Genomic DNA, 122,500 nt, shown 5'->3' on the forward strand with positions numbered 1-122,500 from the left:
CAGAACAAACTGGATGGGTCGATCAGCAGTTGTCTTCAGAGAATCCCGTTCAGAAACAAGGGAGGAAGCTGTGAGGACTGAAATAAGGTCACCCTGGGCATGGCAGCCCTTGTCTGTAGTCCCAGGGAAGCTGAAACAGGAGGATCAGGAATTTGAGACCAGCCTACAGCTCAAGATGAGAGGCCTCCGTTAAACCAAACGAGGGGCGGAACGATTAGTCCTTTAATGAGATGCTGTGTATTTCCTTCCCAGAAGCCCCGTCCCAGCACAATCTCTGGGCTCCCACCATGTGTTCTTGCAAGTCGGCCTGTTTGTTCTCCTTTTTCTTCACACTGTCCCTTCCTAAGCCTGCTTTCCTTAACACTTTGGGTTTCCCAGACTTTTGGGCTTCTTTACTCTTCCCTCTGAAGTCTCCATTCTCACCTGAGCCTGCTTGTCTGCCAAACGTCTGACCTCCATTGCCAGCTTCAAGGGCACGGCTTTTTTCCCTCCTCCCCTCCATTCCCTGGGCAGCTGCTGAGGCTTACGGTTTGTCTGCCCTAGACATTTTTCTTCGAAATGGTTATAAAGTTGTCCTTGAGCTTCTGTTTGAGCCCATTCCTAAATCCCTTTATCAATGAGACTAAGAACCCTCCCCCCGCCCCCAAGAAGGGAATCTCAATTTCCCCTTTAGGCTTCCCAGTTCCGACCTCTGTGCTCCTCTGGGGCCTGGGAACCTGCTCTCCCCGTTGGAATCAGACACCATTGGTTATGGTGACTGGAGACCTGTCTGAAAAGTCAGTACTCCAAACCCACCCGGAGAAAGGCAGGGGACACCTAAGGGAAGTGGGGGCAGGGAGATAGAAGGGGATTGTGCCTCCCTTTCCCTGGCGACCCAGAAGTGTTTCTGTTAGCTGGTGGACAGCTGTATTGGGGGCAGGAGGTGGAGCTGTTGAATATCTTCTCTGGAGGCTTGGGGTGAGCGTTCCTTCTTTCCAGGAGCGTTACCCCATGTCCCGCACCTGAGGCATAGCTTGCTAAGTAGGGGCTGATCACCCCTGTCCCCCGGTTCCTTGGTGTGGCCCTCAAGATCATACTCCTTATATCTTTGGCTCTGGCAGAGAGGTTCTCACACAGGGTGCCAGGGTAGGAGATCTGGGGCCTGGTCGCTTCCCCAGCCGCAGAGGGCGGCCTCGGAAGCCTGGCAGCTACACCCACGAATGCTTTACCGGGAGTTGCTTCCGTCTCTCAACTTGCCCTTGGGCCTTGAGACCGAGGTGACCCAGCTGGGTGTGAACAAGCTAAGGCAAGCACGCATGCACGCAGGTTGCTGAGAGAGTGAAGAGAAGTTGCAGAACAGCTGGCCTGGCCCGCAGCAGCTGCAGGGGCTGCCCAAGGCAGGCTTGGGTGCAGGCAGGCGCAGACGCAGGCAGGGGCCAGGTGGGGGTTGCTTCCTCCTCCTGGTGTTTGAGCCAGACCTTCCATGCTGGAGGAGATGGGAGGGAGGGGTGCAGGGGAAATTAGACCAGACTGCTCAGGAAACCAATGCAATTTTCCAGCATCGTGGAAGGGTTAGCTGGACAATAGGGTATTTTTCCCCCTATTCGAAACTTTTTTTTTTTTTTTTTTTAAATAAAGAGAGAAGTCCAATCGCTTTTGGCGGAGTTGTTTTCCGACTTCATTTCTCAGCCATAGCTGAAGGCTTCTCATTCAATGTGACATGTGACTGCTTGGTGACCCTGGCCTGGTCTGCAGTTGTGCCAGGGGTCAGGCCAGGCCGTGCTCCCTGGGTCTGTGACCATCTCTTTCTCAAGAGTCCTACAGTGGGGTCGGTAGGAGCCTCTGTAGCATGCCCTAGCCGCTTGTCCCCCAAAAGAGAGCGGACTTAGAGGCTGGTGACTCTTCAGTGCGAGGCACAGAGGGGCTTATATATTGGAGCACGCCTTTAGTCCCAGCAACTCAGAAGACAGAAGCAGGAGGACGCCTGTGAGTTTGAGACCAGTCTGGTCTACATAGCAAGTTCCGGGACAGCCAGAGCTATATCGGTGACACCCTATCTGGAAATACAAAACCAAACAAATAAAAATGAATATAAATTGGGACCTCCAAAGTACTGAAGATGCTCCCACCCAGGCCCCCCGACAGTGACCGAGAAGGCAAGGTTGCCCCCCCCTGCCCCCGAATGCAAACGGCCCTTGTACTTTTTCATGGGATTGTTCTTGGGGGCTCTAAAAAGGAAAAAGGCCGGTCACTTCCAACCCTACTCCGTATAGATGATGAAGTTGTGGGGAACACAGGCAACTTTGGGGACAGACGGGTAGTGCCGTCAGAGGAGAGACAGCTGAGTGGGCAGGTGGAGCAGGGCCAGCTCTGGCTGGCTGGGAGGTGGGGTACGGGCAGGCCTGGACCTGACACCTGCTTGTCTGAGTCCACAGATAAGCTGGTGGCAGAAGCAGGTGATTCACCTCAATAATTCACCTCCAGGCTGGAGAGGAGAATCTTCGGGCACCTGAGTAAACAGGGCATTTGAAAGTCACTTGGGAAGATGGAAGGAGAGGCACGTTAGAAGAGCCCACGACCCCACATGAGAGGCTTGGATGTGTGAGCACCTGGGAGGAGCCTGGGGGCCATGAACCTGGGCCTTAATCCTGGCTGTGATGTACTAGGCTCAGAAGCAGAGGAGAGAGGTGGGAAGGATGACCTCTGACCTTGTTTTACATCCTCAGCCCCCGCCCACTGACTGCCCTGGGTTTCGCAGACCGTCCTTCAGCTTAACTACCACTCATGCCAGCCCCGGGGCCTTGGCACATGCTGCTCCCTCAACCAGAACCACTTTACGCCTGATGGTACCTCCTTTAGCAGTGTCTCTGCCATTCCACGGACAGTATCTTCCCTCACCTTTTCTTTGTTCTTTTTTTTTTTTTTTTTAGTCCGGAGCTGGGAACAGAACCCAGGGCCTTGTGCTTGCTAGGCAAGCGCTCTACCACTGAGCCAAATCCCCAACTCCCCCTCCCCTTTTCTTTTATTCTTTTCCTCCCTTTGTTTTGTTCCCTCCTTCTTTCCCTCCCTTTCTTCTTTTGAAGGTCTCTGTAGCTCAGGCTAGTTTGGAACTTACCATGTAGCCCAGGCTGGCTCTGAACTAGTTACAGTAGCCCTCTTTCTTTAAACTCCTGAGTGTTGATTCTAGACACCAGCCACCACACCCGTGCAGCTTTCTTCTTCTTCTTCTTCTTCTTCTTCTTCTTCTTCTTCTTCTTCTTCTTCTTCTTCTTCTTCTTCTTCTTCTTCTTCTTCTTCTTCTTCTTCTTCTTTCTTCTTCTCTTCTTCTTCTTCCTCCTCCTCCTCCTCCTCCTCCTCTTCCTCCTCCTCCTCCTCCTCCTCCTCCTCCTCCTCCTTCTTCTTCTTCTTTGGTGTGTGTTTTGTTTTCTCAAACAGGGTTTCTTGGTGAAATTTAGAGGTTCATCTGCCTCTGCCTCCTGAGTGCTGGGATTACAGTTGTGCATTAAAAAAAAAAAAAAAGGGTATGGGGGCTGGAGAGATGGCTCAGCGGTTAAGAGCACTGACTGTCCTTCCAGAGGTCCTGAGTTCAATTCCCAGCAACCACATGGTGTCTCACAACCATCCGTAATGAGATCTGATGCCCTCTTCTGGTGTGTCTGAAGACAGCTACAGTGTACTTATCTATAATAAATAAATAAATCTTTAAAAAAAAAGTTATGCATTACCACCTCGGGGCTTCCACCTTGCTTTAGAGGGCTTGTGTGCCTCTTTACTCACTGTGCTTTCTCAAACATTTACCTTTCTGTTTATCTACCACGCATGAGCTCTCCTTTGGTTCCCTTTGGGTGTCCTGGGCCTGGCACACAGTAAATACTCAGTGAATGTTTGCTAAATGAATAAATGAGCCACAAAGGAGACAGCTGAGCAAACGGGAACTTCTGGCTGTTAAGAGGACAGGACCACTCCGAAAAAAAAGAACCAAAAAAAAAAAAAAAAAAAAAAAAAAAGAGGACAGGACCAGGGAGTTCTCCGTCTGTCTTCTCCCTTTCTGGCTCCTCCTGGGCCTTAGGGAGAGTGTGGTGGGAGAGCGTGTGCTCTACCAGGGAATCACAGTTTGTGCAGCTCCTAGAGCGGGATGCTGGGGGGTGGGGGGAGAGGTGTACCAGTTTCCAGGTAGAAATAGAAGGGGTGGGTTTTCCCAGTGTCCTGATCAGCTTTGGCCTGTCCCCAGGAGCCCCGTTGTTTCGCCCACTCCTTATACAATAGCCCAGCACATCACTTCTTTATCTTTTGGGTTGTGAGCAGCATTTCTCTATGTATCCCTGGCTGGCCATGAACTGGCCATTGATTTTCCTGCCTCCCTGCATGCTTTACCCACTGAGCCACCCTCCCCCCAAGTGTGCATCACCAGGCAGGACTGATGCTTTCTAAGAAGTCTCCCTGCCATGCAGGTTCTTTGGGGGAATCCTGTGTGAGCTCACAGTGAGGCCATGGCTGTCTGTGAGACAGGGAAAGCATCCAGCAAGGCCTGGCTATGCTGTACCCTGATCTCTACACCTGGTTTGCAGTGGTCTGGGAAGTAAGTATCTAATGTCTGAGGCCTCCCTAGCGGTGTGGTATTTGTTACACGAACCTGTCCTGAAGGAGATGGAATCTCCAGTCTGGCTTTTTTCCACGCAGTCTTCTTACATTCACAGAGAAGCAGGGACCTAGGCCCAGATGGAGCTGGGTTACAGTCCCTCTGCTTAGGTGTTTCTTGTCCTGCTCTGATCTCCAAGTCCTCAGATTCCTCACTCCTCATATTCCTCCTAGCCCCAGGCTCAGAGCCCATCTCCTGCCCCACAGCCGTACTTCAAAAGCCCAGGTTTGACCAGTTCCTCTTAGTGGAAAAGCCCTTTGCGGTCTCCCCATTGTTACCTCAAGGGTGAAGTCCAAGTGGATTATCCTGATGACTGTGCCTTGCACAACCTGTTCAACAGTACACAGTGGTCCTGAAGCTAACCTCATTATTATTATCATTATTATTATTATTATTATTATTATTATTATTACTAGTATTATTATTGGCTTCTGTGTATGTAAATGTTTGCATATGTGCCTGGTTCCTTTGGAGGTCAGAAGAGGGTGTCAGATGCCCTGGAACTGGAGCTATACCTGGTCTTAACCTGCCGTGTGGATACTGGGAATAAAACTTGGGTTATCTGCAAGAATAGGTAGAGCTTGGAGAATGGCAGTGGACAGAAGCCATTAATTCTAGCCCATGGGAGGCAAAGGCAGGTGGATCTCTGACTTAGAGGCTAGCCTGGTCTCCAGGACAGCCGGGACTACACAGAAAAACCCTATCTCAAAAACAAAGGAAAAGCTAGTGTTAATTGATGATCCATTCTTTAAAAAGAACAAACAAACAAACAAACAAACAAACATTCCTTAGACATTCTTTTTTTTTTTAAGATTTATTTATTTATTATATATAAGTACACTGTAGCTGTCTTCAGATACAACAGAAGAGGGCATCGGATCTCTTTACAGATGGTTGTGAGCCACCATGTGGTTGCTGGGAATTGAACTCATGACCTCTGGAAGAGCAGTCGGGTGCTCTTAACCGCTGAGCCATCTCTCCAGCCCTCCTTAGACATTCTTGACCAGATACAGAGGTCCTGGTGGCCCTGGGTTTCTTTCATCTGCTCCTTGGCAAGCTTTATATGTAGCCACATTGAACATGACACATTTTCTTATGCAGCCACATTGAACATGACAAGTGTTTTCTCATGTAGTCATACACATATTTGTTTACCTGCCGAAGAATGCTGCTGAAGAGGGCTGGCATGGATCAGAGGCAGCTTACTATAACAGGACCCCCAAGCCTCAGTTTCAAAATCTGAAGAATGGGCTCAAGTGTAAGAGTCACTCCACATTGTAGTGAACTCTGAGAAGTCCTTCCAGTAAAAGGTGATACCTCATAGCTGGGCATGGTGGCTCATGCCTTTAATCCTAGCATGCAGAAGGCTGAGGCAGGGAGATTGCCGTGAGTTTCAGACCATCCTGGGCAGTAGACTGGGACTCTGTCTCCAAAACGAAAGCAAAATGAAACAACAGGGAGATGGCCCAGTGGGTAGAGCCCTCATTGCGCAGAATTGAACATAAGAACTTGGATTCCCCAGACCCACATAAAGCCAGATGCAGTACACATCTGTAATCCCAACATGCCAATAGGGAGATGGGAAACAAAGGCAGGAGAATCTCTGGAAACTCATGGACACCTAGCCTGGTGTACACACAGTGAAGAACAGACAGACCCTGCCTCAAACAGGGTAGAAAGTGGGATGATTTCCCTCTGAGCTCCACACATACACTGTAACATGCAGGCACCCATATATGTTTGCACTCACAAACATTAACAACAACAAAGAAACACACACACACACACACACACACACACACACACACACACACACACACACACACACACACACAAATCCATGGGGGCTCAGAAGTTAACAGCACTGGCTGCTCTTCAAGATGACATGGGTTCTTTTTTTTTTTTTTTTTTTTTTTTTCCCGGAGCTGGGGACCGAACCCAGGGCCTTGTGCTTCCTAGGCAAGCGCTCTACCACTGAGCTAAATCCCCAACCCCGATGACATGGGTTCAATTCCCAGCACTACACAGTGGCTCACAACTGTCTGTGACTCTGGGGGAGCTCTAGCGCCCTCTTCTGGCCTCTGTGGGCAATGCAAAATGCACATGGTGTGTTCAGGTGTTAATTTCTGCTCTGTTGGGGTCGGTCCCCTTCTCTGCTCAGGACTCAGGAGATAGCTCTGAATGTTCCAGAACCAGCTATGGTGCTGAGCAACTTTATTTTCACGAGGCACACGGGGAGGTGTGGAGGACTCTCCCACTCAGCCTAGAATTGGGCACTACTAATTGGGAAAACTTTGCTAACATCCTGCAGACCCCAGGGGTGGAACGGAGCCTGATCTCATGCTGGGAGGGCTGGTCCTGGCCTGTACCACTGGCCTAGCACCCCCTACTCTGAGTCTGATTTGCTTTTCCTGCCTTGAAATCACAATCCCTCAGGTCCGACCTCGGCCAATGACAATGATGCTGTAGGCTGATGGCGAGCGGGCCGGGATAAACACTTGCTTCACACTGAGCTACAGTGGGCTGCTTCTGTGAGCTCCCCCTTGCATGCCATGAAGGAGGCAGGCGGGCCGGATCGAGAGCAACAAATGGTTTATGCAGGGCTGGCAGGGTGTGGGAGGAAAAGGGCCCAGCGTCTTTAACCAGCTGGGAAAGCTGCCTCTTGGCATTCTTGACTCTCTGCTGCCCCCTAGTGGTTGTAAGGTTGGTGATGCCGTAGGGTGTGGGCTGGAGGACCCAGTAAGACTGGAGCTGGGCAGAGATACACTTCTACTGTAGCAACAGGGTCTCTTCCCCTATCCACCAGATGTGGGTTCCTTGAGCAATGCCAGGCAGCTGTTGCTTACCAAGAAACTGAAAGCAAAGATTGCCTTCATTTGCAATGGGTGGGCGAGGAGGGATTAGACATGCGTGAATGTGAACGTTGCCAAGTCTTTTCTGATCACAGGGGACAAGGGTCTTCTACTGAGCTTGCCCAGCAGGCCACAGCCAAAGCCAGCCTTCAGAATCCTGACTCAACATCACAGAATAATTGATAAAGCTAGACAAAAGTCCAGGGACCTTCCTATCGTGCTCTTGGGGAAAAGATTCTGAGACCTTGGCAAATTACACCTAAAAATCCAAGGAATCCAGAACGTTCCACCAGACAGCTAGGAGTTGAACGGACCGCAATAGCTAGATCTCGAGATGGGAGCACACGGTGAATACTGCGTTAGAGAAGGCCACACCGACAGAACCTTTGTTACAAAGCGGAAGACGCAGGGGGTTTGAAAACTCACTCCTGTTCTGTACCCAAACTCAACAACTTTCGGCCAGGCTGCATTTGATGCCCCTCCCCCAAAGCAAGCTGAAGTGGGCTGCATTGTAGGGCGCATGCGCTGTGGCAGCCTGGTCTGCGCCGGCTGAGGCCCTCAAACTGGTCCCCTCTTCATCACAGACTGAACCTTGTAGGCGCCTGCTCATTTAATACCCTCTTCCCAAAGCAGCTGTTTGTGGAGCGATGCCCCCAGGCCTGAGGTGGAGCGTGGTCTCTTCAGGTAAAGATGACCATCGACTGAGATTTATGAAAACTTTAACACCCTCAGTGTGTGTGTGTGTGTGTGTGTGTGTGTGTGTGTGTGTGTGTGTGTGTGCATGTTTGCATGTGTATGGGTAAGCTGAGTAAGATTCACTGCGTGTTGGTCTGCACACTAATACAGTTGATCTCAAGAATCATTCTCCATTGGCCTTCCACTGTAACTTGAGGCAGGGTCTCTCAATCAAACCCAGACAGGCCTGTCTGTTTCTTTCTCTCAGCTGGGTTTCATGTAGCTTAGACTGCCTTAAACTCGTCATGTAGCTCAGAATGACCCTGGACTTCTGATCTTCCTGCCTTCTTGTGCTGGGATTACAACGGTTTGCCACTGTGCATGGTTTGTGGGGCTGGTGACCACACCAAGCCCTGTTCATGTCAGGCGATTACCAACTGAGCTACGTACATCCTCAGCCCCAAACCTTTAACTCTCTTGAAGAGAAAAAGAATCCTGGGCCAGTGGATCTGAAAGGCCCTCAGCAAACAAGGAACAGGTGTGGGGAAATAGAATCTGTCCCCAAATCCCCAAACTGCATGCATCACCACCAGGTGCCAGCCAGGAAACTCATGGGTTCTGACCCAACACCTGCTGTTTACCACAAGGCAGGGGTCATAGGTCTCTGGCACAACCTGCCCTGTATGTAGGGAGAGCTCAGGCCAATGAAGCCAGAGGGTCCTTGCAGGCAGTTTTTACGTAGGGACTCTTGGATGTGGGTGGGCTTCAGTGGCATTGAGGAACACATTGAAGACGCCCAGCCGAGTGTCCAGGGAGCAGCTGTCTTTATAATTGAAGAGACCGAGGCTCCAGAGCCCGGTGAAGGTTATTGCTGAAGTCACCACAGGTTCAAAGGGTTCAACTTGATCGATTCTCCAGTCCAAGGCCTGTCCGTGTGGCCACAGGTCCATGTCCCGGACAAGTCCTTTGAGATGTCAAGGAAGGCACATGGACAATGCCCTTCTCCTACACCCTTTCTGTGTCCTTAAGCAGAGCAGTCACCAGGCTGATGACCTGGGAAGCCGGCTGGGCTGCATCATACTCGGCGAAGAGGTGGCATGCGTTCTCCTGTGGTTCTGTCTGGCTTTTGGCCACAAACCCAAAGATCCTGGTGAGAGAGGACAGTTTGAAGGGATGTGGGCTAGAGAGACATCATGCTGAGGGGAGGGTTGGATGGGAAGACACTCAGCCTGGACCTGACTACCTCTCCCCCAAGCCAACTGGCTTCAGCGGCTTGCATCTTGTGTGTGTGTGTGTGTGTGTGTGTGTGTGTGTGTGTGATGCACACGTTTGTTCTGTGGGTTCTGGGGATCCAGCCTTGTGTCCTGTGCTTGAGTGGCAACCACTATACTCAGAGAGTCACCTCCCCAGCATGTTTGGTACCTCCTTATAATGAGACAGCTAAAGGCAGAAGGTGCCTCCCTGGTCACACAGGGAAAGGCGAATTTCAGGCTCTGGGTTTCCTTCATTTTGAAAGGGGCTTCCTGAGGACAAGACTTGGAAGCTCCATTAAGGCAACATGTCCTTGGCTTTCATCCTTACAGTTCTGAGGTAGAACATGTGGCTCTGGCAAAGGCTGGGGAATCTCTTTTTTTTTTTTTTTTTTTTTTTTTTTGGTTCTTTTTTTTCCGGAGCTGGGGACCGAACCCAGGGCCTTGCGCTTCCTAGGTAAGCGCTCTACCACTGAGCTAAATCCCCAGCCCCCTGGGGAATCTCTTAAGCGCTGATTCACACTCGTTCTTAAGATCAAGATGGAAACCCCCTTCCTTCCTTCCTTCTCTCTTCCTTCCTTCCTTCCCTTCTTCCTTCCTCTCTCCCTCACCCCCTTGCTTCTCCCTTCATCCCCCTCCCCCCTGTCTCTACTATGTAGCCCTAGTGAGCTAGCCTTGAACAGACTACACAGACAAGGCTTGCCTGGAACTAACTGCATAGACCAAGCTGGCCTCAAATTGACAGCGATCCTCCTGCCTCTGCCTCCTGAATGCTGGGATCACAGGTGTGTGCTCTCACACCCAGGCTTCCCCCCTTGGGGCTCCCACACTGAGCGGTGGGAGGAGCTTACCTTGAAGGCTTGCAGTATTTCTGCCACCTGAAAGAAAGGGACAGGACAGGAGTGAGTGAGTGAGGGGGGCTCTGCTCCTCAGGACCCTGATAAACAGGGAGCTGTGGCTCTACCTCTGCCGTGCCCCACCTGGCCTGATCCCTGACCCCTTAGTGCTCACAGGCTGTCCCTGCTATCGCAGTGCCAGAGTCAGCAGACGCTGTGGAGGGGAGCTAGGCCTGGAACGGCCTTCTTAGCTTGGTTCAGCCTCGAACTTACTTCCGTTGCTCGGGGTCCATTCCACAGAAGCGGAGGGCGATGAGGGGGTAGTGCCGTCGGAAGAACACCCTGAGTGGATGCAGAAAGAAGAGCCGGGCTGGTGAGGGCCTATTCCTGTCCCGCATCTCAGCATCTCCCCCAAAGCTCACATGTCCTGTCCTAGTAGGATTCCCACGACCTGTCAGGTCTCTCACTACTGGGACTGGACACACAGGCTGTGTCTTTCTCCTCCCATGGGTGTACGTCTGCTTTATGTTCTTATATTGGGGTCTTCAGACACCCCCTGCCATGTGCCATTCATTCTTTTGAAGTCAGGAGTTACATCCTGGTCTACTCTTGCCCTCCTGGTTAAATAGGGAAAGCTCTGGCTAGATTGAGTCTTGGGGAGAGCTGCGGTTGCGGTCCACACTATGTCTGAGGAGTCATTAGTGTCTGGCCTTTATAGACGTAATTGGCACCCAGTAAAAACTGCCGAACTTCATTCCTGTTGGGACCAATGCGAGGAGGCCTAGGGAAGGTGGGGAACTTGTCTAGTGTCACCCAGCATTTACCACTCTTACTGGATCCAGGACCCTGATCCAGCCCTGCTCTTAGTTAGCCTTGCAGCCCAGGGGCTAGGAGAGGCTCTTACTTCCTTTGGACATCTGTCAGAGTGATGCCCTGCTCGGTGACTTTGAAGTGGACGACAGTGGGTGTGGGGAGGACGTCCCTCTCCAACATGACTGAGATAGCCTTCTGCACAGCCAGGGCTCCGCTCAGGGTCTCCACACTCACAGAGGTCAGGTACAGTGTGTGGCAACCTGTAAGATACAGATGTTAGGGGTTGGGGATTTAGCTCAGTGGTAGAGCGCTTGCCTAGGAAGCGCAAGGCCCTGGGTTCGGTCCCCAGCTCCAAAAAAAAAGAACCAAAAAAAAAAAAAAAATACAGATGTTAAACAGGGTCTGTATCCTAGTGTGTGGGGATCACTGGATTCTGGTCCTTCCTACGCCCATGCCCATGCACAGGAACAGGCAGGGAAAATGCCTTTCTTTGTCAGGCTCCATGGGGTTCTTTTAGAGCCACCGAAAAGACTTGGAGTACAAGGTGAGCAATGTCTTTTCCTCTACCTATGGCTAGCCTACCCCCTTGGTGAGCATAGGGAGAGAAAGGAGGGCAGGCTTTGTGCTTTGGGGAGTGGGGCACAAAGAAGGAGCTGTCACTGAGTAATGATGGATGCTTGGCCTCTGAAGTGGGGAGAGCACTTGGGCTTTGAAATCCTTAGGACTCAAGACCTCATCCCCCACAGAGGATCCAGACCTGGAGACCACCCGCAGGGCAGGAATTTCAAACACAGAAAGACCCTAGTATAGATGTGTGGACAGTGTGTGCAAGGGTGTCAGCTTTCGGCTTACCAGCACCCCCCCGCCCCCACTCTTCTTCCCTTCCCACTGACCCACAGCGTCGGTCTCTCATCTCTGGGTTTATGGAGCCGAGGGGGGGGGGCAGTGGGTTGTGAAGGCTGCAGAAACAAAGCAGTAATGGAAAGCATGTGTGGGCCTGCGTGTGTGTGTGTGTGTGTGTGTGTGTGTGTGTGTGTGTTTCTGTGTGTGTGTGTGTGGGCTCTGTGTGTGTGTGTGCATGTGTGTGAGTGGGGACTCTGTGTGTGTGTGTGTGTGTGTGGCTCTGTGTGTGTGTGTGTGGGCTCTGTGTGTGTGCATGTGTGTGTGTGTGGGCTCTGTGTGTGTGTGTGCCTGTGTGTGTGTGTGTGCCGTGTGTGTGTATGTGTACGTGTGCACGTGTGTGTGCCTGTCCTGTGTGTGTATGTGTGCATGTGTGCATGTATGTGTACGTATGCATGTGTGTATGTGTGCACGTGCACATGAGTGTGCGTGTGCATGCGTGTGGAGGGCTGGGACGTGGTCTCCAGGGGTGCAGTGAACCTGGCATCTCCCCTGTATCACTTACCGGCGGATATCTTCAGGCAAGAGGTCTGGCCGTGTGTGGGGGAGTCCGATGCTGGTTCTGCACCTCCCAGTTCTGAGCAGAGTCAAAGAAAAATGCCCCAGGGGAGAGGGTGGAGTGAGTAGACCCCTCTCAGGGGGAGCAGCTCTCAAGAATCCCTTTGAACACCTCCCACAACCACCCCCACTGCCAGGCTGGGAAGCCAGGTGTGATTGCCTCAATTAGGGAAATGAGGATTTGACCCGGTTTGCAAGCTTTTGATCCCTTCCCACCTCTATCCAGCCTCCCAGGTCCTGGCCTGCTGCTCTGACCATGTCCTCACAAGCCCCTGACCTCTTCTTTTCTTTTCTTTTCTTTTTTTTTTTTTTCGGAGCTGGGGACCGAACCCAGGGCCTTGTGCTTTCTAGGCAAGCGCTCTACCACTGAGCTAAATCCCCAACCCCTGACCTCTTCTTTTGTCCCCACCCTAGCTAGGCTCCTCTTTCTAGAGCAGGGATGCTGTGTCCATCACTTGTTTAGGGCTGGCTCTTCTGTCTCCTTCACCCTCACTCCTGCACATCTGAGATGACCCCTTTTTGTCCTGAGGCTCCCGTGGACGAGGCTGCTGACCTGGGCATGGGGTTGTGAGCTGTGGGTCAGTTGCTTAAGCCTAGAGCCTTGTTTATTTTTTCCTTCTCTCTCTTCCTTTGTGTCTTCTTTCTGTAAGTCTTTACCTCCCCCCATCTCCCAAGCCAGGGTTTCTCTCTGCTACCCCGGTTTGTCCTGGAACTCCCTCTGTAGACCAGGCTGGCCTTGAACTCACAGAGATCCCCCTGCCTCTGCCTCCGGAGTGCTGGGATTAAAGGCGTGTAGCACCACTGCTTGACCTTCCTTTTTTTCTTTTTTCTTTAAAATCAGTCTTATTACATAGTGCTGACTGGACTAGAATTCACTATGTAGCCTTAAGTTCCTGGTCATCCTGCCTCAGCCTCCTATGTGCTGGGATCATGGATACTCATTTCTTACCTATGAAACGGGGCAGTAGGCAAGAGTTATAAGGATGGTGTTAGTGGTTTGGGGAATAACACCACACTTGTTCGTCAAGTGTTGCATCTAGTCTCTTCTATCCTTTCAAAGAAGGCTGCAGACTTTCTAAGGCAGTGATTCTCAACCTTCCTAATGCTTCGACCTTTTAATACAGTTCCTCATGCGGTGGTGACCCCAGCCATAAAATCTTCATTGCTGCTTTGTAACTGTAATTGTGCTACTGTTATGAATTATAATGCAAACATGTAGGATATCTGAAATGCGACTCCTGTGAAAGGGTGGTTCAACCCTTAACCAAACAGGTTCGGAAACACTGCCCTACGCTCTCTATTCCGAACCAGGCACTGTGCAGTAAACCTTGCCTGAAAATTCTCACTGGATCTGGGAGACGGTTGTTCTCATTTGTGTGTGTGTGTGTGTGTGTTGGGGGGTGGCGGTGGCGGTGGCGGTGGCGGTGGCGGTGGCACTGAGGCTCAGAAGAGCAAACATCCTTGAATTCTCACAGGTGGGAGGTGGAGCCGCATGGACCGAGTCCAGAGCAAGCACATGTCATACTGGCCCTAAAACAATTCATACACGAGGTTGAAGTGGCCACCGGAAGCCTTTTTAGTGGGACCAGTGGGTCTGACCTACCTTTCTGTGGGATGGTGAGTTTGCAGGGCAGGGCCAGGGCCATGATAGAATGCTGGCACACGAAGGCAGAGAGGCTCCCTGCAAGGAGGCAGAAAGCTCTGAGTGAATAGGACTTTCTCAGACCTCTTCACAGTGCAAAAGACCAAGCCAGAGGCATGGAGGCTGGGGAGGCTGGGGAGGCTGCTAGAGGCTGGGGAGGCTGCTGGAGGCTGGGGAGGCTGCTAGAGGCTGGGGAGGCTGCTGGAGGCTGGGGAGGCTGCTGGAGGCTGAGGAGGCTGGGGAGCCCAGGGAAGCTGCTGGAGGCTGGGAGGCTTACCAAAGTAGGGCTCCTCATCTGCTCCTTTCAGATGCACCCCTTTGGCTGAAGACTCAACCAGGAAGTGACGGATAAAGTCAGTGCTGTCCTCACCTAGACAAAGAAGGAAGGAGTCTTGTTTCGGATCCCTGCTTTAGCCAGACCCTGGCCAGCTTGGCCCTGCTCACTTCTCCCAGGTCCCTCCCAGGCTGTCAACGCTAGCCTCTGCCTCCCTGTGGAAGTGCAGATAGGAAGCCTGTGTCCACAGGCCCCAAGGTGCCAGTACGTTTGTGCAGAAGAGTCTGTACTTAGAAACTCCCCTAGCCTGTTCCTCGTGACATTATTTCCCGTCAGCTCATCCCCGCAGGAGCAGAGCTGGCTCTCACAGGCAGTAGAGTCTTTCTGACCCACTCCTCCATCTGGGCTCATTGCCTCTTGAAAGGCTTCTTAGAAAACACCTGCCCCTAGGTGACTGAATCCCCCCAACTCCCAACGTAGTGCTGTGGCTGCCACCCATATTAGGCAGTGCCCCTACCTCTGAGCCAACTCCCCAATCCTTTACTAACAGTAGAAGGTTGGGGGATCCACCCTCATTCTTTGCCTTAACTTCCTCGGTGGTCACTCCTAATTGGGTTTAAGCGAGGGGACTATTACCCTGGGGGCTTTGTAGCCATGATTTGTTCTCATCTATCTCCACCAAAGATGTGCTTTCGTGTTTGAGCCCTCTACACGCATGCCTGGTTCCTTCCACAGGCTCAGGTATAGATCTGATGGATCCCTCCAGAGGTGTGTGCTGAGTTACCAGATGCCCACGTGAGATCACAGAAGGGCACATAGCGATTACACACGTGATAAGCTCTCCCCCTCGGGATGAGCTATTGAACAAGTGGCAAGTCGTTTTATGAATGATGAGCTATCAGGAATGGGATAAGCCCACAAATACATCAGTCATATTAGGTTCCTGGAGATGAATCCAGGCTAGACAGGGGTGCCCAGGAGACAGCAGCCTGAGGAGAGGCTGGGACATTCCTCCTCCTCCTCCACCTCTATTTCAAGGGTGAAAAGGGAATTTGGGGAGGCAAGTGTATCAGCCTTCAGAGTTGGTTTTCATAGTGCCTAGGTACTAGAGGGTAGGCTGGGAGAGCCAAGAGTCAGCTGTCCTCCTAGGAGTCACCCTCATAGCCACTCTCGAGCTGGAACAGCATCATGGCGGGAGCCCTACGGTGACCAAGCAGAAGACACACACGTACCTGGTCGGTTTGGAGCAGATGCCGGAGTCTCCTGGACCTTCAGGGCCAGGCCAAAGGAGCCTCGGTAGGAGGAACTGTCCCTGATGACAAAGGTGCCCGGCTTCTCCGTCCTCAGCAGATTGATTGCTGGAACAGTCTTCAGTTAGGAGCCCATACACTCTCTATGGATACTCCCATCCCCACTGGGTCCTCACAGCAAAGCCACACAACTGTTTGTCCCCAGGAAGTCTTTCTCCGGTCTACTTTCTGCATGTTTGGTTTATTTCCTAACGAGGCCAGCAGGTCACCCACCCTTCTGCAGGATGTTGTTTGCCCACCTGTTTTTTTTTCCCCCATGACCCAGGGCCCCGTCTGCCTGCTGCACGGCACAAGGCCAGACATGATTATGGAGTCGCTTGTCCTCTGGGACACAGTCTTGGCTTTACCTTGCTCTCGGGTGATGCTTGGCTTAAACCAGTACTTCGATGTGTCCATCACGAACTTCATGGTGGGCTGCATGTCCTTGGCAGGACCTGGAGACAGGCAGAGGAGAGGCACTCTGTAGGCTGGATAGAGGGTCGCAGAGGACCTGCCCTGCTCCTCTTCCCAGGGATCCCATTCCGCTCACTCTTCCTGAGCCCATCTCCTGGGTCCCTCCAAATAGCCCAAAGAGGAAAATCCAACCGGAGTGCTTGCCTAGCATGCATGAAGCCCCGGGTTTGATCTCTAACACAACATAAAACCAGGACCGGTGGTGCGTGACTGTGATCCCAGCGGTTGGGAAGCTGAGGCAGGGGGACTGCATTGAGTACAAAGCCAGCTTGACTACAGAGTGAGACCCTACCACAAAAGCTGGCAACAGCACTGGCTAGATGGCTCAGTGGGTAATAGCTGTTGTCATGCAGGTCTGACAGCCTGAGTTTGATCCTCTGAACCCACTTTTAAAAAGTCATTCTTTGACCTCCGCTTGTGTCCTGTGGCATCTGTCCCACCCCGGCAACAATGATAAAGTTTTTTTTTGTTGTTATTGTTGTTGTTGTTTTAAAGGCATAGCTGAGGTACCATTTACTTCTCTTTGTGTTGCTTTCTTGGGAGTCACACATCTGGGGCTATGGTGAATAGCTCCTATACACATCTTGGGAAGCCTAAGGTGAGCTAGGTTCTGCCTGCAGATGACTGATGGGGGAGAGTCTGGGACAGTGTCCTTGGGTATCTGCTCATGCATAGGAAGTATGCACCCAGAGAGTGCTACAGCTCAGCCTGTGTTTACTGCTTCGGAATCTTTGGAAGTCTATAGTCACAGGCTCCGGGAAGGAGGGTGTTTGCTGTTTTGTGGTTTTCAGCCATCTGTGTTGGAGTTCATTGTCTCCATTCTGTTTGGCCCCTCTACGTTAGCATCATCCGCGAACGTCAGAGGACTGCTGCACCTTCTGGCTCTCTTTGGATTAGCCAGTTAGTCACCAAGCCTATTGCTCAGAGAGCCTGAGGGCTGCCTGGTTCTCTTTCCTCCCTTTTACCTCAACTGCTCAGCCCTGATTCCAGCCCCTGCTTCTGCCTAGCAGCTTCCGGGGTAACTCATCCTGCCCTTACTGCTAAGCACACATCTTCCCTGATTTACTTCCCAATGGCCCCTATAGTCCGAAGAAGGAAATCCACTCTTTGACATTCGAGGACTCATACAATCTGCCACTATTCTCATCGATCTGCACCTAACATTCCGGAAGTTTCCTTACTGTGCACACTGTATGAGCACACTGTTGTTCTAACTATGAGGTCCCAGTTGTCTCTGCAAGGAATGCCTGTAGCTGGTCTTTGCTACTTTGTGGGGTCTTCTCTTTCCCACCCTTTATCTCCCGGGTTTTATCTCTTATCACTAGATAGGAGGGAAAGATTAGAGGAGAGAGAGGGAGGGAGGGAGGAAAGAAGAGAGGGAGAGGGAGAGGGAGAGGGAGAGAGAGAGAGAGAGAGAGAGAGAGAGAGAGAGAGAGAGAGAGAGAGAGATATCCCTGGATCTAATTTCTTTCCTTTTGTTTCTTTTTTGAGCATGACTTCTAAAAAGCCACAAGCATCTCGTCTGAACAACCACCAACCCCAGCTCTCCTCTCGGGAGCCCTGGCATTTATGTACCCTCTGAAAAGTTCCCAGAATTCCAAAGTCACATGACTGCAGAAACTATCTGCAGCCGGCAAAGATCACAGCTCTGCTAGAGCATGAGGTGAATCCTCGTCCGCTGCTCCAGACGGTCCAAAGCAGCCCCATATCCCACACCTGGGAGCAAAACAAAAACTCCTTCTTACACTATGTCTGTGTTTCTAAAGAACCCAAAATTCCAGAATCCTCACTACAAATGCCTTTTCTCCGTTCCTCTGGCTGCGGCCCAGGCAGAACATCGCCCGTTTTCTAGGCTGCCTGACTGAACCTTGCAGGTGCTTGCGGGCGCCTTTGTCTGTCATCTGTGAAGCCTCTCTACCTCTGTGAGGACACTGCTGTCTGATAAGTCTTGGTTCGGGCCGCTCTTACTGGTTTACACTCATCTGGGTCTCCTCGCAATGCCTGGCATATGGTGGGCACAGTGTTAAGTGGCTGTTGCCAACCTCCCTTGGACTTTGCCTAGTCCCCTTAACCAAACCGTGCAATGCTGGAGGTGTTGGCTTTCAACGTACTTTCTGGAGACGCCGTGAGAGGAACGTCCGGCAGAGTCTTGCTGTGGCTCTTGGTGGCTTGACAGAGGTGGCTGGGAGATGTGAGAGGAACGTCCGGCAGAGTCTTGCTGTGGCTCTTGGTGGCTTGACAGAGGTGGCTGGGAGATGTAGCCCTAGACTGCACAGAGTCCTGGTATCTTGGTGTCTGCTGGGCTGGGGGACTCTGTGGTTCTGGGTTCCCGTTAATGAGCACTATAGGTATGTCCGCCATGGAGTTGGTGACAGATGGGGGGCAGCTACTGGCCTGCTCCTTAGCCACTGGTGTAGACGGGACTGCTTGGGGCTGGCCCATGCCCACTATGGGGTTACTAGGAACCTGGGCATCACTCGATCTCACACACTGGGAGCCTCGGTCCAGGCTGTGGAGACTGGAAGAAGAGCTGGCTGGACTTCCCAAGGATCTAGAAGATGGCGGATAGCTGGAGAGGCTTGAGTGCGGGAGGGACTGATTGCTGCCGAAAAAAAACACGAGAGCATTAGGGTGTTGGGTGATAGTGACTTGGGGTCAGAGCCAGGCTCTAGAATCTAGCCATCTGGGGGCCCTACCTTGCGTCAGATAGAACACTGCATATACCCTTATCAAAAACTCAGAGCAGGGGCTGGGGATTTAGCTCAGTGGTAGAGCGCTTACCTAGGAAGCGCAAGGCCCTGGGTTCAGTCCCCAGCTCCGGAAAAAAAAGAACCAAAAAAAAAAAAGAAAAGAAATGCTGGTGACGGTAGAAAAGACAACGTGTATGCCTTTTCTCTTGATGCCCGTGCATTTGGCTCACAGAACAGAGTGTCCTTCTAGTGTCCTTCTACTGTGTTGTGTGTGTGTGTGTGTGTGTGTGTGTGTGTGTGTGTGTGTGTGTGTGAGAGAGATACGTGCAGTTGCAGTCTGAGCACAGACAGAACTTACCTTCCAAACACATAGCTGATGTCCGATACAGGGCTGGCTGACAGCGTAGAGACCCTGCTGCCCCACTGTGGGGCCCTTAGCCCTTTCTCCCAACCTGGAGGAGTTGCCAGTGGGGAGCCTGAGGCCCTGCTTTCTCGGCAAGGGATAGAATTGCTGAGAGAAGAAGGGGTGTGGGGAGAGGAACCCCTGCCTTGGTTCCCAGAGAAGATGAGGCTCTCGTTGCTGCTGCTTCGGGTCTCTCGGGGGATGTCCCTGGAGAGGAACAGGCCGCCACTACGTGGGGAGCCAAATGGTGGGGTGACACATGGGCTGGAGCAGCGTTGGGGACTGTCAAGGCATCTTGATCTGGTGGAGGTCACTTCGATGTACTTTATATCTTTAGTGGGGAGAAAGAAAACACTGCTGAATCCCAGGAGCCAGAGAGAATTGCTGCCGCTTCTCTCCAGACCCAGGGTGGAGCACTGTCTAGCACAGGTGGTGGAAACTGGGGGTGTACAAGCTGTCCCCCTTCTAGAGGGTCAGGAACCCTTTCCGTGGCTTCCCAGGATGGCAGCTAGGGTAGAGCCCTGGAGAGCACTCAGTTTACTAAAACATCTCATCCCTCCTCTATTTAAAACTCCGGTGCCCAGCCTGCCTCTGGGTTGTTCACACTTCCTTCCCGGAAGCCCTGGTGAAAGTAGGCATTAGGTTAGGCACACAGGGTAGTGGGCTGACTTGGGCTTGCTGGTTCGGGCGATGTAGAAACAGGTTGGCTCTGCAGTCACAGGAACTTGGGTGTGAATCTTGACGTCAGTGCTTTCTAGCCAGGAGGCACTGAGTAACTTTCCAGACCTCCCTTGGCCTCAGTTTCCTTATCTGCAAAGCTGTGATCTCGACCCAGCCTTCTAGGGTGGTGCTGAGGAACAAACACGGGATAAATGGAACCTGGCTCATGGTGAACCTCTTCAAGGGAGGAACATTCCCTACCAGCTGCCCTTGGTAGTCCAAAGAGAGCCGGCTGGCTCACAATGGCTATCTTTGGGTAAAGAGGAGGAAGACACAAGTGATTTGGAGAACTACACTGTAGGCTCTGAGAGAGATCCATCCAGGAGGCTGGCAAGTACCATTTACACACACACACCTTTTGAGACACAATCTACCCCCAAACTCCTTAAGTAGCCCAGGATAACCTTGAACTTCTGATAATCCTGCCTCTACTTCCTCAGTGCTGGGATCATAGGACTGAGAGCCACTGCTTTTAGTTTCACGCGGTACCAAGAGCATGGGGATAGAACCCAGGCCTTCTGCATGCCTGGCCAACCCTTTATTGAGCTGCGTCCCCAGTCCCAACTTCTATTTTTAGAAAGACTTTATAGTGTTTATACCCATAACCACCTCTGACCCTCACACTGGCCCTTGGGCAGGCCAGACTTTGTTTTTCCAGAGGCAATGGGTGACTGGAGATTGCGTGGGAGGAGAGCTGAGGTTTCTTGCGTAACTTTTACCAAAGACAGGCAATTACTAACACGCAGCATAGCTGCTACCTGTGCTGTTACCGCAGCTCCATTCAAATGCCGTAATCCCTAAGTTAAAGAGATGAACCCAAGGCTTGGCTAGGTTAAGTGGGTTCTCTCCAGTACCACACAACTGAAGGAATGGAGGAAGTTTCGGCCCCTAAGCTGTGTTCAGGGGCTTTTTCTAGGACAAAGAAGAACTCTTTGAGATCCCATTTTAAGACCTTCCTAAGTCTGCCCCAGTGTGGTTTTCTAGACCTGTGAGGTTACTAGCCCCCAAATTCATGGGTCCTAAAAGTAGCTATGACTTTGTATGGGAGCTCGGTAGGGTGCCGGTGGGGTGGGGGTGGGGGCTCTGTGCTGTGAGTCACCCCCCCTTGTCCTGAGGTAGATGGCTGGGGAAGTGGAGGCTCCCACCCCATCTCTGGGGTGCAGCCACTGTTTACAGGCCCGTGGGGCAAGTCCCGGCAGTGTCGGGTGGATGCAGGCGCCAGCCGCAGGCCTGGCTGGGGAAGGGAGGGCATGTGGGTGGGGGGAGGAGAGACAGTTATTAAACAGCCTGCCCTTGGGACTGCCAAACAGCCTCGCCTGGCAGAAACTGCTGGAAAATGAGATGTGGGGACCCGTTCCAAGGATGGGGTGGGAGGTCGTAGAGAGGATAAGGGAGATGGTGTTTGGGTCTAGGAGCCAGGAGACTTCTGGGATGGCGACCCTGAAGGACAAATATAAAGAAAGGTGAATAAAAGTCAAGGAAGGGGGGGGTACTGACCAAGATCTGGGTGGGGTGGGGTGGGGGGGCTATGCTGAGTTTCAGAGAAGCCTGCAGGTTGTCTGTAAGCAAATTCCAGTTTAGGGAGAGAGGCAGGATTAGAAATAGCCTGACCTGCCACTCAGTAGGGGGTGACTGAGAACCGTGGCTTCCCTCCTCGACCTCAGTTACCACATCTGTAAAATGAGATCACTGTGATTTCCCTCAGCCACAGGGATGTGCATCACAGGGGCTAGTCCTCACACAAAGAAGTCTGTACGCCTCTGTCTGGACAGAAAGGAAGGCCAAGCTCGACAATGGTTGAGCTCTACCAAGGGAGGAAGGAGAAAGAGGACTGTGAGCCCCTGCTGGTTCCCGAGGACAGGATCCCTCAAAAGAGGATGAATGGGACGTGTGTGGGGTGGAGTCAGAGGAGGGGTAGAATCCACACCGAGGATGTGAGGACGGAAGGGGTCTCACCCAGAATTACGTGGAGTCTCCTGGGCCTGTGGTACTTTCTCACCAGCAATAGGAGCCCACAGGAGGGTCTGGGAGGCTGAGAAGAGCATGGCAGGCCTTCAGTGCAGTCATCAGTGAGCGAGGGGACCAGGTTCTGAAGGGGTGCTGATTTAGACTCACCATCTTAGGAGGAAGGGGTTCTTAGATATGAGAGGCCAGTGAGCAGCGGTCAGGGGCAGGATTGTTTACTGGCTACCAAAAAGATCAAGGGGGCTGGGTAGCCTGCAGCACTTCAGAGACAGGTTGGAGGTTGCCTGGTTGCTGGTTAGCCTGAGCTACAGAGTGAGATTTTGTTTTTAAAAGGGGGCGGGGAGGGGAGCCAGAGTTGTGAGGGATTTCAGGACACTGCCAGTTTTTTGTACTCCTTGTTCCCCAGAGTTGGATGGACCCACGCTTATAGTGGCTGTACCCAGAAAAATCTGAGGATGGGGACCCCTCTGCCATTTGCCCACCATCGGTTCATATCTACCCCATACCCCACCCTACGCATGAGGACTCCTAATACCGATCTTGTCCCGACTGGTTTTGGCTGGGTGGAATCCCTGCCCTGGGGCATGAACATTAAAACCCTGGGCTGGCTCCTGCCAATGGTAATTACGTCTAAAGTGCTTCCCTGCAGTGATGTGACGGTGACTGGCCTTCAGCAGGAGAATGCCACTGGAGAAGAAGACAGTTCCTTTATAGCTTGGCAGGACTAGGGGAGGCTGTGCGAGGCCAGGATCTCCTCCTGGGTGCAGGAGGGCCTGGGTGCTGTGCTGGAGTCTGTCCCAGAGTCTAAACTGAATTGGGGCTGGCCGTATAGCTCAGCGCACCAAGACAAACAGATTCTCTCAGGTTAAGAGAGCTCTTGTTTTGTTCATTTCATTGATGAAGAAGCAAAGATACAGAGGCGACGTCAACAGCTTACATAAGGGCAGCCTGAGCCCAATGGTTAGTTAGGCTAGATGGGTTCCTTATTCAAGCCCATGTTAACGTGTTCATCTGTAATGAGGGGCCAAATTCTCATCTCAGTGAGGCAGGATAGAAGGACTGAAGATTCCTAATCCTAGTGCTTGGGAGGAGAAGGTAGGAGGAGGAAGAAGAGGAGGAGGAGGAGGAGGAGGAGAAGGAATTCAAGGGTATCTTGAGCTACTTGGCATGATTGAGGCCAGCCTGGGCTACATGAGATGCAGTCTTTTAAAAAAGATTCTGTAGAAGGAACTCAACATAGGGATAGGACCAGGCATGCAGTAAATGCTCAATAAGTGGACATTGTCCTAGATCCCCATCCGCCCTGCCCTACTCCTGCTGTCGACCCCTGGAGGCCTGACCTGTCGGTCAGCCCCATAGTTCTGCTGCTAGCTGACCATCATTCTCAAAATACTTGTGATTTTTCTGAGCACGGGAAACTGAACGGGCACCCAGGGCATTCCAGATTCTCTCGGACTGAGCAGGGCTGGTGTCAGCTTGTACCGGCTTGTTAAAGAGCTAAGACGGCAGATTCTCAGATGTTGTCTAGCTGGTTGCTAAACACAGCCACTATGAACAATCACGTTCTGCAAACTGATAGTGAAATGACTTAGATTCACTTAGATTCAAAGCAACAACAACAACAAAAGTTGATCAGGTGCAGTATTCAAGAGAGGAGATGGAGTTTTAGGGACTAGCCTGGGCTACGTGGAGACTCAGGTCTCAAAAACAAAAACAAAAACAAAAAACAACCTTAAAGAAAAAGCAGACACACTCGATATACATAACATTCCTGTTGTCTTATCATTATGTATGCTTGGAGGCTATATGGCTATTGGTACGGTGAGATTGATTTTGTCAGTAGCTTGGAACTGGCCAGGATGGGAGGCTTTAGACCATGGAAATGGGCAGATGCTTCAAAGCATGGCTTCTGCCTCCCAAGCAGTGAGCCAGCATCTTTTCTCTTGAGTTCTATGTCTCTCCCATCTCACTATTCCAAGCTTAGACCTTTCTCAAGAGATGTTCCTCAAAACAAACGGTCAGGGGCCTTTTGACCCTATCATAGTTTCTGACCTATCATAGGTCAGAACTCCTATGATAATTTCAGGGGACCAAACTTGGACTATGGAGAGAAACATCAAGAGCTTAAGCAAGGCCCAAGGACTGCAGTCAGGAAGCCCTCACTATGTGCATATTATCGTGGAAATTGCTCACATGGAGGAACATATTTAAGTTCTCATTAGAAACACGGGGCTGGAGAAATGGCTCAGCGGTTAAGAGCACTGACTGCTCATCCAGAGGTCCTGAGTTCAAATCCCAGCAACCACATGGTGGCTCACAACCATCTGTAATGAGATCTGATGCCCTCTTCTGGTGTGTCTGAAGACAGCGACAGTGTCATCATATAAAATAAATAAATAAATCTTTAAAAAAAAAAAAAAAAAAAGAAACACATGAAACTGGAGTCTACCAGTTTCCAAACTCAGGACCCAGACAGAATTGCATAGCGAGAGAAACCTATATTCATACCTTTTGTGCAACAGAGCAATCAGAAAGGCCAGGAAGCTTATTTAGGGCTGTATAGTACTCCCCACAGGACACAGCTTGCCTGTGCCTCGGATTCTGTAGAAGAGCTCTTATTTGATTGAGATCTGTCCCCCAGATTCCCTCTTGGTTGTGCCCCCATATCCTTACCTAAGGCGTCAGGTTCCTCCTTCTTGGTCCTTGAAGCAACACTGTTGGTAGGCTCAGCCTGGGGACCAGCAATCCCAGAGGGAAGCAACTGGAAGGTGGGGTCTAGCTCCAGGATCATCTTGTTGAGGGCCTCCAGTGAGAAGTCAATGCAAGAGTCCAGATCCTGCGAGGCCCCTGAGGCCTGCTCCCCAGGGCATTGAAGGAGACACTGAGCTCTGGCCTCAGCTTGCTGGGCCTGCTGGAGCCTGTTGGAGCTGCCTTTGCAGAGTGTGGGGTCCATGAGAGGCTGGGTTCCCCAGCTCTCTGTGGTGTAGTAAGGACACAGGGCTGGGAGGTCATGGCTAGGGGTTGGGTGCAGGGCCATCCTGGATTCCTCATGGGGAGTCAAGCTGACCACATGACCTCCAGTCAGCAGGGAGCTGGACATGATGGGCAGTGAGCCCAGCGCTTTACCTCTGGCTTCCAAGCAGCCTCACTTCTGCCCTGGGGCTAGATCCTGTTTATGAGGGCTCCAAGGATCTGAAAGACAAGGGAGGGAAGATGGGAGGGTGGAATCGAAGTGAACTCTGTAGGTAAAACAAGTCGTCAGCGAAGGACAGATGAACTCATTCAGTTAAAGTCCTCCTGGCTCTGACACTCACTGGCTGTGTAAGTTTGAACAAATGAGTTAACTTTTCCCTGTCTTAGTTTCCTCATTTAATAAATGAACTAACCCTAGTAATATGCTAAGGACAGTGCCCAGCTTATGAAAGGGTTGGTTAGGTGACTTAAAGGGATGGTTAGGTGACTTAAAGGGATGGTTAGTAATCATGGTGTCATGCACATATTTCTAGATGAATGTTAGCCAGTTGTTATGAGGAACTACTAGGTTCATGAAGCCCTTTCAAGTCCTTAAAACAACCCTATGAGGTAGGTAGGTACCAGTGTTATCCCATTTTGCAATGAAAAGAACAGCTCAACCGTGAACAGGACTGGACTCTAGGCTGCCTGCTGTCTGACCTCGGGTCCTGAGGCTAGTTGGGAAATGGAACTGCAAGCAGGCAAGCAGGTGTGAGTAATATCACAGGAGGCTCAGGGACCTGGAGGAGATTCTGTGGCACTGGTGGGGATGACAGCACTGGTGGGGATGACAGCAGGGAGGACTTCATGGAGAAGGGGATGTGCAAAAGTAGAAAAGAAGGAGCTAGCAGGGCAAGGTGGGTAAGAATGAGGTGGCAGGGAAGTGTTCAAGCAGCAGTATGGCATGTGCAAAGGCCCAGTGGTATCCACTGACAAGTCAAACCCTGGAGGTAAGAGGGAGCCACAAGAGTGTTTTGAACTGGGAGGTAACATCATCTGCTGACGGTCACTCCCCAGGGGGTTCATCTAGAAAGAGAAATGTCCTAACTTTTTAATCTTCTCTATGTGAAAAGTTCTTCCTGTTGTCTAACCTCGATGTCACACACTTGTTTCTCATGGGTTGGTATTGGGAAGAAGTAAAAGGTCCTGGGCCAGCCTAATGCTGGGTGGAACTGGGACACACTGACCTCAGACCTTCTGGCGGCTGTGAGCTTTGCTGCCTGCCTGCCTGCCGTGTCAGAGCATGAAGCTACAATGTGCTGTGTGAGGAATAATTAGACAGTTCTGGAGTTGAGTTAGAGTTGGGGCTCAGGGGTATGACATCCTCATAAGGGGTTTCCCAGGTACCAAACACCCCACTAGTCACCATACAGATGCACCTGGTAATTCGACCTTCTCGAAGCCCTAGCCTCCGGGAAGATACCCAGTCTACTTTGCCCCTGAAGATACCCAGACTTGCAGAAGTCAAGAAAGCACTAGAGTTTGGGTATGGTACACACATCTATGATGGTAGCACTAGAGATGTACAGGGAGGGGGAAGAGGGGCTACACAGTGAGTCCAAGGCCATCTTGAGATATGTGAGACACTCTTAATCCCCCATCCCTCATCCCCCAACCAACCAAGCAAATAACCAACAAAACCCAAGAGGCTTCATATTTGAGATTCAAATCTAGGCCTTGGAGGTTTGTAACCTTAACTCCTTCAGCCACGTGGAGTTCAGAGGCAGAGGGGACACAGAAATGGGGGCATGGCATGCCTAATGCAAAAAGTCAGGCCTGTCTGAACCCCACACGTGCACACAGCCCTCACCCCAGGTTCCTGTGGCAAAGTTATCAGACTTCTTGGCTGAGTCCTGGAAGTGGGAGGGGGAAGGAGGGGGCGCTGGTGCTGATGTGGAGAAGTCATGTGGGGAAGTGAATCTACAAATGGCCGTGGACGGGAACTGGCCCCTGAGTGCCTTCCTTTGGGGGCAGCTGAGGACACAAAGCCCAAGACACAGCTTTTCCCACAAAGTCTCCAAGAATCCAAGGAGCCAGGCACAGCTTGCAGGGTTCACTGCCAGGCCTACAGAGGAAGTGAGAGGGGGACTCCAGGCAAGATATACTGGAACTTGAGTGTCCCCCAGGACTCAGGATTGCCTGGACGCTGCCTTTGTGCTCCTGTGGATAAGGGTACTTCTTTCTCTTAGCAGATCTCAGAGGTTTTATCTGTCTGATGATTTCTTGATAATAACAGACACTTGACCCTCTTTTTTTTTCCCAACTGTTCTGAGGGGGCAGTGCTGGCAAGGCTGAGGGCCTTGCCCAGGCTACAAGCATATGTCCGGGATCTCATGATAGGTATTCTTGCCTCTAGAAGTCTTCCAGGATCACCCTCTGCTCTCTGTCCCAGGTGTAAGATCTCTCCCACCTTGGCCCATTTTGGGATTCTGGACCCAGCTAATACTGAGCTTCAGGGAGAGATGCTGGGTACAGGAAACCCTTCTGCATGTTTTCATTTAACCTTCCCAAGTCATCCCCGGACCCAGGCTCAGGTTCTGTGTGATCCTCTGAGATGTTGTTATGCACTCCAGGGCCTCCCAGCAGGTCCCTCTAGCTGGTTCCTTTCTGCTCTAAGTTTTAGGGAGGAGTGCCTGGGCTCAGACTGTGCGTGTTCGTGTACGTGTGTGTGAGCGTGTGTGTGTGTGTGTGAGAGTGTGTGTATGTGTGTATTTGTGTGTATGTGTATGAGTGTGAGTGTGTATGAGTGTGTGTGAACATGTGTGTGTGAGTGTGTGAGTGTGTGCATGTGTGTATTTGTGTGTATGTGTGTGTGAGTGTGTGTGTGTGTGTGTAAAAGGATTCCAGTTATCTCTGCCCTGTTTGCAGCTCCCTCCTAGCTTCTCTTCTTCAGATTCTCTTTCCTTTCTCTTCCCTCCCCAAAACTGGGGGCAGGGAGCTCCTGGGGCAGAGGGAAAGCCTTCCTGGTCATCCTGGTTTACCTTGTAGAAGCCCAGGTAGAGAAGGCAGAGGATGAAGTCCCAGTCTCCCCCACCACACAAGCCCAGAATCCCCATCATTTGGGCCTACTCCTCATTGTCCCTTGCCTCTCCAAGAGCCATGTGGCCTCACCTGGGGCAGCTGGTAGTGGGCAGCCTGCTAGTTCTGCTTGGTGCGCTGTTTAGCAGTCAGGAGACCTGGGTCTGTTCAGGCTCTAATCTGGTGTCCAAGATCCCAGGGCCAGTTTCTTCTTTCCTGGCCTTGGACACTTTTATCTGAGCACCCCGAGTGCAGACTTAGCTCTAGTTTAAGTGCAGAACTGGGTCCCCCCACCCCCACCCAGCGAGTAAAAGCACCTACCTGTCAGTGGCCGCTCCTCCACTCACAGAAGACTCTCAGGATCAAACTGTGCTGGGCCCAGGTAAGTTCCAAGAGGAGGAGCTCACAGGCTCAGGGCCCGCCTTAAAAACAGCCCGCCTTCCGCCTGCAGAGCTCTTTTCTCTTAAGGTCCTAGTGTGGCCTTGACAGCGGCTGGCCACGCCTTAGCAGTGTCCTAACCGTTCAGGTGGGGCAGGCACAGGCTGGGAGGTGTGTGTGTGTGTGTGTGTGTGTGTGTGTGTGTGTGTGTGTGTGTTTGTATGTGTGTGCTAGGGGTGAGGGATGCAAGCACCTGTTAAGGTGTGTGTGTGTGTGTGGGGGGGCCCAAGCTCCTAGCTTGGCCATTCCCGTGTACCACGTGATCAGGAAGATGCCTAGACCAAGGTATACTGCTGGCTTCTCTCTCACCCTATGTAGGAAGGAAGAAACAGTAGATTGGCAGAGACATTAAGAAGGGAGGACGTGGGTCTTAGTAAAGGACACTAGTGGGTATGAGACCCTTCCCCAGACCTATCCTTTGGATCTGGACTCCTCTGTGAGGCCCACATGTGGTCTTTTCTTTCTTCTGTCCTGTTCCGAGGCCACCTCCAGCATGGGAAGGAGGCTTCTGGCTTAAGGGAAGAAGCTAGGAGGCCCTGCAGAGCTCTGCCTAGGGCTTCTTGTCCTGCCTCTCAGTGATTCACCCTCCTGGGAAGCTTTGCTAGGTGGAAGGCATCCTCTCCTACTTTCATGGCTCCCTCCCTGCCAGGGGTCCTCAGCATGCTGTGAGGGAATGACCAGCCAGGATGAGGGGCACGGGTGGCAGACCCGCATCTGAGCAGGTTGGCGTGACATGTTTTCAGCCTGGACACACATGATGACTGTAGCAGGCTGATCTTGAGTGTGGGTTGCCCAGCATCTCTACCTAGCTCTGCAGTCTACTTTCTGGATTGTTTTTTGATGCCCTGTGATTTTTGAAGACCCATGATGGGCAGGTGAGCCCGCCACAGGAGGAAGGAGGCCAGGTGAAGGGGTACAAATGCTCTCTTTTTGAGAGTAAGGTTGAAAGGCGTCCTCTGGTGTCCATATGATTCAGCAGATGCCAGGCTTGGTGAATACGTAATGGCTCGTTGAAGGAAGAAACTGGCTAGCTTCGAGCTAAGGTGGGCATGCTCTGTAGGTTTTAGCTGTGTGGGTGGGTGGGAGGGAGGACTGCTGAGTTTCTTGGGTGGAAGGGGTGGGCTACATGGAGGAGAAATGGCTCTGCAGTTGTAGTTCAGTTGGTCCGTTGGTCGCCCAGCATGTAGGAAGTCCTAGATTTGATTTTTTTTTTCCTCCGAAGTTAGCCTTTTTTGGTTCTCACAGAGCCACTTCTCCCAGCTTAACTAGCCCAGAACACTGATTTCAATTTTAGCTGCCCGCCCTCTTCTCCCCACTCCCCCCTTTTTGACTCGACCAGCATTGCCAAAGGAATGGCATATCTCTGTATATGTTTGGTAGGACTGTCTTCCTTGGTCTGCCGCCATGATGGCTTCCGGTCTTGCATCTGCATGCCTGGGGTAGATCTTGTTATGTTGCTTAATTTTTGGGTGTGGTGGGGTTTTGATAATATTTTGGTGAAGAAGTCAGCTCCTAGGCTCATGAGGGCTGTCAGTCTGCAGCTGTCTTATCCTTGTAGTGCCTTTGGTTTGGGCGTTAGGGTAACCCCAGCCTCATGGACAGTCAGGAAGGGCCCCTCTCGTGCCTGTTTTCTGAAAGTGAGTGCAGGGAACTGGCGTGCTGTCATCCTGAACTAGTCCGTACCCCTCCTTGCTCTGCTCTTCGGTGAACTGTCCTCTTGCTTCTGCTTTGGGAGGTAACCACAGCTGACCAATCCCCACCCCTGGATTCCGCACTCATAGAATCAACAAAATGCGGGTTAGGCAAAACTGTGTCTGTGCAGACTTGTCATTATTTCCTGAGCATAGCAGCTGCATTATATTAGATATAAGTAATCTGGAAACCAGTTATTTATGTGAGATGTGTGTAGGCCCTGCACAAATATATCATTTTATATAAGGGACTTGAATATATGCATGTATGGGTGTGGAAGGGGAGGGGGTCCTGTGGCCCACCGATTCCCTGAGGGTACGGAGAGGCTGAGAGGCAGGGTGGTATTTCTTTAATTCATATTTACAGCTGCTCTCCCCCCACTTCTCTTTCTATCTCTAATAGACTCTTTTTTTTTTCTTTTTTTTTTTTTGGTTCTTTTTTTCAGAGCTGGGGACCGAACCCAGGGCCTTGCGCTTCCTAGGTAAGCGCTCTACCACTGAGCTAAATCCCCAACCCCAGACTCTTATTACATAGACCAGGTTGAACTGAAACTCACAGCCTCCTGCCTCAGCCTGCTGAGTGCTGGGATTATAGGCGTGAATCAGTGTGCTCTGATTCATGGGTTTTCTTTTTCTTTTTCTTTTTCTTTTTCTTTTTCTTTTTCTTTTTTTTTTCTTCGGAGCTGGGGACCGAACCCAGGGCCTTGAGCTTCCTAGGTAAGCGCTCTACCACTGAGCTAAATCCCCAGCCCCAACCTCGAACATTTTATTCCTCAAGCTGTTGTCCTGCGTGTATCCTTCTATCCCAAGCAGGATGTTTAAAGGAACATTAAAAAAAGAAAAAGAAAAAAAAAAAAAAAAAGAAGCCCGACTCTTGTCAATGTTGCCTACACTCTTCTCATGAAAGTAGATGGGAAGTTTGATTAAACAACTAGGAACTGTTATTCCTTTTCTTTTCTTTTTTTTTTTTCCGGAGCTGGGGACCGAACCCAGGGCCTTGCGCTTTCTAGGCAAGCGCTCTACCACTGAGCTAATTCCCCAACCCCGGAACTGTTATTCCTGATCATTGTTTTTTTCTTGTAGAAGCTCCAATTGGTGGGCATGTTTATGTTTGTCTGTGTGGGTGTGTCCCAGTTAGCAACTGTCAGCTTGACCCAGACTAGAGTCACGTGGAGAAAACAAGTCTCAGCTGAGCATTCACTCGTCTTTATCTTATCGACTTGCTAACGTGTCATTGAGATATAAAAAAAGGCTCAGCCCACTGTGGGTGGTGCCATTCCCTGGGCAGGTAGTCCTGAGCTGAGCTGAGCATGTCCTGTGAGGGAGGCAGAGAACTAGGCAGTGAGAACCATTCCCTCGTGTTTTCTGCTTAAGTTCCTGCCCTGACTTCCCTTCTGAGAATCCCTGTGACCTGGAAATGCAAGATGAAATAAACCCTTTCCTCCACGAAGAGGCTTTAGGTCAGAATGGTTTGTCACGGTGACAGAAAGCAAAGTAAGAAGAGGGGTGTGTGCGTGCGTGTGTGCGTGCGTGTGTGTGTGTGTGTGTGTGTGTGTGTGTGTATGTGTCTGTGTGATTTGTGTCTGTGTGTGCATGTATGTGTATCTATGTATGTGTGTGTCTATATGTGTAGGTGAGAGATCACCTTCAGGTATCTGTCATGAGGAGCCATTTACCTTGTCTTTAATTTTGAGGCAGGGTCCCTCAGTTGTACCAATTAGGGTAAGCAGGCTGGCCAGCAAGCCTCGAGAGTCTGCCTGTCACTGCCTCCTCAGTACTGGGATTACAAGGTCACGCATCTGCACCGTTTTGATGTGGGTGTTAGAGTTTGGTCTCAGGGCCTCATGCTTTCATGGTAAGCACTTTACTGAGTTATCTGCCCAGTCTCGGCAAACTCTGTCATTAAACTCATTATCAGGTATCATTAAAACACATCCATTGAGCACTCTTGCCTCTAGGCCCTGGGATACAGAAACAAAGGGGTAAGGTTGCCAACTCCAAGGAGCTCACTGTCCAGAGAGGGGAAAGACCCCAGTCTCAGCCTGGTGCTAGTCTACAAAAGACCAGAACTCCACTGTCCTACATGGTAGGCTGTAGGATGATGTCATCATGCAGCAAGGCGTGTCCAGGATAAGGCGAAGCTTATTGGACGAGAAGGAAGGGTAGGCGGGGAAAAGCCTAGGAAGGGAGGAGTCAACATGGAGGAAGATGATTCCGATCCAGGTGGTCTAGGTCAATTTTATCTCTTATAGGTCAATTTTATCTCGTCCAGGTGGGTGGTTTCTATCTTTATTAATTGGCAGTGAGTTTATTCTGTGGATGTATTGTGGGTTGAGTATTTAACATCTAAATCTGATTGTTATGTTAAATTTGTTGAGTCTTGATTTTACCGGGTAGGTGGCTGGAACCAGAGAGTTCCCGGCTGGCCAGGGGTGGTCAGGGTCACTAGCAATGGGAGCTGAGAGACCGCTGGGGCTAGAAGATAGCTAGGCTAACGTGGCATGGCGCCACACTGAAACCAGCCACCGCTAAGATAAATTAATGTTAGTTCTATATGGCCCCACAGTGCCAGAACTAACACCAGGGAGCCACCGCTAAGATAAATTAATGTTAGTTCTATATGGCCCCACAGTGCCAGAACTAACACCAGGGAGCCACCACCCAGGTCCGAGAGTCCCAGAGGCCCAGTGTGAAGCGGTGACACGCGCGGAAACCCGTCGTGCCACTTTTTATTATTACCGCAACAGCAGGCGTCAGTCAGGTACAGCTATTGGGCTACTCTGCACTGAGATGCGTTTGGAGTAAGCCGTAATTCAGATGTTAATGGTTTAGCATGAAAGATGAAAGCTGTATTATTCATAATTAAAAATGTGTTTACTTCTTGTGCGAGGTGGGACGGGACAATGTGCCACGACTCTCATGTGGAGGTCAGAAGACAACTTGTAGAAGTCAGGTCTCTCCTTCTACCACACGCGTTCCGAAGATCAAACTCAGGTCATTGGACTTGGCAGGGTCTTCCCCTCTGCCGAGCCATCTCAAGGGCTCTGACTCACACTGTTTTATCTCAGTGTTGTGTTGAAATGGTGATGCTTGGGCTAAATAAAATAGATGGTCCAAATTAATTTCCTCTGTCTCAAATTACCACAATCCCAGCGACTTTAAACCACCCACATATACTGTCTCACAGTCATGAGCCTGAAATCTTTTGCTTTTGGAGGCCAGAGGGAAGAATTCGCTCTCTGCCTTTTGCAGTTTCCGGAGCTGTTCTGGAGTCCCCGAATTGTGTCTGTGCCGCTTTAATCTCTGCCTTTGTCTTCTTCACCCCTCCTCTCCTAATTCCATCCATCTTGTACAAGGCCACTGCTGTGCCATCTAGGGGTCGCGTGGATAAGCCAGGATTACTCTTCTCCCCTTGAAATCCTTCTCCCCCATCGCCAATAATTTAATTACAATTTAATTAATATTTAAAGGCTCTGGCGGGTAGGACCTGATTTGCTTGATATCTTTGGGTGTTTGTTATTCAGCCTACTCTGGGTGCGGCTTGCACCGTATTTTCTTTCTTTTTTTTTTTTTTTTTCGGAGCTGGGGACCGAACCCAGGGCCTTGTGCTTGCTAGGCAAGCGCTCTACCACTGAGCTAAATCCCCAACCCTCCCAACCTCTTTTTAAAGATTTATTTATTTGTTCTATATGAGTGCACTGTAGCTGTCTTCAGACACACCAGAAGAGGGCCTCAGCTCTCATTACATATGGTTGTGAGCCACCATGTGGTTGCTGGGATTTGAACTCAGGACCTCTGGAAGAGCAGTCAGTGTTCTTAACCACTGAGCCATTTCTCCAGCCCCAGCACCGTATTTTCTATGGAGCAACTTCACCCTAACCCATGGAAAGTGTCATAGGTCCAAAATGGGCAGACGGAATTGGAGGGACATTTCTAGGGACTCCTTGGATTTTCTTTTTTTTTTTTTTTTTTTTTTTTTTGGTTCTTTTTTTCGGAGCTGGGGACCGAACCCAGGGCCTTGCGCTTCCTAGGCAAGCGCTCTACCACTGAGCTAAACCCCCAACCCCTGGATTTTCTTTTTATTCTTTACTTTTTTCCTTTTTTGTGATAACTCAGGTAAGCCTGGGAAAATTGCTGAGAGAATAATCCAGAGAGAATGTGTGTATAACATGGCCCCCACCTAACCTGCCTGACGTGGCCCCCATCTAACCTTCTGGTGAGCCCTTCCGAGCTAGGTCATGTGTGCTAGACGCTGCATTTCTCACATTCTTCTGCCGTTGGAATCCCACTAAGGTAGTCAGTCACGTCCACTGGACAGACTTGGGGGTGAGGATTTGGGAGAGGCAGTATCTTCCTTCTGCCTTGCAGCTCGCTGCTGTTGCTCAGCCTGGTGAGGGCCCTGGAATGTTCAACTGACCAAAAGCCTCTTAGGTCACAGTCTGTCAGATCGGAAGTCAGGGCTGCCACAGCTTTTGGTGGCTACAAAGTTGTTGAAATGGCTTTTTGATCCCCTGATCATTTATGAGTGTGGTTCTGGCAGTCAACGGTCCCCTAGTAGTTTCTCGTTTTTTAAAAAAAAAGCTTCCTCACAGTACTAGAGAGAAGCTGCATCCCTGGTGAGTCTTTCAAGCACGTTCTTCTGGGATCTGCTTCAGATGCAGCTGGCCTTCTCTAGTCCTTTCAGTGAGTTTCCTATCCTTTTCTCTCTTTTTCCTTTTTCTGTTCTTTGTTTTTGTTTTTTGAGACAGAGGTTTGCTGTGTAGCCCTGGAACTCACTCAACTGTTGGGATTAAAGATGAGCAGCACCACCCCTGGCTCCAGCAAGGGATAACAGCATAAAGTTCTTTCTATTTGGTGCTGGAGAGATGGCTCAGTGGTTAAGAGCACTGGATGCTCATCCACGGGTCCTGAGTTCAAATCCCAGCAACCACATGGTGGCTCACAACCATCCGATGCCCTCTTCTATCTGACGTTCTCTTCTGGCATGAGGACATACATGCAAACTGAGTGCTCATATACATAAAATGCATAAATAAATCTTTAAAAAGGTTCTTGCTGTTCAAATTAGCAATGGCTCCTGTCTGAGTTACTTTTACATAATAAGACACCATGACCAAGGCAACTTAGAAACGAAAATGTTTATTTGGGGCTTGCAATTTCAAAAGGTGAGTTCATGACCCTCATGGTTGGGAGCATGGCAGCAGGTAAGCAAACATGACACAGGGGCAGTAGCTGAGAGCTTCCATTTTTTTTTTTTTAATTATTTTTTTTTTCCGGAGCTGGGGACCGAACCCAGGGCCTTGCGCTTGCTAGGCCAGCGCTCTACCACTGAGCTAAACCCCAGCCCCGAGAGAGCTTCCATCTTGAGACACAGTCGCGAGGCAGAGATAGCCAACTGGGAATGACTTCTTGAGTTTTCGCAAAGCCCACCCCAGTGACACGCCTCCTCCAAGAAAGCCACACCTCCTAATCCTTCCCAAACAGTTCCACCAACTCTGGAGACCAAGCATTCAACGATACAAGCCTATCAGGGTTATTCTCCTTCAAACCACCACAACCCCTTTCTGTGTAGGTGACTGATTCAGTCGTTTGGGAATAGAGAACAATGGGCCATTATAGGTTGGTTTTGGCAGCCTAGATTTTCTGCTGCGGGCAATGAAAGTGGAGAGAAAGTCGACAGACAGGAAAAGCACGGGGAGGAAACAAAAGCCACAGTCATGCCTCAGGAAGGCCATTTTACTTCGGGGGAGGCTGAGCAGCTCCATAGGGAGCAGAGGCGCTCCTCTCTCTCTCTCTCTCTCTCTCTCTCTCTCTCTCTCTCTCTCTCTCTCTCTCTTTTTCCCTGAGACAAGGTTCTCATGTAGCCCAGGTTGGCCTCAAACTTGCAATCTTACCTCAGCCTCCCCAAGGGCTGGAATCACAGGTATATACTGTTTGATTTTGGACCCCAGATCAAGGGAATGAGGTGCATATTTTGCATACCAAAGCAGACCTGGCCTCCAGGTTCTTCCAGCATCCCTCGGGTCCCTACCTGGCATACCTTGCCCCATCCTTGAATTTTGCAGCCCAGAAGTTAGACTGCACTTCCCCCAGAGGCTTCTCTCTCTGTATAAGCCAGACATTTTGGTCTCCCCTTAGTCTCTCTCTCTTCTCTCTCTACAAGCGCACCCCTTCCGTTCTTTCTTTCTCCCTCCCCTACTACCCCACTTCCCCTCTCCCCATGGCAACTTCCCTGACCTCGGTCCTTGGGGCCAGTGAATACTCCCGCCTGAGTGCAGCTTGCCAATATCCCTGCCTTGAATATAACCTAATCTGGCTTGAATTGGCTCATTTCACCGGCGGCCACAGAGAAATAACCTATCAATATACCATCATGCCTGGCTTGTGACAGACCTAAAAGATTGGGGAGAGGTTGGTGTAGCTGACCTGGGTGTTTAGCCTCTTGAACATCCGAGGCTTAATTTGTGGCACGAAAATCTGAAATTCATAGCAGAAAAACTCTCCAGCAGAGACTGTTGTGATCATCTTGGTAACCAAGGCCCAGACAGCAGAGCAGTAAAAAGCCACAGGCCCAGTCTCAAGCTGTCTGAATTCATACCACCTCCACTGCCAGTCAGCTGCGCTGTACCAAAAAAGACAGTACTTTTCGGGTCCTTCAAAAGTCACTCTGATCCGGCAGCCTTTAGCTCTTTCTCCTTGACGGGGAGAGGGAAGAAGAGAGGTGACAGATTTTCTTTTTCTTTTCTTTCTCCTCCTCCTCCTCTTCCTCCTCCTCTTCCTCTTCCTCCTCCTCTTCTTCCTCCTCCTCTTCCTCCTCCTCCTCTTCTTCCTCTTCCTCCTCTTCTTCCTCCTCCTCTTCCTCCTCCTCCTCTTCTTCCTCCTCCTCTTCCTCCTCCTCCTTTTCCTCTTCCTCCTCCCCGCTTCTTCCTCCTCCTCTTCTTTTGTTCTTTTGAGACTGGATTTCTCTGTGTAGCCCTGGCTGTCCTGAAACTTACTCTGTAGACCAGGTTGGCCTCAAACTCACCGAGATCCCTGAGCCTCTGCCTCCCGAGTGCTGGGACTAAAGGCATGCGCCACCAAGGTGAGGCAGGCTCTCCTTTCTTTAGAGGAAGAGATCATGTGCTTTATGACTGGGCAGCTCTTGCCCTCTGTGGATTCCTTTAGACCTGTACCTTCTCACCTATAAAAGCACACATGCCCGAAGCCTTTAGTTGAGCCCTTGCCCTTACAGAGTAGACCAGGCCCAATCCAGGAACATCTTTATGATGTGTGTCCACACCCAGGGCAGGGTTAGGCCCCATGTAGTCTGCTGCCAGGACTGGAGGGGACACAGGCGCTGCCAACAAACATTCAGAGTTTATTGTTCACATAAACCATCAATAAAAGATGTGGAGTAGTCACGGCAGCTTCTGTGTGTTTATAACGTGCATGCACAGAGCTTTATAGAAATATACAGAAGCTACACATGTGGGTGAATATGAGTTCTTACATTATAGAAACACGTGCATTATAAAACGTACACGCAACATATGAGTTTGTACAGGATATTGTGTACCTCATAAAACTGTATAGACTACAACAAACTTAAAAAATGAGCAGTATCTTAAAATCATCTCACGGTGTTTTAATTTCAACTAAATCCATTTTTTTTTTTTTTTGCTTTCACGATGAGAACAACGTGACAGAGTACGCCTGTTTATTTTTGAAAAAAAAAAAAAAATCGTGGTTTTACACTTTGTGGGGCCAGGATCTGAATGTCTCATTTTAAATCTGGTTTATTTCAAAGTTCAGTTTTTAATGGCTGCCAGGGATAAAAAACAGGCCTCACGAAGACACCTAGATCCAGACGGACGAGGTGCCTTGTGGGGCTCAGCTCAGGAAATCGTGACATTAATTTTCAATTCCATCCACCAATTATGGAAAGGTTTTGCTCAAAATTGGCTCGCAAACTCTCATCTTCTCCTGTGTCAATCAGTTGTCCTTACAAAGAATAACACTGCATTTGAATACTTGCAGCAAATGGGTTTTAAACCCACTCACACTCTTCATTTAGAAGGGCTTTTTTTTTTTTTAAGCAAATTAAAACTTTCTTTTCTTTTTCACTCCTTGTTTGAAGGACAGATATGAAAGATCTTGGAAATACAGGCATCCAAAACCGTGGAATAATGAGAACGCTTTTAAACTTTGTCTCCGAGTTCCCTGATGTATTACCTCGCTCTCCCAACAGCTTTTGTGGAGAATTTTCTTTTTTTTTTTTGGAGCTGGGGACCGAACCCAGGGCCTTGTGCTTGCTAGGCAAGCGCTCTACCACTGAGCTAAATCCCCAACCTCCGTGGAGAATCTTCTAACTACCTTTATTCTGGCACAGGTGCCACCTGGAGAAATCTCCAGTCCACTTAAGAGGCAATCTTAACTTTCCCTGTGATAGGAAACCAAGTCTGCCCATTGTGGGAGACGCTGCTGTTTTCTTGTTGTCTGGTTATAAGAAATCTTTCAGCTATATGCCTCCATGCTATTAAGTGTGTGTGTGTGTGTGTGTGTGTGTGTGTGTGTGTGTGTGTGTGTGTGTAAGGCTTCTCCAATTCAGGCTGACCCAAAACTCACGATATAGTCCAGACTGAACTTGTAGGTGGGCCTCCTGCCTCAGCCTCCTAAGTGCTGAAATTTCAGGCTTGAGCCATGACACTCTACAAACCCCACTTTTGAGGGAGTATTAACTGTAGTTTAATCAGGCATTGGAAGCTGTGATTTCATTGGAACCGGGCACATGTAAGTGTTAGCGTGCCACGGTATATTAAAAGTCAGCTACACGGTCCCCAGCTCCGAAAAAAAGAAAAGGGAAAAAAAAAAAAAAGTCAGCTACAGAGTGAGGGTAGGTCTGTCAAATCCTCTGCCTAATGGAACATTCTCACTCCTTCCAGAAACTGACTCATGCAGGGGGTTTGAGAGGCCAACCATCAGAGGGAGAAGACATGGGTCAGGCTATATGCCAAATGTTAGAAGTCCTGATTGTCTTGCTTTTGGATAGAAATGCATATATATTAAACTCTAACTTTCTTCCCCACATTCTCTGCAACACTGCTTGGAGGCCCCTTTGACTCCTGAGTGACAGAGGCTGGCTGAGCTCAGGCCATGGCCTTCTGTGAACCTTGCCACTGTGTGGGGCTATGGGACAGGTAGGAGGTGAGATTCCTTTGCTCCTCTCTACGTCACCCACACTATGTCTCGTCCTGTGACTTCAGGAACGTGGCCAAAGGGATATAACCATGCTAAGGCCAGGGCTGGAACCCTGGCACGTCTACTGTGCTCTCTGAGGGGCAGCCCTGGGTGGGCCTGAGAGCGGGTGCATATGTCCTTGGTTCTGCTTGTCCACACTATCCTTTCCCGCACCCTTGCTGCCTCAACACGGGCAGGCAGAAATAACAGCCTCGGTGTCACTCAGACACTCTCTGGACGAGGGTATTTGTCCTTGGCTTTGGGAGCTCGCTTTCTGATTCTTTTTTTTTTTTTTTCTTTTTTTCTTTTTTCTTTTTTTCGGAGCTGGGGACCGAACCCAGGGCCTTGCGCTCGCTAGGCAAGCGCTCTACCGCTGAGCTAAATCCCCAGCCCCTCGCTTTCTGATTCTTACATCTAAGAGTTAGATTGGAAAAAGAAGACCAGGCACTGTGTCTACAAAAAGACCAGCGAGGGTGGGAACAGGGGTATGTAACTGTCACTCTCGGGCCTGCCTTGCTTGGGCTCCACAGCCTCCTTGAGGGATACCTAGGGGATGATCTTGAGGGGACAGGTACCTATGGCCTATCCCTGATTAGGTGCACAAATGATCTAAGTGGCTGACCTGTCTGCCTAGGGGTGGCCAGGAGCGGGTGTCCTTGGCCAGTTTGTGAGCCATCCTGGCTGGCCCTAGGCCCATAGGGTGAACAGCTCTTCCTGCTGAGCTGCCACTGACTAAGGGAATGTAAGAGGGGGAAAGACGTAAGGCTAGAGAGATGGCTCAGTGGGTAAAAATGATTGTTGTACAAGCCTGGGGCCCTGAGGTCAGACCCTGCGGTGCTCAGTGGAAAGTTGTCTTCTGACCTTCCACCTGTGTGTCAGAGCATGCACGCGTCTGGACTCATAGGCATGTGCACACACGATAACAGTAACGGCAATAACAATAAGTAAAAGACGAGGGCACTAAAAACGCTGGTGGGTGTGTTAACACACACTTTTAATCCCAGCACTCGGGAGGCAGAGGCAGGCAGATCTCTGAGTTGGAGGACAGCCTGGTCCACAGAGAGAGTTCAAGAACAAACAGGGTTACACAGAGAAACCCTGTCTACAAAAAGAAAAAAAGAAAAAGAAAAGAAAAAAACAGGGCTGGAGAGATGGTTCAGTGGTTAAGAACACCGATTGCTCTTCCAGAGAGCCTGAGTTCAGTTCCCAGCAACCACAGGGTGGCTCACAACCATCTTCTGGCGTGTCTAAAGGTAGTGACAGGATACTCATATATGTAAAATAAATAAAATTTTAAAAAATGTGTAACGGGTTGGGGATTTAGCTCAGTGGTAGAGCGCTTGCCTAGCAAACGCAAGGCCCTGGGCTCGGTCCCCAGCTCTGAAAAATAGAAAAAAGAAAAAAAAAATGTGTAACTTAAAACAACAACAACAAAAAGCCCAAAACAAAACCAAAAAAGACAAAAGAAAAAGATTTCAACCATAACAGAAGGCAGCAAACATTGGTAACCAGTATGCTTCGTCCTTCTCAGATTCACATTCCCTTTCTCGGCTTCCTCTGCAGTCGGTGAAGTCATGGATTGAGTTATGGCCAGTAGAATGTGACCCAAGGGCGCTAAGCCATGCTCTATTCTGATTTGGTTCTAGAAAAATCTGCTTTGCCTGGCTTTCTTTCCTGCTTGCTAGCCAGTTGGGAGAGATCCAGGAGACGATGCCAAGCCCCTTGCTGTGCTAGGATAGAAGGGGATTAGATCCCTGTGTACCTAGCAGTCATGAATGATTTAAAAAAAAAATCAATCTATTGATCTAATTAAGACATGCGCTTGCTGTGTTAGTCCAGGCTGTACTCAAACTGGATCCTCCTGCCTCAGCACCCTGAGTGCTGGACTGCAGATGTGGTCAGCCCACCTGACTGAAAGAATTCCCACAATTTGAATGGCCCTAGAAGTGGATTCTTCCTCAAAGGCTGGTGGACGCCCACCTTTTGGCTTTGTGAGACTCCAATGTAGGAGCCCACTGACTTCATCTACACCCGTCTTCTGCAGATGTGACCTAATACGGGGGTAGGACCAGGTAGGGCAGCTCAGTTGGGTGTCGCACACCTTTAATCCCAGCCCTCAGGAGACAGAGGTAGGAGGATCTCTGGTGAGTTGGAGGCCAGCCTGGTCTGCAGAGAGAATACCAGGACAGCCTGAGCTACGTAGAGAAACCCTGTCACAAAAAACTAAAAGCAAAAACAAAACCCAAAGCCCTTAACCAAGAAGCTCTCTGCAGTTGATACCTGCTGGCAGAGGGGAGATCAGTCTTCTCCGTGGAGAGCCCACTGGGTTTATCAACCACGTGCCAGGGCCAGGGCAGCCCCAGTGCCCAGGAGGCGTTCACCACCACAAAAATGGACTCTGTTTTGTTTCATTTTGGCGTTTCTTGGTCTGTTTTGGTTCTTTGTTTGTTTTGATTTTCTTTCTTTCTTTTTTTAAAGAGAGAACGTAAAGTTGGGTGGGATCCGGGAGGAGGCAGGGGAGAGGGGAAAACATGATCAAAATATATTTTATAAAACCAAAACAGATGAACAAACCAACCAGCCAGCCAGTGTAGGCATGGTGGGGAGCACGTGTGATCCCAGCACTGAGGAGGCAGAGTCAGGAGGCTCCCTGCATGGCCTTCCAGCCAGTCGGCCTGGTCTACTTAGCAAGCTCCAGGCCAGTGAGAGACCCCTCAGTAGACACAAAGGATGGAGGCTTCCAAGTAACCAGTGACACCCTAGTTGTCCTCCAGTTTCCACCTGCAGGGCCACACATGTGTGTGCACACATAAGCAAGTTCAGTCACGTGTGTGCGAACATGAACATACTCATGCATATGCATAGATGCATGAACATGCTCACACACGTGCACATGGACATGAGCATGCTCATACACGTGCACCCACTCCAACATGCTCACATACGTGTACACACATGAACACACACATGTGAACGCATACATGAACATACTCATCCACATGCTCATATACATGCACACACTCCAACATGCTCATGTGCATACACACGAACATACACACATGTGAACACATACATGAACATGCTCATACACATTGCACATACACACATAAACACAAAATAAAAGGGCATTGGTTTAAGTCACTGAGTTGGTGGGGTTTTTCGTCTTGTTTTTTTTTGTTGTTGTTGTTGTTGTTGTTACAGAGTAATAGAGGATGAATCTAAAACATAAGTTCAAATATTCCAAAGTCCTACGTCAAACTCAATCACTGTTAAAGCGTGTTCTATTGTGACACACATGTTCTATTGTGACATCCGTCTTCACAATAACCACGGGGTCGGTCACAGGTCTCTGATAATTTGGAGTTCTACTCCAGGAGGCAGCTGCCTTGGGGAGGGTTGGCCCCTTGGATCACACGCCTCGCCTATGGTCTCATTTTTCTTATCTCATTCCTGTTTCCACCTCAGACTGAAGGTGTGGATAGCCCATCCCAGAGAAGCCAAATTCCATTCACTCCCTTCCAAATCCGGCTGGCCCCTGGGAGCCGGGTGTGGTTTGCTTTGGGTTCTTGCCTGATTAGGAAGAATGCTGTGTGCCGGGAGAAGCCTAGAGAGGAGAGCACAGCTCTGGCGGGCATGTCCACTTGGACCCATGGACTTGTCGTCTGTTATCCCCCCCACCCCCCAGCTGTCAGCTCCTTCACAGCTGACCGCCCAAAGCAAGGATCTTTCATGGTTCTATTTCCTGTGTTAAATGCATATTCCATAACCTCCACAAATGACACTTAGCACATCCACAATATCATGTGAGCGCTCTTTCTATCTGGTTCTGGAACTTTTTTTTTTTTTCACTCCAGAAGCTATCTCCATTCAACAGCCAGGCTTCTCCCTCTACCCCAGGTCCAGGCAACCACTGATCCATGTCCTGTCTTTGTGGCTTTACCTCTTCTGGATATAGAATGTAAATGGAATCTACAGCTTGTGGCCTTTTTCTGTCTACAGCTGTTCTCTTAGTGTGACTTCTGCATTGTGGCTGAGTGACCGAGTGACCGAGTATTTGATGGCTAGATCCTGGTAGCATCTTAGTCGGTGCTGTGCTAGGGGTGAGGAGAAGCCAGTCACCTATAATCTCTACCTCTTTGTCCCATTTGGATTTGGGGGTCCCTGGACCTCAGCATTGATCCATGCCCTGCCACCCTGGTCATGGTATCTTGGGTGGTCACTGCTCTGTCAAAGTAGAATTTGCTACTGAAACCCGGGGACCCCAGGAAACAGACAGACTCACGATGTCTCCTGGTCTCTGCAACCTGATCCCAAATCCTGCCTAGCAACCAGACAGGGCTGGTGTAGACCAGTCCCTGGAGGTTCCAGGGTCTATTTCCCAGTTCTCTCTGGTCAGGGTGTTCCAGATGATTTCAGGAAAAGCCACAACCTGTTTGTGGTGACAGTTTTGAGGTCACAGAGGGTGTTGGGGAGGAGGACATAGCCTTGAGGGTTGGGGTTGCCTCACTGCTGTGTCTGGAAGGTAGAAAGAGTCTGGCTTGGCACCAGGGAGGGCTGCAGGCCTCAAAAGCAGCTTAGATCTTTCCCCGGAGGAGTTCATTTTTTCAGAGAAACTTAATCCCACCCTGTTTGTTCTCCACTCTGCAGACGCCTCAACCGAGGAAACCATTGGAATTTTATTTGAAGGAGAATTTGTCCCTGAACCCCCCTCCCCACTCACCAGTGGGAGAGTGCCAAGACTCCAGTCACTGCCACCAACCCCAACAAACCCCAAACCACAGGCATGCAAGCGGGTCACCTGGGGACAGCAGAAGGATGTGGCTGGACAGCGAATGGGCCACAGGCTGTCAGCCTGTGCTATGTACTGTTTGGTTGTTTTGTGACAAGGGCATTTGGATTTGGGGGTTCCCGGACCTCAGCGTTGATCCATGCCCTGCCACTCTGGTCATGGTATCTTGGGTGGTCGCCTCTGTGACAGACCACACTCACCTGGCCAATCTGGGCCTCTGCCAGACCCATTTGAGAAGATGACCTTGGCCAGAAGAGAAGAACCACAGCTGGGAAGGAGGGAGGGGAAGGGGAGGAGAGGGTTGTGGATGGGGGTGGAGTGTGGGTGGGGTAGAATTTGCCAGGCTCCAGGCTCCACAGGCTGAGCCAGAGAAGCACTTAGCACCATCCTTAGACCTTGAAAAAAAAAGATTTTTTTAAAGATGGATCTTGCTAAGTTGTCTGTCTATCCTGGCTTTGAATCTTCAATTCTCCTCCCACCTTTCCAACAGCTGGATTATGGGGCACACCATGATCCCCAGCCGGAGTCATACTGATGTTGAAACAAAATGAACCTGGTATTAAGATGTCAGGAAGCAACTCACCCAAAGTCACGCTGGCAGAGTGAACATCCACCCCAGGATTCATGGAGCACGGACTTTATGCTCAGAGGAGTGGAGGGGCCTGAGGGATTTCAAACTGGCAGGACCCCACCCCACCCCGCCCCAGAGATGTGTGTTTTGGAAATGTTGGGAACCCTGGCTGTCCTGGAACTCCATCTCTGTAGACCATAGAGATCCACCTGCCTCGGCCTCCCGAGTGTTGGGATTAAAGGTTTACACTACTAAGCCTGCCTGTGTTTGGGGAAATTTTCTTGACTGCATCAGAGATGACCTGCTAGGGAAGGAGGCAGCTGGGGAACTGAGGGAGCGGTGGGAGAGAGGTGTTTGAGAAGTATTAGCTTTAAAAATGTCACAGGGCCAGAGACTTGGCTCAGCGGTTAAGCGCATTGGTTAGCCGCCCTTCTAGGGGACCTGAGTTTGATCTCCAGCATTCACGTAGCAACTCACAACCATCTACAGCTCCAGCCTTAGGGGGTCAGATGTCTTCTTCTGGCCTCCAAGGGCATTAGCACACATGTGATACACTGACATATATGCAGGGGGAAATACCTACTCTCTCTCTCTCTCTCTCTCTCTCTATCTATAATTAAGAAAACTGAAAAAGGTTTATTTTAAATTCTCTGTGTGTGTGTGTGTGTGTGTGTGTGTGTGTGTGTGTGTGTGTGTGTGTGTGGTGGGTTGTGCACATTTAAGTGTGGTGCCTGTGGAGGTCTGCAGAGAGTGTCGTATCCCTTGGAGTGGAGTTACAGGTAGTTGTGCATGCTGGGAACCAGACTCGGGTCCTCCCTAAGAGTAGAAAGTGCTCTTAACTCCTGAGCCAATTCTGTAGCTCAGTGGTTCTCAGCCGTCCCAAGGCTGCGAACTTTGGTGCGGTTCCCCATGTTGCGGTGACCCCCTGTATTGAGAACCGCTGCTTTGGCCTCTGTGCTGTACTTTTTTAAAAATGCTGGCAGCAACTTATGACCAGGGCTGCAGATGGTGGCTTGGAAACTGTCTAGACACTAATGCTTGTGAAGTCAGGAGAGCAGAGGGCTCATCATCTCTTTTACTCTACTACTGCGTCCTCGGGGCATAGCACAGTGCCTGGCACACAGACCGGTGCTCAATGTTTGTTTAATAGCCCTCTCATACTTTCAAATACCAATGATTAAGCGAATGAGTGAATGAATTGCCTACCCCACCCAGATGGGAAAGTGTGGCTTTGATCAGGTTCTTCCCTTTCTGAGAAAACCACCACTTCCTGTGGCTTTGATCTGAAGCCTCGATTCTCAACTGTCCCGTCCCAGCCAACAACTCCAGCCTACCATTTCCTGTTTTCTGACCACCTTTCTCTCTCCCACAAACAATCCTTGGCTTTCTCTTTCTAGGTGACTCCTCCTAGGCGCCCACGCCCCCACCCCCCACCTCCCACCTCCCACATCTCTAGTTCTTCTTCTCTGGGACAAGAGAGAGGTGGTTAGCTAGATTCAGGTCTCTCTAAACCCTTCCCTGGGGTGCAAGGCCTTCCTGGGTCAGGCTCTACGCCACCTGGCAGGCAGAAGTCAGCACTGGGGCTGGGTCTTGATCCATATCCTGCAAGAGGATGTTAGGGATGGAGGCTTGATGGAGACAGAACAGGCAGGAACGTGTATAATCAGACTGCGATGGTGCTTGGAGAGAAAGTTGCATTTTGAAAATAAGGGATCTGACTTTGGAACATCAGGGAGGAGTCCCCCTAAACGAACAAAAACTGACCAACCCCGGAGACAATAGGTGTTAGCTATACAGAGAGGGACGGGGAGGAGCTTGCAGGTGACAGCAGCTGCACGTGCAAAGGTCCTGAGGTAGGTAGGTAGGTTGACGTGGTGGCCTCTTAAGGACTGAACACACACAGTGCAACCTACCTCACAAATGGCGGGATGAGGCTAAGGAGGTAGCCTAGGGCTAGCCCCTGAGCACCGGGCTGGACACTTGGTTTTATCCCTAGTTCAGTGAGAAGCAACAGAACATCAGCGATCCTGTGTTTTGAAAGGCTAACAGATAACAGGGCAAAGGGTCAAAAGAGTGAGTTCTAAGACTGTAGCTGCCTAGAGGCAGCAGCAGGGTAGAACATGACTGGCTTTGTCTGGGGGTCACGAATTCAGTGGACACACTCAGGTATCTGCCCTAGGGAGCCTGGGAGCTTTGCTGAACTTTGCCTTCCATCGGGAAAGGCTGAAAGGACAAAGTCCTGAGGTATCTTCAGGTTGCACATGACAAAGGCACGTGGCTGATGGGAAAAGTTCTCTCTTACATGCAGCAGTGGGCAAATGGGACCCTGGGAAAGCAGCCATGAAGGTTCCCCCCACACACACTGGAAATTGCAGAATTTCTGGTGCTAAGGATCTTCTTTTGTAACTCCTGGGGTATGCCCCCATGTCCTGGCAAAGGCCCTTTTCTTGAAAGGAGCAGGCCTGAGGGTTGTTCTTAGAGGGTCAACTGGGCCAGTGAGGGGGCATCCAGACCTCATCTCCTCTTCCTGCCTCTGACTCAGGCTCTTGGAAGTTCATTCCTCTGTAACCTGATTACTCATGGAGCTCCACCCTTCCCACATAAGCCCACACCCTTCCCTAAAGGAGGGGCTGGTAGAGGAACCCTGAGGTTGTCAGTGCATAAACCTAACAGCCGCCCCAACCCCAGAGTAAGGTCTGAGTCTCCCCTTCCGGGTGGAAGCTCTCCAGGGCTTTGGATGCTCCTTGGCTTTGGGTCTGAAACTCCTAGGAGCCCACCAGGAGTGTGGAGGCCTTGGTGTTAGTAACCTGCAAAAGATGTATGGGTGTGGGTGGGTTGTAGGACCTCCAGCCCCTGTCCTACTGAATGTGCCTGACACTGATGGCGTTCTGTGACTCTGAAGGGCTCAGCTGTGGGGGCCAGGACAGCATGCAGTATAGAAGAGCGCTTTCTCATTAGAGGCCATCCAGGCCCTGTCACCCAGGAAGCCCAGGTCCACCACTCCCTGCTCTGACTGTGCTTGCATGGGGTCAATGTTAACGGGGTTGCTAGGGACCTAGAGAGTCTGGTCTCCAGATGTTGTTTCCTTTCCTGTCTGCCCCTGGGGTAGAGGGCTGATTTTTGTCCAGTTCTCTGGCATTTGGCTCCCCACCCAGCTTCACAGATGTGCTTTACAGACTGCTCAGCAGACCTTAGGGGAGGGTAAGAAGTAACATTTAGATTGCAAGTCTTATGGAGGCAAGTTTCCGGTGACCAGCAAGGGGGTTGGAAGCAGGGGTGGGCAGTGGGGAAGTGGGGGTGGAATGGGGTGTGTGTGTGTGTGTGGTAGAGACGGTGTGTGGCAGGGTGGGGTAGGTCTGAAGCAGCCCCATTGTTCCCCACCCCCGGGATTATCTGCTCAAATGACACAGGCCAGGATGGTTCTCAGTGACCTGAGCTGCCCACTCGGGGGACCCCATTCTCTCTTTTCCTGAACTTACTACCCATGCTATCTACCCATTCCCCCTGGACCACGGTTAAAGATGCCCAAGAGAAGTGAGTGCACTCAATCCCAGACTGCTGGGGACCACAGGAGCCATAGGCTCCTAAGTCTAGATAAACGAACTGACCATGGTGACCCAGAGGTGCACAAGAGGAAGTTTGGAGAGTATGGTAGGGGCTTCAAACTCTCCTTTGGAAGGACTAAGGAAAACTAGCTTTCAAATTGGACAGGGCAGAGCCACCTGGGTTACAATAGAAAGATCACAAGGTTGGCAGATAACAGAATGGAGTAGTGACCCATGGGCATGGCCTCAGGGGAAGGCATGGCTTTTATCCGTGGAGAAACTTAGCCTGCCCCAAGAACAGAAGTTTCCTTGTAACTAGCCCCAGGTACCAAAATCCAGAGATTTTTGACTCCCGAGTCCCTCGGTATCTCTGAGACACCATGTTCTGGATAGCTTGTCTTACTCCCTCGCAGCTGGACTGGCTGTGAGGTGTCACCAAAAGCCAGAAGCCTGACCCTGACTCGCTTCCATGGGAGAAGTTTCTTTGGGCCTGTTTCCTTACTTGTAAAAGCTGAACGTCCCTGAAGCAGGACCACAGGAGGCAGAGCCTGCACACTCTGTCACACCACCCTGGTGACTGAACTCTACTCTCGCATTGTCTGCTGTCCCTGGAGTCTGGTCCATTCTGACCTTCACAGAGTCTTTCCCTCACGTTGGCGATGCCTCCCCAGCCTCCCAACCTCCTCAGGATGAATGGTTCTGTGTGGAATGCCCTCCAGTGAGCTGTAGGATCCAGGCCCCAAGGGAATTCCCTGTGGTCACCTTACCTCCCTGGAGACATAGCAATACAAACACATGTACATCCTGCAGAATTAAGAGGATCTCACCACACCCCGGAGAATGCTGTGCTCAGAGCAGTCTCTGAACCCTTTAGTCAGCATCTTCGTCAATGCAGACAGCCAGGGGCACTGTGGACCAGGGACAGAGGCGTTTGTCTTCTGAGTTCTGTGCAAGTGTGGAGGTTCTTACATTCAAGTTCTCCTCCAGGCCAGGCAAGTTTTGGTCAAGGCTTCCTGCTAAGATCAACCTTAGCATTTATCAACTAGGGATGCTAGAGAGTCACCTTATATTATGGCTGTGAGGATTAAACCAGGCGACCTTTCATGAGCAGAAGGGAAGTGTGCAGTGTGGGTCCCTCCTCATCTTTCCCCTCTCTCTGCTCACTGGAGAAAGTTCTAGGATGGCTTACTCAATTTTTAAAAACCTGATTAAGCTGAGCTGTGGTGCTCCATGCTTTGAATCCCAGCATCCAGGAGGCAGAGGCAGGTGGATCTCTGAGTTCAAGGCCAGCCTGGTCTACAGAGCAAAGTCCAGGTCAGCCAGGGCTACACAGACAAACCCTGTCTCAAAATACTAAAAACAAATGAACAAACAAATAAATATAAGAATAATAAAAATTGATTTATTTATTGGTCTCCTTTGTGCTCTAAGAAAGGTGCCGGCTTATTGGATCAGTCTAAGGGTATTTCTGACATAAAACATGGAAGAGAGCAAGGAAAAGAGAATCAGGGCAGGGCTCGGAGAGAAGAGAAATTAGGTCTCACTACGTAGCTCTAGCCTGGAATTTGCTATGCTGGCCTTGAACTCACAGAGATCTGCCTGCCTCTGCTCCTGGGATGTTGAGATTAAAAGCAAGCGCACTGCTCATGCCTTGAGAGCCGTCTGGATGTTGAAGGAAGACAGTGGTTGAGGGAGGGATTGGGGAAGCATCTCTGGGCCTTGCGAGTCTCTTTGATTAGGGTTAGGAGAAATTCAAGGAAAGAGTTTTGAAGCGGCCACTTCAACTTTCCTGTTGCTTTCCTTGATGACCGAGCCATCCCGGCAATGGCTCTAAGGGAAGACGGGACGTCCTCTGAGTGAGAGAAGAAGTCGTGTGTGCAGAGACTGCTGCTGGATGCTCTTGTGTGCGCCTGTTGCTTCCCACAATCCATTGGTGTTTTCTGAATGACAGATGCATGGAAATTTAAGAGCCTCTTGGGAAGAGGCGGGTGGATCTTTGTGAGTTTGAGGCTTGTCTGTTTTATACTGCAGGTTCAAGACCATCCAGGGCTATGTAGTGATATCTTGTCTCAACACACCAAGAGCCACTTTGTGGCTGTACGTGTTTCCTCTGTCCCTTTGTTAGACTGGAGGCTCCTTGATAACAGGGACTTTGAGATCTTTATTAGATGGTGACTACTCCTGTGGACCGTATTCTTTCTGACCTTGGACTCTGCCTGAAGCACCAGAACAGAATTCTGCTCTTGGTTGGATCCTCTCTCTGTGTTTGCCTGAGAAGGTAGAAGGAGGAGGGGAGCTGGCAGAGCACAAAGTGTCTCCTGTCATGCGCTGCCCAAGGAGGTTGAGCAAATGACAGAAAAACAGCCTGCCCCAGCCCAGCCCCAGAGCTAGACATGTCATTCAGAGCATGAAAAAAAAAAAAAAAATCCCAGCCCCACCCAGGAGGTTCTCAGAGTTCCAGGTAAGCTGTGTCTGGCCCAACTATCTTTCCTCCTCTGACTGTCTCATCGGGTGGGGCAGGGGCCAAGCCAAACCAAAGCTCTATCTTTCTCTCTCGTGGCTTTGAACGTGTTTGCTTGTGTTTGGCAAGGTGGCAGGGGTGGGGGTGGAGGTCACGATGACAACAGCTCAGAAGCTTCTGCAAGAAAGGAACAAAATGTTTGCGTCGCGGACGAGTCAGGATCTGTCCGTGTGGGTCATAGTTTGGGCAGAACGGCTCGGCGTAGCAGGGGGTTAAAGCCGCTCACACTTTGGTTTAGTTTGTTGCAATTACAAGAAATCTGAGCTTGAGGATCGAACGCCCGCAGACTCAGACTATAGTGCATGCTGGGAAACATGGAGGTAAGGTCAGGACGCTGTCTGTAAGGACTCCTTCGCCACTTGAAGGCGTGTGTGGACACGGCTCTCTGCATGTTGCAAAGAGAGTGGAGCTATATGGCAAGGGTGTGAACTGGCGCTGCGGAAAGCCGGGCACCCAGGACAGAGGAGTTGGATGTCTGGGAGGTCTGGGAAGAGGGTTAACGCGGCCGACCTTGAGGAACGAGTGCACAGGTGTCTCAGGGTTGAAGAGCACTCGCTCTTTCGGAGACCCAGGTTGGATCCCCAGCGCCTAGCTCGCAACTATCTGTAACCGTAGTTCTAGGCGGCCTGCTGCCCTCTTCTGGCTTCCATAGGTACTGTACACGTGTGGTCCACAGGCATACATGCAGGCAAAACATCCAAACACATTTAAAAAAAAAATCTTTAGGGCTGGAGAGATGGCTCAGCGGTTAAGAGCACTGACTGCTCTTTCAGAGGTCCTGAGTTCAATTCCCAGCAACCACATGGTGGCTCACAACCATCTGTAATGGGATCCGATGCCCTCTTCTGGTGTGTCTGAGGACAGCTACAGCGTAGTCATAAATAAAATGAATAAATGAATCTTTAAAAAAACTTTGAGAAAGGTGACTGTGACTGAGTAGGGACTCATGAGGTGACCAAAGGGCTGTGCAGAGACAGAGTAAAATGGTAAGGGAGTTCGAAGAGGAGCAAGTAACTTACTATGACGCGGGGCGGTGGTGGACCAACATAACCAGCACTCAACAATCGCCAAGCGCTGTGTGGGGTGCTTTGCCTGTGCATCCTCTTATTCTGTCCCCCGGAACTCTGAGCGGCTAGGAACAGATGAGTCAAGTGCATCCTGACTTGGAGGATGTAGATGTTGGGGCAGCGTGAATCGGACTCGATTGATCTGTGTGTGTGCTTTTTTAAGTATGCCTGTGGTGTCCTGAACATAGTCCATACGATTTCTATTCCGTAACATTTTCAGGGTTCTGCAGAGGTGATTTAAGGATTTTTAGTTTTGCATTTAAAATATGATCAACAGACACTGAGATGTGTTATGTAACATAAGGCATCTCTTCCGTGCCTGTGACTATTTTTGAATTCTTTACGAATGCCATCGACAGGAAAGGCTGCACAAACTGTTCAGGTCTGCGTGAAGCTATAGCAACTGGGACTGTGGGAGATGGCTCAGTAAAGTGTTTACCACACAACGCTGAGGTCCTGAGTTCGGGTCCTCAGTACTCATGTAAGAAGCTTGGCATAGCAGCATTGCCTGAAATCATAGTCCTGAGGACTCGGAGACAGGAGATCCTTTGGGGGGACTTGCTGGCTAGTCAATCTAGCGAAATCAATTGGATTCTGGGAGAAAGCCTGTCCAAACTCCAAACCCAACCCAACCCAAAGGAAACCCAACCAGAGAAATATGGAGGGCTGGAGTGATGGCTCAGTGGTTAAGAGAGAGCACTGCTTATTCTTACAGAGGACCCAGGTTTAGTTCTCAGCACCTACATGGAGGCTCTCAAGCATCTATAACTCCAGTGCCAACAGATCAGAGACTCCGTTCTAACCTCCTCAGACACTTAGCATGCACATGATACGCATCCGTCCATGCAAGCAAAACACTCACACCTACCAATGAATAAAAATCTTTAAAATATATCTCTGGAGAGATGGCTCAGTTGATTAAAGAGTGCTTGCTGCTCTCGCAGAAGATCCCGGTTCAATTCCCAGCACCCACATGGCAGCTCACCCCGGTGGACTGGACTGTTAACTCCAGTCCCAGGGGATCCGATGATGCCCTCTTCTGACCTCAGTGGACACCGTACTAACATACTCATATACAAAAAATAATAAATAAACTGAAAAATATCCCCAAACATAAGACGGAGGGAAAAATATCAGAAATCAACCTTGGGTCTCCACATCCACTTGTACATAGGCATATGTGTTTACACACACACACACACACACACACACACACACACACACACACAAACATGTACATATATACTTATAAATATATATACATAAATACATATATAAATATGGAAGTGAGCACCTTCCAAGCCCATTGGTCTCCATGACAAGGCAGTTGGATTTCCAACCTAAATTTCCCCCTTCTCCCTCTTCTTTCAGAAATGCCTTCACAGTAAACAGTCAAGAAGAAACATGAGGGAAAGGGGTTTGGTACAGAGGATGGCAGTTGAGTCAGGAGGGCAGTGGAGGATGCAGCCTGGTATGCGCCTGGCACAGCTGAAGGAGGAGCAGAGCTGCCTGAAGAGCCTGGGGGGAGCTTAGGACTTTGATGAGCCCAGTGCCCCAGAGAGAGCGGGTCCCGCTGAAAGTCTGTAATGCAGTGGCTCTCAACCTTCCTACCACTGGGAGTCTTTCCTACAGTTCATGTCAACCATAAAATCACTTCATTGCTACTCTATAACTGTAACTTTGCTACAGTTATGAACTGTAATGTAAATATTTGATATGCTACCCCAAGGGGCTCACGACCCACAGGTTGAGAACGCTTGCTACAACGGACCATCGACCCTCTCTGTTTCATGGGGGCTGCTCAATCAGCCAGGTGATTGCTCTGCTCCCCATTTTGTTCCTTCTCCCACATTAGAGGATCTTCTTGGAAAAAAATTTAAATTGTCTGGGGGAAGATTTAAGGTGGCTCTCTGAACAAAGCCCATTGGCGGCTGGCCTTTAGAAGTCTCCAGGCAGAGAGAACAGGCCACTGGGAAACAAAGCCTTCCATTCATATCCTCTTATCCGTGTTCACAGGGCTTCCAGGAAACTTTGTACGGCTCCATTTGTTAATGTGAATGGACAAGCATAAGCCAGGAGCTATTTGAGGAAGCCTGAAATATGAACTAGAAAGACTAAGATAAATAAACTGAAAATAAGACCTCTAAAGGAACAGAGACAGTTCCTAGGTGGGAGGGAACTTTAAAAGAAAGAGTTCAACAAGATCCTGTATCTATTAAACATGAGCAGTGGGGCGAAAAGGGAATAAATAGCAAACAAATCAGCTGAACAAATACACCACACGCACGTGCACACGCACGCACGCGCACACACACACTCAGTGGGGATATTGAAATAGAAAAAAGAGCAAGAAGGAAAAGATTAAGAATTTTTGTTAGGGGTTGGGGATTTAGCTCAGTGGTAGAGCGCTTGCCTAGGAAGCGCAAGGCCCTGGGTTCGGTCCCCAGCTCCAAAAAACAGAACCAAAAAAAAAAAAAAAAAAAAAAGGGCTGGAGAGATGGCTCAGCAGTTAAGAGCACCCGACTGGTCTTTCAGAGGTCATGAGTTCAATTCCCAGCAACCACATGGTGGCTCACAACCATCTGTAAAGAGATCCGATTCCCTCTTCTGGTGTATCTGAAGACAGCTACAGTGTACTTATATATAATAAATAAATAAATCTTTATAAAAAAAGAATTTTTGTTAGATAAAAGATTGAGATATTGAAAAGCAGTTGCTGCACTATGTCCACATTTGACCAGTATTGTTCCCTTTCCCCCTCCTCTTCCTCTTTCTCCTCCTCTCTCTCTTCATCCTCCTCCCTCTCTTCCCCCTCTATCTCATTCTTTCTCTTCCTCCTCTCCTCCTCTTCCTCCCTCTCTTCTCCCTCTATCTCACCCTCTTTCTCTTCCTCCTCTCTTCTTCCTCTCTTCCTCCTCCTCTCTTCATTCTCCTCCCTCTCTTCCCCCTCTATCTCATCATCTTCCTCCTCTTCCTCTTCCTCCACCTCTTCCTCCTTCTCCTCTATCTCATCCTCTCCCTCCTCCTCCTCCTCCTCCTCCTCCTCCTCCTCCTCCTCCTCCTCCTCCTCTTTCTTCTTTTGAGACAAACTCATGCAGCGCAGGTTGGCTACAAACTTGCCGAGTAGCTAAGCATGACCTTGAACTCCTGGCTCATTACCTCTTGGTGACATAACACCAGAGAATGAGGTACTGGGGAGGGATTGGACCCATGGCTTGATGATTGCTAGGGAAGCACGCTTCCAATTGACCTCCGTCTCCACCTTCATTTACTATTTATTTATTTTTGATTAGTAAGTATTTCAGGGAGAAGAAAGAAAGCAGGGGAAGATTTTTTTTCCAAAATAGAATATTAAACGGGACTTCACAGACTGAAAAGATGTGCAGTTTTCAGACTAACAGGGCTTTGTAAACCCCATCATAAAAAAAAAAAAAACACAGGGGGTTGGGGATTTAGTTCAGTGGTAGAACGCTTGCCTAGCAAGCGCAAGGCCCTGGGTTCGGTCACCAGCTCCGAAAAAAAAGAAAAAAAACAAAAAACAAAAAACAAACAAACAAACAAACAAAAAAACCCCACAGGATTTGAATGCCTAGGAAAATAAGAAGATTTTATAATTCCAGAGAATACAAACCAGATGCAGGTTTGGGATGGCTCAATTGTTACAAATGCTTCTTGTTCTTCCAGAGAACCCAAGTTTGACTCCCAGCACCCACATGGAAAGACTAACAAAAAGGGATCTGACACTTCTGGCTTCCTTGGGCACCCAAACTCACTCACATATGCATACACATGATTACAAATAAAATAACTATTAAAAAGGGGACCATAAATCAGAAAAACACCAGTCTTCTCACTAGCATTCTAGATGCCAGATGGCAATAGAACAAGGTGACCGAAGAGCTGAAGGAGAAGGAGCTGAAAGTAAGTTTCAATTTAAACTTCAATACCCAGCTAAACTATCTATTGGGACTGGAGCAAAAGAGATTTTAAAAACACCCAAGCAGGGTGCTGGTGTTTGATCCCAGCACTCAGGAAGCAGAGGTGGATGGATCTCTGTGAGTTCTAAGGCCAGCCTGGTCTACAGAACCAGTTCCAGGATAGCCAAGGCTACACAGAAAAATCCTGTCTCAGAAAACTGAACAACCAACCAAACAACCAACAAAACAAAACTCAAAACCCAAGAAGAAGAAGAAGAAGAAGAAGAAGAAGAAGAAGAAGAAGAAGAAGAACAACAACAACAACAACAACAACAACAACGACAACAACAACGACAGCAACAACAGCAAACCCCCAAGAATTAAGACTATTTGCTCCCCACACACTCTTAGGAAGTTATTCCAATTTTTGTTGCAGTAAAACAAAGGAGAAAAAAAGAAAAGAGAAACATTGATATTCTCAGCTTATAAATTATCTTAGTCTGTAATTGTCATTAACTAACTGGTTATCTTTTCTCTTTGTTAGGCTTATGTAGCAGGTCTATATTCATCCTGTAATATGAATTTTCTGTTTTTTTTTTTCTTTTTTTTTTTTTTTCGGAGCTGGGGACCGAACCCAGGGCCTTGCGCTTGCTAGGCAAGCGCTCTACCACTGAGCTAAATCCCCAACCCCTCTGTTTTTTGTTTTTTTTTTAAATGCTTTGAATGTGATTGTCTAGAGATAATCTCTTGAAGGTGGGAGGCAGAGAATAAAGAAACAATGTCCCTTAGATCTTTTAAAGAAAGCAGTTTTTAGCCAGGAAGGTCCTTTAATTCCAGCCTTGGGGAGGCAGAGGCAGGTGGATCTCTATGAGTTCCAAGCCAGTCTGGTCTACAGAATGAATTCTAGGGCAGCCAGTGCTACAAAAGAGAAACCCTGTCTGGAAAAACCAAAATAAATAAATAAATAAATAAATAAATAAATAAATAAATAAATAAAAAAAAAGAAAGAAAGAAAGAAAAAGAAAGCAGTTCTTTAACAACAAATTTTCAATGGCTTCTTTTTATTATTATTCCATGACCTTGGTATCGGGGGTCATTCTCTGTTCAATGCTCTCTTTCACTATTTAAAGGAATCTACTTTGACAAATTTCAAATAAGTTCCAAAGTTTGAATTTCAGAGCAGCAGGGTAAGAGGTGTCTGTAGCTAATGAGATAAAAACACACCTACCACAGGAGGGTTCTAGAAAGGGTATTGTTAAAGCTAGTTGTCCTTTTGTTTGCCTGCCGGTGGTGCTCTGAGGTCAGGAGCAGTGAGACAAAGACACTTTCTAGAGTGGGGGCCAGACAGAAGGAGCCCGGGTCCTCATGTCACCTCGGAGCTCCACACCACCCAGAACCACCTACCCCAAGATTTCCTGTAAGACAAGAAAAACATTCCCCTTTGTAGTTTAAGTTACTGATGGTTCTGTTTTCTGCCCTTTGCAGCAGATTCACTTTCAATTGAATACTCTTAAACTTCGGAGCTGCTTCCTGGAACGCAGGTGTTTTTAGACTCTGAAAAGTACCGAACGCATTGAAGGCTAATATGAAGGGAGACAACTTTCTTCCTTCCTCTTTCCCCATCTGCCATAGGTCAGGATCCAACATCCGCTTGGAGGTTTGGGAGAAGAAACTTTCAGAGGACCATCTTTTTTTCTTTTTAGATTTGTTTATTTTATGTGCATTGGTGTTTTGCTTGCGTGTATGTTTGAAGGGACCAGATCCCCTAGAACTAGAGCCACAGTTGTGAGCCACTATTTGGTTGCTGGGAATTGAACCCAGGTCCTCAGGAGCCCGTGCTCTTTTTTTTTTTTTTTTCTTTTTTTCGGAGCTGGGGACCGAACCCAGGGCCTTGCGCTTGCTAGGCAAGTGCTCTCTCTACCACTGAGCTAAATCCCCAACCCCGGAGCCCGTGCTCTTAACCGCTGAGTCATCTCTCCAGTCCCTCAGAGGAGAATCTTGATGCCCTGGCAAGGATTCCCCACTATGAAAGCAGGTGGGACCCCTCCCCCATGGGTGCGGGGTGTTGGGAAAGGGAACCGAGCTTGGATCGCACACTACTCAGCCTGCTCCTGGTCCTGTCTGAGACTGACCTGTCTAGAGTAGCACACTGGCCATGCATGCTCCTACCTCCCCCAGGCATCAGCTCCAAGAGAACCCAGCTCCTTCGGGGAGAACTTGCATAGTCCAGTTACTGGGTGGGTGGGTTATTTCAAAGCATCGGTGTGGGAATGGGAAGCCCATTTGGGCTTTAGGTCCTAGCCATATACTCCAGACCATCTGGCCCCCAAAGAAAGCTGATATTTTAATCCCTGTGTACTTCCTGTGCTATTTCTCTATTGGGTCAAAACCCGAAGAAGTGGAGGGTGTGTGTGACCAACCACAAACCCCAACTTCTGTTGAGTACTTAACCCTAGTGGGAAGTCTCAGGATTGAAAGTAGACACTGGTGGGGCTGGAGAGATGGCTCAGTGGTTAGAGCACTGGCTGCTCTTCCAGAGGTCCTGAGTTCAAATCCCAGGAACCACATGGTGGCTCACAACCATCTGTAATGGGATCAGATGCCCTCTTCTGGTGTGTCTGAAGATATCAACAGTGTACATCATACATAAAATAAATAAATAAATCTTTAAAAAAAAAAAAGAAAGTAGACACTGGTTTAAAGTGTGTGATGATTTTAGACTCTAGTTCTTTTTTTTTCTTTTTTTTCTTTTTTTTTCTTTTTTTTTCTTTTTTTTTTTTTCGGAGCTGGGGACCGAACCCAGGGCCTTGTGCTTGCTAGGCAAGCGCTCTACCACTGAGCTAAATCCCCAACCCCTAGACTCTAATTCTTTAGACTCCACTGTTAGTGTGTCTTTTGATCTCACCTTTCAATATATTTACTCTTTAGAAAGTATTTATTTATTTGGTTTTTATATGTGTAAATGTTTTGCCTGTGTGTATATCTGTGCATCATGTGAGTGCCTGGTGCCTGCAGAGGCCAAAAGTAAGTGCCGGATTCCCAGGAACTAGTTATGGATGGCTTTGAGTCACGTGGGCACTGGGAATAGAACCTGGGTCATCTACGAAAAGAATAGGTGCTTTATCTAAACTTCTAAGCCATCTCTCGAGCCCTTGATATGTTCAATTTTTAATTTAAATGATTACTTTTTAAGAGGATTTATTTATTTTATGTGTATAAATACACTGTAGCTGTCTTCACACCAGAAGAGGACATCGGATCCCATTACAGATGGTTGTGAGCTGTCACACGACCGCTGGGAATTGAACTCAGGACCTCTGGAAGAGCAGCCAGGTTTCTTAACCACTGAGTCATCTCTCCAGTCAATTTTAATTATTTTTAAGGTGAGCACCTGGGCTGGGAGCTATGAAACCCTCTTATATTATGGCCACTCAGTTCTCTGTGGCCTGATGTTTCCGGGCTTTAATTCCTGGCTATGGAACTAGAAAATTAGACTGCACGAGTGGGAGCTACCATGCCAAGTTTTAAATCTTGTATTCATTCAACACTCTTCTTTCTTTCTTTCTTTCTTTCTTTCTTTCTTTCTTTCTTTCTTTCTTTCTGCCTGTGTTGTTGAGCACTGAAGGCTGATCATCCAAGATTATATAAAAGCAGCCAGATCGCTACAAGCGATGGTGCCCACTTGTAATCCCAGCATTCTGAAAGCTGAGGCAGGAGGATTGCTGTAAATCTGAGAGTACCTTGGGATACTTAATACAGTCCGACCAGGGCTTTTAGCAAGAGCTTATCTGGGAAAATGAACAATCAAACCCCAAGAAATGGCAAAACAAAACCAGGCAAGCAGTCAATTAAACTAACAAGCAAAAGCCAGCACGGCCCGGGTAGCCTGGAGGGGTGGAGTATCCTGGAAGCAACAGACCACACAGCGACAATCACCGGCATCTTACTCTTTTAATCACTGCAATTGTAAAACACGAACAATTGGATTGGATACACATTCCTATTGGTTATCACTCATCCATACTCATGGAAAACCTTGCTGTCTGGTCCAGCAGCCACACATGGAGGTGCCACTGATTACGCAGCTGTTGTTCCAGCCACTGTGCTCGGGGAAACAGCAGAGAGAGAGGCTTTCAAAGGGCCAGGTTTCTGAATTAGAAAAAAAGGAAAAGAAAAAAAGGGCTAAGCATTTTTTTAAAGTTACAAATTAAGAACATGTTTATTGCAAAAGTTAAGCCATACACAGAGAAAGAATGAGTTTCCCCTCCTCCTCTCCCCTCCTTGGCTCACTTGGAAAATAGTGGTAATGGCTCTAGAAGGACAGGGATGGGGGTTCTACCTTGCCTGTGATGTGTCCCTGGTGTGTTATTTGACACACCAGGTATTTGGTAACTGGATTAATGACTAAGCAAAAGTCCTACACAAAGGTCATATATGTCTATTTCATTATTGAAATTTGTTTCTTTTATTTCGTACACGGCAGTATGTATAAGCTAAGTAGGTGCAGTACCCGAAGAGCCCAGAAGAGGGAGTTGGAACCCCCTGAGACTGGGGTTAGGCAACTGAACAGTGTGTCATGGGTGCTGGGAACTGAACTGAGGTCCTCTGGGAGAACAGGAAGCACTCTTAACAGCTAAACCATCTCTTTAGCCTTTATATACTTTAATATTATAAGAGGACAGTTGTAGTCACAGCACTTGGGAGGCAGAGGCAGGCAGGTCTCTGAGTTTGAGGCCAGCCTGGTCTACAGAGTGGGTTCCAGGACAACCAGGACCGCTAGTGAAACCCTGTCTCAAACACTCAAATATCAAAACAAACAAAACAAAACAAAACAAAAAACTAATCAACAAAACCAAAAGACAACCAACACCTATGCATGAAAAAAGGACAAGGTTACTTATGTTTTCTTCTTCGCTTCTTGCCCTGCCCCCTGTTAAATTGCCTTAACTTACTCATTCCTTTTTTACAGACTGTGTTGTGTCATTCCTTAAAAGGTACAGTAAAGTCCCAGTCCCTGGTGCAGATGAATGCGACCTTATTTGGAATAGGGTTTTAACCGATGTGATCAAAGTCAGAGGAAGACTGGCTTGCCCGCACACCTTGGATTCTGGCCTGGCCCTCGTCAGAATGGCAACACAATGCTTTTCTGTTGTTTTTTTTTTTTTTTTTTTCTTTTTTTTTTTTTTGGTTCTTTTTTTCGGAGCTGGGGACCGAACCCAGGGCCTTGCGCTTCATAGGCAAGCGCTCTACCACTGAGCTAAATCCCCAGCCCCTTTTTCTGTTGTTTTAAGCTATTTAGTCATGGCCCTTTGCCCTGGGTAAAGAATCCGCTCTTCATGGCATCCTTGGCTGCTTCTGGTTGTTGAGTTGTAGTGATGACGCCTGCTACAGTATTTTCTGGGCTGAGCAGACTGTCTGGAGCAGCAACCCTAGAAATTTGTTCTCTCCAGGAAGCCTTTGGAACAATCATGGGCCAAAGCCTGGGGGGCTTTAGCCTCCGCTTAACCTTGGCTACACCCGGGACACCTGTATCCTATTTGGGACATACCCTCGACTAAAAAAAAAAAAAAAAACCTTTGTTGCTCATTTGAAATGCAAATTTCACGGGGCTTCTGGATTTTTTTATTTGCTAAATCTGGCACCTCTAATCCTCTGGCTGTGGGGCAACTCACACTGTACCAAGAAGGAGTCCTGGGAGCCTTCTCTGTTTCTGTGCTCTTTATTTCCTGACTGCAGAGGCTTGGGGAAGAGTCCTGGCTCCTGTACTCTCTCTCCTCTGGCACCCTGACTGTGCACAGTGGCACCAACCTCCCCAGGACCCAGGCCCTGTAAAGAGTACCCTATTTAGTCCTGGCGCCTCACGTCCGCATTGGCACTTTGTTTTGGTTTGTTTTCGTTCTTTTTTTTTTTTTTTTCTTTTTTTCGGAGCTGGGGACCGAACCCAGGGCCTTGTGCTTGCTAGGCAAGCGCTCTACCACTGAGCTAAATCCCCAACCCCTGTTTTCGTTCTTTAAGACAGAGTTTCTCTGCCTCCAAGGGTTGGGATTAGAGGTGCACACCACTATCTGGCTCTGCATGAGCAGTTCTATTCCGACTACTCCTAGCCTGCTCCCTGTGCCCCTCTCCCTTCCACTGGCCTCATAAAGGTGCCCCTGCAAAGGTGGGCTTGCTTTGTCCAAAGGACAGAACTAGAGCGTAGTGTTCAGGTGTGTGGCGAGAGCCTGAGCGGGGAGTGCCTCCCAGTCTTGCTTTCCTTTAGGAATTGCCCAATGTCTAGTTAAAGATGCTACTCCATGAGGCTGGGGAGTTAACTCAGAGGTTAAGAACACTTACTGTTGGGGCTGGAGAGATGGCTCAGTGGTTAAGAGCACTGACTGCTCTTCCAGAGGTCCTGAGTTCAAATCCCAGCAACCACATGGTGGCTCACAGCCATCTGTAATGAGATCTGATGTCCTCTTCTGGTGTGTCTGAAGACAGCTACAGTGTACCTATATGTAGTAAATAAAAACAAAACAAAAAACAAACAAACAAAAAAAACCCAAAAACACTTACTGTTGCAAGGGACCTGGGTTCCCTCCTTGGGCAACAGATGTGTGGTGTATGGGTGTACATGCAGGCAAAGTACACATACAATAAAAATAATAAACAAGCAAACGAGCAAAGAGATGAACGATGCTACTACCACTCTCCCTGTGGAGTAGTGGCTCCCACTTGTAATCCCTGCATTTGGACAGTTGGGATGCTGAGGTAAATGGATGATGTTAAGTTTCAAGTGTAACCTGAGTCACAACCTGCTCTGGAGCTACACAGTGAGACCCTGTCTTTAAAAAAAATAAATAGGGGATTGGGGATTTAGCTCAGTGGTAGAGCGCTTGCCTAGGAAGTGCAAGGCCCTGGGTTCGGTCCCCAGCTGGGGGGGGGGGGGGGCGGGAAGAACCAAAAAAAAAAAATAAATAAAAAATAAATAAATAAAAAAAATTTTTTAAGAGGGAGAAAAAAAAATCATCTCTTGATTGGCATCAGACATCCCCAAGGAAGGGGCCATTGTTCTGTAAGGCTCTGGCCTTGTCTGCAAGGAAGTGTGCTCTGAGTTCTGCAGTCTCCGTGGGAACCTGGCAGGAGAGGTTTGGAAGCAAGGAGAGACAGATCAAGGAGAGGAGGGAGGACGAGAGGCTGAGAGCCAGAGAGGAAGGGAAAGCCTGGTGTAGCTGAGCAGGAACGCAGGAAGCTAAGAGAAAAAAGGCCCGAACTGAGACCGGAGAAAGGAGCCGACGCCACATCTGCTCGGGCCTTGCTGGCTGATTTAGAATTCATCTTAAAAAGCAACAAGAAAAGGCCTTGCTTGGAGCAAGGAAGCATCTAAGCCCCCTTTCAAAGGTGCTCCTGGAGTTGCCTCCTCTCTGGGACACTTGTCTTCTAGAACGTCACACTGTTCCTCATTCAATGCCTCCCCACCACCCCCCTAATCTGGCAAAGAGCCCCCGGAACACGCAGACTCAGCAGGGGCTTTGTGTGAAGTGTGGAGAGTGGTGGGCATTTCGGGCTCTCGGTGGCGTAGGCAGGGGACCTCGCTTGTGAGAAGTAGGTACAGGCATTCAGGACAGAACTAGAACATTTCCATATTAGACAAGCAACTTCAGCAAATATTGTTTTTGTTATTGAGACGATGCTATAAATGTTCCAGTATGTGGTAGGCGAACCACACATCCTTCTGTGAGCTCCCTCGAGTGTGGGCTGGACCTAGTGACTTGCTTTCTAATGAATAAAACATGGCAGAAAGGAGAGATGTCCTTTTTGAGATTAGACCCTGGAAAATCGGGAACTCTTTTCTTGCTCTTACTCATCCCCCTCCAGCCTGCGCCTTTATTTGCTTCGAGCTGCCATGTGAGGGCCGTCCCACGTAGAGACCAGCGTGCCAAAGACCAGAGGTGGTGAGAAGACAGAGAGGCCTTCAAGCCAACATCCCACAAGGAGCTGGATCGAGCCAACAACCATGTGTGAGATCTTGGAGGTGGATCCTTTCCTGGCAGAGGCCCGGGGACGCAGTGACTGCAACTTGCAGATACCACACCTGCATCCATCCCCGTCCGGACTGAGATAACCAAAGTGCTTGCTTCGGACGCTAACCTTTGGGCCACTCAGTTACAGAGCAGCAGGCAAACGTGACTGGGAAAGGCCACCGTACCCTTTCCACTCTGCCGTGTACCTTTTCTTTCCTTTCTCTCTTTTTAAAAATGCATATTGGGGTTGGGGATTTAGCTCAGTGGTAGAGCGCTTGCCTAGCAAGCGCAAGGCCCTGGGTTCGGTCCCCAGCTCCGAAAAAAAGAAAAAAAAATGGGGCTGGAGAGATGGCTCAGCGGTTAAGAGCACCCGACTGTTCTTCCAGAGGTCATGAGTTCAATTCCCAGCAACCACATGGTGGCTCACAACCATCTGTAAAGAGATCTGATGCCCTCTTCTGGTGTGTCTGAAGACAGCTACAGTGTACTTATATATAATAAATAAATAAATCTAAAAAAAAAAGTTCTTTTAAAAAAAAAAAAAGAAAAAAATGCATATTATTGTCCATGTCTTGGAGGACAAGATCCGGCATGGTCTCCAGGAGCGCTGCTCTCACACAGGGCTTCCTGGTAGGAGCCACGCCCACAGCCTTTGGCGTATACATTTCACGAGTTGGAGCGGCGGTAGGGGCACTAATGTTGAAGCTTTTTCTGACCACTATTCAGTGAGGAGGTGGAGTAATAACTGAATATCTAAGTTCGTGGTCTGTTTCTGGTGCTCTCGGACTGCATCAGTAAATGGAAACTATATGCCTCCTGCGCCGGCACGATGGATCAGCAAGTAGGCTGGAACCCGAGTTTGCTCCCTGGAGCCCACAGTGGGGACGGAGAACTGACTGCAGAAATTGTCCTTGCTCTTCACTTTGGTACTATGGTGTGCGTACCTCTGTAATCAGGTGCATATCACACACACCACACACACACACACACACACACACACACACACACACACACACTAAAGTACCAAAAAGGAAACACTACCTATTATCTTAATTAAAATTTACATGAGCAGTATGGAATTCGAAGATCATTGATGATCAATAATCGAAACTACCCTGGAAAACGCCACGCCTTTTACTGGGAGACCCGGGGACCTTGGAACCCCAAAAGTCAAGAACTCTTTGGGTTGTTCTCATTGTTGCGTTCCAGTTTCCCCTCCATTTCCTCAGAACTCTGGGATTATCTTGGACACGAGCAGGGAGCCCCCTTCCCCCACAAGCGCAGCTGGTTGAATAGCTAGTCGGGGGAGGGCGCAGGAATCTGATGTAGTGCTCTGCTCGCTTCTGGCCGTTCTGCAGCTGTGCTTTCCCAGGCTTGATTGGCCATTGTGAAGAAACTCCAGTTTTTGAAACCACTTCCCTGTTTTGGTTCCCAGCTTTTGACCTTTAAAGAAAGACTTGCATGCATGTACTTATGCAGATTAATGCTTGGCTTCCACTTGAATTGTTTCCTTGGGGTAAATTCCCAGGAATGAGCTGACTAGGTCAAAGGGGCTAGAAGAGCTTCATGCCCCTTGCTAGGAATTGCTTTACTGCTTTCTAACGACATCAGAGCCGACTCGACAGCAATGGTTTACAAACTGTGAGGGGTCAGCTTCGGGGCAACGGCGTTATTCACACCCAGAAAATCAACTCCCCAGGTCCTTCACAACCACCCAAGGAGAAGCCAGGAATGGGGTTCACCGCCCAGCATTTCTGGTCTGAGCCATAGGATGTCAGACAGTCCAAGCCCCAGGGAACAGAATGAATGGTGTCCAGCTTGAGCTGTTAATGACTGGTCTTGAGTTTGAAGTCTTCTCTCTTCTGAGGCAGGGTCTCAGCCCGGCGTGACCTCAGCTAATCACCAATACTGACCCTTTAACTCCTGATCCTTCCAAACTTCTTCTCCTGAGTGCTGGAATTTATAGCCACGCGTCACCTCCCCTGGTTGGTTCTGAGTTAGAGTTCTGACTTTGCCGCTGAACTATCCCAAGGGAAGTTACTTACTTTAACTGTCTGAGACATTGTTTTTCTTTGCGTCAAACAGGGCAGAAAAACGATAGTGATTTTGACCCCCATACAAATGAGAGGTAGGGCCGGAGAATTGGATTGGCAGTTAAGTGCACTTGTTCTTGCAGAAGACCCAGGTTTTATTCCCAGCACCCGCGGGGCTCACAGCAGTCTCGAACTCCAGTTTCAGGGGGATCTGACACCATTTTCTGACCTCCGAGGGCACCAGGCAGGGATGTGGTACACAGGCAGGCCAAACACCCCTGCACATAAGATGATAAATCTACATAACGATTTAAAAGGCACCAGGAAGACTAAATGAAGTATTACTTACTTTATAGCAAGAGATGGGGACAGGGCTGGGTGGTAAATGTCCTGTCAGTGCGCAGAGATTCTCTTGTAGCACATAGTGGCTCTGTCTCAGTTTCCATCTCAGCCCTGTGCACCTCGTCCCCTGATGAGTTTCCACGAGAGACCCCATTTCATGTTCTCCAAAAATTCTCCTTGTCTCTCTGAGGCCAAATAGTAGTAATCTTGGCACTGAGACCTTGAGTCTGATGGTCTTTGGATGCCCCCTTGTGGACAGTTGTTTTCATGATCTCAGCTAAAGGATGTGTGTGTGTGTGTGTGTGTGTGTGTGTGTGTGTGTGTGTGTGTGTGTGTACTTTGTTTCAGGGTAAAACAAGAAGGATGTCCCCTCATCTTCCTTGCTGGCTAAGGATGGATGGCTTTCCAGACTCTCAGCTAACCTGTATATGTAGATGGGAGTTGTGTGTGCTATGGGTCATGTGTGCACTGGTCCATGCACAACCGATGTCGTTGTTTGAACCGGGCCGTTGTCATACACTCTGATCACTTCTGCTCATCCAGATGGGCAGTTCTCAGGTACCTGCTCTGTACTTCTGAAGAAACTCCAGCGATCGAGACAGAATTATGTCTCCCCCTGCACTATTCGATCAGATAGACAGACAAGCACGTCACCACAACCCCAGAGCCTCGTAAACTGCAGGGAAGCTTCCTGGCACAAGAGACTGCAGCTGACCCATGACAATGTGGGTGTCGGGGCTCCTCCCCATCTGTGGGGTTTGTATGAAGAACACGCACAAGGTTCTAAAAGAGAGCAAGGCCGTTTCTGAGTTTCCTCTGGCGTACGCCAGGGGCTTTGGCCCTCATACCTCCCATGTTCTCTCGCCTTTGATGTTTTCTGATCTTTATTCACTCTGCCTGAGGAATTCGTTTTCTTCTACCCTTCAGTCACGCTCCACCCGCTTCCCCGAAGAAATGAAAACCAGATTGCGTGGTTTGAGCAGGAAAACACTGGCATCCTCACACAGGCCACGGGTTTCTGTACTCCCACCCCTGCCTTGCTGGGAATCTCAAGCTGCCCAGAAGTGACATGATTGGGGGTGGGGGTGGGGGTGGGGGAGCTGAATGGTGGTGAGTCTCATGGACCCAGATTCTTTTGCATTTGGCCATTTGAGGGTCTCCGTGGAGAGACCACTGAGCTCCTGAGATCTCAACCCCAGTTCAGCAAAGTGCACACTTGTCTGGACCTCTGTGGTGACCCGGCTGGGCATACAAGAAGAGCTCTGCTCTGAAAAGGACCCAGGAAGCTCTCAGAGAAAAGAGACGGAAAGGCAATTACAATGGAGCTGTTTAATGTGGGTCAGACACCTTGTACCGTAGAGGTGAAGGTGTGACCAGAACATTGAGTTGCCCTTTCTGTACTCTAGACATTAGTCTAGGGGAAGATGTCAGATATGTGCCAAAGGCCTGTAGGTGACTCTGCATTTGGTTATAATCAGAATATATAGTTTACTGAGTGACTTCGGCCAAATAGCCTAACTTTTCTTTTTGTCCTTTTCTTTTTTCCCAGTGTGGTTGAAAAGGCTACCACGGAGACACTGAGCATTGACGGTGTCTTTTGTCTGTCTTTCTGTCTGTCTCTCTTGCAGATTTTGAAATAGGATTTTGCCGTTTCTCAGGCTTTGTCTCAGAAGGGACACCTCTGCTCACATCCCTGGGGCGAGAGCTGGTCATGTGGCTCCATCTAAATGCTGCGGGCTCTTGGGAGACGTGGTCCCTGGCTAGCCACTCCATTCTAGTGTCAAGCCTAGACACTGTGAAGGGAAGGAGTCTTCAGGAGAAAAGCATGGACGCTGATACCTCCTTCCAATACAAACTGTCAACAGCCTTGGGAGGGTCACAGTGTGTGTGTGTGTGTGTGTGTGTGTGTGTGTGTGTGTGTGTAGAGAGAGAGAGAGAGAGAGGGAGGTGGGGTCAGTTCTAAAATAGGGATGGGGGAGATGTTTTTTGTTGGAATCAGGCAGTGCTGCTCAGAGTGGAGCACAGGAGTTGGGGGTCACCTGAGTCAGGGTTTCCCCCAGGGTGAGCCAGAAGCCTGAAGGGAGGACACAGGTCACAGGACTCCCATGACCAGCAAGGAGGCAGGAAAGCACATGCCTGGGGAGTCTGTGGTGGAAAGGGGCAGAGAGGTGAGTTGGGGGCCCACCAGGAAAGCCTGGAATGTCAAGATAAAGGCATGGAAATCAGGAGTCAGGCCTGGTCTCCAGGCAGTGCGGTCCAGGAGAGTCGGTGCTTATGGGAGTAAGGAACAAGAAATGGGGAGGATGGAGACTTAGAAAAGGGGGTGGGGGTGGCAAGCTGAGGAGAAGGAGAAGGGACAGGAGGGGGCCTTGACCTGCCTGGCGCCCAGTTTTCACTCCTGGGTTCCCTAGGCGGGCACCTAGCAACCCCCTTCCAGTAGGGTGGCCTGCTTGGGGCCCAGCTCCCTTCAGTCTGGCATGTAGGGAGAAGCCTTATCTCTCCTTTGTTCTCCTTCCAGGAAGGAAGTGGCTCCAGGGGCCCGTGGGTGGGACATTCCTTGGCCTTGCTTACTGTTCCCAGATTTTTCACCATTCCTGGTGACAGAGCTGGCATCTCTAATCAGCCTTGGAGAGGGGCAGAATCCTTCTCAGGAACACACTGAACCCCGGGGAAGCCAGAGATGTGCTTTCAGCCATCCCAGGCTTCTGGGTACAAAAGTCGCCTCCAGAGGGCAAGGTCTGGGCTGGAGAACATGCTGAGGGCACAGAGACTGGGAAGAGAGGACAGAGAACTGCACAGGCCGTAAAGTGCCAACGAGGCTGTGCCTGTGAGGAAGGAAAACTGACCTTGGAGGCGGTGACATTTGTAATGGCCTGTGACATAGGTTTGTACTGGCTGGGGTAGTAAGAAGAAATTAGGAGAAGGTATTGGAAAGTAGGGGAGACTTAGGACTTCTTAGGGGGACATGAATTGGTGCAGGTTTTAGCTGCTAGGTAGGAAGTCAAGGGGACCCTGGGATGTAGTAGGGTCAAATGAAGGAGGAGTTAGAACGGGAGCCTTGTACATCAGTGAGCAGACAGTCTAACTTCTCACGGCTTCCATATGCTACACCAGGATCTCCTCGTTATTTAGAACACTTCTCCCAGCTGCCTTTGCCCTGATGTGAGATCCTTTAGACTTCTAGATTTCCGGAAGTCGATCTAGGGGTAACCACTGTCTTGCAGCTGCACAGACCACATCTAGAGGCCAGAAAGACTTGGGGACAGGAAGGTTCTGCTCTGCTCTCAAGAATCCATTCAACCCCCTAGAGCTCCAAAGAGTAGACATGGAGGGACCCAGGGCTCCAGTGTGACATGGGCCAACAGTGCCACCTGTTTGTGGTAAAATGAGGTCACTGTCTTGGTCTGCACACAGTTTTGTGTAACAGAGGATGGCCTTATCTGGCATCAGTGAGAGAGGAGACCCTTGGTCCTGTGAAGGCTTGATGTCCCAGTGTAGGGGGGAATGCTAAGGTGGTGAGGTGGGAGTGGGTGGGTGAGTAGGGGAGCACCCTCATAGAAGCAGGGGGAATAGCAGATGGGACAGGGGGTTTGCAGAGGGGAAACCCGGAAGGGGGATAACATTTGAAATGTAAATAAATAAAATAACCGATTAAAAAAAAAGAATCAGTTCAGATTTACCCAGAAGAAGGCTTGTGGTCCTGGGAACCATCAGGCTAGCATGGAAAGAGAAAAAGGGAGGCTGGGGCTTACCCCACCTCGTTGGCTGGGACCTGGGTGCATTAGTAAGCACCTCTGGGCCTTGGTTTCCTCAGCGTGACATGGGCCAACAGTGCCGTCTGTTTGTGGTAAAATGAGGTCACTGTCTTGGTCTTCACACAGTTGTGTTTAATAAATATTAGTTTCCCTCAAATTGGGACTGGCAAGGGTGGGGTAGTAGGGTGGATCAGTGATCCGTGCTGCAGATAGCTCAGCTGGGACAGTGTTAGGGAGGTGACTTGGATCCTTCAAACCTGGCCCTGTACTGTCTGGGAGGAGTGATGTTCCTTCTCAGGTCTCCCTGTCCCTTCCTGCTCCTTTGATATCTGGAGGGCCACTTAAGGCCCCAGTGTCTGTGCTATCCTTCCTCTTTGAGCATCAAGTGCCACCCAATCGACCTGGCAGGATTTAATCTGGCTCTAGAGACTGTGGGTCTCTAGGAGAGATGGACTTGGCACAGGATAGCAAGGGAGGCTGGGAGGAGGGCCTCAAGCCCAGGCTGGCCCAGCATGAGGGCAGACATCCAGGCCACCAGCAGGTGCTCCCTGGCTAATTTGCTATCTCCCTTTCTTTCGCTGGCTTTCCTGGTACAAGAGTTGACAAGAGCTCATAGGACAAAGTTCGCTTGCCAAAGTACATGAGAAGGGGGTGTCGGGGGGCCCCTCTGGCTCCTCTACTGTTCTTGGAAGGAGGCTAAACAGACTCTTGGCCTCCTGTCTCCAGACTTGGCAGGTGGCAGTGGTACCAGACCCGTCTTGGTTCTAAATCTGGCCCTGCATCTCATGGGCTGGGTGATGTTGTGTGTGGCATTAATTTCTTCCAGCCTCAGTTTCTTACAGCTTGCAGGTTCCTTGGCTGTGAACTAGGAGTGATGTCATCAGTATTGGGAGTATAGGATTGCTAAGAGTTGCAGAGTTAGCATAGTGACCACCATAAATCAGGAGCCTCTGAAACATCAGTCTCTTTCCCACTCCTGTTCCCAGATCCATCCCTCTCTCCCCCTTTCCCTCCCTCGCTCCTTCCCTCCCTCCTTCCCTTCCTCTTTCCCTTCTCTCTTTCCTTCCAGTCAGAGCTCTGAGATGGGATACCTGTTGGCAGGTACAGGAAGCCCATCTCTTCATAGAACCCCTGTGCACCCCAGTCCAGGAGACTGAGGAGGAGTTGGTGACCTGACTTCTGGGTGCAGAATTTTAATCTGGAGATGGTGTTCACTGAAGTATGACCGCCCCTGGGCACAGGCTCTTCTGTCGCCCTTGCCTTTGGGCTTCCCTGAGGCTGGGACACACAGGTTGTCCAGCTGGAGAGGGAGAAGGCTGGAAGCTAGCTGGCCTGGGCCTTTTTCCTTTCCTTTGGACTAGTGTCTTCTACCAAAACTCAACCGTCTGGATGGCCCAGCTCACTCTGCCAGCCAATTCAGAAAGAGCTAATTCACACTCAAACGTTAATAGCAATAAATGAATCAATGATAGTCACCCCCAGGGGTGTTGATGGCTGTTAATGACTTTCAGGTTCTGCCAGCTGCTTTCAGAACAGCTCAATTCCCTTGAGCTACATCTGTCTTGGGCTTAGTCATTGAGCATTCTCAGCCCTCAGCTTCAAATGCTGGGAGCTCAGGAAGGCCGGCTCTGGAAGAGTATGGGGGGAGGTGGTCTAAAACACTGATAACCAGGGGACAGGAGCCAAAAGCCAGGGCTGAGACAGGAGCAGTCCACACTGGTACCATGGACGTAGTGGTAGGAGATAGAGTGCAGCATGGAGTCACTCCGACCATTGTTGCACACTGCTCTCAAACACCGGGATATCCTCGGGTCTACCCTATCAGACCCTCGGGATGCTTCGGATGCTTTTGGCTGGTAGCCGTATCCAGTAGGCTACAGCCTCCCTCGGGCATAGCTGGACAGCTCTTTGGGCAGGACATAGCTCTTAGGAACTCAGTCCTGAGTTGAGCCCAGCACTGCATTTCAATCTTATTGGGGTAGGAAAGACCTAGGGGTCATGTTAAGATGCAAATTCTGGGGGCTAGAGAGACGGCTCAGTAGTGAAGAGCACGGGCTCTTCCAAAGGACCTGAGTTTGGTTTCCAGCACCCACATGGAGATAGACAACCTTCTGTGATGCCAGTTCCAAGGGATGTGACACCCTTTCCTGGCATCATATATACCAGGCGTGCAAGCTGTGCACATCTATACAAGTGTACACATGCATAAAAAAATAAAATCAAGATAAAAATGTTAAAAATGCAAATTCTGATTCTCTGTGTGAGGTTTGCATTGTGTTTAAGTCCCCAGATAAGGGGGGGTTTGCTGCTGTTCAAGTGTGTGAGTGTGTGAGTGTGAGTGTGTGCATGCTGCTGTTCAAGTGTGTGTGAGTGTGTGCATGCGTGTGTGAGTGTGTGTGCGCACGTGCGCACATTCGAGTGTGTGTGAGAGTGTGACTGTGTGTGAGAGTGTGAGTGTGTGAATGTGTATGAGTGTGCGAGCATGTGTGAGTGTGCGATCATGTGTGTATGTGTGAGTGTGTGTGTGAGAGAGTGTGAATGTGTGTGAGTGTGTGAGTATGTGTGTGAGAGAGTGTGAATGTGTGTGAGTGTGTGAGTGTGTGAGAGAGTGTGAATGTGTGTGAGTGTGTGTGTGTGAGAGAGTGTGAATGTGTGTGAGTGTGTGAGTGTGTGTGTGAGAGAGTGTGAATGTGTGTGAGTGTGTGAGCTTGTGTGTGTGTGTGTGTGTGTGTGTGTGCGCGCGCGTGAGTGACATTCATGTGTAAAGGACCATGGCAGGACACTTTCCTCACTGTGATCTCAGAAGTCTTCTCTGGCTCTGACACCGCATCTCTCAGCACATAGTAGGTTGGGGATGAGTCCATCCATTCAGTGCTGCCCCACCATATGCAGGCCAGTAGAGGAAGACAGCAACTCTCTAACGGGGATCAACAATGAGATCAGTCACCAACCACCGAGAACTCCTGTTAGCTCATCAGTTCTCCTTTGCACAAGAGGCTGGAGGGGACCTGAATCTGGAGAATTTGGAGATGAGGGCACCGAACATCTCTCGCTCCCCCCACCCCCTCTCTGACCCTCAGGTAGTGATGAGGGATTTATTAATCCTTTTCTTGGTCCTGGTCCAGGAGCCCACCTCACTGATGGATGTCCCTTTGCAGGAGACACGCTGTATCAGCGATGCCCGGAAGTGCCTCTGGTCGACCACAGGTAAACATTAAACTTTGTACCTAAGAAACTTCCTTTTGACGGCTGGGTTCCTGTCAAGGAGAGAAAGTTTCCATTGTGTGTGTGTGTGTGTGTGTGTGTGTGTGTGTGTGTGTGTCCCACATGCTAGTGGATGCGTTCTTTATCTTTTCCTCTCTGCAGAAAATCGGGTCAGTGGTTTCAGAGTTGCCACCCCTCCAGGTTCAGGAGGGAGGTGGCTAGGGTTGCTGTGTCCTGAGCGTCAAAGTCACTTAGGCTACAGGGTCCCCAGACATTAGTGGAATTGACTGCCCCCCCCCAGAGGATGCTGCTCTGTTCCAGACCCTTCCAGCCCTCCCCCTGGAGGGCTTCCCTTCTTCTGCCTCCCTGGATGGGAATCTTCCCTTGGTCACTGGCGGTGGAGTCATGGGAACTGTGGCTGCTCTGTGGCAGCTGGGTGGGAACCATGGAGAGCCTGAGGGAAATGGGGGTGGGACTCTCCCTATGGTAAAAACAGCAGTAGATAGGGCGAGGAGCTGAGCACTTTCACACTTGTGTCTTTACCTTGCCCACAACACAAAGCCCAAAAAGGTGAGGAACACGAGGGCATGGGCGGGTGTTACCATGTGCGGTTGTTGCTGATAGCAGTGGAAAGGTACTTCAAAGTCATCCCATGTCTCATACTCTCCTTCCGAACCCCCGAGGGTCCCCCAGAATACCGCCTCAGAAATGGAAGGGAAATCGGACCCATTGCCCTTCATGGTAACAAAGGCACCTCATGTTGTACCTTGACCCAGCGTGGCCCAAGCTGGATCTTTTGGGTCTGGGTTTGTCACGGGTGTCATTGTGTCGCTGGTCATCTCAGAACTGGATGAGATGTGGACCTGCTTCCTGGGTCCAAGCCAAGTGCTGCGGGGGTAGGGCTGAGTACTCGGTCTCCAGCAGCCCTCCGTTCTCTTCCTACCCTGTTCTTTAAAAGTATACTGCCTCATCCATTGTCCACCCCCACCCACTAAGCCCTCCTGCCTCTGCTTTTGCTTCCCAAGCTGTTTCTCAGAGGCTCGGACAATGGAGTCTGCGGATCCGGAACCTTCTCCCAATCCAGCTGCTAAGAGCCTCCCGCAGAGCCACGCCCCCTCTCAGCCCCCAGCTAAGCCAGAAATCATCTGTTAGCCATCCAGGGTGCTGGATTGCCAGATGAGACCCTCCCACCTCTTCCTGGAAGTGAGCCCCCTGGCCCTTCACTCCCCGTCACCCCCACCCCCCACCCCAGTCCTCCCTCAGGGAGGTTCAAGGATAGTCTATGGTTTCTCTGGAGGTCAAGTATAGTCTATGGTCTTTCTGGGTACCTCCTGGGCAGCTTGGTGCCAAGAATCTCCTTCAGGGAGGTGAGTCTAGGCGTGACTTGCACAGGTCAGCTCAGTGGCCTGTACTGGACACCTCCCAGCGAGCAGAGCAAAGTAGCTAGCGGCGAGTCGATGAGCCTGACACTTCACAGACCTGCTGGAAATTACAGAGCAGAGCATTGGGGAGGGAAAACAAACAGGGGTTTCAGTTCCCATGGAAACAACATCTATTTGCATAGGTCCCTGCGTCAGAGCCTTGGACTGTGTGGTGTGTGTGTAGTGGGAGGGGTGACATTAGAGGGCAAGGTCATCTGTTTACTGTCTGGAATTGTTCCAGCATAGCCAACGGGGCGGGGAGCTGGGGTGTGGGGTGGGAAAAAAGTCCCCCGTTCTTCATTTGTGATGAAGAGATCTTATACAAATCCTTTTGGCCTAGGTGGGTCTTTACAATACAGGTTTTTTTTTTTTTTTCCAGATTTTAAATTTATAACTTAGTATGTCAAAGGTATAGGAAGACTCCAAATTCACCATTTCTACAGTTATTAAACAAATCAATGGTGTTATTTATTTATTTACTTATAAACCTCACATGTGCCAGACACTGGGCTCTGTGTACCAATCAGGAGTTGTTCTGTACTTGCTAAGTGTGGCAAGTGTGAGGTACCACAGTCCTTTCTTCTTGGAAGGTGCTGGGCTCGGGCAGATGGGGCTGGCGGGTGGCGGCTGCTTTGTGGAGATCATCAAAGCACAGGAACTCGGCAACACCACCCCCATTCCCTCAGTAATCAAAGCCAGTGGCTTCTGTCCTCCGGTGTCAAGGGGGACCAATGTCTACATCTTATAGGGCAAAGACAAGCCCTGAATCTCGAGTGCAGGACCCAGGAGGGGAGGTGATCGTTCTGGCTATTGTTTGCCTACCCTACCTTCCCCACCTTATTATGTGTTACTAAGAGTTCTCCACTCGCTGCTCATCTGGTGGAGTCTCTGAAGCCGCGTGCTTCAAAGAATCTATTCTCAAACCAGAAAACCAACACTCAACACTCAGCTTCCCAGGGCCACAGGGATGATACATGAGGAAACGAGGATGCAGATCCGAGGCCAAAGCCTCCTCTCTCTCTCTCTCTCTCTCTCTCTCTCTCTCTGACCTCCCACCCTGGCCCGCCTCCACTGTATCCTAGAAGTTGTTTATCTGAAAAGCCACAGGCGCCACCTGCGATGCCCACCGGTCATTTCATTCCTCAGTGGCTCAGTTTTATCTCAGCAGAACAGCAGGGATGTTCTGCAGAAGCCCAGCGACCTATGCCTTCCCCGTGTAAGAATTCTAAAGGAATCCAGTTTCCTGGGCCTTCGAGAGGTGACCTAGAGGGTAAAGGTTCTTATCGCAGGTTTCCTGTAGGTAGCCACTCAAGGGGTCTTTTATCCGTCTGTGGTTGACTATGAGTTTGTGTCTGTTTGCTCATTTGCTTGAACTGATGGGGAGGAGAGTCTCACACAGCCTCGTCCAGCCCTGAACTCACCACATTGCCAGGAGTGATCCTCCAGCCCTCGTTTCTCAAGTGCTGGGATTCCGGGCCTTTAACCACCATGCTAAGTTTATGCTGTGCTCATGCATGCTATGTAAGCATTTCCGATGATTGAGCAATATTTCCCAGCAATCTTGTTTGGATTTTTCTGAGACAGGGTCTTGATCTGTAGCCCAGGCTGGCCGAGAATTCTAGCTTCCTCCCTCAGCCTCCTGAGTGTTGTGGGGTTACGGTCGTGCGCCATCACAGTGGGCTGAAAGGAATTGTTTTTCTGGATCATTCCTTGAGCATCTGGTATCACCTAACAGGATGGAGGGGCTTCTGGGAAGGGCAAAGCCTGGAATTGTTTCTTGCAGGCAGCACTGGGGTTGGGGGTAGAGAGCACAGAGGCGGGAAAGCTTTGGAGGCCTTGGGGCCTGCTTGGCTTGTGGCTTAGAGCTATGGGATCAAAAGGAACAGAGGAACGTTGAAAGTCCCTGAAGGGAGGGTGGGCCTTGAACTACATCCACCTCCCATGCTTGCGTCTGGCTGGGAAGTGATGGGGGAAAGACAGAAATAAACACATTTCGAAGGTCTGCCGTTAATGAGGGGGTCTGGAGTTTCTGAAGCAAGAGTCAGATTGCAAGGCCCGGGCGAGAAGGCAAACTGTTGAATGCTGGGAGAGCCCAAGAGACGAGGCTGCAACATCCGTGCACACCACCACACAACCCTGCAATGTAGACAATGGTTTCTCGTTCCGTGGAGACAGAGACTGAATTCAGCCAGGCAAGTTCAGTGGTGTGTCCAAGGCCACCTAGCTAGTAAGGAAAGTGGGGAGATCTTGCCCCTACCTCTTGGAAAGGGATTGGTTGTTTGTGTGAGAGAGAATGGGAGCTCTGACTTGTGTGGGTTCAAGACCCCCCAGGATCTTACAGACCCATGACTCAGGTCAGTTCACTAGGCGCCTCCATTGTCGCCCAGCCTGCTGTTTTTGGCTAACATTCTCCCTCTCCTCCCAACCTCTCCTCCCAAGGACTCCTCCCCTCCCCAAGGTCTCCTTTTCCTTAGTCTCCCATGCAAGGATTGGTGGATGAGCCCACAGCCCACAAGAGAGGCCAGCTGTGACAGTTGAGGATACCGTAAAGATTAAACCCTTCCTGCCATCGTCATGCCTTGATCTGGCTAAGTCAAGCCATTCACGTCAATGGATTGTGGTTGAGCTCTGTGCTTGGGCCTTGTGAGTGTGTGTCTGCGTCCCTTCTCGGGGAGTGGTTGTACTGCAGTGTGTGCACACAGAGGAGGCCCTGGGGTGCCAGCGTGTGTGGGGTCTATGTGTTTGTTCCTCTGTGTGTGTGTGTGTGTGTGTGTGTGTGCGTTGTCTGCATTTTTGCATATCAGTATTTTATGATTTTTCGGCATACTGTCCAAGTTTGGTTCTGTGACTTGAAGGACACCCATGTCCAGCTCCTTGCTTAAAAATACTGAGAGCTTTGGGGCTGGAGAGATGGCTCAGTGGATAAGAGCACCGACTGCTCTTCCAGAGGTCCTGAGTTCAATTCCCAGCAACCACATGGTGGCTCATGACCATCTCTACTCATATACATAAAATAAATAATGATTAGTATTTTTTTTAAAGGACACTGACTGCTCTTTCGGAGGACCCAAGTTTGATTCCGGGCATGCACATGGCAGTTTACAACCGTCTATAAGTCAGATCCAGGGAATCTAATTTGGCCTTCACGAACATTAGGGTACACAGACATACGTGCAGACAAAAAAGCCAATATACATGAAATAAACTAGAATATTTAAAAGTTCTTTAGAAATACTGAACCTTGGGGTCTGGAGAGATGGCTCAGTGGTTAAGAGCATCGACTGCTCTTCCTGAGGTCCTGAGTTCAAATCCCAGCAACCACATGGTGGCTCACCATCATCTGTAATGAGATCCGATGCCCTCTTCTGGTGTGTCTGAAGACAGCTACAGTATACTTATATATAATAAATAAAATCTTTTAAAAAAAATACTGAACCTTTCAAAATGGAGAGAGCAAGCCATTGGACACAAATGCAGTTCTTGTGACAACATGTGTGATTGTGACAGCCCACAAAGCTGGTCCCTTACAGGACAAGTGTCCTCCTCATGTATTTCCGTGTGTACCTGTGTGATCTATATTTGGCTGATATGTGTGATGTGTGTAGTGACGTTCATGATTGTTGCCTGCCTACCTATGAGTTATTTAAGAGGCTGGACTGCTTGCTTGCTTGCGCGTGGGTGCGTGTATATGCGTGTGTGTGTGTTTGGGGTAAGTGCATGGACTGAGGTGTGAAATCTGAACACTTTCCTCACAACCCCCAGGCAGCTACCGTGCCTGTCAAACGAAAAGTGTGTTTTATTTTTGGCGCCTTTACTGCTGTTCCCACAGTGCCCCAGGTGGCTTTTGTTTGATCACCTCTGCTGCAAGAGTGGCAAATGCTTCCCTTACCTGATGCCACCAGTGGCCCCACCAGAAACCACAGCTGGGGGTGGAGTAGCTTCCTCAGCCCCTCACTTTGCACCCCTTCCAGGCGTCAACGTGCCTTGAGATGTGCCCTCAGGCTCCCTGACCCCACCCAGTCAGTGTGCCCAAGGCACATCAGAACCCGAGGGGGATGGGTAGAAAACCCAGTTGAGGAAACTTCTCTTGGTCTGGAGGAGCTGGAGCAGACAGGTGACTTGCCCAGGTTGCCCAGTGACTCCATGGCAGAGTCAGGAGGCCAGAGGAGGCCTGTATGAGAAGCAGGGCCCAGAGGGGAGAAGGAGTGGCCAGCTTATTACAGCCTCACTGCTTTGCTACTCCCTGAAGGTGGTACTCCTCATTATTTGACTGTGTCTCCTCCCAGGACAAACGGTGTGCACTTAGCTCCTAGCTCCAGAGGATTTGATAAGAATAAGCAGCTGTGTGGCTACATGAGGCAGCAAGGAGACAGAAGCAGCTTGGTCTGTGGAGGCCAGCCAGCACTGACTGACATCCTTTAGTAGTTTTATTGTCTTATGGCTTTGGCACTTTCCCTCTCTGGGCTTTACTTTCCCACCTGTAAAAGGGCCTTCAGTAGGATTGCTGAGATAATTCAATAAGGTAAGGTTTCAATACATAGTATAAACGAAGTAGGGAATACAATCTTAACACAGCTACAGGCTGTGTCAGGATGAGTCGGTTATACCAGCCCTCTCTAACCCTTGGTTTCCTCACTTGCATGAACAATCCAGTGTCAGGAGGATCTCTAGAATGGACACTAAGCAAATGTCAGCCCATCTCCTCCCTTCCTCAAAACCTCCCCTTCCTCCCCAACCCTCGTGACTCCTGTTATCCCCCTGCTCTGACGTGTTTAATACTAAACTGCTCTGAAGCTCTCCCAGTTCCTGGTCTGCTCAGGGTTGGCTCTGCTGGGGCGATGGAGAGAGGCTGTGGGTAGAGCAGGCACAAGTTCTCATTGCTTTCATTCTCCGAGTCCAGAGGTTGCCAGGGGCATACCCAGCAGAGCCAGGGTAGGTGGTAGACTAAGGTGATAGCTCCAACAAGATGGCGTATCCTCCAGTCCTGTGAGAGCTGTCGGGCAGGAGGCAAAAATGGCTGCCACTTGGGTGATTCTCCACTGCCAGACTTAATCACAGGTCTGGAGCCAGCCAGGCTGCTGAAAACACCCTCGGGGCTCGAAGAAGGCACCTCTGCCTTTTCGAGAGATTAACTGTGACTGTCACTGGACTGAAGTTGCACGAAGCATCCAAGATTAGCACGCTGGAATTCCCAGCTGCTTTGAAACTTAGGGGAAGGGTTTGGTGCGTTTCATGTGCAGCATCTGCTAAACGTCACGATGGAAGGTATTTATTTAGAGCAAACATAAAGCACACTGTCCTAGGGAAGCCGTGAAATGGATTGAGAAATCTCCTCACCTGCTCTCTTGATAGAGGATGTAGGTATCTGACCTCAAGGCCTACTACCCGTAGGTCATGCTGGGAGACGAGAACTTGGGGTTCAACTATGTGTGTGGGGTGACACAATGCCACAACAGCCTGGTCAGGGAACCTCATGGGATCAGTGGACAGTAGACAAAATAGGGTAATAGCCATTTGCTTCTGCCTTTCTTTTTTTTTCCTGGGCGTCCTGGAACTTCCTATGTACACCAGGCTGGCCTTGAACTCACAGAGATCCACGTGCCTCTGGCTCCCCAGTGCGGGGATTAAAGGCATGTGCCACCAAGCCCCACTGGGAATAACTATTTTCAAAGAGCACGTGACAGCCGGCAAACCTAACATCAGCAGGGAAATGTGACCAGGTCACATACAAATCAGAAGGAGAAGGAACCTGTAGGCCATGTGCATGCTCTCAGACCTCAGGGTCACAGAAGTTCTAGCTGGAGCTTCTGTTGACAGTTCCCTCATCTATGTCCCTGGCTGGGAAGCCTGATGGATGGCTGGGAAGCCTGATGGGTAGGCCAGCTGGATTCCTGTGGGGGTGGGGGGTGGGAGTGTTTGTTCTTCCAAAGCCAACAGGTTGAGAGAGAGAGAGAGAGAGAGAGAGAGAGAGAGAGAGAGAGAGAGAGAGAGAGAGAGAGAAACACAGAATCCCCAGGGACTCAGTCTAGAGAAACTTGACCTCCAGGGTATGTGGTTAAGGTTCAAGCAGATGTTCTGAGTATCAAGGAGCCCTTAGAGACCTCAGACGATGTATTTCCTTCTCCGTGAGCCTCAGACGTCTCACCTGGCCACCGTGTGGGAAGGCCAGTGTCTCATGGGGTTGGTTGTGGATTGTGTGAATGGACACAGGGCGGAGGAAGTGAAAGTGTGACCTTGAATTTAGCAAGAGTTTCCTTTGTGTGTGTGCGCGAGCAGGTGGAGGGCAGAGATAAACACTGGGGTGTCTGCCTCTATTCTCCACCATTTACTTATTTACCCTTTTATTTCTTGTTATTTATTGAGATGGAGTCTCGTCATCGAACCCAAAGCTTCTATTTTGTTAGAGTTGGTTGGCCAAAGGCTCTAGAATCTCCCTTTCTCTGTCTTCCTCAGCACCAAGTCTGGCCTTTGACTGAGTCTGGACTCAGGGCCTCATGTACAACAAACGCTACCCACTGAACCATCTCTTTTGCCTTCACTCTCTCTTTAAAGAAACATTGTATTTTATTTTTTAAAAAAATATTTAGGGGCTGGAGAGATGGCTCAGCAGTTAAGAGCCCTGACTGCTCTTCTGGAGGCCCTGAGTTCAATTCCCAGCAACCACATGGTGGCTCACAACCATCTGTAATGGGATCTGATGCCCTCTTCTGGTGTGTCTGAAGACAGCAACAGTGTACTCATATATAATAAATAAGTCTTTAAAAATAAATATTTATTTATGCCGGTGGGTGGTGTTGTACCCAGGGTTTGGGAGATAGAGGCAGACGGATCTCTGAGTTCGAGGCCAGCCTGGTTTAGAACTCACTCAGTTCCAGGACAGCTAGGTCTACACAGAGAAACCCTGTCTCAAAAAATGAGAACAGAACAAAAGATTTATTTTCATTTTATGTGTATGAGTGTCTCGCCTGCGTGTATGCATGTACCCCATGAGGTGTCAGATGAGGGTGTCAGATTATCTGGGACTAGAATTGCAAACAGTTAATGGCTGCCATGTGGATTCTGGAAACTGAACCTAGGTCCTCTGAAGGAGTAGCCAGTGCTCTAACCATTGAGCCACCTCTCCAGCCCTGCAATGTTTTAATTTCTCAACTATCTCCCAAAAGACGATATCACTTGCCTGGGTATTTCTAAGCATTTCACTTTTGTAGATGAATTGCTTCCTTACCTCAACCCTGGGAGGTAGACACTGCTAATAACTCCATTATGCAGGTTTGGAAACTGAGGCACCGTGAGGGAGCCGAGACATGAACCAGGCCGTCTGGCTGCGGAGTGGGAGCTCCCTGCCACCTCGCTCAACATTCTGGCTCCGTGCTAAGTGTTTACCCAAATCTCCCCTGTTTTGCAATTGAGAAATCTGAGATTCAGAGCAGTTGAGCAAGAGCTGAAGGTCACACAGCTGGGAGCAGCAGGCCTGGGATTCGGAGTGGGCCAGGCCCCAGCCCCCTTTGGCAACTCTGCCAGACCCTCAGGCTCCACAGCCTGCTTAAGCAACCTCCCCTCATTGCTGCGGCTCTTTGGATGAGCCCGCTCCTTGCTCTGTCTAGAGAACCGCAGGGGGTCGGTCGGCCCCTGCTTCCTGACGTCCCCAGCAGCTTGTTGAACCTATGAACTTAAAGGTTCGGCACTTCCAGCAGAAAGGGCAACTTTGTGGCCTGGGAATGTCTTAGATTAGGGAGGATCTGAGTCCGGGCTGATGTGTGTGTGTCGGGGAGGAGTTGCAGGGGGAGGACAAGGGACTGTTGATAGAATGATAGGAGCTTGGGGCAATTGCAGAATGATGGTGTGGCAAGGGACACAAATTTAGAGGGGTGGGACTGCTATATAAAGCAGATAAGAAAGGCAGAATGGGAAAGAAGACCTGTGTGGGCTTCAGGGGGTGGGGGGATGTGCGTGTGGTGCTTTCTTTTATCCTGGGGATCACCCTGCAGCTGGAGATAGGCCCAAGAGTGCATCAGGTCAGGCCTTAGGTAGCAGGCCAGCATAGAGCTGAGGTTAGGACTTCTGAGGCACAGCAGTTTAGGGGGATTAACATTGCTGGGGGTTATGTTATTTCTGTAAATATTTGGAGATGTCCAGTTATACGAGAGAAATGTGTTTGAAGCCAGGGTGGCGTGTTTGCATGGTTGGCCCAGCTTCCCCTTCCGTGATCCCTTCTATGTATTCCTCCCCTGGAGGAAGCAAGGGCTGTTTTCCCGTCTGTAACCTCGTTAGGATCTACACACCCACACGCACTCTGGCAGGTTTCCCTTGGGAACGACCATGGTCAGTGGCATCACCTTCTTGCCCAGCGCTTGTGGTCACACAGTCATGGCTGAGCCTTTTTAATATTCAATACCAGCATCCTGAAGGCCGCGGCACACTGACGCTGACTGCACTTGGGCCAGCCTTGTTCCTCTCAGGGCGCTGATTCCAGGCTTGGAGACTGCCTGACAATTGTGTTAAAGTCTTTGTAGCCCCATGCATCCTGTGGAGGAGGGTAACCGGCGTTTGTGGCTACAAGCTTAGAGAAACATCATCGTCAGGGAACAGGCTCGGTTTTTCCTTTTTCTTGGGGAAATTGGAGTTATGTTTTTATTTTTTTTATTTATTTATTTTTTTTTTGGTTCTTTTTTTCGGAGCTGGGGACCGAACCCAGGGCCTTGCGCTTCCTAGGTAAGCGCTTGGAGTTATGTTTTTGTGTGAATGTCTCACCTCTCTCTCATGTCCCATCCCCCATCCCACCTCCATACTCAGAGCCATTAGAGTGCCAAGCCTTCAGACTCTTGTCTAGGTTATCATAGGTTGGACCTTGTCGGGCTTGGAGAAGTTAGGGCTATGGCTAGACACCGGGGCACAATGACAAGGACACTTGGCCTGTACAGGTGGGGTGAGGGGAGCAGAGTCCTCTCCCTCTGCTCTCCACGACGCTATCTTTTGAATATGTGTGTCCCTCCAGTATCCCTACGTTTGAACTTGAGCCTTAGGGTGACGGTATTGGAGGGTGGGGCAGTTGAGAGATAACTGGCTAGCCAAGAGTTAGGGCTAGCCATGAAGGCTCCACCCTAGTGAACGGATTTAATGCCTTCAAAATGGACTCGGGCGAACTAGTGTGGGAGTTGTTTCTCTTCCAGAGTGGTGAGAAATAGATTTCTATTGTTCCTAAGTTACGCAGACCATGGTGCTGTGTTACAGGAAACAGGAACGGACTGAGAGGCACTTAGGGGTCAGGCTGGTAACAGCGACTACTGTTACTAGTGGCGGAGCAAATCAAGTGGTTGGTCCTAGCTCTCAAACACCCCACAGGGTCCTGTCCCAGCCTGTACCATGTGTCTCATCCTAGCCCCTTACTCCAGGATGCCATGACCTCTGTCTGAGCTTCCCACCAAACACAAGTTCTTAGAGGGGTTTGTGCAAATCTGAAGGGGCCTGACAAGGGTTAGGGCTGTTTCCGGGCAATCCTGTCACCGCAAACACAGCAGGATGCAGGTGTTCCTCCGGGTCCACTGAGTTCCTAGCACAGGGATTTCTGGGACAACCTGGTCTTTCCATCCTCTACTCAGAGCGGCCTCAGATGTGTACTGCTGCCTTCAAGGGTCCCACCCCACAGGCTCCGAGAGTGTATGTGAAGGTCAGACAGCCTGTCTTCACTCTCTTCCCACCTCTTGCAAGCCTCCTGGGCTTGTGTCTCCAGAGGAGCCCAGTGACCTCATGCTTCTGAGAAAGCAAGGCTGGGGTGTGGGGGTGTGGGTGCTGGACCATCAGGTGAAGTAGGGGGATTACCAAAGCGCTCACTCGCTTGCCTTTTACCAAGGAAAATTCTCCCTTCTTTCCAAGTTGTTTCCCTGAGGGAAATCTTTTTATTTGCTTTTAGTAAAATATGTGGTCTCTTAAGAGTGGAAAGCAGAACAGCAGAAGGGAGGAAAGGTTTCTGTTACTGACGGAGAACAAAGGAGCGGCTTGCCGGCCGCTGTCAGCCGGCAGGGTCACCTTCTCTGTTCCTGTGACCTTTCTCCCTGCCTTTCTCTCCCATCCTAGAGGAGCGGCCCGACGACTTGTCATAGCCATCCACAGCCCCAACTGGAACTGCATTCAGGCTGATGATGGGGCCTGGCCCTCAGGAAACGTTTCCTTTCTTGAGGAGAACTGGGGAGAGGCAGAAGGAAGGGGCAGGGGCGCTCTGTGGGAGCACGGAGAGAGGCGGCCATCTCTCACTGACTTGACAACAGTGGGGATAACCTCTGTCCTTGAGTCTACCGCACATCTCTCTACGCTAGAAGCAGGTCCATTCAGAGGCCTCTGAAGTCTACTCTAGAACCAGGGTGTTCACCGGCCCCACATCCCTCACTCCGGAAGGTGTGGCGGCCTCTCAACTTTCACTTTTGGCTGTCAGTTTGGGGACAGCTGCCTTGGTTTGGGTATTAACTTCTCAGCCATGTCTCTTTCAGCTTTGCTTGAGGTAGGTAGCAAATATGGGTTGGGATTAAGTGGTTTCTTAGGCTCTGATGTCAACCTGACTGGCCAGAACTGCCCTTCCCTCAGCAGCTCTTCGGTGGATCGGGAGTCCGTGCACATGCTCCCAGTCCCCACATTAAGGCCCCTGGGAGAGGTCCTTGTAGTCTGGGCCGGGGAGCCCCCTACGGGGAGAAGGTGGTGGTAGTCTCCGCCTCCATGCTCACGGACGTGTGCCGTACATGGCGGCAGGAAGACCACTGCCGGAGCCGTTCCTGGCTGAGGCAGCCCAAGTCCTTGAAGAGCTTGAAGAGGTCGCTGCGGAACTTGACGCCGATGAAGGCATACAAGAAAGGGTTGACACAGCAGCGGACGGAGGCCAGGCTGTAGGTGACGTCATAGGCAATGTTGAGCTGCTTGCTGGCTTCGCAGCTGCTATTGGTGATGTTGAAATTGGCCACGGTCTGGGCCAGGACCACCCCATTGTAGGGCAGCTGGAAGACGACGAACACTACGACCACAGCGATGATCACCTTGATGGCCTTGTTCCGCTCGAAGTTTCGCGCCTGGAGCAGAGTGCGGATGATAACCAGGTAGCAGAAACTCATAGCCAGCATAGGCAGTACAAACCCAACAACCATCTGGGCCACTTGGATGGCGATCAAGGCCTCCACTTGGGCACTGACCAGGGAGCATCTCCACGTGTCCTCGCCGCTGTTCTTCTGGAGGCCGCTGTAGAGCAGCTCAGGGATAGAAAGGAAAAAGGCCAGCGTCCAGATGCCTATACAGGACAGCTTGCTGATGAGAAGCACGCGGGCGCGGTGCCGGTGGGCTGACACGGCCTGGACGATGGCCACATAGCGGTCAATGCTGATACACAGGAGCAGCAACATCCCGCTGAAGAAGCTTAACTTGTAGATGCCAAAGATGCTCTTACACAGGTAGGCACCAAAGATCCAGGACTTGGCTTCGCTGTAGGCCCAGAAGGGAAGGATCATGAGGAAGAGGATGTCTGCCACGGCCAGGTTGAGCAGGTAGGTATCCGTCATGGTCTTCAGTCTCTTGAAATAGATGTATGTCAGCACCACCAGCCCATTGCCTAGCAGGCCCACGAAGCAAATGACTGAGTACATGAGAGGGAGGAACCAGGCCTTAAAGTTCCGCACATCCTTCTTGAAGCACACCGACTCATACAGGGTGTAGTCCACGGTGGTGTTCTCGCCGATGTAGTCGTCTGTGACCTCATCTTGGCAGAAGCACACCTAAGGGGGGGGGGGGAAAGCACCTGTTGAGCCAGCAGTCCCAGATCTCACAGTGAGGACGTTGCTTGGGGCTGTTGCCCTCTTGCAGACTCGCAGACCTTAGACCCTTGGGTCAGCATCTCGGAAAACTATAGTCTTTCCCTTAAACCCTGAGTGAGTCTTAAGTCTCAGTGTGTGGGGCTAGAGAACTGGCTCAGGGGTTAAGAGCACGTGTTGCTCTTGTAGAGAAGGCCGGTTCGGTTCCTAGCCACGCGCACTGTACCTCATGGCCATCTGTAACTCTGGTTCCATTGACTCTGATGCCCAATTCTGACCTCATCAGGCAGCAGGTATGCGTGTGGTACACTTATATGAATGCAGGCAAAAACTTTATACCCATGAAATAAACCTAAATAGGGACTGGAGGTTAATGGCTCAGTGGTTAAGAACTACTGACTGCTCTTCCAGAGTTCCTGGGTTCAATTCCCAGCAACTACGTGTTGGCTCACAACCATCTGTAATGGGATCCAATGCTCTCTTCTCATGTGTCTGAAGATAGCTACAGTGTACATTAAATACATAAATAAATCTTAAGAAAGAACAAAAACAAAACAAAACAAATCTAGATAATGTTCTCAGCATGTGTATTGAATTACTCAGGGAGGATCTTGTTTAAAAGAATGTCCTGATGGGTAGACTGAGGCAGGACCAGAAGTCTACATTTCTACTCATCAGTAGCAAAGGTCTGGTTTTGCCAACTCTTGGGATATCTGATCTCATTCTCACTGATGGTAGATGGGAGATAGTCTAGGGCTTTGGGGGTCTGCTGAGCCGCACACATCCAACACACTTCTCTGGGTCTGGGAGACAGAAGCAAATCATGACCCCTGTGCTGGGTCTTTATGGAGCTCTGGGTCCTGATTCTGGTTCCCTTTTTGTCTACAGAGGGTTTATCTTACTCTAAAGCGGCTCTGGGATGTACGGGGAAGTGAGTTTTTTCTCCTGGAGCCTCTTTTAAATCCCAGGGGAGTTTTTTAAGGAGGGCTACAAAATGCCTCAGCTTTTGAGGGAAAAAAAAACCAAAACCCTATGTTAGGGTCAAGGTTGAGGAAAGTCTGAAACAGGAAGAAAAGATCAAAGGTCCTCAGTAGGAATAAACTTCAGTTGAGGGACCACCCCTGTGACTATGGACCACCAATAAGAGACATGGAAACTTTCATGTCTCCGTGGTACCCACTGTAGACAAATAGTATGTACACAAATGTGTCTTTGGATGCCAGGGTCTGTGGGATAGAGCCCAGACCATGTGAGTGCCTTTCTATGGTGCCTCATGCCCCTGGAAGGAAGCGGCTCTCTTCCCCCACGCTCCCTCTGTGTTCCCACCCTCTTCCCACACCTCTTTGCCTCTCTTCCGGCAGATCCCAATCAGCAGGGCTCAGCTGTTCTGGGCTTTTTTTAGCCCTTTCGCAGGGCTGCAGGGTGCGTGTGGGGGAAGGTTCAGCAGCTGCTGTGATTTTTATCAATGGAGGGGGTGCCTGGCGCCTGCCTGTGTGATAGATGGACCACCGCAGATGGAAGGGGGTGGGGGGGCTTGAAGGCCCACTTTGGAAAGCTCACAGTTTCTCCTCTGGGTAGGAGACTTTCAGCCATTCAGTGGCAATCCACAGATTGCCCCACCATCGTGAGCCTGACCACAGGCTAAGGACAAAGTGGTGTTTGAGAGCCTTTCTTGGGGCATTGCTAACTCAAGAAGAGTCCATAGCAACCTTGTTTCCTAGTCCAGGTGTGACTGCAGCCTGGGGGCCCTGGGAGAAGTTAGTTGAGCTGTTTGGCTCTTCATGAATGGGTCCTAGGCCTTAGGTCTGTGGCCCCAGGGGCTTAAAGAGCTTCTAGACCCTTTGGAGGTCAGTACTCCCAGCTTCTATGAAGTGTGCTCCCACATCCCCCCAGGCTTCTCCTCTCCCTTCTGCTCAACACCCCTTCCCCCAAGCTTGCCGCCTCTGCAGCCCACAGCCCCGCCACATCCGGCCCTGTCTGAACCCCCCTTCCCCCAAGTGAAAGACAAAAAGCAGCCACAGATGTCTTTCCTGGCCTTCCAGCCAGCAGTGCAGGAGGGGAGGGAGTGGTGATGGGGAAGGGGCCAGGCTAAGGGCTGCAGCCCAAGCTCCAGGGGGCCTCTGAGAGGGGTTTGGGGAACAGTGCCCAGCCTGGGGCCTGTTTCTGGCCTGAACTCCTGGAGAGCTGCCCCTCCGGCCTTAGGACCTGAGGGAAAGTCAAATTAAGCATTGCTTTTCCAGGCAGCCCATTCCCCACCTTCAGAGAGACCCACCCCAACGGAGGAAACTTGACTCTAAGAGTTTCTCCTGATTCCGGTGGTTGGTGAGGCAACACCTTCTACCTCCATTGCTGGGGTGGAGAATGGAGCATTGGAAAGTGGGCTCTTTGCTCTGCAAAATTCAGACCCCCCCCCTTTGTTCAGCTCCCACCCTATCCTCTCTCCACTGGGTCGCAGGCTCCACTCGTTCTTTCTCCCCTCTCCTCACAGGCAAGCCAGACAGCTTTTCTATTTTACAAAGGAAACACAGAATGAGATCACAGGGACACCCCCCACCCTCCTTGGGCTGAAAGGCAAGAGGAGGCAGCCTTGGGTGACTGGAGAGTAACCAGAGCACCAGACCGAGGGTCCTTTTCTCAGCTCACAGATGATGTGTGTACCAGTGTTCAAAACCAGGCCCCTCTAAGCCCTGTGCTGCACATGTCGCTCTAAGATCTCAGACACGGTTTCTGTCTCCTGGGTGAGGAGGTAGGAGATGGGGAGATAAAAAAGTGGGGGTAGGTTACTTCTCCCTGGGCTTTAATTTAAAGGGGGACAATGGACGACCAGAGAGTGTCTGCCCGCTGTGCGCCTGCCAGGCGGGAGGGGCCATCAACTTAACAAATGGTGGGTGGGTTTGAGTCTAGACCTTTCCTCTCCTTCCTGCGGCACTCCTGGCTGGGGAGGGGAGGTGGGGAAGGGAAGAGAGCTCTTGTCCTGACCGGAAGCCTTACCTGGAAAATGACCAGGAGAGCCACCACCAGCACGTTTTTCGTGGGCTTCCCTGTAGGAGACAAAGGAGATGATGTTACTGCCTGTAAAAAATGCTCTGTTATTAAGGAGAGTGGGGGGTGGGGCAGGGGCGCCATTGGGAACTTTTATCCCTGGCTCCAGGCACCTCGGAGTTTGCTGAAAGAGAACATCAGAACCAGATTGTGTGTTTGAACACCTGGCCTGCTGCCCAGAGTCCCTGTCTTCACCTCCCTCCCTTCCGCTTTTACTCCCAGGTCTACGATAGAAACAGAACACCACCGGCCCCTGCTTCTGCCCCCCTTCCCTGACCAGCTAGGCTGCTGCTGGTTTGCAGTATCCACTGTACCCCAATAACCCCTCCAGACTGCTGGCCCCTGCAGGGTACTGAGTGCCCCCTTCCCATTCCACATGACGCAGGGCCCTGTGGTGGTCAGGATGTGTGAACACACAGTGTCCAACACTGCCTTGGTGGCAGGATCCACCGGTCTGGAAGCATTCCTTGATGGCCACATGGGACGCCTCACAGATGTTCTAAGGGAAGTGGGCTAAGGAAATGGGGATCTGCCTTCTCTCCTTTAACTTGTTTTCAAATCCCCTGCAGACAGAGACCACTGGTTAGAACAGGCCTGCATATGCCAGGGACAGCCCCTCATCCTGCTCAGAGCTGAGCCTTGGGCCAGCCTGGGCTGTATGTTCTCCTGACAGGTAAGCAAGAGGACAACTGCAAAGTAATTTATGTAGACCTCTTATGTCCCCTCCCACCCTTCTTACTCCACATACTCCCCTCCTAGCACCCGGGGACCTTCTTGGCTATTGACATCCCTTTCTAGCCATTGAATCCCAGTTCTTCAGATCAACAGGAGAGTTAGTCCCGATGGGAACTTGCAGTCCTGAGTAGGACTTTGCTCCCTGAGGAGCTGGGGGCCCTCTGAAGGCCAGGGAAGCCGGACAAACCCAGAGGTTGCATGTCCTTGGCCATAGCGCCACCTGCTGGAGCCTGAGCTACATGACACCCAGAGTACCGGACATGTGCTCCAGGCTGAGGAGTCTAAGCTTGGTCACTCTTAGTACATGCAGGAAGAGCCTCAGGTCACCCAGACAAATGATTTCCCCCTCTATATATTCTTCCTCGTGCTATGTAAGCATGTCTTACTAAAGCAGTTCCTATCCTGCCTCCCTTCTAAATATCTAGCCGTACATCTAGATAGAGACCCTTATGAGGCCCAGGCTCATGACTCCAGTCTATCTATTCCAAGTCCCTGCCTCACTAGCTCTATCTTTTTTCTGGGGACAGACAGTCACCGTCCCCTTATCATCAGCTTGTGCTAGAACCTCTGGAGACAGAAGGCGGACCATCACCACGTGGCTTCACAGCTCATCTCTCTTACACACACACCCCCTCTAACTGAATTTACCCTTGGCGTCCCCCGCGCTTGAGGTCACATGTCCATACTTAACCACACTATTTTCGGGGTCTGATGCATAGCCCGCCTTCTCCTGACTCATTTCAGGGTTCAGCGTTCGAGGTTTCGTTCAGCCCATCAACCGTTACTGTAGAGAAAGCCCAATCTGACTGTCAGGGACGGCGAGAAACCCCTGAGGAACAAGAACCTGTTTCTGTTTTACTCTGGGTCCTGTCCCAGGCCGTTTGCAGTCACCATGGCGGAGGGGCTCACGGGTGGATGGGTGAATGAAATTGATGTCTCATTCCAGGGATGCTGGATATGGGGTGGAGGTTGGGGGGGAAGGGTGGACCAGAGTTGGGTGAGCCAGGGTCCTGTAGATCCAGGACAGGCCATTTTCAAGGCAGTTAGCAGGAGAATTTGGGGGAATTTGAGCATGTGGTGACCGAGGGACCTGGTTAGTGGCAGTGAGTCAGATGGCTCCCGCCTGCCGGTCAACAGTCAACACTCTGAAAGTAACTGCTCTTGAGCGGCAGCAGTTGGGAATGTCAGTGTTGAGGAGGAGTGGTTGATTGAGGTGTTGGGTGTTTCCTGAGTGCTTGGCTTTGCAGAACGATTATGATGAAAGGAAAACTCCCTAGCATTCCAGCCTGACACCCTCCTAACCCCCCACCCCACAACTCCCCCCTGCCCTAGCCTGACCCCACCCCCATTCCCTTCCCCTACCCTAACTCCCCCCATCCCCCAGTCCTGGAAGCCTTCTCCTGCTTAGGTCCTAAAACTCCCTTCTGCTCATTACCCCAGCCCCTCCAGGCTGTCCAGGAAACCATGGTTGTCTGGCATCTGGCCCAAGAGACGCCTCAAGCGGTTTCCTCTCTCGACCTTCTCAGCCACTATAGGGGACACGCGAGAGGGCGGAGGCAAAAGTGAGGATCCAGAGAGCAGATAGGAGGCAGGGATATGAGGGCGGGTGGGATCTTTTAATTAGGGTACCAACTCTGTCACTCAATGATACAGTTGGTCCTTTACCGAGCTCTCAGTGCAGAGAACTGTCCACATGTGGGACAGGCGCTGCTATCCCGGTCCTCACGGATACTCTGTAAGGCCGTGACAATCAGCCCTAAGGTCACCCAGCCTCCTGCCTGTGGAAACCTCACTAATAGCCCCTCTCCCTAAGTCTCTCCCCTTCATAACATCTTGACTGAGTGTGATTCCTTCTGTATTCTAGGAAACAGACCCAGAAATGTTAAGTCGTTTATCTGGATTCACACAGCCACTAAACAACAGATCAGAGATGGAAAGGAGATCTCTAGGCTTGGTTTGCATAGCCGAGTCACCTGACATTTCTGATGAGCCTCAGGGGCAGAGGGTCCTCCACAGATCGAGGCCACTCTTGCTCTCTATGCTGTCTCTGGCCACTCGCTTCTGTTGCTTCTACACCTCCCTCTTTTGATGTTGGTCCCTCTTCTGTTGGATACAAGGATCTGTTGTCCCCAAGTCCTTCCAAAACACACAGTTCATCTATTTGGAAAAGGACGGGGGGGGGGAACTTTGCTGGCTCCCGTTCTTTTTAGGATGATGTACGGACTCCCTGATGCTGTCCCACAGAGCTGTACCAGATCACCCCAGCCTGGCTTGCTTCTTGGGACATCCACTTTCCCTGACTCCCATCAGCCTTCATCTTTCCCCCTTTCTTGCTGCTCTGTGGCCTTCACCAGAGCAGACTGACTGTGAGCCCAAGGTGCGTGCACATGGATGTGTGGGTGCATACCCATGCGGAGGCCAGAGGCTGACATCAGTGTCTCTCATTGAACCTGGAGTTTTCCAGTTCTGTAGACTGGCTGGCCGGTTATCCCTGCCTCTCCAAGTCTGGTATTACTTGTGCACACTGCTACACACAGCTTTTAAACTTGGGTTCTGAGGCTCCAAATGCAGATTCTCATGCTTGAGCGTCAATCACATTCCTGACTCTCAGGTCCCTCATTTACTTTGCTGGCTTAAGGCTGTAGGGTCTGAAGGCCCTGCCACATCCTGGCCCTTCGTTATTAGGTCTGACAGCTTCCACACACCCTTAAAAATACTTCAGGACATTCACAACTTTGCCTTTTGTTCTCCCCCCCCCCCGCCCACCCCCCCACCCCCAGGACCGAACTCAGGACCTTGCGCTTGCTAGGCAAGCGCTCTACCACTGAGCTAAATCCCCAACCCCGCCTTTTGTTCTTGAGTCTTGTCCTTACACCTTCTCGGGGAGTGCTGTCTCTCACTGTCATTGTTACGTGTTGATAAACATGCTACTCTCCCCACCGGACTTTGTATTCGTAAAGTTCTCAGTGAGCAACACAGGTGACTAGAAGACAATACCACGCAAAAAAAGGAGAGTTTTCTTCTAGCTACCCTGGGCTCCAGTGTTGTTCTCCATGGCCAGGTTTCTAGAGGGTCACAGAGACGGACCCTGAATTCCCTTCTGCCACCATCTATGGCTAAGCTGTGAGACACAAGTCTTTCATGGGCCCCTTATCTCCGATTTTGAGAAGTTGTGCCGAGATCTGTGGCCCCAGTTCTTGAAGGTGGGAAGGGCACATCAGGGCTGCTCATTCAAATCATGAAAGAGGCCGGCTTAGCCCCGGGTTTGGAGTTTTTCATTTTGTCTAACAGAAACCAGGTCCCTCTCACCCACCTCCTGTCCCTGCTGGGTAGACGAAGAGTGAAAAACAGACTGTTTGTGGCCCACCCGTCTTTTCAACTGCACCCGAGCCTGTTTCGAGCAAAGCTTCTTAAGCAGTTTCCCACCAGCACACCCGCACTTCAGGGTTAGCTATTGGGGAGCTTTTTAAGTTGAATTAAAAGAAGCAAGACTATTCCTTCTTCCAGGACCAGAGGTTGCCCCGCCCCCTCTACCAAAGCCATGAGTTTAGCATCCCCAAACCTAGTCCAGGAGAGACTGTGTAGTGTCCCAGTGCCAAGGAAGGCAGGTGTCTGTCACCTTTATGTGTCAAAGCACTTAGACTTTTAATGGGCTGGCTGAGGTCAGTTGGGGTGGGAGCATTTACACCACGGAAATTAGCAAGCAGTGTAAATTCAGAACCTTTCTTCTGTTCTGGGAGCCATCTTTTAAGAAGGTGGAGAAGGTCTTTGGTGACTGGTGTGGGCACTCTGGGACTATGTCTGGTGGAGGTAGATACCTAGACTAGAAAGCAGGCTGGTGGGGGGAGAAGCTGGAAGAGATAAACATTGGATTCGAAAATGTACTTAGAGAAGCTAATTCCATCCGTCCGTCCATCCATCCATCCATCCATCCATCCATCCATCCATCCATCCATCCAACCATCCCTTCAATACTTAGACCCAAAGCATCTGAGAGGCAGAGGTGTAAGAACAAAATTCTGCTTCCCACGAGTTCAGAGCCAGCAGAGATGGTCCCCACTATATAGCTGCCACAGCTGGACCCAGATCCAGGGTGCAATGCATGCTGGGCAGGAGAGTCAGAGATAAAGGTGTTGCTGGCTGTTTTGTGGCTGGGAGGGGTGAACCAGGGAACCTTCACTTTTTAAAGTCAACCCCTTGTGGCTTTGAGGCCACAGTACTGCTTTACTTGCTGGTGAGCGGAACCCTCTAGGAACTTGGCCCCTTGAACCCCAGCCGGGTCTGACTCTGAAGCCGAGATTTAAGGCTTGTAACTGGGGTGTCTGGAGCTGGTCTAGCCGCTCAGTGCCTACCGGGACTCCCCTTGGCGCTTTGCTGTAGACACTGAGGCTCGGCTGGAAGAACACAGCTTTTTAGAGAGAGGGCTGTGGGTGTGTGGGCTTTCATTTTAGGGGCTGTGCTGTGCCAAGAGGTCTAGCTACAGCTTCTGCACGTGGGACGTCACCTGAACCACTCAATTTTGTGTCAGATACTCATCCTTTAACTTGCAAAGAGGCACAAAGCCTGGGATGTGTAGGAAGGAGGGAGGGAGAGACAGACAGAGACAGACAGACAAACAGAGGGGTGGCAGCTTGTATTTGTGTCACATGACGCACAGCACAGCTCCCATCAGTTCACTCCTTTTTATAATCCCATGAGCATGGAGACTGGTTTAACAGGAGAGAAAGGAGGGACCCAGAGAGGGAGCAGGGCGTCCTGAACTCTGTCAGGTGAATTTTCTTAGTCCTTAGAGGTACCAGAGAACATCACCCATCACTACCAGCTGAGAACACATACTAGCCAGGTCAACAAGGTCAGCTTGGCACTCTGTTCATTCCCTGCTGCTTGAGAGGACACAACTTTATTCCCCATGTCCCTCTTGGAATCCATAGCTGTTTCCTCCCCTGGGTCTGGAAGAGTGGGTACATCCTCTCTGGCCCAACAGGATGGCATTCTCTGAAAGCAGCCACCAGTCCACACCAACTGCCCTGCTTCTTCTGGAGGCTCCCCTCACGACCCCCTATCCCCCAACCCATGTTCATTGCCTGGAGTCTGGTTTTGTGTCAAATGTTGGCTTCTCTGGTGAGGAAGCTTACTCACCCAGGTCCATGATGCTCTCTGGGCAGTTGAAGTCACACAGGAAGGCTCGGCTTGTGTCTCTTGTCTCTGTCTCCAGTTACCCCTGTCTGGGGAGGAAGTGGTAAGAGCCCCTTTTTAAGTCGTGAGAGAAGCCACCCTCTTCCCTGTCCCTCCCACCCCTGCTCCACCCCGGCACCTCCCTCAGAGTCTTCTGGGACCACAGGGTATAAAAAGAGAGGTAACCACACTCAGTGGTCATAGGATCCTGAATCACCGAGTCGTTTGCATTCAGAAAGCCCCTGGCAGTACCTTGTAGAGTCTCGGTGAGGAGCTGCTCACATCTGTGAGTGCCCAGTGCCTGGGTGGCTGCTCTGGGGCTCAGGAGTCAGAGATGTATGGCATCCTTCTCTTTGTCTTGAATGAAATTCTCCATTTCAGTGTGGACTTGAACAGCAACTCATGTCCCAGGCGCCATCAGATGGCCCCCACGTCCACCTGCACAACCAGGGTGAGGTCCCTTGGATGGTTGGGCTGGCAAGGCTTCGATAACACAACCACAAAGTGAAAGTTTAAGTGTTTGTTTTTAGTATGTAAGCTAAATATCACAGTATGTAGATACTAAATATGAGAGTTCCTCTAGCCCCTAGGCTTTTCCCACTAACAGGAGAGGACATCAAGTCCAAGTCATTATCCAAACTGGTTCCCTATGAAGAACTTTTATTTTTGGTTTTGTGAGACAGGGTTTATCTGTGCCCTGGTTGTCCTAGAATTTGCTCTGTAGACCTGGCTGACTTCGAACCCATGGAGCTCTAGCTGCCTCTGTTGCCCGGTGCTGTTATCAATGACATGTGCCACCACAGCTGGCCTTTTTTTTTTTTTTCATTTTTATTTTATTTTTTGTTCTTTGAGACAGTGTCTCCTGTGTCCTATACTTAGGCTGGCTTCACACTTGCAACACGGCAAAGCGATGACCATAATTTTCTTGCTCGTACCTCCTTTGTGCCGTTATAATAGGCATGTGTGACCACACCCAATTTCCCCCGCAGGGAGACTGCTACATTAAAAAAATTATATATACATATGTATATATATTGTACTTTTAATTGTTGTACATGTGTGTGTGTGATGTGTGTACACATGTGTATGTATGCACTCATAGGCACGAATGTGGGAATTTTTATGCCATTGCACGTGTGAAGATCAGATGATGACTTCAGGTGTCAGCCTCCTTGCATTCTGTTGGAGGCACCGTGTCTCTTGTCATGTGCCCCATTCTATACTAAGGTGAGCTGGCCTTCTGGGTTCTGGGGACTCTGGTCTCTGCTTCCCATCTCTTTGCGGGAGTGCTAGAATGATGGATTCTCATGTTACTGACAAGCTGCTTATGTAGGCTCTGGGATTTGAACTCCGTTCCTCATGTTTGTGGGACAATTCTCTGTTAGCCACCTCCCCAGTCCAATTAATGGGTTTACAGCAAGCATAGAGGTCATGTGGGGACTGTAGGTGGCCACTGAGTTCTAGAGCAAATATCTAAATGTTCCTTTTCCAGGAGAGACACCTGAACACCTTTTATCTCTAGCCACTGGTTGTAGCCAATTCAGGGAGAGGCAGTACCCGACACGGAATTCAGAATGACTTAGGCTCTTGTGTTAATAGTTAATAGATAATAAATAGTTAATAAAACAGGGGGCTGGAGAGATGGTTCAGTGGTTAAGAGCATTGACTGCTCTTCCAGAGGTCCCGAGTTCAAATCCCAGCAACCACATGGGATCCGATGCCCTCTTCTGGTATGTCTGAAGACAGTGACAGTGTACTTAAATATAATAAATAAACAAATAGTTACAAACAGTTGCCATGATGACTTGACCCTTTAAGCACTCACTTGATACCCTTGTTCTGCTCAGCATATAGGGACTACATTTCCCAGACAACCTTCCCTCTAGGCTCTGGGGAGAACTGGCCAATGAGGACATACTGACAGGTAATGGAAGGTTGAAAGAGATTCCTCTGTGTTTTCTTTCTTTTAAGAGATGACAGCTTTATTTAGATATAGTTCATGTCTAAATTCACCTTTTAAAAAAGGTTCACTGATTTCTATTATCTCATGTGTGTGAGTGTTTGCCTGAATGCCTTTATGTGTAACCCCTGTGGAGGTCAGAAGAAGGCATCGGCTCCTCTGGAACCAGCGTTATAGATGGTTGTGAGCTGACGTGTGGATGCTGGGAACTGAACCTGGGTCCCCAGCAGGAGCCTCCAGTGCCCTTAACTGCTGAGCCATCTCTTCAGTCCCCACATTTACTCTTTTAAAGTAGACATTTCAGTGTTGTTCATGCAGTCACGGTGTTTATTCACCACAGTAAAATTTGAACCGTGATTCAGTCAGATCTCCCGCCATCCTTTCCAATGATTCCCCTCTCTTTTCCACTGGTGCACATAGACTTCGCCAAAGACCTGCTTTCTTTCTGTAGATTTGCTTCTGTTGATTAATGCACATAGACATGTGTGACCTCGTTATTTGCCTTTTTTTAATTAGGTTCGTCTATGTGGAGTATGTTTCAATCCTCTATTCCTTCCTATGACTGGATAATAGTCCACTGTATGGATATACCACATTTGCCTTAACTACCCTTAGTGGCTGTCTGGATTGTTTCTGCTACTTAGCTAGCATGAGTATTGTTGCTGTAAATATTCGTTTACAAGGGTTTTTTTTTTGGGGGGGAGGAGATGTATCATTTGTTGTGTTTACTTTTCTGTTCCTGGGAACAGATAGCACGACCAAGGCAACTTAGAAAAGAACTCGTTTAATTGGGGGCTTGCTAACAGTTTCTGAGGGGGAGTCCATAACCATCATGGTGAGGGGTAGCATGACAGGAGGCAGGCAGGCAAACAGAGAATGAGAGCAGGCGCTGAGAGCTTTCATGTTGAGACATGAGGGGGAAGGGAAAGAGGGAGTGTGGGAGTGTGGGAGGGAGGGAGAGAGAGAGACACACACACACTCACAGTACAAGAGAGAACTTGTGTATAGACATGTGCCACAGCATGCTTGTTGAGGTCAGGGGACATCTTGCAGGAGTTAGGTTCCTCTTCCCACCAGGTTCACTCCTGGGATCACACTCAGGTTGTCAGGCTTGGCAGCAAGCACCTTTACCTATTAAACCATCTTGCCCACCCCAGACCCCTACATGATTTGCTTCTGTAATTATCTCATTCATTCATTCATTCATTCATTCATTCAACAAATATTTGACATGTTTATGTGTTAGGCATGGCGATGGACTCTACTGACCCAAAGACAAGCACACATGATCCTTGGCCTTGCTAAACTTACATGGAGTGTAAGTAGTCTATTTGGACTGTTATAATAAAATACCACAGGCTGGGTAACTTGCACAACAGAAATATATTTCCTCGGGGTTCTGGAGACTGGAAGTCCCAGGGCAAAGAGCAGTAGGGTCAGTTTCTGGTGATGTCACTCACATACTACTTCTACTGAATCAGGACGCTACTCTACAATGCCATTTGACTTAAATGACTTCCTTAGCTTTTATGTCCTGGTAGTTCGCTAAAGTGCTTTGTGTTCCTGACGTGTTGCCCACGCCAAAGAGCTATCTGGATTTGAGAATAATACACACACACAGAGACACACAGACACACACACAGACACACACACAGACACACACACAGACACACACAGACACACACACACACACACCAGTTAATTTTAAATACGCCTTGACAAGCCCAATTCTCCCTGTGGCTAGCACACATTTCCCTCCTGGACTCCTGGCTTAACGCCTTCTAATTCTATATTTTATCTTTGCTGCTCTGGCTCCTTCTGGGCAACCCCTACTCTTTGCTTCCCAAGGGCTTCTGGGCAGCCCTTCCGGGAGCCGCATTCTTTCTCACCTACATTTCGGATGATTTTCCTTCTGCAGCTCTAACTCTGATCCATCTCCCTCCAAATCATGGAGATTCTCTCTCCTTCCTTCCTCCCAGTCCCTAGCCTGTGCAAATCTAAAGGTCCCGCCTAGTCTACATGCCCAACCATTGGCCGTTGGTTCTTTATTGACTGATCAAAAACCAACTGGGAACAAGGACCTTCAGCATTTGGACATGCAGATTCCCCGATTTGGGGGGCTGGGTTAATTCAAAGCATTAGAACCAACCTCCAACGGCTTTATTTTCAAATCCAGCCATTGCAGGGTTCAACAGCCATTGTAGAACTTCAACGCATGATCTTGGTGCTGGTGGTGGTGGGTATCCAGTCCACCACAGTGAAATGGAGGGTTCTGGTACAGTCCTGCAATCTTAGAACTAAGAAGGTGAGGCAGGGGCTGGAGAGATGGCTCTGCAGTTAAGAGCACTGGCTGCATTTCCAGAGGTCCTGGATTCAGTTCCCAGCAACTCACAATGGCAGCTTACAACCGTCTATAACTCCTGTTCCAAGGGATCCGACACCCTCATATATACAGTCAAAACACCAATGTAAATAAAATAAAAGTAAATTACTGAAGGAGGAGGAAGAGGAGGGGGGCTGAAGAGATGGCTTAGACGTTAAAAGCTCTGGCTACTCTTGAGGAGGTCTTGAGTTCAATTCCCAGCAGCCACATGGTGGTTCATAACCATCTATAATGAGATCTTGTGTCTTCTTCTGGCCTGCAGGCATACATGCAAGCAGAATGCTGTACACATTAAAAAAGGGGAAAAAAAAAAAGAAGCTGTGGCAGGAGGATTGCCACAACTGGACCTACCAACTTTACAGAGTGAGACCCCGTGACCAAAATACCAAGGAACACAAAGTGAGATGAATGACAAGACACGATTATTCACAAACGATCGTGAAAGAGGAACGGCACCCACAAACAGGCTTACCCTAAGTTCAGGAAGGGCTCACAGAAGGACACTGGTGATGTTTTATTTATGATGAACTAAAGTCTTCACCGCATTATTTTTTTTAATGGCTTTATCTATCACGTATTTCATGGTATTTAGGAAGTAACGAAAGATAACATTGCATTACAACACTGCAGGAGTCAGCTAGGGGCCAAGCTTGGCACAGCTTAGGCACAGTAGGAGTCCAGTCAAGACTCCTATGGGAGGAAGGGCACCTAGAGAGCTATGGGAGTGGTCCAGGTGAGGGAGGAAGGCCGTGGTGAGAAGAAATGCTATGGTCAGGAGTTTCACTCAGTCAACTTCAAAAGGGCTGCTGAAGTTGGCAGTTTGGGGGGTGGGGGGACAGAGAGCGCCACAGAGTTTAACTTGGCCTCCTTTTAGAGCGATATGGCCTCTGGGCCAGATTCCTGGCTTTGATAACTGCCCATTGGTTACGTTGTGGTTGGCACATGAGAGAGCTTTGGTTTGTGTCTTTGACATGAGGCTCTCTGGGCTGCTGGGGCGAGTGATGACATGTTAGACTTCTCTTAGGCACCAGTCCGGGTCAGTCTGTCCATCCATCCTCTAGTAACCATTTACTAAACATCCGCTCTGGGGAGTTTTGGGGGTAGGTACTCAGAAGCCATGGTCCAGGGGTTACAACCAGTGACAAGTAACATTTCCAGGTTTCTATTTGGCTTCTGTATTTCAAGCACATTCCCCGAGGCCACAGGTTCAAGGCCAGTTGGGGGCTGCAGACAGAGTCAAGTTTACGTAGTGAGTGAGTGATTGGGACTCCATGACCTTCTCTCTCACGAAACCCCGAGGCTGCTGTGTTTGGTAACTTTCTGTTCTGTGGCTGCAGAAACTGAGACTTAAAAGCGATGTGACCTTTAGCTCCAAGCTAAGGGGCTTTTCTCCTTATGTCAGGCTAGCTCCTGCTGAGGCAGGGCATAGCCTGAAAGGGCTAAGTCCACAATTCTCTCTCTGGAAAATGTTCTATCGCACAAAGCTTATTATCCTCTCCCCTGTTCTCTGAGAATGTGTGTTATTTATTTATTATTTTTTTTTAGGGGAAGTTTTGCCCAGGAGCAAAGGTTTCAGAGTGTGAGCAGGAACCAGGACCTAGAAGTCATCTTGATGGCCGTGTCACCCAACCACCTCACCGATGACTCAATTATTCACAGGGTGAAGAAAACTTAATTTACTATAAAGGAACACAGAAATCTTGAGACCCCTGGGGGAGACATTCCTTGACCTAAAGAGTCCCAGGAGAGGAGTCAGAGTAGAGGCTTCTGGATGGAACCAGGTCTGCAGAATTGTCCTTTTTCCATATGCCATTCAAATGCCACTTGTCTACTGATATTGCCTGACGTCTTCTAATCTCCCCAGGCTTGCAATTCAATGAGTAAAGTCTAAGACGTACCCTTACCTCTGTCCCCACCCTCATCTTCAAGCTCTTTTTTTTTTTTTCTTTTTTTTGGTTCTTTTTTTTTTTTTTTTTTTTGGTTCTTTTTTTTTTCCGGAGCTGGGGACCGAACCCAGGGCCTTGCGCTTCCTAGGCAAGCGCTCTACCACTGAGCCAAATCCCCAACCCTCAAGCTCTTTTTTAATTTCACTCTGGAACAACCACTGTGCTGGTAGTTTTAGCACATGCTAGAGTCATTTGAGAAGAGGGGACCTCGGTTGAGAAAATGCCTCCATCAGATTGGCCTGTGGGTGAGTCTCTGAGGCCGGTTCATTGGGGGTGCTGCTGCCCCTGGACTGCTGGTCTTGGGTAAAGGGTTAGTGATCTAAAAGCCTCAGGCGAGCTGAGAAACTCTGGATGGGATCAGGGACACACTGCTAATGTCTGTAGGTAGTTAGGAGCCAAATTCCTCCTGACGAGAAAAGTCACTAATGGATAAGAACCTCCGTTGGTATTTACAGCTCTGAAACTTCAGGGAACAGATCTGCAGATGGAATTTTCCAACCTCAAAAGTTTCCTTTGCTGTCCTATAAAAACCTCAACCCCCTCTGTGCCTTGGTTGACAGTCTTTTCCCCAGAGAGACTACGGCCCTTCATAGTCCTAACAAAGGACTACGTCCTTCATCTGCATCTGTGGAGATCCATCTCTCTTTTCTTTTCATACAACCTTGACTAATCTCCATCTAACACTGGGTGGTATAAGAAAGCAGGCTCGGGACAGGAGAGGTGGCTCAGAGGTTAAGAACACTGACTGCTCTTCCGGAGGTCCTGAGTTCAAATCCCAGCAACCACATGGTGGCTCACAACCATCTGTAATGGGATCTGATGCCCTTTCTGGTGTGTCTGAAGACAGTGACAGTGTACTCATATGTATATAAAATAAATAAGTCTTTAAAAAAAAAAGAAAGAAAAGAAAGCAGGTTGAGCAAGCCAGGAAGCAACACTCCTCCATGGCTTCAGCATCAGCTCCTGCCTCTGGGTTCCTATCCTGCCTTGAGTGTGTACCCTGACTTCCTTTGATACTGGAATGAAATGGAAATGTGAGCCAATAAAACCTTCCCTGACCAAACAGCTTTTGGTCATGGTGTTTTGTCCTAGCAATAGTAACCTTAACTTAGTCAGTTTAGCTTCAGGATGAGGCAACCTTACAGGCAGGTCTGGCATTTAGGGACACTGGAATTTGAGAGAGTCATCTCAGATCTTACTTAGAATGTTGGGATTCAAAAGAGCTAAGAAGCTTGCTAAATTCCAGCACAGGTACACTCTTAGCTTGCCCGGGCTAGCATTAGGAACTGTATTTGGATGATTCCCCTGTGAGATCTTTGGTCTCCAAATGGAAAAGGACCAAGTGATGTGAGCTACCAGGTTGCAAGGAGGAAGTGTGAGTTGGTTTTGTTTTTCTGCCATTGTGACAAAAAAAAAAAAAAAAAAAAAAAAACACCTTGACAAGAACAATTTAGGGGAGAAAGGGTTAATAAAGCTCACAGTTCCAGAGTACAGTCTGTCCTGGTTGGGGAGTCATGGTAGCAGGAGCCTGGGGTGGCTGGTGACATTGCATTCATAGGCAGGAAACAAGGGAAGATGAATGCAAGCCTTTTCCTTTTTATTCAGTCTAAGACCCAAGCCCAGGCCCTGGGCTGCTGACCTTGTGGGGTGAGTTAGTCTTCTCATCTAAGTTAAGGGGATCAGGACACTCACTCACAGCCGTGCCCAGGTGAGTTGACAATCTTAACTTGCACAAAGAGAACACTCTCTAGGAGGAAGAAAAGGGAAGAAGGGCTGGGCGCAGGCTGGCGGGAAGCCTAGGGTCGCCCCAACACCTGTTGCCATGGCTGGGTAGTGGTTTCCTGTAGTTGTCGACACGTGAACAGAGAAAACACAATGGCTTTGCCTTGGCAGGAAGAGGCTTCCTGTTTTGCTGTGAGGGCTCATTGTTGGACATTGAGAGGAGGAGGCGTGTGTGTGTGTCTGTGTTTTGCAAGTTGCTAAGGTCCTTGAGGAGAGGGCTGGGGACAGGTGAGGAGGGGTCTGACGATGGTATCTAGGAAAGCAGGGGTGGGGTCTGTTCTTTCAGAGTTACTCATGTAAACCTCATACCATTTAGGAGAGAGTAAATCTGGCTTTAATGCCCTGTTGTCATGACAACTCCAAATTACAGTCCTGGGGTTCACCCAAGGTTTGTCTCAATGCTTTCTTGACCTCTAAGGTGACTTTTAGTTTAGAGCGGTGACAAACCCCTTAGCTTGGACATTTGAACTGGAAATCTGGTGAGAAAAATAGAGGGAATGCTGGGATTGACCGCATGGCAAAGCGATGTGTTAGAAAGTCGAAGTCTGTACTCCCCATTCCCAGTGTGTCCATCCACACAGCTAGCTACTGACAGAGACATCCAAGCGTCCTGGCGCCCATTGGAACTTGGGTCTGCTGTAGTGAAGAGGCTCAGGGTCTCGTCTCAGATGGAGCCAACTCTCTGTTACTCCTTCTCGATTCCTCATCTGGGGGTTGGAATAAGTACAGAATGCTGTCCGTTGTATCTGGTCTCACCCTTTGGGGATTCCATTGATCGTTTTCTGAAAACTTCAGGAGGCCCAGGATGCATATTTAGGAATTCTTAGCAAAGCTTTGGTCAAGAAGAAAAGATGGTGAGAGTCCTGACCCCCTTCCTTCCTTCCCCTGTGGTAGCTGAAGGACTCACTGTCTGCTTCTTCCTTCCTTTGCATCCATCCATGGCATTCAAAGCCCCTCTCAGTTTGGCCCATTGAATGCTCTGGAGCTGTCGCTTGGGACCTTCCAACTGCATCTGCCTGTGCTCTAACTCCTCCAGGTCAAGGCACTGCACATTTTCATCTTTCTGGAATTTCCCCACACATTTTCTCTCTGGTTCCTTTCCCCTCTGTCATCTTTGAACCTGTTATTCAAGATTCAACTTAAAGAGTCTGGAGAGACAGCTCAGCAGTTAAGAGCACTTGCTGTTCCTGCAGGGGACCTAAGTTTGGTTCCCAGTACCCCCATGGCACCTGACAACTGTCTGTAATTCCAGTTCCAGGGTATCTGATACCCTCTTCTCTTCTCCATAGCTACTGGGTATGCTCATGGCACACGTGCATGAAGACCAAACACTCATACACTTAAAAAAAAATCCAGCTCAAAGAGCTCCCACTTCCCCGAAGAGTTTCTGAAGCCCCCAAGCCTACAGAATGCTGTCCGGCTGACCCTATCACTGTCTGGGGTTTGGATACCAGACTTGACTTAGTATTTCTCCTCCTCCTCCCTAGTGGGCACCTTATTTATCTCTTACACAGCACTTGGTGCTCAACCAAAAGGCACCTAGAGTTAAGCTGACGCATATTTCTATGGGTTTGACCTCAAATAGATGCCACTTAGTACTCACGAGGAAGTAGGCAGAGGAGAGAAACTCAGTAAAGAATATCTCCATGCGTAGTCATCGACCCCTGCTTCCAAAGGCCAACGTCCGTTTTGGCTAGTGTTCAAAGGTCACGGAGACTCTTTTTTTGAAATCCTTGTCCGGATTTGGATGAAGGCCTCACAGCCTGGCATTCAGGGAGCTTCCAGAAGGAGAGACAGGACACTCATTTCCAGGATCTGAGAGACTGAGCAGGGATGGGAGCTAATACTTAACTCTGCCACATCATCATTTCATCTCGGAATGACCCTGTGGAAATGCAGAACCAGAGAGGTTAAGGACTTTCCCAAAGGAGGCTCTCAGTCAGTAGAGGGCTGAGAATGGAACTCCCCCATCCAGGTCTTTCCCTGACACCATCATTAAACAAGGAACTTAATTTCACAAGCTAAAAAACACATCTGGGGCTCCAATGCCCACAAGAAATGGAAGCTCCGTGTGGCCCTAGCCCCCAAACCTTAGTTCCCATTTCTTAAGCAAAATCTGCATCCGAGCTTCTGATTGATCGAGAGTAGGTCATGTGACAGGCTGGGAGGTTAGGCGGTCTCTATTTCTTGGCGGAGAGGAATAATAACAAGGGAATTCCCTACCGAAAGGGAGGCTACTGGTGTGATGCAGAACAGCTAGGAACGCAGCAGATGGCTGCCACCCCGGCTCGCCCTAAATGTCACGGCGAAGGAACTTAATTTATAAGCCTTGATATGTACTCCCTTTTGAAATCCCCACAGCTTTCTTAAAATGTGGTTTGGAGGGAAAAAAATTTATTACATAGTTTTAAAGAGTAATTTACATATAGCAAACTTCGCTCCTCCGAGTATATAGTTCTGGGGCTTCTATCTCATTCCACCTCCCTCCCCTGAATTCTTGTAACTGTCTAAACACCGCGAGATGCTGTTACACAGCTTCCTTGCCTTGCCTCCCCCCAGGCCCCTTGAATTCCCCTTTGCTGGCCTTTGGAAACCAGCCACCTGTCTTTCTAGCTATAGTTTCTGGAACAAAGACTTTGAAGGGGAAGAAGAAGAGCGACGGAGGAGATTCTGTGTGTAAACACTAATGCGTATGTGTTGAAACCTCTCTCTACTTGGCCGCCATCTTGGAGTTGGGAGAAACAGATTATTGTAATAGCATGAATTGATCCAGAGCATAATTTCTATGAACCTGGAGACCCAGGCCTCCGCTTTGGAAAGCTCGAGCACAAGGATGGTCAAAACTACAGACCGAGGGCTGGAGAGATGGCTCAGTGGTTAAGAGCACTGGCTGCTCTTCCAGAGGTTCTGAGTTCAAATCCCAGCAAGCATATGGTGACTCACAAACATCTGTAATGGGATCTGATGCCCTCTTCTGGTGTGTCTGAGGACAGCTTACATATACTTACATATACTTACATGTACTTACATATAATAAATAAATCTTTAAAAAAAAAAACCAAAAAAAAACCCAACTACAGACTGAGTTTAAAGGTAGCTTGGTCAATTTGGTAAGAGCTTGTCTCAAAGAAAAACTGTAAAGAAAATGGGGTTATGGTTGGGTGTAGAACACTTGTCTTGGGGGTTGGGGTTTTAGCTCAGTGGTAGAGGCCCTGGGTTTGGTCCCCAGCTCCTAAAAAAAAGAAAAAAAAAAAAAGAACACTTGTCTAGCTTAAAGAAGGGCTTTAACCCCGAGTACTGGGAAACACTAGGGCATAACTTCCTCTCAAATATTAGGTTTAAGGCCTAACACAGATGTCTGCTGTGGCTCATAGTGTAATTGTCATTTAAAGGGACAGGCAGAGAGACCATGCACTGCATATTGCACGGGGCACATGTTCCGTCGAGGGACCCACACCTTCCAGACCATCTCTGGTTTTCTCCAGTCTGGCCTCCCTTCCGAAAGGAAGAAAAATGGGCCCATAGTTTGTGTCTTCCTGCTATGCCCCACTACACCCTAACCCCCTAATTCTTCACTCAAATTATCCCGACCCCCTTCAGGCCCCTACACGGGAGATAGCACACCTGTGGTGTACACTCTAGACTAAGCAGTGACCTGTGGCTGCTGCTCGCGAAAGCTATTTACAACGCTGAGATACAAAGGCTGCTGGGCAGAAGGAGGGGGTTATGTACATACGTATGTACGTATGTATTTATCGATCTCCAAAGAGTGTAATATTCCAGATTTAGGAGCTCAGTGGTTAAGTGTACTTGTTGCTCTTGCAACCTGGCTTCAGTTCCCGGCGCCCTCACGGCAGCTTCTCCACAACTATGGCAGAGGATCTGATACCCTCTTCGGATTCCCGCAGGCTCCCGGCACCTATGTGGCGTACTGTCAACTTGAGGATCTCTTAAGAGATTGGTGGGAAACACCTCCTGGTGTGTTTGTGAGGCTGTTTCCAGAGACGATTAACACAGAGAGGAAGCCCCACCCTCAATCTGAGTATCACTCACAATCTGGGGTTCTCCCCCACCGCTGAACAGAGAGAAAGGGGAGAGTTGGTAGAGCATTGGCGTTCCTCCCCTCGTCTTCCCCGTCAGCCATGAAGCAAATGGCTTCTCTGCCGCACGCTCCTGCCACTATGGGGTCCTGCTCGGTGCACAGAGCTGGAACCCTATGCGGCTCAGCGGAACTCTCCGAAACTGTGAGCCAAAAAAAACTTTCCCTTCCCTAAGTTCTTCGCATCGGGTGTTTTGTCACTGCACCATGAAACCTAGCTAGCGCGTTATTTCGTTTGGGTCTCTCAACCGCTCTGCTAGGTGTGCATCTTGTCTCCAACTGGTAGGTGGGGCAGTAGCAGCTTAGCCACATTGAATTCCTTAATGGGAGAAGCTGGGAGCCCAGCTGAGCCCGGCGCCGTTGCTGCAAGGTCAGCGGGATCCTCCTTTGCTTTCACCTCATCCTTTTTCCTAGCAGGGATCCTGGGGGAAAGCAACCAGTCTTTTAAATGGGAGATGGGGGGAAATTAAACTAAAGTTCCAGAGCCTCCCGTGACTGGTCCTATTTTTCTCTCAAAGCAGAAAAAAAAAGCCCAAGTACAGGAGATAGTTTGCTGGGGCAGAGATAATGGAGACACACGGGGGAAGAAGGCACGGATGAATTCAGGTGAGTTCCAGTGAGTTCGTTATAGGAGAAGGAGGGGCAGGGTAGAGTGTGAGTAGGGGTTGGGGGTCAACACAACCACTCCCCCTTTTAATGTGTGTGTCTCCGTGCACACAGCCATGTTTATGCGGCACAGCTCAAATGTAGAGGAAAGCGTTTGTTCCTTCCTCTGTGGGGGTATCGAGGACTCGAACATGGGTCATCTGCCTTGGATGCAATCACCTTTACCCACTGAGTCATCTCATCAGCCCAATTCTGGCTTTCGTGTCAGGCTGGGTTTTAAATCCAAGTGTTTGACACTCAGCACTTGGCTTTGACCAGGCCACTAAGTGCATAGAACTTCAGTCTCACTGTGAGAATGTAGCCCACACTGAGACTTCATCTTAAAACACCACAGGGACGAAATTGAAGTCCTGCCAGGGGACACCTGGCCTGGGGCTGGTCACTTACACCATTCTACAATTTTCTCCCTGCTCCTTACATTCCTTGACTGATGCACACGAGTTCCTTTTGGCTCTTTGTAGCAACAGCTGAGAGCTCCAAAAATAAACTTGAATTAAAATTAAGCTAGGTTCAGTGCTGAGGTCCCTGGCAGGCACCTCTGTATAAATAGCAGAAGTGAAACGAGAGAGAGGAAAAAAAAAGAAAGAAGCGATTTCATTTCTAGTATTAGATGCATCATGTAGGCCAGCCACGGTTGAGGGGGTGGGCATGGCAAGAGGAAGATTTGGTATTTTTCTTCGTTGTTTTTGTTTTCGTTCTGTGATGATGTGGGGGGACTCTCCAGGGACACCATGCGTCACAGAGCAGCGAAGAGGGGGGTGGTGAAGGCAGGCATGGGCAGGTAGGAGAATGTCACCCTGTCACTGACATCATAGGGCAGAAGTGGGGAATCAAAAGAACAGAGGTCAAGGCATGGTAAGGGTCAGGTGACTGCCACGCCCTCCTCCCCTCCGGGCTCAGGGGGATCGGTGAGTTCCTTAAGTGGATTTGCAATGAGTTTCTGAAGAAAAGGTCAACTTCGAGGATTTGCGTTACTCCTGAAAGGGCAGGGCTGCAGACACTCAGGTATGTGCACGTGCGCACGGATGCAGAGCCTCACAGAAGCGGAAGCCAAGCGTTGCCTCGCTCAACCACAGGCCACCGGTTGGCGACAGGCGATTGTTGCTCTTAGCAAGGTCCTTTGCGCCTTCTCCTACTGCCATTTTTCCGCTCTATGCGTTGCAGATTCAGCAAGATGAAGGGACTTTTCCCAAGGATCTCTGCAGCAGGACCTCCCCATTGGCTGTTTCCTTTGTGGAGGGTTGGTACCGCCCAGCAAGGTGGGCTCAGAACTGGGAGCCCGGAGAACACAGATCTCCCTGGCTTTCACCCTATCTCTGATTTCTGAAACTGCTGTGTGTGTGTGTGTGTGTGTGTGTGTGTGTGTGTGTCCCCGTCTGTCTGTCTGTCTGTCTGTCTGCCTGCCTGCCTGCCTGCCTGCCTGCCTGCCTGCCTGTCTATAAATGGGCACAAAGATTTTATAAGTCAATATTTCTTTTACGGAGAAGCGATTAATACAGAGGACGCTCAGTCCAGCAATACAGTTGTCATGGCTTAGCATCTTCCTATAGCAGTCTCTGAAGGTGACTTTATGTAGAATGTGACCAAGCACAAATTTTTCCCAATGGAGCCATCTTCTCAGGCTCTAAAGCCTGCATGTAGAAGCACAGATGCTCTCGTGCTCTGAATATGAACAGGTTCAACTTTTCTCAGGAGTGATTTAGCAAATATTCAGAAGTCTTAGAATTTTGCATTATTTTGGTTCTGATTCTTTTCCTTTTCCCTAAGGGGTTGGTGAATAGTTTTTCACAAAGATAATTAATATTGTTATACTCATAGCACTGATCTTTTTTTAAGTGAGACCAAAACTGAGGGAATATTAATGTGGACTTAGATATGTAAATTATGTTTTTCTATACATTATAGAATACAGTTGGCGGCAGATGAATACTTGGGTTCTTCGTTAATGTGTTTGAAACAGGGTTTCTCTGGGTGGCCCTGGCCATCCTGGAACTCACTTTGTAGACCAGGCTGGCCTGGGCAATTCTGCCTGCCTCTGCCTCCCAATGCCTGGATTAAAGATGTGCACCACCACCTGGCTGGTGGAAGAATATTTGTTAATCAAAGGAGAATGATGAGAACACTCACGACAGTGCACTAGCTGGAGAGATGGCGCAGGGCGTACAAGCAATCGCTACTTCTGGCAAGAACCTGAGTTTGGTTCTGAGCAGCCATGTTAACTGCCACAACTCCAGCTCCAGTTGAGTCTGATGTCCCTTCTGGCATCTGAAAGTAACCATATATATAGCCCCCTTCCACAAACATGCACAAATAAAAATAAATATTTTTTTAAAAAAAGGATTACAATTGAAATTTAAAAATAAACTTAACATTTAATCTTTTAAAAGATTAGAAACAAAATAGCCAACATAGCACTGTCCCAAATTCAGTGGAAAGTAGGCAGACCCAGGGGAAGATGTCTGGAAGGACAGAGACATACATGTTTTATTAATTAATTAATTAATTAATTTGTTGTTTTTAATTATTTACTTTATGTATATAAGTACACTGTCGCTGTCCTCAGACACACCAGAAGAGGGCATCGGATCCCATTACAGATGGTTGTGAGCCACCATGTGGTTGCTGGGATTTGAACTCAGGACCTCTAGAAGAGCAGTCGGTGCTCTTAACCACTGAACCATCTCACCAACCCGTCAAGCCAAACTTCTACAGTGATTTCAAAGCCTGCCAACCACTGACAGTATTGACCCAGGCATGAGAGACCCTTCAGTGCCTCCAGCACAAATTTGCATTGTTCAGCTGGAAGATTACTGTGAATTTGAGGCAAGCTTTGGAGACAAGGTGGGTCCCAAACTAGCCTGTGCCACAATGTATAGACTCCGCAGCTTTTGAGCTACCTTAACACATCTACTACTTGTGCTTATGTAAATTTCACTAAAATGAAGTAAATTTTCATCAAAATTTAGCTCTGTAGTCACATTAGCTTCTTTGAGACCAATCAGTAGTCGTATGCGGTCGGTGGCTACCATATTGGATGAAGCAATTAGAGATCAACGCTTCGATTTTCAGGAAGGAAGAGAGACCAGAAAGGCGCCTTGTTGGTGGATCTCCTCCTCCTCACCCCAAGGCTCCTTCATGCCTAGTCTCGCCTGCAGAACAGAACCTGCACTGACTGATCATAGAGTGTGAAGATGGCTGTGTGCCTAGAGAGTCCTTTCTGCTTTCTTGTGTCTGTTCCTATCACCTGCCTTGAACACAAGAATGTTTATATCGAATGTTTAATTTCAAGGATGCAACAGGTCCCAGCCCTCTCTATCTGTTCAGCCCCGTCTAGCCACTGGGCGAGCTGTTTACTTGGAATCCAAGTGCCCTGGCCAGGGGCAGAGCAAGTTTTCCACAGCTGCTGAGAAAGATGACTGAGTTGAGGCAGAATAACAAAAAGCCACTTCAAAAACACACCAGAAGAAGTATGAAGCTGAGACAATCACAGGTTTGAAACATCCCCTCCTCCCAGAGCCCTGACTAGAGAGTAAAAACAAGTCTCAGGGGAGCCTCCGGGCCCTGCAGGTTTCGAGCCTCCTCGTGGTTGCTGACTTGAGAACTGGGCCTGTCCCTGCAATTCTGAGACAAGCCAGGACTTGATGTTGTGGGGGCTCAGAAACCTTACCTGAGTTCTGAGAACCGTGGGGCTGAGTGGGGGACAGTCCCTAGGTGCTCAGTGTCTCTGGGAAGCTGACGGGGGAGACTGTGGGAAAGGCAGGGCCAGGCTGGATGGGCAAAGGTATAGAGACTCCTCCTGACCAGAGGACAGGTGAAGAAAGAAGTGGGATCCTGTCTTACCTCCAGCCTTTGTGAACAAGGCATCCACCCATGTGGGCTGTCAAGAATCTAAGGGCATAAGGTCACTCATGCCCACAAAATTCTTCCTCTGGGAAGAGTTTTCCTCTAATGCTTCTCTCTTCAACTCCATTTTCCTCTGTAGGGCAATGGGTTGGAGCTACTGGCTCAAGTCCCACAGACTGTTGTTTAATTGCCATGAGACTTTAGGTAAATTTAGGTCACACTCTACCAAAGGAACTACACCCCTCTGCCAAAGTAGAGACTAAGCTTGTTTTGTTTTGTTTTGGTTTTTAGGGTTTTCAAGACAGGGTTTCTCTGTGTAGCTTTAGCTGTCCTGGAATTCACTATGTAAACCAGGCTGGCCTTGAACTTAGAACCCAGAGAGCTGCCTGCCCCTGCCTCCCAAGTGCTGGGATTAAAGGCATGTGTGAGACAGGGTCTTACGTGGCTGAGGCTGACCAAGAACTGCCTATGTATTTGAGGATGACCCCGAATTCCTGCCTTCACCTCCCAGATGTTGGGGTCACACACATGCTCAGTTCCTTTGGGTTTCGATTTCCAGTTTTCTTTTTTTCCTCTTTTGGAAAGAGGATCTCAATGGCGTAGCCCAGACTATGAGTGACCTTTGCCTGACCTCTGTTGCTTGACTTGCATAGTGCGGGGATTTAAAAGGTGAGATCTTAACCCTTGAAATCACCTGGAAGGTACAACAGTTATCAATCAATAAATCACTGTGATCCTCAGTGTCCTGAGACATATTAAATTTAATTAATTTAATGTATGGGCATTCTGCATATACACAGCATGCCAGAAGAGGGCATCAGAGCCCCTTATAGATGGCTGTGAGTCACCATGTGATTGAAGGGCTGGGAATTGAACTCAGGGCCTCTGGAAGTGTTCAGTGCTCTTAACCACTGGGCCATCTTTTCAGCACTAGCAACACTAGCTTTTAACACCCTTCAAATGATTCTAATGCCCAGGCAAGAACCATGATCTTCCCAGAACTTCTCAGAGTTTAGTGTGTACAGGAATCACTGGGGGTCTTAGAAACCCCAGTTGGTCTGGTGTAGCCGTCTGACAGCTGCAGTTCTACTAAGTCCACAGGTGAGGCCCACGGACCACACCTGAAGGGAGAGCTGCCCATGTTTATGTTCTGGTCATTGGGACTGAACCAGGAAGCTGGGCCGTCAGCTTCCCACACTCAACCTGCACAGTTGTGTTTTCCCTCACGGTGTGCGAGCTTTGTCTTCCCTCTCTGAGTTTCACCTGCACTCTCCTCAGATGCTATGGGTCTGAGTCAGATAGATTATCCTAAGAGCAGACCTCAAAAGATGAAGCCAGGCTGTGCTGCTCCCTCAGGGAACTAAGAAGTTTTTGTTGTTGTTGTTTGGTTATTTTGCTTTTTGTTTTGTTTTGCTTGCTTGTTTGTTTGTATATGTTTCATATTTTTATTTTTTTCTATATAACAGAGTTGAATATTCTTCTTTCTTCCTTATTCACTTTACATCCCACTCACTGCCCTCCTCCCAGTCACCCCCTTCTGAAATCCTTCCCTCCATCCCCTTTCTCCTCCTCTGAGTGGATGGGTGGGGTCCCCTTGGTAATCCCCCTACCCTGGCACTTCAAGTCTTTGCAGGACTAGGCGAATCTTCTTCCACTGAGGCCTTACAACGTAGCCCAGTGGACATATCTCATGGACAGGCAACAGCTTTTGGGATAGCGCCTGCTCCAGTTTTGGAGAATCACATGAAGACCAAGCTGCCCATCTGCTACATAGGTGCGGGGAGGCCCAGGTCTAGCCTGTATGCTCTTTGGTTGGTGGTTCAGTCTCTGAACCCCCCGAGACTGAAGACCAATCATAAAAATTCTTCCGTAAGAATCCCCAAGCTCGGGGCTGGGGATTTAGCTCAGTGGTAGAGCACTTGCCTAGGAAGCACAAGGCCCTGGGTTCGGTCCCCAGCTCCGAAAAAAAGAACCAAAAAAAAAAAAAAAAAAAAGAATCCCCAAGCTCCATCCACCGTTTGGCTGTGGGTGTCTGCGTCTGTCTGAATCAGCTGCTGGGTGGAGCCTCTCGAAGGACAGCCATGCTAGACTCCTGTCGCAAGCATAACGGAGAGTATCGTCGTTAGTGGCAGGAATTGGCGCTTGCCCATGGGATGGGTCTCAAGTTGGCACCGTTATTGGTTGGCCACCCCCTCATGCTCTGCTCCACCTGCTGTTCCTGCATTTCTTGGAGACAGAACACATTTTGAGTTGGAAAATTTTGTGGATGGGTTGGTGTCCCTGTGGGAAGAGGCTATTTTTTTTAAAGATTTATTCATTTATTATATATAAGTACACTGTAGCTGTCTTCAGATACACCAGAAGAGGGCATCGGGTCTCTTTACAGATGTTTGTGAGCCACCATGTGGTTGCTGGGAATTGAACTCAGGACCTCTGGAAAAGCAGTCGGGTGCTCTTAACTGCTGAGCCATCTCTCCAGCCCGGAAGAGGCCATTTTTAACTGAGAGAGCTGGAGGGACCCACAGAGCACAACGGAATAGCTTTCTTTTTCTTTTTAAAGATTTATTTAGGGGCTGGGGATTTAGCTCAGCGGTAGAGTGCTTGCCTAGCGAGCGCAAGGCCCTGGGTTCGGTCCCCAGCTCTGAAAAAAAGAAAAAAGAAAAAAAATATTTATTTATTTATTATATATCAGTATACTGTAGGTGTCTTCAGACACACCAGAAGAGGGCACTGATCCCATTACAGATGGTTGTGAGCCACCATGTGGTTGCTGGGAATTGAACTCAGGACCTCTGGAAGAGCAGTCAGTGCTCTTAACCACTGAGCCATCTCTCCAGCCCCAGAATAGCTTTAGAAGCTGTTCCTGCATCCTCTTTCCCATCTCAGTTCATCTCATTCTGTCCCTTGGCAAGTGTGGACCATGTCCCCAAGCGTGCATGTAAGGAAGAGCAGAGTTTAGAATTAGAGGCTTTTCCAGTGATGAAGTGTGCTGGGGGTGGGGGCCTTAGACTCTGGTCTCACTTGGGCGTGGAGGTGCACACTTGTGATCCCAGCACTTGGGATGTAGGGGCAGGAGAATCCGGAGTTCAAGATTATCCTAACCTGCATAGTAAGTTCAAGGCTAACTTGGGCTTTATGAGATTGTCTCAAACAAACAAACAAACAAACAAACAAACAAACAAACAATAACAAAACCCGAAATAAAACAAAACACGACCAACCAAATACCACAGAAATGAACATTTGGTTTCCGTGTTGACCATGTAGGACCTGGGTAGTATTTGAGCTTCGTGCTTTGGTCATACCAAGCCAGAGGTATCAAGCTGCTGTTATGACGGGATGAGTCGTGTAGGGATTACTTAGGCAATCCGTTTCAACCCCTCCATTGACCCTTCCTGGCTCCCTGTCTAGAAAAGGGCAATTCTACCTCTAGCTTCTTGCACAAGGCCTATCTATCACAAAGCCAGAGACCCACATCGCCTAGATCCCCCATGTGGCGACATGTCAGAAGCCCGTCTCTGCTGCCTTCATATTCCTCTCCTGACATCACTTCCTTTGCTCTAGGGGTAGGTAGCACACTAGTATTGTGATCTTGAATAGTGCGACATGGGACTTACCTGAGGCCTGGGGGCTACCAAGATGGCTGCTGACCATTGTTTAAAATGGCTGCCAACGGCCAGTCCAGTATTTTTTTCTATGCTGACTCAACCCGGCTTATTTCACCTCCTGACAAGATAAAGGTGGAGGTGATAAAGAAGGGATGCCATTGTCCCTGGGCCCCTACTAGATCATAAGTCCCTGGAAACAGGGACTGTATCTTCTCAGTCCCATGCCCTCAGTTCAAAAGACAGAGTCATGCATAGAGAGACCTGAATGTTTGACAGTGCTGTGGGGAAAGGTGACTGGAACGCTTTTCTTGTTTTCCTGGATGAACGAGAGCAGAGGTAGCTTACCCACGTGGCCCTGGGGCAGGAGATCCACCCGACATGGCATAGGCTGTAGATTCCGCAAAGGCCCCAGAGTCTCCTGGGTGTGGCTCCTAGGTAAATCTTTTCTTTTACCCATCTCCCCAGGGTTGCTAACCCACTCAGGAAGATGAGGTTTTCCTGCAGAGCCCTAGCACCGTGCTATACTGGGTGAGCTGTAGAGTGTCAATTCAGAGCTCCTCACCGAGGCTCCACAGTGCGATACTCAGCAAGGAGGAACCCTCTTCCTTTTTTCCGTTTTTAAGAGGGGTTGTCTATTGTAGCAGAAATTCTCCAATTGTGTTCTGGTTTTTATCCTCATGGATGAAAAACACGAAGGATTTGATCTATGTTGAGGGTGGATTCTCATCCCTCATTATACACACACACACACACACACACACACACGCACGCACACACACACACCCCAAAGACAAGAGACAAAATTCATGCTAAAATACCTCAATACCTCTGTTCTCCAGAATCTCAAATGACATTGTGTCACAGACCTGGAAACACACATGGAGAGGCACTCGTGAATGAACTCGTGTCCTTGGCTGAGGAAGTAGAATTGATCCCGTTTCTGAGGCTTCCTTCTTGCCTCATAGGTATTTTAAAAAAAGGAGTATGTCAATGAGTGGTTTTCCCTGCTCCTGAGAGTTCTGTCTGGTGGGAGAAGGCTCAGGAAGAAACAGAAGTTAGAAGAAGCCCTCTCAAGGACAGCTCTGAAATTCAGGAGTGTTGGGACCGCCATTAATACTATTGCTATTGACCCAACCTGATGGGTTCCTCTGCTAACCCATATATATTCACTTGCCAGAAAATGCTGTTCACCCAGGGGCAAAGACCAGGGATGGTGGGGTGCAAAATCCAATGGGAGCTGATCTTACTTCCTTCTTCAATGTAAAGGCTGCTATTCTCTGTCAGGTTAGGTGTTTTTTGCATTCGAACTTGACCCTGGTACAGGTTAGGGAGAAATACTCTACTGCTCAGCTCCATCTCAGCCCTGTTTTGTTTCTTCTTGTGGATATGAGGGTTTTTCTGTGTCCCAGGCTGGCCCTGGACTTACCTTATAGCCCAGAGGGGTCTTGAACTTGGGATCCTACTTTCTTAGCCTCCTCTACGCTGGGATTACAGAAACTAGGAATAAATAACTGATGGAAGCCCCAGATGACAGTCTGAACACGTTCTTCTGTAACTATTTCTAGCCATGGAAGTAGAGACCACAAGATACCTGTGATTTGCCTAAAGCCCCGTAGAGAATTAGTGATATTGTTCAGGCCAGGGCTTTCCCTCAAAGCCCCCAAAAGAATCTTACATCATAGTATCATGTGCCAGCTTGCCTTCCTGAGGTGAGAACACCTGGTGGGCAAGCTTCTTTCTCTTTCTCTCTGTGTCTCTTTCTCTCTGTGTCTCTTTCTCTCTGTGTCTCTTTCTCTCTGTCTTTCTCTGTGTCTGTCTCTGTGTCTTTCTGTCTCTGTCTCTCTGTCTCTGTCTGTCTCTGTCTCTGTCTGTCTCTGTCTCTGTCTCTGTCTCTGTCTCTGTCTCTGTCTCTGTCTCTCTCTCTCTCTCTCTGCTTCTCAGCTCAGTTGCTGGTACACACTGGGGCCCTTTAAGGAGAGATGGGGAGACACCTGGATGGCTGAATCCAATCTGAGATCCTTCACTGTGGATAACATCAAGTGAGGGCTGGTGCCCTGCCCCGTCCTCTGCACTCAATAGTATTCCAAAGACTTAGGTCAGACCTTTATCTTTCCAGGCCAGCTTAGTCCACTGAGACCTGCAGCAACGCCTGCCTGTTCTTTGCAGTGAGCAGCCCTTCTTCGCTTATATATGTGGGTCGGGATCAGCTTGGGATATCAGTTCTAAAGGTGAGCCATGAATACATAAGCCTGGAAGGGTTAGCATTCGAGCTGGGCTTCCAAAGACAGGTAGTGTCTTTGCTCAGGCACTATCACAAAACACCTCAGGCTTAGGTCTCAAACAATAAAGGTTTCATAGGTGCCCTGGCATAAAGTCCAAGATCAAGGTGTTGGTCACGTTCGCATGGAAGGCTTCTGACTTTGCCTGTGTGTTGATGGCTCTGCTCATGGCTCATGTTATCTGGGACTCCATTTCCTTTTCAAAATTTGTATTTGTCTATTTAAAATTTGTATTTGTATGGATGTGTGTGCTCCTTGTTTGAGGGTGCCTGCAAAGTTAAAAAGAGACCACTGGGGGCTGGAGAGATGGCTCAGCCGTTAAGGGCACTGACTGCTCTTCCAGAGGTCCTGAGTTCAATTCCCAGCAACCACATGGTGCTCACAACTATCTGTAGTGGGATCTGATGCCCTCTTCTGGTGTCTGAAGACGGTGACAGTGTACTTAAATATGATAAATAAATGAATAAATCTTTTTTTAAAAAGAAGAGATCATTGGATCCCTTGGATTTGGAGTCATAGTGGTAGGGAGTCACCTAATGTGGGTGTTTGGTACTGAATTTGGGTCCTCTATAAGGTCACTAAGCACTTTTTTTTTCTTTTCTTTTTTAGGAGCTGGGGACCGAACCCAGGGCTTTGCGCTTGCTAGGCAAGTGTTCTACCACTGAGCTAAATCCCCAACCCCCAGTAAGCACTCTTGACTAATGACTTCTGTTTTCTCTTCTATGAGGACACTAGTCACATTGTGTTAGGACCCTGCACATGAACCCATTTTACCTTTGTTACTTCCTTAAAGGCCCGGCCCTCAAAGACAGTCGCATTTAGAGTTAGGACTTCAACATGTAAAGGTGAGAAGGAGGGCCACACAGTCTAGCTTGTAATAGGCAGGGTATTTTCATTTCGTGTTTGTTTAATGGCAAAAAGAATTGTTGTAGAACATTAAAAGACAGAAACAGGTGAGCAGGAACCAGGTAGAGATGATCATTTCTGTCTAATTTCAGTATATCTTCAAGATGAGTTTTTGTGCTTTGAAGTACTGTGGGCCTGTGGCCTGACATTTTCACAGAGCAAATGCATCAGGAACGTTTCTCCATGCCATTAAGCATTCTTCTACAACACCATTTTCAGTGGCTGCACAGTAGCCCATTATGAGGATGAATTTAACCAATGGATGGTGGGCTCTTTTGCTTTATTTTTTTTAGACGATGGGATTTTAATTGGCTAAGATGGGAAGGATGGTTAGCAATGTGTGACAGGGAAGGATATAACTCCGTGGGATCACGTGCTGTCTTAGTTACTTTTTTGTCCCTGTGACAAAACGCCACAACCAAGACAACTTACTGGCAGCAGGTAGGTATGGCACGAGAGCAGTAGCTAAGAGTTTATATGTTGAATTGTCAACTGTAAAGAAGAGAGAGAGAGACAGAGACAGAGACAGAGACAGAGAGAGAGAGAGAGAGAGAGAGAGAGAGAGAGGGAGGGAGGAAGGAGAGAGAGGGTAAGCTAACTGGGAAGCCCACTCCCAGTGACACGCCTCCTCCACCGAGACCACACCTCCTAATCCTTCCTAAACAGTTCTACCAGCTGTGGACCAGACATTCAAGCATATGATCCAGTGGAGGCCATTCTCAGTCAAACCACCACACATGCCAGTACACTGAAACCAGTCAACTGAGTTCTCAGAACCAGGCAGACCATGTGTATAAGTACACATGGTCTTATACACATGGAGAGTTAAGGGAGGGTGAAGGGAAGTAGACTGCGGCGGCTGCTGCTTCTGAGAAGACCTGAGAAGTCCTAAGAATGAGCTGGCTTCATACTTTATGTCTGACTAACCAGAATCTCAACTAGATCTTGCAAAGCTGCTGACATCCCAAACGTGACTCTGGGTGAAGCTGGACTTGATGAATACATCATAGCCTTCCCATCCCCTACCTCCACCACTGCTGTGTGCCTGCATGTGCACATGGGCATGGAGGCCAGAGGTCCCATTGGGTGCTTTGGTGCACCTTGCATTTGAGACAGGCTTTCTCAGTGAATCTGGAGTTCACCCACATAAGGCTAGGCTGACTGACTAGCAAGCTGCAAGCTGCAGAGATCTTCCCACCTCCGCCTCCCCAGTGCTGGGATGGCCAGCACACACCGTGTCTGACTTTTTCACATGGGTTCTGAGGATCAAACTCGGATATCTGTGCTTGTCAGGCACCTTTGCAACCGAGCCATCCCGCCCTTGGCATGCTGCTGCCATGCTAGACGCTTTTGGTGACCAGTCCATAGTCACTGCTTTTCCACCCTGCACTGCCGGCTCATTCTGTGGCATTGATCCTGGGTGGGGATGAGATCTTTGGTAAACAAATCAAAAGAGATAGGGAGGTTGGGGGCTGGAGAGATGGCTCAGTGGTTAAGATCACTGACTGATCTTCCAGAGGTCCTGAGTTCAAATCCCAGCAACCACATGGTGGCTCATAACCATCTGTAATGGGATCCGATGCCCATCTGAAGACAGCAATAGTCTACACATATAAATAAAATAAATAAATCTTAAAAAATATTAAACAACAACAACAACAAAAAAAGAGATGGGAGTGCTACAGAGGTTAATACGATTGTGAATACCACAGGATTTAGAATCAGGGATGAGTTAAGCCCCTGGGCGCATCTAGATTGCGTTAACAGAGGCAGGAGATCTACTGGAAACGTGGGGTTCTGTTTCATGAGCTGGGGAATCCTGTCTGAATAAGAAGGTGAATGCAAGCCAAGAATAAGCATCCATCTCTCTTTGTTTCCTGACTTCAGATGCAAATCTGACCAACCAAGCTTCTGCTGCCCTGCCTTCCTTGCCTGGTAGACAACGGATGGATGCTAAGACCCCCTTGACCATACACTGAAATAAATCCTTGCTTCCCTTAGGGGACATTTGTCCGGTCTTTTATTATAGCAACCAGAAAGTAATAGGAACTTTATTAGTGATGATTTTTCTCGTGAAACCCTTGGTAGGATGCTGCCGGGAAGTTTTCGATCTGAACTGGGATAGCGTTTTTTACCGGAATGAAGAGATAGACGTGCACATGCTCACTCCTCACCAACTCTGTGAGGCCGCGCCGCCGTGGGGCGGCAGGGAAACCGCACTTGTTCAGTAGCAGAGCCTTTCAAGTCATGCTCATAAAGCTGGTGGAGTGCCAGGCTTCTCTTGTGCCGTTATGCGAACTAGAAGATGCTAATAACTTGTGATATGATAGAGAAAGAGGCGCAGGGGTGGGTAAGATGGATGCCTGCAAGCTTGGACACCTGCGTATGGTCCCTGCGACCTGTGCAAAGACGGAAAGAGAAAATGGACCCAACTTTTCACATGTGCCGTGGCATGTGCATGCCCATACGCACATACGTGCACGTGAGTATGCACACGCACACCATAATAACTCAAAAATCTGGAAGAAAGTGTAGAAACGTCCTTTACAGTGTCATTCATAAAAACAACCCATTCTCGAGGGAGAACATGACGTTGAAGGGTTCTTTTTTAGCAGACCTGGCCACCATCTCAAAAGTTGTAGGAATCTCATAACCCTTTAATTTTTTTTTTTAAACCAGGTTTGGTGGTTCACGTCTTTAATCGCAGCTCTCAGGAGGCAGAGGCAGGTGGATCTCTGTGAGTTTGAGGCCAATCTGGTCTATGTAGTAAGGTCCAGACCAGCCAGGGCTACATAGTAAGACCTTACCTCAAAAAACAAAAACAGAATAAAAACAGTCACACCTATCTATCATCTGTCTGTCTGTCTGTCTATCTATCTACCTATCTATCAGATTGGTCTGAGAACTGGAGTCCATTCATGTTCTCAGTCTTAGTGGTGAATGCCTTTGTCCAATGAGCTAACTTGCTGGCCCACCGCATTCCTTTTTGTTGAACGAATGCATTGGAGGGAGGGGAGGGATAGATTTATTTTAAGTAGGACTAGATGGGAACAGCCATGAATATTCATGAATCTACATATGTCCCGAAAGACCAAGATATATGTTTTTGGACTTCCTTTTTTCATGTGGAGTGGCTTTTCTCTCCCAGCTGCAGGGAGAGAGAGAGAGAGAGAGAGAGAGAGAGAGAGAGAGAGAGAGAGAGAGAGAGGCCACCTTCTGCAGCCCCTTTCTGAGATGCTCGAGTTGATGATAGCTTGCGTGGGGAAGCGATTTCATCAGCTGGCATTATAAGGGAAATAGCAAGGCCTGCCAAGTTCAATTGACTGACAGGGACCGAGGAAGAGGAGGTGACTTATTAGCTGAGCGACAAGGGCCAGGGAATGATTTATGTTTGTTTGGCAATGCTCTCCTTTGAATTTCTGGTGATTGAGGGACTGCGAAGCTTCCTTCTGGCAAAGGCTTTTACTGGCTCCTCTCTCACCCCACCCCAGGCAATGGGTCTGAAAAGGGTTATGTAAATGACAGCCATTTTCAGAAGCCATCGGCTGCCCCCACCCCAGCTTGGTTAGGATATTGGAGATGTTAACTCAGGAAGGATGCAATTCAAGCCTCGAACCACTCCAAGCCATGAACATCCAATTAAGATCAGTGGCTATACACAATTCCCCACACCATCCTTTTGATTGACAGCTTCCCCTGCACTTTATAGCAACTGTTTCCCTTCATAGAACCATGCTTCGTGCTCACCTCTGTAGGAAGCCTCTTCAGCTAAGGCTGAATGTCCCCTTCCT

General features: G+C 49.4%; 2 protein-coding genes, 3 long non-coding RNA genes and 1 other non-coding gene across 20 annotated transcripts; 2 read left to right on the forward strand and 4 right to left on the reverse strand.

The window, feature by feature from the left end:
- Positions 1–8,952: 8,952 nt before the first annotated feature.
- On the reverse strand, positions 8,953–28,454 carry Tns4 (tensin 4). Of its 2 annotated transcripts, none has more exons than XM_087572207.1 (13): positions 28,311–28,454; positions 24,633–25,151; positions 19,230–19,605; positions 18,365–18,783; positions 16,076–16,162; positions 15,651–15,776; positions 14,422–14,514; positions 14,106–14,183; positions 12,450–12,521; positions 11,136–11,304; positions 10,505–10,573; positions 10,247–10,273; positions 8,953–9,292 (listed from the first exon to the last, which is right to left on the reverse strand). In XM_087572207.1, exons 2-13 carry the CDS (start codon positions 25,057–25,059, stop codon positions 9,151–9,153), a joined length of 2,085 nt encoding a protein of 694 aa, XP_087428333.1. In that variant the 5' UTR covers positions 25,060–25,151; positions 28,311–28,454; the 3' UTR covers positions 8,953–9,150.
- Positions 28,455–31,086: 2,632 nt separating this feature from the next.
- On the reverse strand, positions 31,087–31,167 carry Trnas-aga39 (transfer RNA serine (anticodon AGA) 39). Its single transcript has one exon. It is a non-coding gene; the product is annotated as a tRNA-Ser (tRNA).
- Positions 31,168–68,715: 37,548 nt separating this feature from the next.
- Positions 68,716–108,013, forward strand: LOC148003099 (uncharacterized). The gene is made up of 3 exons (XR_015632100.1): positions 68,716–69,003; positions 73,000–73,081; positions 107,926–108,013. It is a non-coding gene; the product is annotated as an uncharacterized LOC148003099 (long non-coding RNA).
- On the reverse strand, positions 71,357–74,559 carry LOC148003100 (uncharacterized). Its single transcript, XR_015632101.1, has 4 exons — positions 74,407–74,559; positions 73,845–74,027; positions 73,008–73,131; positions 71,357–72,791 (listed from the first exon to the last, which is right to left on the reverse strand). It is a non-coding gene; the product is annotated as an uncharacterized LOC148003100 (long non-coding RNA).
- On the reverse strand, positions 85,173–95,289 carry Ccr7 (C-C motif chemokine receptor 7). Its single transcript, NM_199489.4, has 3 exons — positions 95,202–95,289; positions 89,277–89,326; positions 85,173–86,249 (listed from the first exon to the last, which is right to left on the reverse strand). The coding sequence occupies exons 1-3, from the start codon at positions 95,209–95,211 to the stop codon at positions 85,173–85,175; spliced, it is 1,137 nt and encodes a 378-aa protein (NP_955783.1). The 5' UTR covers positions 95,212–95,289.
- Positions 108,014–108,941: 928 nt separating the features above from the next.
- Positions 108,942–120,709, forward strand: LOC120095183 (uncharacterized). Of its 14 annotated transcripts, none has more exons than XR_015632090.1 (6): positions 108,942–109,078; positions 109,238–109,332; positions 110,617–110,914; positions 111,398–111,563; positions 118,413–118,487; positions 120,597–120,709. It is a non-coding gene; the product is annotated as an uncharacterized LOC120095183 (long non-coding RNA). The 14 variants fall into 14 exon arrangements; XR_015632088.1 differs by having other exon boundaries at positions 110,637–110,914; XR_015632092.1 differs by lacking the exon at positions 109,238–109,332 and adding an exon at positions 117,641–117,752.
- Positions 120,710–122,500: the final 1,791 nt, after the last annotated feature.

Source organism: Rattus norvegicus, chromosome 10, assembly GCF_021556685.1.
Source record: "Rattus norvegicus strain SHRSP/BbbUtx chromosome 10, alternate assembly SHRSP_T2T, whole genome shotgun sequence".
NCBI lineage: Eukaryota > Metazoa > Chordata > Mammalia > Rodentia > Muridae > Rattus > Rattus norvegicus.

Excerpts from the sequence above, each read along its gene's own strand:
- Tns4 (XM_087572207.1), bottom strand. The coding sequence starts at position 25,059 with ATGTCCAGCTCCCTGCTGACTGGAGGTCATGTGGTCAGCTTGACTCCC. Across the intron at positions 15,777-16,075 it reads AAGCATCACCCGAGAGCAAG|CAATCAATCTGCTGAGGACG; the intron begins GTAAAGCCAAGA and ends AGACTGTTCCAG. Across the intron at positions 14,184-14,421 it reads AGATGAGGAGCCCTACTTTG|GGAGCCTCTCTGCCTTCGTG; the intron begins GTAAGCCTCCCA and ends GCCTCCTTGCAG.
- Ccr7 (NM_199489.4), bottom strand. Across the intron at positions 86,250-89,276 it reads CTCTCCTGGTCATTTTCCAG|GTGTGCTTCTGCCAAGATGA; the intron begins GTAAGGCTTCCG and ends CCCCCCCCTTAG.